We start from the raw sequence: 143893 nt of genomic DNA, 5'->3' as shown, positions 1-143893 counted from the left end.
ATATATATATATATATATATATATATATATATATATAAATATATATATATATATATATATATATATATATATATATATATATATATATATATATATATATATATATATATATATATATATTATATATATATATATATATATATATATATATATATATATATATAATATATATATATATATATATATATATATATATATATATATATATATATATATATATATATATATATATATATATATATATATATATATATATATATATATATATATATTATATATATATATATATATATATATATATATATATTATATATATATATATATATATATATATATATATATATATATATATATATATATATATATATATATATATATATATATATATATATATATATATATATATATATATATATATATATATATATATATATATATATTTTTTTTTTTTTTTTTTTTTTTTTTTTCCTGTTTGGAGGTTGATTTATGAATGATTGAAAACAGATATGTGTCCTCACACTTTTCTGTTTTTTGTTATTTTTTGGTAAATCTCTCAGCGCTGTGCTCGGAATAATCATTAGCTATGACGGCATAAAGAAATAAAGGCTATGACGGCATCATCTGTCAAAGTGCCATATGTGGTTAAGGATGGATCCCATTTCTAAATTACCTTCTGCTTCTCCTAGATCCGCGTGTACATCAACTCCATGGGAAAGCCTCGAGCCAACAACAAGACTGATCTCATAGCTCTGCGGTTCCTCTCGGTCAACTCCATCATCGACCCCTTTGTGTTTATCATCCTCAGCCCCTCGGTTCTGCGCTTTCTGTGGGGGGCGTTGTGTAAGACCACCTTCATGCCCTCCAGAAACTCCCTGTTCAAAACATCCATTTCCAAGAACCCAGCAGGCCAAATCGAGCTGTACCAACCCAGCTCCACCTCCGTGGAGACCACACACCTCAACAAGTCAAGCGTTCAGATGATCTGAAGTGATGAGGACAGTATTTGGGGACTGGACGAATCAATTTAAAAATCAATATTCTTTGGAAGGCAAGACTTTGATAGTATTCCCAGTCTATTTATCTATCTATCTAAGAACATCTTAACTGATTTGTCTGTCATTAGAAAGGGTGATCTGGTTTGTTTGTTGATCTAAAAACTAATTTAGAAACCCCCTGAGATTATTTAACTGAGACAAAGCCTGTGAGGTCAAAAGGATAAGTTATGTTCCCTCAACCACTACAATAATTGTTTTGAGACCGAGGGCCCTGTCAACTGAGATCGCCAGAAGAACTTGAAAAATGTTTAAGGCATGTTTCAGTCATGGACACAGAGACTATTCTGTGCGTGGACTGTCTGAAGACAGAGAAACCTGAAGCTACCATTCCACAATCATTGCTCATCCAGGTTTCCTTTTTTTTTCGTGGGGGTTGTGATTTCAAAAAGGTCAAAGGTTACATGACATGTCCCATGCAGTATTTCACTCTGGACGCTTTTGTTGTCAAGTGAATCATGTGACTTGGTTTCCTGCATTTCAAGTCCAGCAGTTCTTCAAATGTTACATATGAAAGCTGCTTGCTTGTATTTATATTATCAACATATTTATTATGCTTTAATTTATGTTGATACAACATATATGTGTCTTCATACGTATGTAGGCTGACATGATTCAGTGGTAATCAGTCATTTCTTTCATGTGAGAGATTTCGATTGTACATAATTGTACATAGTTATAAGCATATAAGCATGACGACATGCGTGGTGCCGTTTAGTAGCTACAGACCTATTCTTTGTGTCAAGGTACTTGGTTTTCGATGTCTTTGATACAACAGTGTTTTAATGCCATGTTAACAAATAAAAAATCTAAGATTGTGTGATTAAAGTATATGAAATTCCGAGAATAAAGTTAAAAAATTACGAGAATAAAGTCAAAATATTTCCAAAATATAGTCTAAATAGTTTAACAATAAAATCTAAATTATGAGAATAAAAGCTAAATATTTTGAGAATGAAGTCAAAATTACGAGAATAAAGTTGAAGTGTTTTGAGAAAAAAGTCAAAATGTTACGAGAATTAAGTTGAAATATTACAAGAATAAAGTCTATTTCAAAAATAAAGTTGAAATTATAAGAACAAAGTCAAAAAATTATGTCAATAAAGTCGGAGTGTTTCGAGAATAAAGTTGAAATGTTACAAGAATAAAGTCTTTTTCGGAAATAAAGTGAAAATTATGAGAATAAAGTTGAAATATTTTGAGAATAAAGTCAAAATATTTCGACAATAAAGTCAAAAATTATGAGAATAAAGTCGAAATATAAAAAAAGTATAAATAGTTCAACAATATTCAAAGTTATGAGAATAAAATCTAAATATTTTGAGAATAAAGTTCAAATTATGAGAATAAAGTTGAAGTGTTTTGAGAATAAAGTCAAAATATTACAAGAATAAAGTCTATTTCAAAAATAAAGTTGAAATTATAAGAACAAAGTCAAAATATTTTAAGAATAAAGTCAAAATTATTTGAAGAAAATCAAAATGTTTTCAAGAATAAAGTCAAAATTACGACAATAAAGTCGGATTGTTTCGAGAATTAAGTTGAAATATTACAAGAATAAAGTCAAAATATTTCGACAATAAAGTCAAAATTATGAGAATAAAGTCAAAATTACAATAATAAAGTCGAACTGTTTCAAGAATAGAGTTTTACGACTTTATTCTCGAAATATTTTGACTTTTTTTTTCAAAACATTTCAACTTTATTCACAAAATTTTGACTGTATTCCCAAAACATTTGACTTTATTCTCAAAATATTTGGACTTTATTCTCTAAACTTTTCGACTTTATTCTAAAATTTTGACTTTATTCTTGGAATTTCTACTTTATTCTCTAATCTAACTTTATTCTGGTAATTTTGACTTTATTCTAAAAATATTTTGACTTTAAAATTAAAACATTTCGACTTTATTCTTGAAACATTTCGACTTTATTCTCGAAACCTTTAGACTTTTTTCTCAAAATATTTTTACTTTATTCTCTAAACATTTCGACTTTACTCTCTAATCTAACTGTATTCTAGTAATTTTGACTTTTTTCTAGAAATATCTTGACTTTATACTTGAAACATTTCGACTTTATTCTCGAAACATTTCGACTTTATTCTCAAAATTACGACTTTATTCTCGAAATTTCAACTTTGTTCTCTAAACTAACTTTATTCCAGTAATTTCGACTTTATTCTTGAAATATTTTGACTTTATTGTAAAAATATTACAATTTTAATCTTCAAATTCTAATGTGGCACTAAACCACCGTCGTACTTTGAAGCTCTTGAATGTATGTGTGAAATAATGTGACTCTTGTGTTGTCTATGCATGTAATTTATGTTTAAGTGTTGTGAAATTGTCTGTTAATCGTAACATATTCTAATCATAGCCGTCCTAATGCACTGCGAAAAGGAGCTAATCACTAAGAGATCAGAGTCTGAAGCAGGATTGTGTGTGAATTTGAATTAAGAAAGCAAACAGAATGCAGATTACATTTTGGATTTGAACATAAGGAAGTACAATTAAAATGAATACAAAAACCATACCCATGACTGAATATTTTTAACTAGAAAAGCAATGTTTGTCAAGACAAAAACAAAACACAAAAACATATTCCAACTCATAAACTGAAACGGGTCTAATTCTTCAATTGAATTTTGCCCAAACCTGCTCATGTGTTTTCATAAAGAAAGAAAGCATACTCTCCCAGAGGCTATAAATTAGTATGCAAACACTTAAACGCTAGTCTAGTGCATTGGTCCCATTGTACATATTTAATGTTCTTCTATTACAGTGCTGTGATGAACCACAGGACTTGAGGACGCAAGTTTTTTTACCATGTGTTTTTATTCAGGCTACTAGTTCATAAACATGTTGACACTATAACAAACATTAACTAACTTGCCTAGCGAGATTTTCTTCAAACTGCTGCTCCACCAAGCAGCTGACCTAAATTGACCTTAGAAGACAACAGTTTATCGCAATCACACGTTTCGGAATGTAATTAAGTGTGATAATACGAGAAGCTAGAAAAGTTTGCTTATTAAACGATGGTCCGCCTACACGATGGAGTAATCACTGATAGACAGCAATGTCTAACATGTTTGAGGTTGTGAAAGAAGCCATGCCAGTTTGAAATCAAGGACAGCTCTACGTACATCCGTATGTGTTGTAGCAAAGTTTCTCAACATTTGGTCGCATGAAAAAAAGGGTTTTCCCAACCCCTGGAGGTTTATGAAGAAACTGCAGTGAGTGAAAAAAACTATAATTAAATAATAAAAATGTAAATTAAAATGTACTCATCCTCAGGCTATTCAACACGTAGATTCATCATAAAAATTTTGGATAGATTTAGCATTACATCATTTGCTCACCAACAGATCCTCTGCAGAGAATGGGTGCCGTCAGAATGAGAGTCCAAACTGCGGATAAAAACATCACAATAATCCACAAGTAATACACACCACTCCAGTTAATCAATTTAATATCCTTTGAAATGAAAGCTGCGTGTTTGTACAAAAACAAATCCACCATTAAGGCTTTTTTGAACTTTAAACCATCACTAATGAACAAAATACCAGTTCATAATCCATAATAATGTTTCCTCCAGTGAAAAAGTCCATCTCCTGTTGTTCTCTCATATCAAAAACAGTTTTGGACTATTTTAGCTTGTAAACAGTGCTTGATCTGTGCAGATTTTTCTCAGACAAGACAACAGTGGATCCTCTGCCGTGAATGGGTGCCGTCAGAAAAAGAGTTCAAACAAGCTAATAAAAACATCACAATAATCCACAAGTGATCCACACGCCCCCTGACCATAAATTAATGTCTTGTGAAGCAAAATGCTATGTTTTTGTAAGAAACAAATCTATCATTAAGCCTTTTTAACTTTAAAACATCACTTCCAAGCAAAATACCAGCTCATAATCCATAATAATGGATTTTCCTCCAGTGAAAAAGTCCACCTCCTGTTGTTCTCTCATATCAAAAACTGTTTTAGACTGTTTTAGCTTGTAAACAGGGCTTGATCTGTGCAGATTTTTCTCAGACAAGACAACAGTGGATCCTCTGCCGTGAATGGGTGCCGTCAGAATAAGAGTTCAAACAAGCTAATAAAAACATCACAATAATCCACAAGAGATCCACACAACTCCTGACCATAAATTAATGTCTTGTGAAGCAAAATGCTATGTTTTTGTAAGAAATCTGTCATTAAGCCTTTTTAACTTTAAAACATCACTTCCAAGCAAAATACCAGCTCATAATCCATAATAATGGATTTTCCTCCAGTGAAAAAGTCCACCTCCTGTTGTTCTCTCATATCAAAAACTGTTTTAGACTGTTTTAGCTTGTAAACAGGGCTTGATCTGTGCAGATTTTTCTCAGACAAGACAACAGTGGATCCTCTGCCGTGAATGGGTGCCGTCAGAATAAGAGTTCAAACAAGCTAATAAAAACATCACAAAACTCCACAAGAGATCCACACAACTCCTGACCATAAATTAATGTCTTGTGAAGCAAAATGCTATGTTTTTGTAAGAAATCTGTCATTAAGCCTTTTTAACTTTAAAACATCACTTCCAAGCAAAATACCAGCTCATAATCCATAATAATGGATTTTCCTCCAGTGAAAAAGTCCATCTCCTGTTGTCCTCTCATATCAAAAACTGTTTTAGACTGTTTTAGCTTGTAAACAGGGCTTGATCTGTGCAGATTTCTCTCAGACAAGACAACAATGAATCCTCTGTGGTGAATGGGTGCCGTAAGAATAAGAGTTCAAACAGCTGATAAAACCTTCACAATATTCCACAAGTAATCCACACGACTCCTGTCCATAAATAATGTCTTGTGAAGCAAAATGCTATGTGTTTGTAATAAACAAATGCACCATTAAGGCTTTTTTGAACTTAAACCATCACTTATGAGCAAAATACCAGTTCATAATCCATAATAACGCTTCCTCCAGTAAAAAGGTCCATCTCCTGTTGTCCTCTCATATCGAAAACTGTTTTAGACAGTTTTAGCTTGTAAACAGTGCTTGATCTGTGCAGATTTCTCTCAGACAAGGCAATATTTTACCACAGAAAGCTATATTTTGGAGAGAGGAATCACATTTTAGCCAGAAGCAATGGTTTAAAGTTATGTTAAGATGTTAATTGATGGACTGGAGTGGTGTGGATTACTTGTGGATTACTGGGATGTTTTTATCAGCTGTTTGGACTCTCATTCTGACGGCACCCATTCACTCCAGAGGATCCATCGGTGAGCAAGAGATGTTTTGTTAAATTTTTCAAAATCTATTACAACGAAGAAACAAATTCAACTACATCTTGGATGGCCTGACAGTGAGTACATTTTCAGAAAGATTTCATCGCTTTAAATATACTTTATTTACTTGAAAATGCTAATGTGTTCTTAAATCATTGAAATAATAACTTAAAATCTCAAGGGAGACTTCAAGTAAATATTTTAGGTCAAAATATTTGACCTAAAATATTTGAGGATTTATCAGCTGACAAATAAGATTAGGAATGTCCCAGGAATATCTCTGGTAAAACAGATCATAAACTCTTGCAACACGATTCCCATTAAAATCAATGGATTCAAAGCAATTTTTGAGTAGCCGGAGTTTACTATTAAATTAATTGCACAAACTGAAATGCATCAGAGATTTGGCATCCAAATCAATAGTTAAAAAATTGGATGCATCAGATAAAGCACTGACTTCTCAGAAAAAGATTACCCAAGTCTAAATTTACATATACATGATGCAGTGCAGTACCAGTGCAGATAGAGCCTGGTTAACCCGCACTGTGGATTTCTTCCAATTAGTGAATTCACTTCTAGCACGTAGGCGTCCTCAGTCCTGATCAGTACGCCAAATGGCGTATGTGTGACTCAAGGGGAAGCACACTGGATTAACACATATCTGATAAGTAAAATCAGAACTCCCCATAAGTCTATTAGCCATTCAGCAGATAAGAGGTCAACCTCACAACACTCAAAAAACAACTCTGTTTATTTTATCAGAAAGATTGTTGCCATTACTGAAAGTTGAAATCTCACTTAGCTTTAGTGCGATTGTGGGAACTCAAGTTTTTTTTTTAAGTGGTAAATATCATGTGAATATTTAGATAACAGCACTGGGTCCTTGTGATGCTCGTGACACGGTGCACCCTCTGGGAGTGTGGGAAGCAGTACACAGATCTTGATCTGCCTTGAGCTCAGCTCAAGCAAACCTCAGTCATCATGGTAACATATCTATACCACATACATTTGAGCTCAGGTGCTTTCAGCCATCATGAGAACTAGAATTTCCTGTGGTTCGTTCAGAAAACTCATAAAAGTGTTCAAAACATTTACTGCATCACAGATGAGATACAATCAGTTTTCCAAGCTTTCAAACTGTCACTATCAGCCCAAGGCCGTTTTTATTTCTCTGAATACAGCAGCAAAGGTGTCACAGTGATTTGTTGTGAAGTACCTAAGTGTTTCCCATGAGGCCTGATTCTTTGTGTCTCGCCTGTGTGGTGCTTCACAGACGTGTGTAAAAAAGTCTATTGATTCGGTCCATTGATTCAGAATGAGAATGATGTGTGTGTATTCACAGACTTGCGTTCTCATTCAAATAGCTACATGAGCCGTTTCGGCTTCTATACTTGTTCATTACCTGCTTGTCTGGTCAGCAATTCTTGGTCATGCACCTGTGAGAATTGTCAGTTATGTATTTCAAGGTAATGCATGTTAATCAGTTTCCATATGGCACTGTAATAAACTGATATGACTAAAACGAATATGCTTTGTCTTAATTGCATGAATGTCATGAAACTGGTCACAAATATGATATTTCATTAAAAAAGTTAAGAAAATCGGAATAAAATGTCATTCAAGGTGTTAATGTTTTTCTCTATTCAGTTGAAATTAAGGTTTTTGAGGAAAATATTCCAGGATTTTTCTCCATATAGTGGACTTCGACAGGTTAAAGGTCCAAATTGAGGTTTCAATGCAGCTTCAAAGGGCTCTACATGATCCCAGCCAAGGAAAAAGTGTCTTATCTAGCAAAATGTTCTAAAAATAAAAATAAAAATGTAGGCCTATATACTTTTTAACCACAGTTTTTTGCCCTACCCTACCTTTCTGAACCGAAGTACACAGACAAGCCCTTTGAAGCTGCACTGAAACTGCAGTTTGGACCTTCAAACTGTTAGCCACCATTGAAGTCCATTATATGGAGAAAAATCCTGGAAAGAAAGACATGAACATCTTGGATGACATGGGGGTGAATAAATGATCAGGAGATTTTAATTGTGGAAGTATACTTATCCTTTAATTATGCAAAATGAAATTTCCTTTTTTTTTTTTTGATTTCGGGGTGAAATTTGAGCGGGAAATGTTGCCATGCGATTTACCCAATTACATCAATGCTAATGAAAGCTATCCACTGTAATTAGCGTCAACGATGGTAATGAAGATTGGAGACTCATGAAGGACTGCCGCAGTGGCCTGTTTAATCTCATGGAAGTTTTCATTGTAATCACATAAAGCAGATCTAACTGTGTTTACATGCTTCTATTTGTTTTCTGACGCAAAGGGAGGATGCTAAATGCAATGATCTGTGAGGTTATCTATGTTCCCCAGCCAGAGCACCAGCGGATGACTAGCAGGAAACAGCGGGAAACAGCTGCTCGTCTCTTGGGAGATAGCTGATGCCACTCATCAGTAAATACCCATCATCGTGTATTACAAGCACACACTGACACAAGACCGTGTAATGGACATTGCTCATACATTTACCACCCACTTCATCTCACTTTTCTCTTCTCAACCTCCCCAAACACTCTTTCCTATATTTCTCACCCAGGGAAAAGAAGTTGATATCCGCCGTGCAATCATATCTGGTGCTCTGTGAAGTTTAATGTGGAGTGAAATGAATCTATTTGCTGAGCTCAACAGTATTGCTCCCTGATGACCTTAGACCTTAAAGGGATAGTTCACCCAAAAATTCTGCTGTATTGAGAACGTTAATATTTTAAAATATATAATATTATAATAAAAATTTATTTATATTTTTATACATTTTATACATACAGCTGAGGTCAAAAGTTCAAATACACCTTGCAGAATATAAAAATGATGCTATTCAAAAGTTTCTTAAACTGTGTTGTTACCTGAGTTGTTCATTGTTTGTCCTGAACAGTTAAACTGCCTGCTGTTTTTCAGAAAAATCCTTCAGGTCCCACAAATTATTTGTTTTTTTTTTTCAGCATTTTTGTGTATTTTGAACCCTTTCCAACAATGACTGTATGATTTTGAGATCCATTTTTTTCACACTGAGGACAACTGAGGAACTCATATGCAACTATTACAGAAGGTTCAAACACTCACGGATGGTTCAGAACGAAACACAACGCATTAAGAGCCGTGGGGTGAAAACTTTTGGAATTTGAAGATAAGGGTTATTTTGTCTTCTGGGAAACATGCAAGTACTTTATGTAGCTTCTGAAGGGCAGTACTAAATGAAAAATATGATATTTAGGCAAAATAAAAATAAAAATTTACACATTCAAAAGTTCAAAAGTTTTCACCCCTCTTTATGCATCATTTTTCATTCTGGAGCATCAGTGAGCGTTTGAACCTTCTGTAATAGTTGCATATGAGTGCCTCAGGTGTTCTCAGTGTCAAAAGATGGATATCAAAATCATACAGTAATTGTTGGAAAAGGTTCAAATACATACAAATGCTGAAAATCCAAAGAACTTGTGGGACCTGAAGGATATTTCTTAAGAACAGCAGGCAGTTTAACTGTTCAAGACAAATAAGGGACTTATGAATAACTATCACTAAACAAAAAACACAGCTGTGGATCATTCACGTAACAACACTGTATTAGGAATCAAGTAAAGTTTTGAACAGGGTCATTTTTTAAATTCAACTATTATTTTCTCTTGTGGACTATATGGAAACATCTTTTATGTGAAATATCAAATTCAGGTCAGCACTAAACAAAAAATAACATGCATTTTGTATGATCCCTTTAATTTTGGTGAAACGGTTAATATTTTGCAGATTCTGAAAGGGTATGTAAACTTTTGACCTCAACTGTATACATTGCCTTTTTGAAGTACATTATTATATAAATGGTCTTGAACCCATAAAACTAAAATTTTGTAGTCATATGATCTCAATAAATGAGTAACAAATCAATATTTTAGAAAGCAGGTTTTAAAATAGGATTTTGTTAATGGATTTCCGCCTTACTGACCAAAAATTGAATAACACACAGGTCTGGAATACATAAATAATAATTTTACTTAATGTGATCACTTTGTCCCAATGGGAAATCCCCAAAACACTCTGCAGAATTAATTCTTTTTAGTTTTAGTCAGGGAGGTGACCACAAAGTGATGTTCATCTTTAAATTCATGTCATACCCGCAATGTCCTTTGCCAAAGCAAGAGTCACCAAATGGCGTTGTGTTTCCCATTACGTAGAAAACTCCCAAAACAGCTAATTATTAACCAGCTCATGCAATTGGATGATTTTTATTTGCCCTTCTGCTTTTGATTAGTATAACTGAGGCTGGGCTAATTAGGCATAACATTCATGTCCTGTCTGCAGTGAAAGCCAGGGGTTGGGCATACGGGAAAACGCATAACCTCATCTCACTGTTCATGTTCGCTTCAGAACGGCTTTGGCCAAGCATGCACCCGATGGCGTGGACTTCCCAGCCCAAAAATAATTCAGAAAGCTACTTAGTAATTCTGGAATGGGCCCAATTTGAAAAGCACAAACCTCAGGAGAGAACAGCTCAACCTCGATGTTCATGAGAACTCTGGCGAGACTCGATTGGCGGAAGACCATGAACTTCGTGACAGAACGATGCTAAAAGATGATCGTACTCAGAATTATGTTTTCATAGTTTTCTGCCTGACACAACAAGGGTTTTTATCAACAGTTGCACCTTGAAATACTAAGCAGCCAGCATCTGCTTGTGTAATCATTTGCGCCAGAGGACTGGAGAACTAAAGGTAACGAAAACAACCTAACAGCATGGTTGTTAATTCAAGATGGAAACCGTTTAAGTCTGCTTGGACAAATTAACTTGATTTGTTTTTACAATCAGAAGCACTAGAATTGGAGCCGAAATAACCTCCTCTTCGTGTGCAGTCCTTTCCAGCACAGCTAGAAGAAGATTACTGTGTCACTATTTTTCAGTGCCCTTGGTTTTGGAAGCATTTTCTTTTTTTCTCATTTAAAATAAAAAGCGCTTGGGATTTTCTGCATGCTTATAATGGAATATATCACGTTAGTTTTCCTTTCTGGCTTATTTAACTATAATCGCTCTCATATGCAAGAGTAACAAGTCTTTTTTGCTCACTTAAAGCTTGTTATATATCACAGATAGATCCAAAAATGATCCAACTTATGCTCAGTTTCCTCTGGGCACGTCATCAGCCTTCTGTATAGTGCTTTTCCGTAGAGATCTAGTCATTACTCATGTCTTGTGACTATATATGATGCAAACAATGCATCAAGACTTCTACTGTTGCTATGCACAACATATGGATGATGGCCCTTACCCCTGTCCCTACGGGTGTCGTGTGTCTCGTAATAATACACGACCAATTGTTATTTTTAACAGTCTCTGACCTTTCTACAGTAAGACAGAAATGAGACTAAGGGCTAAAACCCTGAAAGGCCTGCTGGCACACTGGCTTTTGTACACTATTGGCTTGAAGTCTAAAGCGTCTACCAGCCACTGAATGAAAAGTAACCTTGTGGATAAACGGGATGTTTTTATACATCCTGAAACTGAAAAGCATCCATTTGCAGAGCTGTCACCAAAAGCCTACCTGATCTCATGACAGAAACGTACCTGTGGGAACGTTTTCGCAAGATGCGAAATACGTACAAATAAGTACATTTCACTGCAGTTTCCAACCAGAAATGAACACTAGATGCGATAAAACAGCAAGCACTTGTAATCATTTTGTGTGGCAGTACTGTCAACCCTGCTGAAAAAAAAAAAAACAGCTAAAACCAGCCTAGGCTGGTTGGCTGATCTTAGCTGGTTTAAGCTGGAAGTAGCTGGTTTTAGTTGGTCACCCAGCCTGGCCAGGCTGTTTTAGCTGGTGGTCTCCCAACCTGACCAGCTAAGACCAGCCTGGCCAGGCTGGGAAAGTGTCCAAAACCCCTCTAAAACCAGCCTGCTGACCAGCTATGACCAGCTAAAAGCGACAAAGTTACTAATTTGGAAACACTGTTTGAATGTGCGAGACTTCCGGTTTATTATCCACTTTAGGGAAATTATGCGAAGAATAAAGTGCAGTAAACGGTAAAACGGTTTGCACTACAAACAGTGTGTTCATAATTAAGACAATACATTCAAATTATATGGTAGGAAACACCAATATCAATACCAAGTAGCAAAACTAGCTTGTTATTTGTACAGATAAAAAAGCTGGAAGCGATTGACACCGGAAGCCAAACACTCAATTTACAAAGAGTGTTCGTTCACAGTTATGATTTGTTTTTCTTTCCAGAGATAACAAGTTTGCTCGGTAGCTCAGCCGGCACGGAATGGGACTTAGGATGCTGAATCCTTGGGTACGACTCGCGATGAAAGAGCTGAAAGATGAGAGATGCACAACAGCATGCTTGCGTTTTTACGTCACATTTGCTTTTGTTCATACTATCGGGTTGTTTTAGGTGTAGTGCAGATGGTACATTATTTTAAAACGTCACGGAGCATTAGAGTTATAGCGCCACTCAATGGACATTTTAAGTCAAAATTGTGGTGACACGTACCAAACCAACGTCACATAAAATGTACCATATGTATGTTCATCTGTTCCAGAAAAAAAAGAACACTCTTTTAGTGCCACTTAGTGGACATTTCACATTGAATATGTCACAAAACGTACAAAACTTTAAATAGGCTTTTTTACACTGCACTTACTGTTTCATAACGTTTTACAAGAAGCAGGGTTAGTGCTTTTTGTGTGAAGCAATGCAATGTTAAAGAGTTAGTTTATGCAAAAATAAAAAATTGTCATTAAATACTCACCCTCACGCTGTTTATGCTGGTATTTTGCTGGTTTATGCTGGTCCTTGACCAGCAAAGGACCAGCATTAACCAGCAAAGGACCAGCATTAACCAGCTAAGGACCAGCATTAACCAGCAAAGGACCAGCATTAACCAGCTAAGGACCAACATTAACCAGCAAAGGACCAGCATTAACCAGCAAAGGACCAGCATTAACCAGCTAAGGACCAGCATTAACCAGCAAAGGACCAGCATTAACCAGCTAAGGACCAGCATTAACCAGCAAAGGACCAGCATTAACCAGCTAAGGACCAACATTAACCAGCAAAGGACCAGCATTAACCAGCAAAGGACCAGCATTAACCAGCAAAGGACCAGCATTAACCAGCAAAGGACCAGCATTAACCAGCAAAGGACCAGCATTAACCAGCAAAGGACCAGCATTAACCAGCTAAAACCAGCATCCCAGCACCAAAACATACCTAACCAGCATATGCTGTTTATTTTTTCAGCAGTTCCAAACCCATAAGATCTTCTTTCATTTTCGGAACACAATTTAAGATATTTTTGATGAAATCCAAGAGGTCTCTGACCCTCCAATAGCAAGGGTATCATGTTCAATCCCAAGATGTAAACGAGGCATGGCGCATGTTCAACACCATAACGCCAGATCTGGGTCAGTGCCAACACCACCACAAGACACCTCTTGGATTTCATCATAATTTGTATTCTGAAGATAAACGAAGGTCTTATGGGTTTGGAGCAACATGAGGGTGAGTAATTAATGACAGAATTTTCATTTTTGGGTGAACTAACCCTTTAAGAATATTATTGCTATGCTTACCAGCAGACAACACATCGTGTGCCTCATGTTCATGTGCTCTGGATGTTTTTCTGTGAAGTGTTGCCAACTTCTTTCATAACATGTGTTTCCATTACAGATTTGCGCAAAACTTAGGCGATATTTTATAAATGTCAATTAAAAAGTATTGCAAAATGATGGAGTTTCAATTAACCTATGTTATGCGACTTTCCCTCTCGCGATAAGCCATGGTAAAAGATTTTTGTGGGATTTTGGCTATATTTAATCGAATGTGACCTGTAAGAGCGAATTCGCTCTTATGGTCAAAATAAGGGGGATAAACAGTCATTTCAGCGTTTGAGGTGATGGAAAATACATGAATTGAGATAAGGATAGAAAAAAACCCTTTCGTTCTTACCTTTACAGTCCAAAAAGTAAATTCAGGAATAACTCGATAGTACAGTATGAGGTACACAAGGATGTGTAACGCTAGCGGTTATGTAAACAAAGTGCGTGCTGCTTAATTCCAAAGCAATACGGTTAATATGCAATATGATATTATGATAATATGATTGATGCATTAGCATTGACTTATTGTTGATTCAGTGTTGGTCTGCTATCTGGGAAGTTAAATGTGGGTTACAGTGGACCCAGGGTTTAGAAATATATTTTGTGAAATGTGAGCAAATGAATAGCCTAGATTAATTGTTACCCGTCCCTAGGTAAATTATGAGCAGAGTGAAACTTGAAGCAAGATAACAGGATTTTGTTTACCTGGGGGTTTATGAAGATCCATGGTTAATTAAGTGTGAAATGTACTACAAAGTACCTACAAAACACTCACAGCAACATCAGTAACACTTCACAATAAGTTTAATTAGTTAACATGAATAAGAATTGAGATTAAGAATGAACATACTTCTACAGCATTTATTAATTTTATAGTTAATGTTCATTTCAGCATTTACTAATGCATGATTAAAATCTCAAGTTGTGCTTGTTAACATTAGTTAATGCACTGTGAACTAACACTGACAAAAATTACTAGTGTAATAAATGTATTGTTCATTGTTCAATAGTCTGGTAGCTTGATAGGCTTCCTCTCTACTATGTAAATCAAGCTGCAACAGTTGAGTGGAAGTGTCTAACATTCCCTCTTTATTTTTCCGGTTATTTAAGTGGCTTATCCGGGTATTTAAAATGCACTTTTTTTCTTTTTAGAATTTTCAATCTGAACACACTATTTATAGCCTACTACAAAACAGAATAAAATAGTGCATAAGTATGCACATTGGAATTTACCTAGTGACTGACATTTACTATTACCCTGTGTTTTGAGTTAAGGCTAATAGTAAATGTAACTTTAAATGTCTTATAAACTGGTTTGCTTTGAATGTCACAACACAGTTCCCATGTGAAAAAGGTTCACATTTGACTTAGACATCAGGAGCAGACTTCTGGGCCCTGTAAATAGTCTACCTCCCCTACAATCTTCATCTGTCTCCAGGGATGTCAACAGCCGAGCTGAAACGGTCTGTTTCTTGCGCATTGGGGGAAGTGTTGCAGGGCGCATGCTTTTGTTTTGTTGTTCTTTGAAACCGCTTTTTTGTTTTCCCATGGGGTACCCGAAGCGGATGTCACTCCTCACACAGTACTCCGAAAAGACGTTTTTTGTTTTTTTTTCGAGGAAGGACCTACCACCTGAAGCCTGCTTCTGCCAGATAGGCGTAAAGGTTAGACATCACTCCCATACATTTGCTGACAGGATTTGCTGTTAGATTCAGTTTGTACAGTTTAAATTTGTGATCTTTAATTTAAAAAGTGAATATATTTAAAACCATAAACATTCCATTTAAAACCACAACCATTCCAAGTTCAGGGTCAGTAAGGTTTTCTAAAAGAAACAAATACTTTTATTCAGCAAGGATGTATTAAATTGACCAAAAGACACAGAACAGATATTTGTAATGTTACAAACACTTTCTATTTCAAATAAATGTTCTTTTGAACTTTCTATTTATCAAAGAATCCTGAAAAAGCATCACAGTTTCTAGAAAAATATAAAGCAGTACAACTATTTTCAACATTGATAAGAATAAGAAACGTCTCTTGAGCACCAAATCAGCATATTAGAATGATACCTAAAGGAACATGACTTTGCCATCACAGAAATAAATATTTTAAAATAGAAAACAGTTGTTTAAAATTGTATTGTTAATGTATTTTTAATTAAATAAATACAGCCTTGATGACCATAAGGGACTTTAAATAGTCTGATTTGATTCAGAACGAAACAATAAACAGAATAACGATGATAACACAATAAAAAGAACATACTAACTTCCTGTGACCCAATATATTAAATAATAACCAGTTACCATAAAACAGATCTTGTTGCAGCTTGTGCTGCAAACAAAACACCCTCAGTCAAGCATAAAACATGTAAATGGCAAATGAGATTTAACTGTCCATACTTGCAAAGATCAAGAGATTAATGCCTACCATCACCTGCGCTGCAGCATATCGGGCCTGTATTTCATCTGTGATGGATGTGGGCTAACATTCAGCACAAGATACAATCTAAAGCGTCAAGCGTTGGGCCAAGTTCATTTATCCACCGCCTGATTTATAGGATTTCATCTGCTAGATGGAAAGTTTTGCTCAAGGACATACATGCAGTTTTATGTCTTGAGTTGTGGGGATGCTCATTCCAGACTGAATCATTAAAATATCAATATTTCTCTCTGATAAACTAATTCAGTGGTTGCAGATACACATTGAGTGCAAGTTTTATTGTTTTAGGAGTAGAAAAAAATAAATCACACACCATTAATTCAGGTGAGACACTTCAGGTCAGGTCAAAAGTTTGCATAGACCTTGCAGAATCTGCCACATAAGAGGGGTCATACAAAATGCAGTTTTTATTTAGTAGGCTACCAACCTGAATATGATATTTTACATAAAAGATGTTTACATATAGTCCACAAGAGAAAATAATAGTTGATTTTATAAAAATGACACTTGAAAAGTTTACATACACTTGATTCTTAATACGGTGTTGTTACCTGAATGATCCACAGCAGTGTTTTTTTGTTTAGTGACAGTTGTTTGTGAGTCCCTTGTTTGTCCTGAACAGTTGAACTGCCTGCTGTTCTTCAGAAAAATCCTTCAGGTTCCACAAATTCTTTGTTTTTTTCGCACTTTTGTGTGTTTGAACCCTTTCCGACAATGACTGTATGATTTTCAGATCCATCTTCTCACACTGAGTGACTCATATGCAACTATTACAGAAGGCTCAAACACTCAATGTTGCTCCAGAAGGAAAAACAATGCATTAAAAGCCAGGGGTGAAAACTTTTGAACAGAATGAAGAATATTTCTAAATATTTCTAAATATATTTTTTTCATTTAGTACTGCCCTTAAAAACTACAGAAGATACTTAGTTTCCCAGAAGACAAAATAAATCAAATTTCCCCTGATCTTCAATTCCAAAAGTTTTCACCCCCAGCTCTTAGTGCATTGTGTTTCCTTTTTAAGCATCAGTGAGTGTTTGAACCTTCTGTAATAGTTGCATATGAGTACCTCAGTGCCAAAAGATGGATCTCAAAAAATCATACAGTAATTTTTGGAAAGGGTTCAAATACAAAAAAATTGCTGAAAAACCACAGAATTTGTGGGACCTGAAGGATTTTTCTGAAGAACAGTGGGCAGTTTAACTGTTCAGGACAAACAAGGGACTCATGAACAACTATCACTGAACAACAACAACAGAAAGTAGCTGTGGATCATTCAGGTAACAACACAATTAAGAATCAAGAGCATGTAAACTTTTGAAAGGGGTCATTTTTAAAAATCCAACTATTGTTTTTCCTCAATAATACTCACTCAACCTGTGCTGATTTTTTTTTTTTAAATATTGTTTTTTTTGCAGCCGCTGATCACATAACACAAGCTAACCATGTAATTACTGTTATTGATTAGCACATCTGCATTTTCCTGCAATCATTTATATTTATTGTGAAGTGATTATGGCATTCTGTTACACATCTGCTGTGCACCCTTCCTCTCTGATCATATTAGTCCGACATATCATTATTTAATATCATTAACAAGCAAATTGAGTTGGTGAATATCAATTCAATACTGACAACAAACTTCCGAAGGAGCTGTGGATTAAAGATGAAAGGTTTTCTTGTGGAAGACACACCTGGTCGTAATCTAAGAAAACACTGTTCTTAGGTAAAGCCGTGTCTGTGTAGTGATGTCAGAGGAGAATCCATCAAACATGTTTTTACTTGCGTCTACATAAAAATGCTGCAAGAATCCTGTCTTTGTATCAATAAACCTGGCAGTTACAGAAAGATTTGTGTTGCTTTTTAAAAAATTATAAATTGGAAAACTTTTTTTTTTTTTTTTGAGGTGAACCGTGCCTTTAAATCTTACTTTTAAATCACTATAGTCTACTCAAGTCACCGTATTGCACATAAATCCTGTTGCAAGACTGAATATCCTCATTCCTGTCTGTTCTCATGACTTAGAAGATCCTCATTCTGTTGTGACTCACCAACAAACATGAATTTTACACTTCATCTTAATATGAAATACTTTCCTTGACAAATTTTAAAGGAGACCCTTCTTGGTCGTTTAGTACTAAAAAATACTATTTGAATGAAAGCCTAAACCAGTCTGTCTGGTTATCTTGTAGCGGCATGTACATTTCATAACACATTGCAATCTGCTGCAAAAATAAAGAAACAAAATGAAAGAGAAAACAACTTCTGCTTCTGACTTTCCCCCCAAACAAGCCATACATATGACAACTCACAACCGCGTATTGCTGACATTGGTTTTAGCTTAAATAAGCCACACTATCAGACCTTTAACCCATGAGAACAGAGGAAATTGCATTCTGTGGTGGAACTTCAAGCTAAAAAGAAAAAAAGAGAAGCGTTGTTGATTTTGTTGAAAACGTGACTGCAATCACACACATTATGTTAAACAAATGCTGCTTGAGGCAGTAGTGCTGAGAGTTAATTATAAAATGTTAAATGTCAAATTCATTAGAAAGGCTTAGAGGGTTGTTTTGTCAATTAAATGACTGTGTATGTCCTTCAGCTTTCAACGCAGTCATCCTTTATTTCCTCAGAGCCCAAAGGCATTTGGAAAAACAGAACTCCAGATGAAGTGGCTAGGAAATAGCAATTTATTTATTGGGTTAGCGTTACGTTTGATTACTAAATCATGAAAACGAGTCCTACTCTTCACTTTTTCTTCCCTTTTAATAATGGTGGAAGACAAAAACTTGCTTGGAAAGAATAGTCGTCTATGGAGGCTCAGAAAGCTCTTGGATTTCATTACAAATATCTTAATTTGTGTTCCAAAAATGAACAAAAGTCTTAGAGGTTTGGAACGACATGAGGGTGAGCAATTAATGACAGAATTACTGCAAGTATGGTTCTTTGTGTTTTTGCATCCACCCAAGAAAGAGCATTTACAGCATGGAAATAATAAATGATCCATCAGGTATTTTAAGCTGAAACTTCACAGATTCATTCTGTGGACACCTGAGACTGATATTAGGCAACAAAATGGCAGAATGTGAATCAAAATGCTGTAATCACTTCACAATAAATATAAAAGATTGCAGGAAAATGCAGATGTGCTAATCAATAACAGTAATTACATGGTTAGCTTGTGTTATGTGATCTAGTGATCAGCTGCTGCTGCTGCAAAAAAAAAAAAAAAAAACGGTCTACTGTTCTTCTAAAAAATCATTCAGGTCCCACAGATTCTTTGGTTTTTCAGCAGTTTTGTGTATTTGAACCCATTCCAACAATGACTGTATGATTTTGAGATCCATCTTTTGACACTGAGGAGCTCATATGCAACTATTACAGAAGGTTCAAAAGCTCACTGATGCTTCAGAAAAAAAAAAACACTATGCATTATAAGATGGGGGTAAAAACTTTTTGAATTTGACGATCAGGGGAAATTTAACTTATTTGTCTTGTATGCATTTGCTGTAGCTTCTAAAGGGCAGTACTAAATGAAAAAAATATAATATTTAGGCAAAATTAAAAAAAAAAAATCAAAAATTTTCACCCCCCGGCTTTTAATGGATTGTTTTTCCTTCTGGAGCAACAGTGAGCATTTGAACCTTCTGTAATAGTTGCATATGAGTCACTCAGTGTGAAAAGATGAATCTCAAAATCATACAGTCATTGTTGGAAAGGGTTCAAATACACAAAAGTGCTGGAAAACCAAAGAAATCGTGGGACCTGAAGGAGTTTTCTGAAGAACAGCGGGCAGTTTAACTGTTCAGCAGTCATTCTAAAATTCCACTTACTTCTGCTGGTATAAATAAATCTGCAGCAACAACTAGTCTGGAAGATTGCAACCATTTGTGGTCAGATGGACTGATAAAGCTAGTGCAATAATATAGCTGAACGACAAACGTTTCTGAGAATAATTTACTTGCCTTGTGAAGTTACAGACATCATCATCATCATCACCACCTTCATCAAGGTCAAGGTTTAGGTGATTAGATTTAGCATTTAACCACTGCCACTCCTACTACAGGCCTGAGAATTTAGGAAGCAGATTTGAAATGGCCCAAGTAGGTACCAAGTTGTTCCTCATAGTTCAGTACTTGTTTAAAGTGGACATCAAATGCAAAATTCACTTTTACACGGTGTTTGCATATAAATGCATCTTAGCAGTTTGTACACAACCACCTTACATCGATAAAAATTAATTTACTCCTTTTTTATCTACTGAAAATCATTCAATTATCAAGCCATTTTGATTTACTGGGCAGTATGATGTCATACTGTTCAGGCCCCGCCCACAACTATATATGGACGGTCTTGTATATCCACCCTCAGCCAGTTGTGCGCTTTCTGCCATTTTCTCCGCGCTCGAGCGGTTGTAGCGACAACAATGCCTCGTAAGCAATGCAGGTGTTTTGTAGTTGGATGTAAAAGTGAACATAAGAGTCTTCATTTTCTTCCGACATCAGAGCCACTGAGGACAGTGAATTAGCTTAGTTTTTTAAAGTAATGTGCCACCAAATACACATAAGAGAGGGAGGGGTTAGCAGTAGCTCATTATCATTTAAAGAGCCATGCACTGAAACGGATTGCTGCGAACAGAGATGTTTTTGACTAGATAAAAAAGGTGTTGTTTTACATAAACATTGAATTTTAACCAAAGTATGTTGCAGACATTTCACGAAGACCCTAAAGAATCATACCAACTTGTGGAAAATGATCATCCGATGTCTGCTTTAACAAAATGCATTATGTGATCTTAGACGGAGCAAATCTGTGTACACAATCCAGAATGGCAGCTAAAATTGCCAGCTGTAAATATTCTTAAAATCCAGCCAATACTATATTCCAAGCAAAAAGTCTCAATCAGCAATGGGCTCTTTAAAACTTACCACCTGCTTCATAATTTACAGTGCAAACCACAGACAAACCATTATAGAGCCATTACTTTGTATTACCAGGAAATTCAGCACATTTTTTTATTTTATTTTAGAAACACAGAGGTTTAAGAAACGGATGCATCACAGCCAATACACTCTTTAAAAATGGACATATGTTCTTGCCAAGAGTAAATGAATAAAACAAACATCTTTGATCTTACATAAAAGCTTTGCATTGATTTTGACAATCAAAATTACATTCAGACCATGTGACTATCTGATAATCTAATAATAAGTTGGTTAGTGTGGATTTCATCTAAGTTCCCAAGAATTTGTCTGCAGATCGATGGGACCATAAGAGCTTCTAGTCAAAATCAATAAAATGATACGATTGGTCCCTAGTGCATTTCCTCAGTAACTGCACTGATAGCTAACGTCTGAAGTCATTTCTTGCCAGACGCTGAGATGATTTCACTAATGGCCATCATTATGTCATGATGAATAAGCAACAAGTTCAACTTTGAAGATTTGACTATAACTAGACAGCCAGAAACGGGCAATAAACTGGCTAAACTGAAATTCGTCAACTGGTAGAAATTTTGGACTATCGTATCTATCAGTTACACGGTCAAGTAAACTTGATGTTTATCTGCTCCCCCCAGGGCATCCATGATGTAGGTGACTTTGTTTCTTTAGTAGAACACAAACGAAGATTTTTAACTCAAACCGTTGCAGTCTGTTAGGCATATAATGGCAGTGGATGGGCAACAAACCTTTAAAAGTAAAAAAAACATGCACAAACATACTACGCCAGAACGTGTACACATGTAACAAGCCGGATGCTAAGCTCGTGCTCAGGACAGATGGACATTTTGCCTTGTATCAAAGGTAAAAAAAATGATATAAATACTGTTCAGTCTCTTGCAAAAAACGAGCCGCAGGGAGTAATTTGGATTTGTCTGTGCATGTTTTTTTTTTTTCAAAGGTTTGGTGCCCATCCACTGCCATTACATGACTAACAGATTGCAACAGTTTGAGTTAAAAATCTTCGTTTGTGTTCTACTGAAGAAACAAACTCACCTACATCTTGGATGCCCTGGGGGTAAGCAGATAAACATCAAATTTTCATTTTTGGGTGAACTATCCCTTTAATTTAGGCTAGTATTAGTTTTATTTGTGATATTGACACTGGTGACAAGAATTATGACATTTCTATGATATCAAAAACATAAAGCCAAAATGACTATAATGTGATATATATAATTACCGTGAAATAAAAGTAGATTTTGGTCATATCACCCACACCTAGAATTACTCATAAAATTATAGTGCCCGGATGGTAATGTCATTCAAATACATTAAATATGAAATCATGATCGCTCGTGAAGGCAATCCCAAAATTAATTCTAACAAGTTCCGAGAAAGCTTTCATTCAAGAAAGTGTACAGATTAAAGAAAAATGTGATGACTCAACTCAATTTGTCATTAAAGCACTAATTTGCTTAATTGCTGAAACTATGTTCACTGTAGAAGTCAGAGAGCTCATGTGAAGACGTGGCACAGATACTGTAAACAGAGGTCAATGTGACTGTATCCTTATGGAGTTTCCATGCAGGCTTATCCTATATAATGACCTTCACATGAGTGAGTGTATATATAGGCACTCGAAAACATGTGCATCCAACCACATACTGGGATCGCATTTCACTGCCAAAAAAACTGATATTCAAAAACTGATATTTAACATCTGTATTAGGGTTTAAATACTGGATACAGACCCCGGCCTCTTTTAGTAACTTTGGTTCGAAAGTTAACTGTGACGCTAATTAACTTTAACAACGCAATCAACCAAAGATGCAGCCTCTTTCAGATTTGACGTTAGTCTTTCCACCATGAAAGCAGCACGATATGGTCCAAAAAAACCTCTATGACTGAAACAACAGACAATGTACGAATTTACAAATGTCATCCATATGCGAAGCTCTGTATTTGTATAAAAACATTGCCAAACAGGCACGGTAGAAATCAGAATATGCTTTAGATAAATAAATACATTCAGGTTTTCTGTGTATATAAAGCTACAGCACTAAGATGTTCACTAGCTTGATTTAGTTTGAAAAAGTCCACTGAAGACGTCCGTCACACATAATGTGAAATCTAACAGATGTCAAGCAGTCATGTGAATTGCTTACATAACCTTCTGTGCCACGACTTTATAGTTCAGAGTGCTGGCGAGGTGCTTGGGGGTTTGGTGATGGATGTGAGGTTTGTCTTTGGTTTGGGGTCACATGCTTCTGCTCTCTGTGGTCTTCCCTGCCCCCAGTCTTCGTTTTAGGACCCCTTTGAGCTGCGTAAGTCGGCGCTTCTTGGTCCATTATTGCCAGAAAGTCAAAGAATGGCACTGGAGGGCCCCATTTCCCATCTGGAATCAAGCCTAAAAGAACAACATAGAAAAAACAAAATGTTGTGACGTCTGTCCAATTCGTTTCACGAATGTTGGTGAAGAACAGCTAGCATAACTTTTTAAGTAAACACTGATTAGTCTGTGTAGATGCTACTTATGAGAACAAAACAGCACGTAGGGAGTAAATAAAGCTTGATACCTGGAAATTTTAAGGAGAGGAGTTTACTAATGGAGAGTGACAAATGATTCCAGATGTCTTGGTGTGGAAACTATGTAAACTGATCTACTATAATCCCAGTGAAAACACAAGGAATTGCGCAGATAGACAGCATAGCTGCAATTTTTAAACAGATTTTTTTAAACAGTGAATGCAAACATTTCTCAAGCACTAAGGGTTAATCATTTGATTATATTGCTTTTATATAGCTTTTTAAATTGAATATACTTGATTTTATATTGCTGAAAGTAACTTTAAATGAGACCAAAAAGATCAAAATGTATTGAGACTGATAATATAGTAAAAACTGTAAAATTGTGAAATATTATTACAAATTAAAACAACTGTTTTCAATTTGAATATATTTTAAAATGCAATTTATTCCTGTGATGCAAAGATGAATTTTCAGCATCATTACTCTATTCTTTAGTGTCACATGATCCGTCAGAAATAATTCTGATATGCTGATTTTGTGCTCAAGAACCTCAGCTCATATCACACCCTAAGAACGTGGATCAACAGATGTGCTATATCTACTGTAAAACACTGGACCACAGGGATTGATGGACTATAGCACTCCTCTTCTCCTAAGTCAATGATGCAGAGTCTCCTGCGATCATTAATGTTTGTGGCGTAGTGGGATTAATCAGCCGGCTGAGATGTTTTGCCGCTCTGACGAAATGCATAGTAACAGACCAAACATGCTGCTTGCTCAAATTACAGGAAAAGCGGACATCTGGGTCCTTGGAAATTATTTAGGAAATGAGAATGATTTTGGTTCCAAACACATTTTTAGTGGTGTTTGCTAAGACCAGCATCACTGTAAATATTGGTCATACTCACGGTGGTTTACAGTTAGAGGTTTTTTCCCGACACCTTAAATCATGTGGGTTTTTTTGACAAGAGGCATGAAATTACAAGAATCTGACATATGATTCAGCTGGTGGACTAAAAAAAAAGTAAGACTTCTAGATTTCTAGAGTGCTAAATAACAGAGAAACTCTTTCGACTTGGATCAGTAAACAACCACTTAGCCATCACCCTTGGAACACTCCAGCTCCACTCCATAATATACACAACCATTCGAAAGAAATCTAAATATTAAGCAGCACAACTGTTTTCAACATTAATAATACTTTAAATGCTTCTTGAGCACCAAATCAGCATATTAGAATGATTTCGGAAGTAAATGCTGCTGAAAATTTAGCTTTGCCTCACAAGAATAAGTTACATTTTAAAATATATTAAAACATAAAATGGTTATTTTCAAATCAACAGTAACATTTTTTCTGTTTTTACTGTATTTTGATCAAATACAGTTCAAACGTTTACATACACATGCATAATGTTAATTATTTTACCGAAATAAGAGGGATCATGCAAAATGCATGTTGTTGTTGTTTTATTTAGTACTGACCTGAATAAGATATTTCACATAAAAGACGTTTCCATATAGTCCACAAGAGAGAAAAAAAAAAAGCTGAATTTATAAAAATTACCCGGTTTAAAAGTTTACATACACTCGATTCTTAATACGGTGTTGTTACCTGAATGATCTACAGCTGTTTTTTTTTTGTTTGTTTAGTAATAGTTGTTCATGAGTTAAACAGTTAAACTGCCCACTGTTCATAAGGAGAATTCTTCAGGTCTCACTAATTCTTCAGTTTTTCAGCATTTTTGTGTATTTGAACCCTTTCCAACAATGACTGTATAATTTTGAGATCCATCTTTTCACACTGAGGACAACTAAGGGACTCATATGCAACTGTTACAGAAGGTTCAAATGCTCACTGATGCTTCAGAAGGAAAAACAATGCACTAAGAGGCAGGGGGTGAACACTTTTGAACAGGATGAAAATGTATAAATTTTTCTTATTTTGACTAAATATTGTATTTTTATTTTTTTATTTAGTACTGCCCTTCAGAAGCAACAGAAGAAACTTTTGTGTTTCCCAGAAGACAAAATAAGTTTTACAAAATTTACCCCGAGCGTCTAATTCAAAAAGTTTTCACACCCTGGCTCTTAACCCTTCTGAAAAAAAAACAAAACAGCTAAAACCAAACCTAGGCTGGTTCATACATGATACAGTCAATGTTGGAACGGGTTCAAAAACACAAAAACACTGAAAAACCAAAGAATTTGTGGGACATTTGTCAGGATAAAAGGGACTCATGAACAACTATCACTAAACAAAAAAAACACAGCTGTGGATCATTCAAGTAACAACACATTATGAAGAATCAAGTGTATGTAAACTTTTGAACAGTTTTATTTTTATAAATTCAAATATTATTTTTTCTTGTGGACTATATATAAACATGTTTTATGTAAAATATCATATTCAGGTCAGTACTAAATAAAAAAATAACATGCATTTTGTATGATCCCTCTTATTTTGGACACAAAAAAAGCCAATTTGCAGATCCTGCAAGGTGTATGTAAACTTTTGACCTGAACTGTATATGAAAAACTGCAAAACTGTTAGCTAATCATAGCAGTGGGCATTTACTTTTGAGTCTACAATCCACCATGCCTATTCAAACAGGACGTTCTGACGGGGGAGGTTAAAAACAGGACATAAAATAGTGTAATTTTTCTAAAATATTATGTATTTTCATGTAAAAACAAAGGCAGTTTATGACTCTTTGACAACCAACATACTTTTAATAAGCAGCAAATTAGTTAATAAATAGTTAATAGTGAGAATTGGACTTTAAAATAAAGTGTGACCGGAAGGGAAAATGAAGTAATATAATAAATATAATAAATGCATCATACAAAGGTGTAACAGGATATGAAAATGTCACTCATCGCTCCCATGAGCACAATGGGGGAAAAGTCTTTTTTGGAACATCTAAACTCGCATAACTTTAATGTGGTGATAACACAGAGGGACATTGACGCTCATTATGCAATGTTTCCACGTCAAATGCGAAATCAAAAGCAGAACTTTGTGTTTTGAGACATGAGTCCTCTCTCTGGTCGCACAGAAAAGAGAAGGACAAACCCATCAATGTTTAATGGGAATGATTACATTTGCCAGGACCAAAAAAATAGCTCTTACATTACAAACCATACACGAGACAATACAAAAATCAGCCTAATAAAATCCACGGTCCCGTATAGCAGAAAGGAAACAACTGTTGTGTTTTCCTGGTAACTAGAGTCACAAAACAGGCACGTATATTATGGCTCTTTTAACAGCAGTACAACGGACATTTTATTATAATTACACTAATGCTTCAAGGATAAAATTCTGACGATGTGTAGACAATTGTGTTTGCTCTGCATCTCACAGGCATATCAAATTTAATAAATATCTGGCGATGGATAAAGTGCTTCATCCATCTTCATAAAACACATTTTAACCGACAGACGGATGAAGCCATCTTTTTCGGAAGTGCAAGAAGCTGCCAAAAAACAGTCGTCCGGCCCCAGGAGTACAGCAGAAGGTTTCGGGGAAATAACTTGTAACAATCAGACACAATTAAGGGATACGGTTTCCTCTCAGCTCCATAGGAAGCAGATGGGAGATGCTGAGAAGTGGGTATAAAACCAGTTCAGGTTTTGACGCTGACAAAAGCAAAAACCCGCTCGGAGACCATCAGCGGAATGGAGCGGCGAGTCTTTGGGGACAAGTGAGTGAGAGCGCATTTTGGAAAGGCATCAACAGAGTTGAGTGCTGGATCTGAGTGATTGGGCTTGTTTTTTACCACAAGCAACAATGGTGATTGTATTAGGGGAAAAGTGTTGATGCGGTTCTGAATGGATAGGGTGTGATCTCCTAAACATTGCTGCATGTCGGAGTACTTTTTGCCAGCTTTTTCAGGGCAGCGGCGTCATGCGATGACTGATTCCTGCCTGGAACTGTAGGCATGTAAAAGACATTGCCAACAACTAAATAGACATATTTGATGTCTTCAAATGTGTAAGTACTGTAAACTGTAGCTAAAGAGGAGGTGCAGTAGGAAGACATTCACACTTGATGATTCCAGAGTTAGCACACAATAATATTCGTGTGAGATCTATGCAAATAATTTGGCAAAAAGACACAACCAGGTGGGGCGCAACATGTTTCCAATTAATTTCCAACTAAGATGTTTCCAAGTAATTTTTCTGTTATGAATGAAAGCAAACTACTGACAAAATCACAGACGATGTCAATAAAAAATATATATAGATACCATTAACTGATATAAAAATTAAATAATAAATAAAACGTTTAAATGTTAAAAATATGATAATACAAATCAAAATAATTTGAATTATTACAAAATATAATAAAAAACTATATTTGTAATATTTATAAGCTAAAACATTTATAAGCTAAAATAAAAACGTTTTAGTGCTATATTTTAACACTAATATGCTAAATAATAAATAAAATAAAAGCCCAAATATCTAAGAAATTAGGCATAATAGGATAAAAATCTAAATAATTTGAATTTAATACATTAATAAAAAAATATAATAAAAACTATATTTTTAATATTTATAAGCTAAAATAAAAATGTTCGCAAAATGCAATATTTTAATACTAATATACTAAATAATAAATAAAACAAATGCCCAAATATCTAAAAAATTCTTGATCTGGGATGAGGCTCTAAATGTTTTATTTTCCTGTTTTTCTATTAGGCAAAAGTCAGACTGAGTCACAATATGATAAAAATAAAAACTAAATAATTTGAATTCAATAAATTTAAACATAACGTAATGATAAACTTCAAATAAATTCTATATTTTTAATATTTATAAGCTAAAATAAAAAAGGTTTGCAAAATACAATATTTTAATACTAATATGCAGAATAAAAAATTAAAAAATAAAATAAATTAAATTAAAGCCCAAATATCTATGAAATTGTTGACCTTGGATGAGGCTCCAAGTCTTTTATTTTCCTGTTTTCCTGAAACAAAAGTCCAACTGAAGCACAATATGATAAAAATAAATAAATAAATAAATAAATAAAATTGAAATAATTTGAATTAAAAAAAAATTAACATAATATAATATCAAATTTAACATTCTATATTTGTAACATTTACAAGCTAAAATAAAAAATGTTTGCAAAATGCAATATATTAATACTAATATGCTAAAAAATAAGATAAAACAAAACAAAACAAAACAAAAAGCCCAAATATCTAAGAAATTCTTGAACATGGATGAGGCTCCAAGTCGTTTATTTTCCTGTCAGGACAAAAGTCAGACTGAAGCACAATATAATAAAAATAAAAATTTAAATCATTTGAATTGGGAAAAAAAAAAAAAAAAATCTACGTAATATAATAAAAAGCTTAAAATGCTATATTTTAAACATTTATAAGCTAAAATATATATTTTTGTGCAAAATACAATATTTTAACACTAATATGCTAAAAAATAAAATGAAATAAATTCCCAAATATATATTTTGTTTAATATTTTTCCTAAAATAAAACACATTTGCAAAAATGCAATATTTTATTACTACTTGCTAATACTAATAGTTTAAACATTTGTAAGCTAAAGTATAAAAATATTTTAATACTTGATATGCTATAAAATAAAATACAATAAAAAAATAAAATCCCAAAAATTCTTGTATAAGGCTCCAAGTCTTTTATTTTCCTGTTTTTCTGTCAGGCAAAAGTCAAACTAAAGCACAATGTGATAAAAAATAATAGTCTAAATAATTTGAATTCAATATATTTTAACAAAATATGAGAAAAAAAAAAAAAAACCTAAAATGTCATATTTTAACATTAAAAAGCTAAAATAAAAAATGATAGCAAAATGCAATATTTTCATACAGATAAAACAAATAAAATAAAAGCCTAAATATGAAAGAAATTCTTGACCTTGGATGAGTGTTTTACTTTCCTGTTTTCTTGTCAGGCAAAAGTCTGACTGAAGCACAATATGACAAAAAATAAAAATCAAAATAATTTCAATTCAATAAATGTTAATATAATATGATAAAAAAAAAAAACTTAAAATTCTATATTTTTAACATTTATAAGCTAAAATATTTTTTGTGTGCAAAATGCTATATTTTAATACCAATATGCTAAATAAAAAAAAGCCCAAATATCAAAGAAGATCTTGATTTTGAATGAACCTCTCAGTCTTTTATTGTCCTGTTTTCCTGCCAGGAAAACGTCAGACTGAAGCACAATATGATAAAAATAAAAATCTAAATAATCTGAATTCAATATTTTTTAACATAATATAATAAAAAACATAAAATGCTAAAAAAAAAATGTTGTTTTTTTACATTAATAAGCTAAAATAAAGTTTGTAAAATGCAATATTTTAATACAGATTGGCTAAAATAAAATAAAGCTATAAAAATGCTATATTTTAATAGTAATATGCTAAAAGATAAATAAGACAAAATAATCCCAAATATCTCATAAATTGTTAACCATGGATGAGGCTCCATGTTTTCCTGTTTTCTTGTCAAACTGAAGCATAGTTCGCCTCAACAAGCCGGACATTTTGCGGGATATTTCAAGTATGTCCAGAAATGTTAACTGTATTGACCGTCTCAGCACAAAAACTTTTTACTTCATTCACTTTGTTGCACCTGATGTAGGCCTGAAATCTGAACCAAAATGGATCAAAATTTAAAAGCTAATGGGTTTCACCTGCTGGTTGTTCCTGCCTATTTTCCACATCCTGAATCCACTGCAGGACATTGTTAGCCATTAGCGGGCGCTCTGGTGGGAAAAGGAACACCTCTCCCTCAGTTTTTAACCGTGACATCACCAAAGCAGGAAGTGGAGGTACAAAGCCGAGATACTTCTCCAGGATAGCCCTCCCAACAGGTGTCCGACCTCTAAAACAATGAAATGCCATAGGTGACAATAAACAAAGTGTTTGCTTAAAGTGAAAGCATTTTGATTAATGTGTCTAACAGATCATGCTGCTCACAGATGGATCCAACATGGCAAGAAGGAATCCAGCTGTCCAGAGCTCAGCGGATGCTTTATCTCTGCTAAAGCCTTCGTACTCTCTGTACTGTCCTCCTTTCCGATAAAAAGCAGTAGCAAAGGTTTCCCAAGCTCCAAATACCAGGGAAGATTCTCCACGGTCAGTTCAGGCTGTATAACAAAACACAACATGTTTTCATTTTAGTATGCAAGTTTTTGGAAAAGGAAGAACAACTTTTATTGCAATAAGATGGCATTTCGAGACGGAATGTATTTTCGGAATTGCGGAATCCAGTCATAAAAATGGAATTCACTGTATAACGCAGAATGTCACGGAATTTGCCAAGTTTTGGATGAATAAATCCAAAGTAGGTTAGTATACTTTAATCAAAACGCCATATGGACTAGTGTCTGTGAATATTAAACCGCAAAAATACTATGTAAATATGAATAATACACATTTTGTGGCTATGTGTGAATGAATGCCGCAGACTTGCGGTTTCGTTTACTACACACATACTGAAGTGTGCAGTGTTTTCAGCCTCTGCTTCCTCAATATATGAGTACATGAAGACATTACCAAAGGCATTTTATTGTTTCTTTTAAGAAAAACTGTCGTCATATCATATACAAACACAAACTTCTTCACAGCAACCTGTCAAAATGAAAGTTCGGTTTAACTTGAAGAAACTGTGACATAAATATTACTTAATCTAATACTACTACTACTACTAATAAAATTACTATTAAAACACTACTTTTAGGGAATATTTACTAGAAAAAATATTTACCAGATTTTTTTTTACCAAAAAAAAGCAGCATACATATACATATATAAATTTAAAACAGAAAAACAGAATTTGGGAAAAAATTAAAATGGAATTTGGGAAAAAATAAAACACATATCATAGGGCCTTAATTTAATTTTTGTTTAACTTTTAATAAATTGCTGTTAAATTGTGCAAGTTTCATGATTTCAATTAATTAGATATATTTTTTGATTAATACAATTTAATTTAACCATTAAAACATAGTCTAGAAAAAATAAAACCATAAAAAACAGAATCACAGAAAAATAGATTTTATAGGGCCCTATATGTTGTTGTATTTAAATGTATTGCCAAAGCAGCTTCACAGCCTATTACATTTTTTTTATTTTAGTATTTATTAATATTATTTATTAGTATTTAGGGGTTCAAGCCACTGATCTATATAATATATTTAAGATCAGTGGTTCAAGCATGTAGTGCTAAAACCCTATTGTAACTGTTAGAATGGCCATGGATCAGCAATCTCCACGTAAAACCGATCATGCAGAATGTATTTTGCATTTTTTTAAAAACCTACTGTTTGACTCACGGCCCGATAGGTCTGTGAGAAATTTGAAAGAAATCGACCACTGGGGCCGATAACGCATTTTTTTTGAAGGGTGTAAACAATTCTGCCCTACAAAGCAAAAAGGCAGTAACTACGCCGAGTGCAGAACTGAGAAAAAGGACTTTAAAGTTATCCTGTCATCCAGCCTGTAATCCAATTACTGTACAAACGACTACCAGTTTTCTACAAAACGACACACATTTGAGATAAGATATTGTGTCACATAACAAAGGATGCCTTGAATGTCATGAAAATGATAATAACTCATTTTTGACCAAAAATGCAGTTACTGCCTTTTTGCTTTGTAGGGCAGAATTGTACATTGCTTGGTTTTTTAAACATTTGCACGATATTTGTATCATACGATAGACATCCTCATTCCAAACAGCTTTGCCTCTAAAACCACTGCTGTCAATCAAATTTATTAAATGACTAAGAAAATGTAAAAAAACAAAAAACAACAACAACAAAAAAAAAAAACACTACCTTTTTCTCCGGCCTCTCTAGGTCAATAATTATCAAAAAAAAAAAATTTTGCAATTTACCCTTTGGGAAGCTATAACGGGGTCATTTAGGAAAGGGACCTGTCCAAACATACCCAAAAGCCTATAAAGCCCAAACGAAAACTCAAAACTTCACAAAAACCGGTGAGAACATGCAAATAGTGATTTTAAACAAGCATGCAAAGTTTTAGGGAGATCGGACCACAGCTGGCACTATAACAGACACAACGTTAAAAACATCATATTTCTATGATAAGTTACCTGGATTTGTCAAAAATGCATTTTATCAGTTTTAGGTGGTTGCAGGCTTGCTAAATAATATGTAATGTCTTTTTTCATATGTGCTTAAATGCCTTAAAGTGCTTGAAATCTGACAATCGCTGCTTGCAGCTATATTTATTGTTAGCATTTAAAGTATTTATCTTGAATGAACTTTTCTTTAGTTTTCATTTTAGTTTTAGATTCAGTAATTTTAGACATTCAACTGAAACTTACTTTCAGTTGCCAATGTTACATTTCTAATTCTTGTTTTTCAACTAATAACTATATTTTATTTCAATTTTTATTACAGTTAATAGGAACAATTTAGTGTACAACAACAACAACACTGCTAACTACGTCAATGTGGAGAGCCAGTCAATTCATATTACTTAAATTCCAGTAAAACACATGTGATTCCAATATAAAGTACCATTGAGCAACTGTGAAGCATGGTTTTGGACACTGTGGTAAATCTGCAACTATGTTCCCAAAACAACTCACAAAACGTTCTAGCTCCACTCGTTGCATGAGTGCGACATGGTCCGCTGGTGAGGATGATGGGAGAGAATAGACCTCATAAGGAACTCCAGGGCCACGGGACACCAGTACAGCAGGCAGGTTTACTGACAGTCCCTCCACCCTGATCAAATACAGAGCAGTCAGCTGGAACGGTTTCTGACATTACACTGGATCAACACATGTAGCATCTTGTCAAGACACTTACAATGTCTTTGAATGCAAGGTGTAATCTGAAGTATATTACATCATCAAAATAGTTGCGGTGAAACTGTCATATACCATTGCTCTGCCTCTTTGTGGGCAAACAGCCCAACAATCATCTCTCCTCTGAGGAGTCTTCCAGCTTCCTCAAATGAAGTTACACCTAAGACATAAAAAGCACATGACTGACAAGTTCCTGTAAGTTGCACAATACATGCTGCACCCATAAAATACATTTTGACTGCCATAATATAAAAAAGAATGTGAGTTTACGAGCGGTGTAACATTTGAAGAGGTCATTCCACTTACATTGTTCCACTTACAATGTCAAAGTCAATAACATTTTACATGTCCATTTTCTGCATCCTTCTGACTATTAAAATAGAACTGGCTGCTATGGATTTAAAGGGGACATTTTAAGAAAATCTGACTTTTCCCCGTGATTAAGTGTTACAATCAGGTCCTAGGTGCATCTACCAACCCAGAAAAAGTGAAAAAGGACAACCCAGTAATTTTGTTTTGGTAAGCCTTTCTCTGCGAGCATGTAAAAAAAAAAACTAGCCGCTCAGATTACACTCCCCTAGTGACACAGAAAGGGAATCTTATTTTAATATTACCGAACCTTAATCTGCACGTTTCCACCCACAGCACCGCTATTTTCCGCAAGCGACAACGGTGTACCAGTTCTAACACCATGGCAAAAGTTCAAGCAAAGTATGCTAACTGTTCTGTTGTTGGCTGCACAGATGAGCACAGAACACCATTTAGACTCCCAGCCTCAGAGGAGACAAGACAGCAGTGGATTTATTGATTTATCTATTATTGTATATTACGTTGCTGCCACCCAGATCTAATATAAACATGCGATTTCTTTCCCAGCTGTTTACCTTAACAGACATAACTGACTGTTTTTGTAACTCTTGTGTTTTTAACATGAACTTAGAAGTCAAAAGTTTACACCCCCCTTTCAGAATCTGCAAAATAAGTGGGAACATACAAAATGCATGTTATTGTTTATTTAGTACAGACCTGAATAAGATTTCACATAAAAGACGTTTACATGTAGTCCACAAGAGAAAATAATAGTGACCCCGTTCAAAAGTTTACATGCACTTGATTCTTAATTCTGTGTTGTTACCTGAATGATCCAGATTTTTTGTTTAGAGTTGTTCATTGAAAACCAACTGCCTGCTGTTTTTCAGAAAAATTATTCAGGTCCAGCAAATTCGTTGGTTTTCCAGCATTTTTGTGTATTTGAACCCTTTCCAACAATGACTGTATGATCTTGAGATCCATCTTTTCACATTAAGGACAACTGAGGGACTCTATTACAGAAGGTTCAAACACTCACTGATGCTCCAGAAAGAAAAACAATGAAATTGAATTTGAAGATCAGGGTAAATTTAACTTTTAATTTAACTTTTTTTAAATTTTGTCTTCTGGGAAACATGCAAATATCTTCTCTAGCCTCTGAAAGGCAGTACTAAATGGAAAAAAAAGGATCTCCATTCTGTTCACAAAAATGCTGAAAAACCAAAGAATCTGTGGGACCTGAAAATTTTAAACGGTTAAACAGCAGGCAGTTTAACTGTTCAGGACAAACAAGGGACTCATATGCAACCATCACAAAAAAAAAAAAAAAAAAAAACATCACGTTAACAACACAGTATTAAGAATCAAGTGTATGTAAACTTTTAAACGGGGTCATTTTTATAAATTCAACTATTATTTTCTTTTGTGGACTATATGTAAATATCTTTAATGTGAAATATATTATTCAGGTCAGTATTAAATAAACAATAACATGAATTTTGCATGATCCCTCTTATTTTGCAGATTCTGAAAGGGGGGTGCAAACTTTTGACCTCAACTGTATATATCCCCTATCTATCACATAGTGTTCCTGGGAAAAGTTGGCTTACCCGTGTCATGTGTTGAACTGAAAAGGCCCAGCACTCTGACAGGGGTCAAATATACGTGTTTACTGTACACATCTCCCTCCAAAAATGACTTCACCTCAGCAGAGGAAGTTAAACGGATAGGACTGCAGACCAGACTCCTGCTAGAAAAAAGGTAACATTAATAAACACTGTTCAACTAATACGTCTTGTTTAAAGACTATTGGCTTTCTGGGTGGGAATCTAGTCAGCGCATTTACGATCACTGCACTGTTGACTTGGGAACGGCTATTAATTGATTTTTCATGGTGCTCTACAGATAAAACACTACAATTGCCTTTATCAGCTCACAGCCAAGAACATATAACAGAAGGTCAGCGGAGGCACAAACTGCAAATGCACTCTTCAATCACCAGGCCTCTAATTTAAAAAGATGGCCCACTTTCAGGTTAATCCTGAGTGACGGAGACTAAATCGCACCTAGAGGATCTGACCTTGCATGGCAAAGAGGACGTAATATACTCACAGCAGGATGAACCTGTGTAGGCTCTTGGTTCCCAGCATTCCTCTATAGAGCTGAGCAGCAGCCATGGGCCGGTAGATCAGAACGGTGGGGAAGGAAGTGACGTTCTGAGCACTGCAAATGTCAGTATATTCTCCACAGTTTACTGCCGCCAACTGCACCCCATTCATACCTGAACATGATAAACAAGGCAAAACAGAGAAATGTGGTTTTAACATATGCTGATATGTATTATTCACACAATTTTTTGACACTCTAATTGAAGTTTGTTCACATTTTAAACACAACATGTCTGTCAGGTGGTAAAATAGACACAAAAAGTGAGCTTTTCATTTCTTTGAAGTTTTTAATTTAAAATAATTAGTTATGAAATAATGAAAACTATGAAATAATAATAATAAAAAGAATATACATTACCAGTCAAAAGTTTTTAGACTGTAAATTTTTTGTTTTTTTCTTTTCTTTATGTCTTTTCTGCTCACGAAGCCTGCATTTATTTGATTCCAAAACTACAATTTTGAATTATTTTTACTATTTAAAATGTGAATATATTTTAAAACGTAATTTATTCCTGTGATTTCAAAGCTGAATTATTACTTTATTTTATTACTGAATTATTTACTTTATTTTAGCATTATTACTCCAGTTGCATGATCCTTCAGAAATCATTCTAATATTCTGGTTTGCTGCTCAAAAAACTTTTTTTTTATAGAATTTGTTTCTTTGATGAATAAAAAGTTCAGAAGAACAGCATTTATCTGAAATAAAAATATTTTGTAACATTATAAATGTCTTTATCATCACTTTTGGTACATTTTAAAGTATCCTTGTTAAATAAAAGTATTAATTTATTTTCCAAAAGAAAAAACTTTTAAATATTGATAATAATAAAAATAATAATTAAAAATGTTTCTTGAACAGCAAATCAGCATATTAGAATGATTTCTGAAGGATCATGTGACTGTGAAGACTGGAGTAATGATGCTGAAAATTTTAGTTTGATCAAATGAATAAATTAAATTTAAAAATAATATTAAAATAGAAAACAGTTATTTTAAATAGCAAAACTATTTCAGAACTTAACTGTTTTTGCTGTACTTTGGATCAAATAAATGCAGGCTTGGTGAGGAAAAGAGACTTCTTAAAAAAAAACATTAAAAATCTAACTGTTCAAAAACTTTTGACACAGGCATAAAGGTGAATAAATAATGACAGTTTTTTAGTTTATTTAATTGTATTAAAGCAAATTATTGAAAGAAAGATGAGGAAATCAGGGATGGATGAAATTACTTCATATATCAACTAAAAAGTCTTAAAAAAAAAACTTACAAAAATGGAAAGGGAAGTTAGTTCTGAGAAAAATCATTTGTTTGCAGATTTTAAATTTCATCATCTAATGCAATTACTTAAGTGTCCAAATATTTTTGAGGCCAGTGTAAAAGCAAAACAATTTATCATGTATAGATCGAGAATGACTTTATCTGAAAATGGATTTCATCAGAAAAATCAATAAAGTACAAAAAGCATAACATAACTCGATTTACAAATCGAAAATGTCTACATTGTCAATTTTGTTCACCACTGAAATGCTTTTTACCTTCAAGTGCATCAGCCACCTCTATATACGACTGAATGAAAGCCATACAGACAGCATCCCCTAGAGGACAAAAGTGGATATATCAGGCTAGATTCATGTTATAAATCAAATACAATGATGCAAAAAGCTAAACTCACATTTAAAATAAAACAGCACCACTGTGATTTCATTCTGTGTGACTGTTGTTTGAAAATTGTCTGAAGTGAGTTCAACAACAGACTCCAAATCCAGCATAAGATCTCGGTCTCTGTACACAGACTCGGACACCTCGTCATCAAGGATATCTGAATAAATTCAACAAGATCTTTAGAAGCAGTTCAAAACCATTGGAACCACAGTACTAGTTAGAAATGATTGCATAGGTGGCATCCTACCAGGATCCGACCAATGTTCCTCATCTTCTTCTTCGTCTTCAAACTTGTGTTCTTGCAAAAGTTCTTCTTTGAAAAGTTTCACAACCTCTTCGGCACTATTCAGAGTAAAATATTTCACATCCTGTTGAGAAAAGCTTTTGTTAAAGACAGATTTTTTTCAAATAATTGCGAGCAAATTCAAAGGTTAAGCTGACCTCCTGTGGGAGTCTGTAAGCAGCGTTGTATTTCAATGGAGTTTTCACATTCGGACTGTTCCTAAAAAATGAAAAGGAGAAAAAACTCATCAAGATCAAGAGGGAGCTGCTTTGTTGACTGAAAATAAGATCTGTGGACTACAATTTGGAGATGTGTATTGGATGCTGTGTGGATATATCAAAACTTAATTAATACTTTTTTTTTAGCAAGGATGCTTTAAATTGATCAAAAGTGATGATAAAGACTTTTATAATGTTACAAATGATTTCCATTTCAGAAAAATGCTGTTCTTATTTACTTTCTATTAATCAAAGAAACCTGAAAAAATTTCTACTCAGCTGTTTTCTACATTATAATAATAATAATAATAAATGTTTTTTGAGCAGCAAATCAGAACATTAGAATGATTTCCGAAGGATCATGTGACTGGAGTAATGATGCTAAAAATCAGCTTTGAAATCACATGAATAAATTACATTTTAAAATATATTCAAATAGAAAACAGTTATTTTTAATAGCAAAAATATTTCAAAATGTTACTTTTTTTTCTGAACTTTGAATCAAATAAATGCAGGCTTGGTGAGCAGAAGAGACTTAAAAAAAAACATTAAAAATCTTACTGTTCAAAAACTTTTCACTGGTAGTGTATATACATTTTTTTTTTGAATACTTCTATTCAGCAAGGATGTATTAAATCGATTAAATGTGATTGAAAACATTATTTACACTATTACAAAACATTTCTAATAAATGCTGTTCTTTTTAACTTTATATGCAAGAACAAATTTTGAAAAATTGCTCACATTTTCTACAAAAATATTAAGCAGCATAATAAAATGTTAATTTATTATTACACAGCTTTATAAAAATATTAAGCCATATTTTCAGCATTGATAATAATAAGAAATGTTTTCTGGATCACCAAATCAGCATATTAGAATGATTTAAGGATCATGTGACACTGAATAAAATAATTAAATAAATTTTTTACCCTAATTTTGATAAAATAAAAGAGATTGTAAAAATTAAAAAACATCTGACCAGTTAGTTTATCTTATATATATAGATATATAGATAGTAGTATACATTAAGTTTTATATATTTTTATTTAACATATATTAAATAATATAGGCTATATAATGGCTATATAATGTTAAAACACTTTTTAAAAGTTTGCAAGGTGGCTAAATGATGCCTGTGTTAATATTTTTATCAAGTAGGTCTACTGTACATTTTTTTAAGTGGCCGACAATAATAAATATTCCTACTAGGACTAATGGTCATTATGGTGGTACTTGGAGAGACAAATATTTTCTAAGGTGGTACTTGGTGTAAAAAGTTTGAGAACCACTGACCTAGAACAACAATAAATAAAAAATAAATAATAAAAAATTCTAAGAATAATAAAATAGATCAAATTAAAAAATGTACTGCTTAAGCTAATTGCCTATTGTAAAGTGTTGTCCATTATTTCCCATGGAATCTTGTTACATAAATATTGAAGTTAAAGGGATAGTTTACCCCAAAAATTCTGTCATTAATTACTCACCTTCATGTCAAACCTATAAGACCTTTATTTATCTTCAGAACACAACTTAAGATATTTTTGATGAAATCCAAGAGCTTTCTGACCCTGCATAGACAGCAACACAACTGACATGTTCAAGGCCCAGAAAGGCAGTAAGGACATTGTTAAAATAGTCCATGTGACATCAGTGGTTCATCCTTAATGTTATGAAGCTACAGTATAAGAATACTTTTTGTGCACAAAGAAAACAAAAATAACGACTTAATTCAACAATTTCCTCTCTTCCGTGACAGCCTTTGACGTGCAGTTTAATTTTTAGGTGAACTATCCTTTTAAAACTATCGCAGTGTTGTTTTTGTCATTGTCATCAGTACCTGTGAATGAGCACTACTCCGACCTCCCCACGGAGCTGCAGGGCGAGAGTTTGAGCAGTGGCCCGGTCCAAGTGCTGGGTTTGGGGTTGAGAGAACAGATACAGCACGGGCACACCAAGGTGCATATGAACCACATCTACCTCAGACGGGTCCAAAACCGCCTCTGTCTGCCAGAAAATAAGTCCACAACAACTCCAAAATCAAACATAACAGAAGAGATAATCAGAATTTGAAATCCTTTTCATAATATCTGCCATTAATGACAAGAAGTTGAAGATGTTTTCTCACCAATAGAGGTGCTTCCATCAGCTGGAGGAAGGTGTGTATGTTGATGGTGTTGAGTGGTTTCGTCATGGGAGTGCTGGGACACGGATCAGACTGACTGGAAACACCTTTACAGTGCAGAAACCACAGTCGGGCTTGTGACGAAGAGAGATCGACAAACCTGTGATAGATAACAGAAGATGCATTTGAGAGACACTGAAGTAGTAGAAGAAGTTGGTATCATTTAAATCAAAATGTAAAAATATATTAATGAAATCTTAGTTGAATATATTGTGGTAATTGGAAATAAAACCATAAAATTTAACCACATTTTAAATTGGTAACCACATTTTGTTACCTGAAGTAAACTACACTAACAATCAAAAGTTAAAACATTTAAACATTTTTAATGTTTTTTTTTTTTTTTAAAGAATTCTCTTTTGCTCACCAAGCCTGCATTTATTTGATTCAAAGTACAGCAAAAACAGTAAACGTGACATATTTTTACTATTTAAAATATTATTAAATATTAATATTAAATATAAAATAATTAAAGCTACATTTTCAGTATCATTACTCCAGTCTTCGATGTCACACGATCCTTCAGAAATCATTCTAATATGCTGATTTGCTGTTCAAGAAACATTTTAGTATTATTATTATTATCAATAGAGTTACAGTTGAGTTACATTTTTTTTCTTAGATGAATAGAAAGATCAGTATTTATCTGAAAAAAAAAAAAACTTGTAACATTATACACTATACCATTCAAAAGCTTTGAGTCAGTATAATATTTTTTTTGATGATAAAGTGATGATAAAGACATTTATAATGTTACCAAGATTTCTATTCAAGATAAATGCTGTTTTTCTGATGTTTTTTGAGCAGCAAATCAGAATATTAAAATTATTTCTGAAGGATCGTGTGACTGAAGTAATGAAATCACAGGAATAAATTACATTTTAAAATATATTAAAATAGAAAACAGTTCTTTTAATTAGTAAAAATATTTAAAAAATGTACTGTTTTTGCTGTACTTTGGATCAAATAAACGCAGGCTTGGTGAGCAGAAGAGACTTCTTTAAAAACATTAAAAATCTTACTGTTCAAAAACGTTTGACTGGTAGTGCACATCACATATCTTGTTTGTTTTATGCTTTGATAACCTTAGGTAAGTACTGAAAGTATGTCATTCCTTGCAGTTATATAAAACTTACCCCATATGTTTCAAAACCAAAGAGCCAGTTGTCTGGACAAACTGGTATTTAGTTCCATACACAAATGCTGCCTCCATCAAAGCTCGGTGCTCTATCCAGACAAAAAAAAAACAAAAAAACAAGAGCAATATAATATTGCTTCATTCTAACCAAGACAATGGACTATAGAGAATATAGTGATCGTACCTGGAAGGCCAAGCACTGGTATGTGACCGACCACAATATCACTGTTTTGTTTGGCCGCACTCTCCACGCGCAGCAGCTCAGCAGGTGTGTGCACATAACGGACCTCATTGAAGAGGACAGAGCTGAATGAAGGAAATAAGGAACAAAGGTCAAGGTCGTCACTGCAGTTCCATCAGACAAAATATGCAATGTAGGTGCTACTGTAAAAGTTTAAAAAAAGAAGAACTCACAAAAGGACATGAGAAACAATTGCATTGACATCAAATACGGTATCAATGTCGAAAGTCCTCAAGACCTCAGAGCCTCTGGAAAGATAAAGGACAAAAAAGCTTTTATGCTGATGTCGTTCCAAACATGTATGACTATATGGAGTCATACGAATCATTTTTACACTTTCTTGCCTTATTTACACTACCAGTTAAAAGTTTTTGAACAGTAAGATTTTTAAAGAAGTCTCTTCTGCTCACCAAGCCTGCATTTATTTGATCCAAAGTACAGCAAAAACAGTAACATTTTGAAATATTCCTGTGATTTCAAAGCTGAATTTTTAGCATCATTACTCCAGCCTTCAGTGTCACATGAAATATTATGAATTATTTATGTACATTATTATGAAATATTTTTTACTATTTAAAATAACTGCTTTCTATTTGAATATATTTAAAATGTAATATATTTCTGTGATGAAAGCTACATTTTAGCATCATTACTCCAGCCTTCAGTGTCACATGATTCTTCAGAAATCATTCTAAAATTCTGATTTGCTGCTCAAAAAACATTTATTATTATTATTATTATGATGTTGCAAACAGCTGAGTTTTTCAGGTGTCTCTGATGAATAGAAATTCAGAAGAACATATATTTGAAATCGTTTCTAACATTATAAATGTCTTTATTGTAACTTTTGATCAATTTAAAGCATCCTTTCTAAAAAGTATTAATTTCTAAAGTATTAAACAATAATAATAAATGTTTTTTTGAGCAGCAAATCAGCATATTAGAATGATTTCTGAAGGATCATGTGACACTGAAGACTGGAGTAATGATGTTGAAAATGTAGCTTTGATCACAGGAATAAATTACATTTTAAAATATATTCAAATAGAAAGCAGTTATTTTAAATAGTACAAATATTTCATAATATAACGGCTTCAGTTGTATTTTTGATCAAATAAATACAGGCTTGGTGAGCAGAACAGACTTCTTTAAAAAAAAAAAATCTTACTGTACACAAACTTTTGACTGGAAGTGTTTCTTTTTTTTTTTTTGATGTCCCCATTCATTTTCACTTTAATTGTTTTTCTTTTTACTTTCAAAAATCTTACTAACCATAACATTTTAAACACAATGTATATATAATTATGTGAGAGAAAAGTTTAAAACTTATACCTGAACAAGTATGCCTTGGTCATTAGCTTTTCTCCTGTGCAGTAGTTTGCTATAGCATCATTAGAACAGTTCACCTGTGAAAACAGTCAGTTATTCAAGCTAATATTACTGCAGTATGTGTCCCTGGACCACAAAACCAGTCATAAGGGTCATTTTTTTTTAATTGGGAAAAATGTATTTGATGATACTGATGTATTTGTTAGGAGAGGACAATATTTGGCCGATATACAACTATTTAAAAAAAATCTGGAATCTGAGGGTACAAAAATATCTAAATACTGAGAAAATTACATTTAAAGCTGTCCAAATGAATTTCTTAGCAATGCATATTACTCAATTTTTGAAAAAAAAGTTTTGATATATTTATGATAGGAAATTTACTAAATATCTTCATGGAAAATGGCCTTTAATTTATATCCTAATGATTTTTGGCATAAAATAAAAATCAATAGTTTTGGCCCATGCAATGTATTTTTGGCTATTGCTACAATTATCCCTGTGCTACTTAAGACTGGTCCAGGGTCACATATAGTCAACCATCATGTACTTCATAACTAGACACCAGAAAGCTCCTTCTTCTGATATGCTGATGCAGATTTCTGGTGATTTTTTTTTCTCACCCTTACAACAGATATCCCATAGTCTGCCAGGGCACCAGCTGACATCTCAAGCTGCTCCATGAACAGTTTGATGGTTGGACTGACTGCAAGCAGAAGTAGAGTTTATGTAACAGTCTGTGAATTTTAAAAATTAACTTTAAGTTTTTGACACCTCAAATACATTGATTCAGCAGCAAATACGCTGATGTGCTGATCTGACAATTGACTCTTGCTTAGCTTTGCACATTTCGATAACTACTCTGCAATCATCTGCAACACATTTATCAAAGTCTCACCATGATTTCCAAAGTATACAAAGGACGTCTTCCCTGTGTGCATCCTCTCCGTGAAGCTCTGGCTTGAATCTTCTATCAGTTTGGAGGAACATGGCTCTTCTGTTAGGCTAAATAAAATCGCAATCAAGTAGACGATGCACATGATGCCCTTTTCCACTGTATGGAGCTTTAACCTAGTTCATAATTAGGATAAACCCAGTAAACAATATATCCATACACTCTGGACTGTGCTCCTAAATGCGTCAGTCATACCCTAACAAATAGGGAAATCTTAAAAAAAATAATAACATATATATAATAATTTTTGACTGAATAAATTAATTGGGCTAATGATTATCGGTGAAAGCTACATTTAAGTACTGCAAACCAACATCCACAAACCCTAACGCGACATGCGCGAACGTTGTCCAATTAAATTTGTGGGGAGGGTTTAACGGTGAGCTGGACGCCAATCAGAAAGCTTAAAACACAAAGCAGAACCAGTGCGAAAACCAATGAGAAAGAAGTAGGCGGAGGGTTCATTGCTCATCGGTGAAATTGAAACGCCTGTCATTTTGGCTCAAACGTAACTGCGTTATTCTATTCACCAGCAATTCAATTGAGAGCCAAGATGTCGACTGCAGCGCCCTGGTTTTTAGCTTCGTCCTATTGGCCAGAACGTGGGGCCCGAGTGTGGTCGCTGTCTACATTTAAAAATCGCTTTTTTTTCCAGAGTTGTTTTTCTTTGCTCAAAGGGAGCTGCCTTGCAGAGATTTGGATATTATTTTTACCTATACTTATTTATAGTTCATTCCTTTCCTATAAAACATCCAAAAATCAACTACATGCATGCATGAGCATGTACATCCGTCAATTTATTTATTTTTTATTAAATAATTATCCAATTATTTATATATGCACACTGTTATGTTAGCAATTAAAATCAAATCTTACAAATGTACCCACTAAAAGCTAGTTTACAAAAACAGCATTTACAAACGTTCAAGCATTATTGAAAACAACAATGCCGATACTTTAAAAAAAAAAAATTAAAAACGCAGAGGACCAGAGGCAGGACACCTAAAAGACAAACGATTGGTTTCTCAAAAAAAGTAGGCGGCGGTGCAAATCGCTTTTCAGCGAACGTACTTGAAAAGCCTGTCATTTTGGCTCGAACGCAACAGAAATTTTCCATTCTGCGCTATTCAAATGAGAGCCAACATGGCGACATTGTCGCGTCAGATTCTACCCTTTTCCCATTGGTCAGTAGGCGGGGCCATAACGGCAACGCTAGCCAGCTGATCGCTTTTTTCTAGCGCTAGAGTTGGTTTTTCTTAGCTCGGAGGGAGCTGCCTTGCAGAGATTGGGGGAGACTCTGCTGGTTTTTTTAATTGTTTGTTTTCCACACTTGCTTATAAACATCCAAGAATTAGCTTTAAAGTTCATTCCATACGACAACAAGTTAGAGCAGCCGTAGTTTTATATTTTCAGCTCATATGTCATTTGTAATTAAGTTTGACGTTTCTCAATTTCTCCTAATTTCAAAACGTCTCCATGAAAAGTTTCATGGAAAAGGAAAACGGTAGAGCGTTCTGGATAAGTCGACGTGACAGCGAGCATCCCGTCGATATGTTGTTTTTACTAGAAAACCAGGTCAGTGTCAGTGTTTGGACGGACTCATCCACCTCCTCCTCCTCCTCCTCATCATCATCCTCTTCCTCCTCAGCCGAACTGATCCAAGCCGCGGTTCCCCCGTCCGTGCAGCTCGGTCTCACGGTTCTCTACACGGTTTTGTATTCGCTGCTCTTCGTGTTTGTTTACCTGCAGCTCTGGTTGATTCTGCACTACGGACACAAGCGCTTCAGCTACCAGAGTGTTTTTCTCTTTCTGTGTTTGCTCTGGTCGGCGTTGAGGACGACACTCTTCTCTTTCTACTTTAAAAATGTTGTTCAAGCAAACCAACTTCAGCCTTTGCCTTTCTGGCTCCTGTATTGTTTTCCAGTCTGCCTGCAGTTCTTCACCCTGTGTCTGCTCAACCTTTATTTTGCTCAGGTAAGTCCCACTTTGCTGTTTCCCCAATTTTATTTTGTTTACACACTATTAAAATGTGTCTTTGTATTATTTCTATTATATAATCTGTTATACAGAGAAAACATGAATCCTTTTGCATTGCCATTTCCATGCAACTCACATCTGAGTGGGTCCCTCCCACCAAATGTGTTTACTTCATGTGACTGACTTAGAACTTCATGCTGTAATTGCGATTAAAAGCATCATACTGTCATACAGTCAAATTATGTTGTTTAAAACATCTAGAGACATTCATCATGTTCATGATACTGGGACAAGAGCACAGCTGGAGGTCATCAGTTTCTGCTCGCGCCCCTTTCCTTATCCACAACAGTGCAGTTCGCAGGACAGTCTGAATGAGGTCTATTATTGCCACTTTTGGTCCATCCTTTCGCCCTTTGTAAAGTCTTGGCTGTCTCTGAATGCATAACCTCATCATGCAGGGGATGAAATATTGTTCATCTGCTCTCCAAAGCTTATGCACTGGAGAACATTACAGGCCTCTATGCTGAAAAAAGAAACGGCTTAGTTCACACATAGAAAATTACTTATTTTCGTGTCAGTCCAAAGCTTTTTGAAATTATTTATTATGTAGACCACAAAAAGAGATGTTTAGAAGTATGTCCATAATGCTCTGTTCTATACAGAGAAAGCAAATAGTGATCAAGGGGTGTCAAACTCCAACAAAGCACAATAAAAACAACATATTTGGCACTATATTCTAAGTCTATTATTAGGATATGTTGGTTTTGTGATAGAAACTGATAAAATGGTTAAGCTACAGACATTCCTCAAAAAGTACAGTATGATATTAGCAATGTTACGGGTTCAATTCCCAGTCAATTGTAAGTCAATTGTAAGTAAGTGTCTGCAAAATGCATAAATACAAATGCAAAATTATATAATATATAATTATATATAAGCCAGTCATAAAAGCTGAAAAAATAAGCTTTCTAGTGATGTATGGTTGGTTAGGATAGGACTATATTTGTCCGACATACAACTATTTGAAAATCTGGAATCTGAGGGTACAAAAAAAAAAAATCCAAAAATTGAGAAAATCGCCTTTAAAGTTGTCCAAATGAAGTTCTTAGCAATGCACATTACTAATCAAAAATTAAGTTTTGATATATTTATGCTAGGAAATTTACAAAATATCTTCATGCAACATATCTTTACTTAATATCATAATGATTTTTGGCATAAAAGAAAAATCGATAATTTCGACCCATACATTTTTTTTTTTTTTTTGGCTATTACAAATATACCGATGCTACTCATGACTGGTTTTGTGGTCCAGGGTCACATATGTCTTGATGCACCATATTTGAATAGACGCAAATGGGAATTAAATATTCAGAGCTGCATACAAGCTGTATTAAATACATTTATGCTGTTTTTATTGTGTTTTACTCTCATTTTTGAAGCCTGAAAGCCCCTGCTCACAGTTCATTTTCTTTTTATGAAAAAGAGAAGTGTCGATCTGATGAACTTCTCTTTTTTGTTTCTCATAAGCAAGAACGGTCCCTTTAAAATACAGTAATCTAAATATCTAATAAATGAGAGGGTAGGATGTTTGGTTGAAAGCGACCATAACTGTTGTTGGTCTGACTCTAATTTGCGAGAACAAAAGTGCATATGAGACTCATTATTATTCACGTCCCAAACTCAACAAATGCATGCTTTGCCCTTTCCGTTCTGTCTGACATCACCCCGGCTCTGATATGAATCTTACCTTGCTTATATTGCATTTTATTTTGTCCATAGTCAGCACATAGAGCTGTGGCACAATCAAACCTGACTGACAGTCCCTGCGGTCCTGTTAGATTTATTGACAGCTTTGTTTTATGCAAGCACCGTTTATGCCTGTCTGCAGCCTTTCCCCTTAACACCCACATTAAGTTGCGGAGGGTTGCTCGAGAGAGCTGGCCTTTGTTTGTGCGTATTCTTCGGGAGCTATTTGAGATGTGGGCATCGTACCGACACTGCCTGAACAGCGCGAGTTGGCATTTGAAGGTGCGAGCCAATCAGAGGCACCTGCTGCAAGAGCATTACATCACCCTGCTCAATCCTGTACTATTCCAGGCACAACAAAAGGGGTGTGCAGCATTCTGTTCTGAGAACAGCCACCACGCAGACAAAGACGCCGAACACCCCGACTTGCCGAAAACAAAACCACCTTGGTGGGGTACTGTACATATCCGACTGGGTCATTTGTGTGGCCGTGATCATTGTGTTGTGTTCTAGTGCGCTGTCCACTCAGAAGTGACCTAATGACCACTATTTTAAGTCAGCTGTTTGCCCTGAATTCATTGTATGATAATTGGATGTAGCGACTGATGTTTCATGCTAGTTGCTGCAGAAACGAGTTAGCTGTGTCGTATCGCATTAGTTATTTAGTTAGTAGTTTGAAAGAAAATGCAGCATTATGCATAATATATCTGTAAAAAAAAAAATAAACACATGCACACACATACTGCATTTGATAAACTATTTTTTTAAATAATTTACATGGTTTTTATGTATTTGTAATTTTTTAAAGATTTTTATTTATTTTTATTTATTTTTATTTGTTTATAAACAATTTAATATGTATAACTGTATAATAAATATAAGTAATATTTATAATATGTAAAAATATATTTTTAAGTAAAAAATATATATATAAATATTTTATAAAAATTATTAAATTAAAGTGTTAGTGTGTGTGTGTGTGTGTGTGTGTGTGTGTGTGTGTGTATGTTAAATATAATCTATTAATATATAAAAACTTTGAAATAAAATATTTATATAAGTCTATGAAATGATAAAAATATATTTATTAAATGTAATAATTATATATTAAAAATATATTTTATATACAGCATTATGTTAATATCTGTAAAAACATGCACAAAAATATTGCATTTGATACTATTTTTTTTAAATAATTTGTGATTTTTTTTAATATATATTTGTAATTTTTACAGAGATACATATATATATGTGTGTGTGTGTGTGTGTGTGTGTGTGTGTTTTATATATTTTTTTAAATTATATATTATTTTAGTAATGTAATTAGATTATAAAATATGTATGCATTTTATAAAGTGTACTTATTATTTTCAACAATACATATATATTATTATAAAAACTGTTCAATTAATTATAAAATTATATATATAAATTATTTTAATTAAGTATATATATACACACACACACACACACACACACACACAATGATAAAATATTAGATTTATATAATTTAATTATATATTCAAATATATATTTTAAATGTTTATATAATAATTAATAACTTATAAATAAATAACTTAAATAACTGAGCATAAATGTATATTAATATTATATAAGAAGAAAAATAATCTAAATAAAAATCATACATTTATATATTACAAAAATAATACAAAATATATATTTTCAAAATGTATATGATTTTATTTGTCAAATGTAAAGTAATTTGTGGTGAAACTCGAATCGTCTGTTGTTTTTACAGCCAGAATACAGAGAAACTGCTGGCACTGTAGGGAAATAAAATTGCAACACTGTAAATAATGCATTTTATTCTTTGCAAGTGTTGAGTCGTATTTCAGTTTTCCTATCTGTTCTTCCTCTGTCTTCCAGTTCCCTGAGGTGGCACCAAAGCGATGACCAATTAATTTTTCAAATTACACTTTCAGCAGATCTTGTGCATGAAGGAAACACATTAAAGGCGTGTGTACTGTGAACGCCAACTGTTTACGTGCAGCAGAAAACTCCCTCATGAATCACACGTGTGATTTCTGCATGTAGGTGTGTGGGTTTCTCATCACATGAGACCTCATCAGCAAACCCTGCAAAGAAAATAGATGGGCCATTTTTCACTCTCAGATGTTTTTTGCTGTTAATGCAGTTGGTGGCATGTAGTTGGCAGTTTTTGATGCTGCTGGGGTGTTATTTTTAATAATTTCACACTTATATAAAAGAATGTTCTAGGTTCAAAACAAGCAAATAATGTTTTAACGATATCTGTGACATGACAGCAGTTATGTAATAGATTAATTTTGACTTGTCCCTCAATTTATAAAAATCCAATATCATAGCTTAAAGTCCTTTTTAGGGAAATACACTTGACAGAGGCATCCTGGAGAGTTTAAAAGCAGAAATGTGCAGTTTTGTTAAGGCACTCATTCTGTTTTTCTGGTTAATAATAGCACTGCTGGTGTTAACACTTCTGAACATAGATTTTTCTTACGCAATCAGACCCTTTCTATTATTCCTGTGCATGTAATGCAAAGGTTTCAGCTTATCAGCTCTACATGGCCATGACAGGAGTTGAAAAATTAGCTGTAAGTTGGCACAGATATGTGTTTTATGTTTTTGAAAGTATATTATGCACACCAAGGTTGCATTTATTCTATTATATGATCAAAATGGAGTAAAACAATAATATTTTAAAATGTTCTTACACTTTAAATTAACTGATATTTTTAACTATTTTAATACATTTTAATAAATTTAGTAATTTATTCCTGTAATGGAAAAAAGGAATCTTCAGCATCATTTGCCGATCAAACTATTTTTAGCCAATATCAGCCGATCAGGATCGGTGGCTGATCAATCGGAGCATCACTAATTTTGTATGATCCCTCTTATTTTGGTAAAATAATGTACATTTTGCAGATTCTGCAAGGTGTATGTAAACTTTGACTTCAACTGTATATGGAATTCAGTTCTGAAACGGTGCAATGGGAAGAAGTTTCCTGTGATATGATTGCATAAGTTATCTTATTTAATCAAATATTATTTAATATAGTTTTGAAAGAATGACATGTCCATAATCTTAATCTGACCAAAAATGCTACTGGGCATGAAATTTCTTCACATTTAACACGTCAAACCACAGATTCATGGCTTGTTTCTGCAGCCATATCAGCAGAGAGAATCTTATTAAGTTTGCTGAAGAATCTTTATAATAGGCAGCCAAACAGAGGCATCACCCCCGCGCAGCTCCGCTACGGCTTACTGGAATGTTGTTTTCTTATTCCACACTCACCCTCTTTGTCCTTGTAAACCATCCATGATATGCAAGTTTAGCGTAGATCATTATGCCAAGTTCCTCACTGCCATTTGCACTCCTCCAGTTCTTTTGTAAACTCTTATTTGAGGCCAGGTCACATGATCGGGATCGGTAACAGAAACGTGCCACCTAATTTGTTTAACAAACTTAGGCACCTGTTTGAGATGTTCATTGGCTGGTCTTGAATCACATTTTGCCCTTTGACAGCTGACTTGGAGAAGTTTAGGCTGGAATTTGTTTCGGCTAATGATTTTAGCAGTTGTGCTGTTGTGTCAGGAGAGGTTCGGGACGGCTGTTGTTAATCTGTAACTAGGCCACAGTTTCTTTGGCAGAGATCTCTAGGTACTGTAGACCTGCTTGTCATGTAAAGGGAAGAAGTGGGTAACGAGGACAGTCCACGAGAGCATTGAAGAAAAACAGCTGTTTAATCCTCTTGCTTCCTAAATTAGCCGCTAGTTTGTTCCTGGTAAATACAGTTGTTGTTTCTCGACATAAGTGGGCTGAATTTGACTCATATGCTATGTCACTATCTTAAAGGGGCTATGTTGTGCTCCTTTTTGCATTGTTTTTCCCTGACGCCCACTAGTTAGTCCTGGCATCTTGCACTGAAAATAGTTTTTTACACTACCAGTCAAAAGTTTTTGAACAGTAAGATTTTTAATGTTTTTAAAGTCTTTTCTGCTCACCAAGCCTGCATTTATTTGATCCAAAGTACAGCAAAAACAATACAGTTTTGAAATATTTTTGCTATTTAAAATAACAGTTTTTTTTATTTTAATATATTTTGAAATGTAATCTATTCCTGTGATTTCAAAGCTGAATTTTTAGCATCGCTATTCCAGTCACATGATCCTTCAGAAATCATTATACTATTCTGATTTGCTACTTTAAAAAAAAAGTTGAAAACAGCAGAGTAGAATTTTTTAAATATGTTACACAAGCTTTTTATTTCAGATAAATGCTGATTTTTGGATCTTTCAATTCATCAGAGAGTCCTGAAAAAAATTTACTCAGCTGTTTTAAATATTGATAGTAATATTTATTTTAAAAATGTTTCTTGCACAGCAAATCAACATATTAGAATGATTTCAGAAGGATCATGTGACACTGAAGACTGTAGTAATGATGCAGAAAATTTAGCTATGATCACAGGACTAAATTATATTATTATTAATTATTAATTTTTATATATATTTGAATAGAAAACAGTTATTTTAAGTAGTACAAATGTTTTAAAATGTTACTGTTTTTGCTGTACTTTGGATCAAATAAATGCAGGCTTGTTGAACAAAAGCCAAAATCAGAACAGATCATTTTTGCTGCTGTACCTTTAAGACAATGTAAGTTATGTAAAGAATAATTGACGACGGGCTGCTGAATTATTAGAAAAATAATGCACACCCGAGGTGGTGATGTGGCCATGACCTTGGGTGTGTATTGTTTTCTAATAATTCAGTGGACCAGAGTTAATTATTCTGCTTATACTACAGTTACCACACCTTCAGACATTGTTCAGATGTTAAATTTCAAGACACTCTTCAGGTTTTTGTGTAAACGTTTTTTTCGCACATACATGCGATGTTCGCATCATATGATAGAACTCCTGTTTCTGGACAGCTCTGCTCTCTAGAACCACTGCTGTCAAATTAAACCATTTGTTAAATGATTGAGAAGATGTAAAAAAAATACTTCTGCGAACTAGTCCTAGGTTTTTCACTCAATCTAGAAAAAAACACTGCAGTACAATTTTCTGGACTCTCTAGGTCAATAATTATCACTCAAATTTACTCTTTGGGAAGCTATAACAGGGTTGTTTAGAAAAGGCGCCTGTCAAAAGCCTATAAAGCCTGAACAAAAGCTCATAACTTCACGAAACCCGATGAGCACATTGAGCAGTTGATTCTAAACAGTTGACACTTTAACATTCATAAACGTTAAAAATCAGAATATATCTATGGTAAACTACCTGAATTTCCCAAAAATGCTTTTTTAATCATTGATTTAGGTAGTTACAGGCTTGCTAAATAATATGTAATGTAATTTTCTTTATGTGCTTAAATACTTCAAGCACTTTAATTATTGCTTGCAGCTATATTTTTAATATTTTATCTTAATTATGAGCACACTGGTTTGTAGAGCAAATAAAAACACTAATAAAACAAGTAATATTGTGAAATATTATGTAAATTTAAAGTAACTATTTTAATATATTTAAAAAAAAATTATTAAAATGTAATTTAGTGTCATATGATCCTTTAGAAATATTTTTTATATGCTTTATACACACTTTTTGGATAAAATGATTTATTTTTTTAAAAGGAATTTTTTTTTCTAAATGATTAAGATGTAAAAAAAACACTTGCGAACTAGTCCTAGGTTTTTCACTCAATCTGGAAAAAACACTGCAGTACAATTTTCTGGACTGTCTGGGTCAATAATTATCAAAAAAATTTGAAATTTACTCTTTGGGAAGCTTAGGTTGTTTAGAAAAGGCGCCTGTCAAAAGCCTATAAAGCCTAAACAAAAGCTCAAAACTTCACGAAACCCGATGAGCACATGCGACAGGTGATTCTAAACAGTTGACGCTTTAACATTTATAAACTTTAAAAAACATAATATTTCTATGGTAAACTACCTGGATTTGCCAAAAATGCTTTTTTAATCATTGATTTAGGTAGTTACAGGCTTGCTAAATAATATGTGATGTCTTTTTCCTTATGTGCTTAAATACTTCAATTGCTTGAATTATTGCTTGCAGCTATATTTTTAATATTTTATCTTAATTATGAGCACACTGGTTTGTAGCGCAAACGTTGTTATTCTTCCCTATAGCAGATAATGAACTGGAAGTCTCACCCATAGTTTTCTATGTTAAAGAAACACTTTTTTTGGAAATAGGCTCATTCTCCAAATCCCCCCCGAGTTAATAAGTTGATTTTTACTGTTTTGAAATCCATTCAGCCGTTCTCCTGTTCTGGCGATATCACTTTTAGCATAGCTTAGCATAGATCATTGAATCCTATTAGACCAATAGCATCGTGTTCAAAAATGACCAACGAGTTTCGATATTTGTCCTATTTAAAACTGACTCTTCTGCAGTTATATCGTGTACTAAGACAGATGGAAAATGTAAAGATGCGATTTTCTAGGCCGATAAGATTAGGAACTGCACCCCCGTTCCGGTGTAATAGTCAAGGAAGTTTGCTGCTGTAACATGGCCGAAGCAGGCGCAGTAATATAACGCAGCACATCGCAGCACAGCGTGACCAACTGCATGCACAGGGAGCGTTCCTTGTTGGAAGTTACCTAGCTGGGAACTAATTTCAGGCGCTGCGTGATATTACTGCGCCTGCTGCGTCCATATTACGGCAGCAAACTTCCTTGACTATTACACCGGAATGGGAGTGTAGTTCCTAATCTTATCGGCCTAGAAAATCGCATCTTTACATTTTCCGCCGGTCTTAGTACACAATATAACTGCAGAAGAGTCAGTTTTAAATAGGACAAATATCGAAACTCATTAGTCATTTTTGAACGTGATGCTATTGGTCTAATAGGATTCAATGATCTATGCTAAGCTATGCTAAAAGTGATATCGCCAGAACAGGAGAACGGCTGAATGGATTTCAAAAAGGTAAAACTCAACTTATTAACTCGGGGGGGAGTTGGAGAATGAGCCTATTTCCAAAAAAGTGCAATGTTCCTTTAAAGAAAAAGGTTGATAAGTATTATTATTTAGTTCAATGCATTTATTTAGATGTAAATAATTTATAGGTTATGAATGGCTAACCTAGGAATATGTGGGAATTGTAGATGTGTTTTTTAAGAAGCCTCTTATGCTCACCAAGGCTGCATTTGTGATTTTAAAAAATAAATAACTACATAAAAACACTAATAAAACAAGTAACATTGTGAAATATTGTGTATTATATTTAAAGTAAAAAATGTGATATATTAAAATGTAATTTAGTGTCATATGATCCTTTAGAAATATTTTTTTATATGCTGATTTGGTGCTCAACCACATTTTGTATTATGATTGTGCTGTTTAATATTTTTGTGAAAAAAAAAAAAAAAAAGTGTTTATTTCAAATTATCTTCAAATTCAATTTGGTAAAATGATAGATTTTTTTTAAAAGGAAAAATCCTACCCCAAACTGGGTCTACTAAATGAATCAAATGTAAATATAAAATCTACATTTTAGAAGTACACTAGCATATTAAATAGCCTAAAAGCTATTCAAAGACTAGAAGCCACATACTCCTATTTTAATTTCACGTGGTCTATTAAGTATGCTGTTTATCTAGTGTCATGTTATCTAGTGTCTTTTTTTACGCCGTGTGTTGACAAAGCTAGTGTGGCATCACGTGAAAGTGTAACCTTTATGATTTCAGTTACCACAGCATGTTTGTTCACACTTTTCATAATGTTTCTCTTCAGTCGCCTGTTCATATTCCTGTGGAGGTTTTTGTTTGCTGGCTCCAGATCTTATACAAGCATTTGTGTCATGGACATGTAAAGTATGACTCATTTGGCTTGGGCTTTGTGTAGAAAGAGCTCCAAACTCGCATCATTTCTGCTCCCCAAACACACACTTGCCCGCTTGAATGACTGCAAGCTAATCAGAATCAAATAGATAGAGGCAATGATTGTCCCAAGGGTTGCTAAACAGGTTTTTTTAAAACTGCTGACAAAAACTATAGTGTTTTTCTTTTATTATCTGGGCTTAAGAGTAGCGGTCATACAATAGGCTGGTGTTTTGGTGCTGTTTTTATTTGTGTTATTGGGTGTGAGTTGGTAAAGCCTGCAGTTTGGGCTTGAAGTTAGCATGCCTTGACCTGAAAACTGCTCATCAGTGCTGTTTTGAACTCCTGTTGTCCTGTGTAGCCTGATGTTTGACTGTTAGCATAGTCCGGTCTCACTTAAAGACGGTCTGACATTTAAAGTGATTAACTACAGTTTGTTTTACATGCCCTTTGAGGGGTGGATAAAGCTGATGGATAAAACAAAAATGTATGCCAGATAATTTATTTTTTGTCATATTTTTGACGCTTTCTTATGAATTACTATCCCATAATTTTGTATTTTTTGTCGATATCACCTCTTTATCTCATAACTAACTCAACTGCACAATTTCACCTTTTCATCTCATAATATAATTTTTTTTTATTATTTTTTTATTATTACATAATTATGACTTAGTATCTCATAATTTGGTCAGTTTTGGTTTTATCTCAACAATGACTTAGTATCTAATAATTATATTTTGTATTTATTTTGTCTTTTCATGTCATAATAATGTCTTAGTATCTCATAATTGTGCCATTTTTGCCAATTTCGTTTTTTTTTTATCTCAACGACTTAGTATCTCATAATGTAATCTTTCATGTCATAATTATGACTTAGTATCTCATAATTATCATTGTCAATTTAGTTTTTTTAGCTCAAAATGACTTATCTCTGTATCTCATTCTCATAATTCATGTCATAATGATGACTTAGTATCTCATAATTGTGCCATTTCTGTTAATTTAGTTTTTTATCTCAATGACTTAGTATCTCATAATTATCATTGTCAATTTAGTTTTTTTAGCTCAAAATGACTTATCTCTGTATCTCATAATTCATGTCATAATAATGACTTAGTATCTCATAATTGTGCCTTTTTTGTCAATTTAGTTTTTTATCTCAACGACTTAGTATCTCATAATTTAATCTTTCATGTCATAATTATGACTTAGTATCTCATAATTATCATATTGTCAATTATTTTTATCAACAATGACTAAGTATCTCATAATTTATTATTTTTTTGTATTTTGTCCATTTATTTTAAGTAAACAATGACTTAGTATTTCATAATTTAATGTTTGTATTCATTTTGAGTTTTCATGCCATAATTATGACTAACTCAGTTTTGTCATTTTGTGAGTTTAGTTTTTTAGCTCAAAATGACTTATCTCTGTATTTCATAATTGAATCTTTTTTGTATTATTTTGACTTTTCATGTCATAATTATGACTTACTATCTCATAATTTTGTAATTTTGTCAGTTTAATGTTTTTATCTCAAAGACTTAGTATCTCATAATTGAATGTTTTGTATTTATTTTGGCTTTTCATGTCATAATAATGACTTGGTAGTATCTCATTGTGCCATTTTTGTCAATTTAGTTTTTTTTATCTCAATGACTTAGTATCTCATAATTGAATGTTTTGTATTTATTTTGAGTTTTCATGTCATAATTATGACTTATAATCGACAATATGCTAATTATGAGATACTAAGTCATATTTATGACATGAAAACTCAAAATGAATACAAAAGATTAAATTATGAGATACTAAGATTAGCAAAAAAGATTAAATAATGTGATACTAAGTCATAATTATGATATAAAGTAAAAAAAAAATTTTTTTTTTAGAAAAAGTTATGAAATTATACCAAACTGACAAAAAAAATGAAATTATTGGATACTACTGTCATTGTTGACATAAAAAAATAAATGGACAAAATTAATACAAAAATATTCAATTATGAGATACTAAGTCATTTTTTTATATATATATATATATATATATAGCACCAGATCACAATAGAATTTATTTAAGGTTATCTTTCCTATAGAACAGGTCCTTGTTGTTTTATTAAACAAACTAAATAGCCTTATGTTATTTATCTTATTTACACGACGGCATATCATTTCTGTCTCATTTTTTTTTGTAGAAAAAAAAACTACAATTATAATTAAAACTTTTTTTAACTGAATATAATTTTTCTTCTATGTATTAATTTTAACAGTGAAGCTCTGTTTATTTTAATTTTTAAGGGTTTATTTTTCATTTGATTAAAAATAAATCAGTGTTTTTGCTTTCATTTGTTTATCACAAAAATTAAAACAAGAATTTCTGAGAAAAAGCAAAAGATTGTAGGGCCCTATTGTTCAAAATGTTGAAAGTTTTGGACGTATTTTTTCACTGAAATAAATGTTTTCGTTATTACACAAAGTAGGCTAAAGTACCAGGAAAGAAGTAACATTGGCTACCGGCAACCAGCAATCTGTGCAGCAAGAAATATTGTCAGCCAAGTACTTTGCAACAACCTCTGACCTGTGGTCAAGCCGTACTTCTGAGCCATACATTAGCTTGACCATTCACTTCATCGACAATGAATGAGGTTTGAATTAAGCATTAAGAGATAATTGTTAAGTGTTCATTGTGACTTTAGACTTATGTTTACATTTTAATTATTTGAGTTTTCCATGGTTGTTGACATTTCTGTCTTAATAACTGAGGGGATTATGATCAGAGGAAGGTTAAGTTTAAAATAAAAATGTTTAAATGTAATACATTTTTCTCCTGGTCCTTATTTTAAATGGGTCATAAAAAATATCTATAATTAACGATATCGACCGATATGAAACACTGATATCGTGATACAGTTATCAGCCATATCACCCAGCCCTATTTTCATGTCATAATTATGACTTTCTATCTCATTTCATCTTTTTGAAAATTTTACCTTTTCATATCATAATTATGATTTGGTATCTCATAATTTTGTAATTTTGTCAGTATAGTGTTTTTATCTCAACAATTACTTGGTCATAATTGAATCTTTTGTATTAATTTTGACTTTTGATGTCTTAGTTATGACTTAGTATCTCATAATTTTGTCAATTTGCCTCATAACGTTGACTTAGTATCCCATGGTTTCATCTTTTTGACATTTTCACCTTTTTATATTATAATTATGACTTAGTATTTCATAATTTAATCTTTTTTTTATTTTTTTGACCTTTCATATCATAATTATGACCTGGTAACACATAATTTCATCTTTTTTGTATTATTTTTGACTTTTCGTGTCATAATTATGACAGTATCTCATAATTTCATCTTTTTATAATTTTCACCTTTTTATCTCATTATGACTTAGTGTCCCATACTTTTGTCATTTTGTCAGCTTAGTTTTTTTTTAATCTCAACAATGACTTAGTATCTCATAATTTAACCTTTTTTGTATGAATTCTGACTTTTCATGTGAATCTTATTACTTGGTATCTCATAATTTTGTCTTTTTGTCAGTTTAGCCTTTTTACCTCATAACAGTGACTTAGTATCTCATAATTTCGTCTTTTTGTCAATTTCACCTTTTTATCTCATAATGATTTTTTTTTTTTAAACTATGGCTTTTTATGTCAGAATTATGATTTGCCAAACCATTATTTTTTCTTATGTGCTTCCATAGAAATTGGACATAACATAGAGAGCAAAACGTACTCGGTTACTAACGTAACCTCGGTTCTCTCTAGAGAGGGAACGAGTACTGCGTAAGAAGTATCTTACGCTAGGGGAAAATCCTTTTCTGCGAGATATTGAAGCCAAAAATTATCCTTAATTTTGAAATAATGTAAAGCGCGTTGCAGCAGCATACAGACATAGGCGAAACAGCTTGCGCGCCTATTGGCTGCTCTGCGGCAACTGCAGCAGCCTATTAGAGCGAGGCCTGACGCGACGCCAGATCCAATGGGGGCATTTCGCGCCCTTTGCGTCGCTTCGCGCCCTTTTCGTAGCTTCCCGCCTAAAAGGGCGTGGTCTAGACCTATAAATATCGCTCATAGGCAGCTATTATCTGGTTTTTCATCATCAAAGCAACCAGAGCGTGCGCATGCACGGCAAGATACGCAGTACTCGTTCCCTCTCTAGAGAGAACCGAGGTTACGTTAGTAACCGAGTACGTTCTCTTACAAGAGGGAACGAGTACTGCGTAAGAAGTATCTTACGCTAGGGGACCCAGTGTAAAACGCCGTGCATCGTGAGATCTGACACCAAAGACCCAAGGGCGAAAGCCCGGGGTTCATACAGTTCATAATCACCTATGGAACTCACAGGGAGTCCGGGGAAGAGGGAGGGGCAATGCCGCACTCTTCCACATAGTGCAGCGTCACTCAGACGCTAAGTAAACGTACATACAGGGCGGGGTTACGGCCTGAGCTGACGTAAAAATAAGGGTCTTCACACAGTTTGCTCAGACACATCTTGTGCTATCACTTTCACTGTCGACCCTAGAGCTGTGCTCAGTAGACGCAGCATTCCGAGCTGATAACATCAGGTCAGACAACACTGAACATCTAGACTGACAGCAATCTGGCCTGTAAGGCGGGAACCTCCAGGTTGTAAAACCTTATAAATGTAGACGGAGAGGCCCAGCCCGCCGCCGTACAAATATCTTGCAAGGCAATCCCACTCGACCACGCCCACGATGAGGCCACGCCCCTCGTGGAATGTGCTCTGACACCTAGCGGGCACTGCATGCCCTTGGAAGCATATGCCAACGCAATAGCATCAACTATCCATCTGGATAAGCTCTGTTTCGACGCGGCCAGTCCCTTGGGACGCCCGTAAAACGAAACAAAAAGCTGCTCTGTCTGTCTAAAAGCAGACGAGCGAGACACGTAAGCTCGTAATGCCCTGACTGGGCATAGGAGGCTCGCGTCCGTTTCCTCATCATTGACCGGTAGGGCTGACAGCGCGATGACCTGTGCCCTAAACGGTGTGTTGAGTGATTTTGGAACGTAACCATGTTTGTGTTTGAGTATGACTTTAGAGTCATTAGGTCCAAATTCCATGCACGTCGCGCTCACAGAGAGTGCGTGCAAATCCCCTATGCGCTTCACTGAAGCGAGAGCCAGCAGAAACACGGTCTTAAGAGACAGGTATTTCAAATCAATAGTCTGCAGAGGCTCGAATGGTCCACCTTTCATGGCCTCTAGTACCACAGAAAGGTCCCATACGGGGACTGTGGGAGGTCTGGGGGGATTTAGTCTTCTAGCTCCCCTCAGGAAGCGAATAACTAAATCGTTCCTTCCTGTTGACTGACCTAGCGTTGTGCTCGAGAACGCTGTTATGGCCGCCACATAGACTTTGAGCGTGGACGGGGTTCTGCCCTTGTCCAGCAGCTCTTGTAGAAAGGAAAGCACCTCCATCACACCACAGTTAGTGGGTGACGAGCCGCGAGCTGCGCACCAGCCCGAAAACACTGACCATTTTGAGGAATAGAGCCGTCTCGTAGACGGGGCTCTAGCCTGCGTGATCGTGTTTAATACTCCTTTAGGGAGTTCATCATATATTCGCTGGTGGCCCAGACATGAAGGGACCACAGCTCTGGGTGAGGATGCCAAATCGAGCCGCTGGCCTGAGAGAGAAGGACTCTCCTCACTGGTATCGGCCACGGGACAGTGCTCGTCAGCTGCATCAGCGCTGGGAACCAGGGCTGGTTTTCCCAAAACGGCGTTATCAGCAGTATTGAACATCCTTTTTCGCTGACCCTCTCTATCACCTGAGGTAGGAGAGAGACGGGGGGGAAAGCATAGAGATGACGGCGGGGCCATTCGTGGGCCAGCGCGTCTCTGCTTTTTGAGCAAAATTCCAGACAGTGAGCGTTGTTCGGAGACGCAAACAGGTCTACTTCCGCTCTGCCGAATTTCTTCCACAGTAGTTGTACTGTCTGTGGGTGTAGAGACCATTCGCCTGCTGGAACATTGTTCCTGGACAGTCTGTCTGGCCCTATGTTTAGAAGCCCCGGCACATGCGCTGCTTTCAGCGAGCGCAGGTTGCGCTGAGCCCATACCAGGCGGCGTTCTGCAAGTCTGTATAGGTTTTTGGACCTGAGACCGCCCTGGCGATTTATATAGGAAACCACTGACATGTTGTCCGAGCGGACTAATACATGGTTTCCTTTTATTTGGGGACAGAAGCGCATCAGCGCGTTCTGTACTGCCAACATTTCGAGGCAGTTGATATGCAGGAGCTTTTCCCGTTCTGACCACTGGCCAAAAGACGGTCTACCCTCGAGCAGAGCCCCCCATCCCGAGGTGGACGCGTCCGTAGACACCACTTTTATTCTCGAGGAAGTCCCCAGGCTTACACCTAACTGGTACCAGTCGATTGCTCTCCACGGATTCAGGGCTGTGACACATTACTGATTGACCGTGATACGAAGCCGACCGGGCGCCCACGCTTGACGCGGAACGCGCGCTTTCAGCCAGAACTGCAGTGGGCGCATACATAGCAGACCCAGCTGCAGAACTGATGACGCTGAGGCCATGAGACCAGCATTTTCTGAAATTTTTTGAGCGGGACAGACGCGCCGCAGCGGAACGAGCCCGCTGTGCGCTGAATGTCTGCTGCGCGCTGTGGTGACAGCCGCGCTATCATTGACAGCGAGTCCAATTCTGTGCCCAGGAAGGAAGTTTTCTGACTGGGGGATAGTGAGCTCTTCGCCCAATTGACTCTGAGACCCAAATTCTCGAGGTGATCGAGTAACATGGTCGTATGCTGTACAAGCACTGAGCGAGACTGCGCTAGAATCAGCCAATCGTCCAAATAGTTCAGTATGCGCACGCCTTTCAGTCTGAGAGGAACGAGCGCTGAGTCCATGCACTTCGTAATGTACGGGGTGCCTGGGACAAACCGAACGGCAGGACTGTGTACTGATATGCCTGGCCCTCGAAGGCGAGTCTCAAAGATCGCCTGTGACGTGACGCTATCTGTATTTGAAAATACGCGTCTTTCAGATCCACTGACACGAACCAGTCTCCTTGGCGAACTTGCGCGAGGATTTTTCTGGTCGTGAGCATCCTGAACCGACGCTTCACCAACGCTTTGTTCAGTTGCCTTAGATCTAATATGGGTCTGTGACCCCCGTCTTTTTTCGGTACCAGGAAATATCTGCTGTACAGCCTCCCTTCGCTTTGAGCTTGAGAAAGGGGCTCTATGACCCCTTTGCTCAATAGTTTCGCCACTTCGGCTCGAAGCAGGTGTGCTGCTTCTGTCTGCATTGTGGTCTCGACGCGCGCTGTATAGCGGCGCGGACGTCGGTGAAACTGTAGCGAATAGCCTCCTTTTATAATGTCCAGCACGAAGCTTTTCCAATGCGTTTGCATGAATAGCTAGAGGCTGAATACGAAGCGCGCTCCGTTCTTTCATTAACGGAGTGGTTTCGGTATGCTGTGGCACCAGAGACGTGCTCGTGACATTCGGGGCGTGGGGCACGCTGATAGCGGGAACTATTATGTCTGTGTGTGTATGTGGTTGTGTGGCAACAGGCACATTTAACACACTGCAAACACCGTTCGCCTGCATACACGTTAGTTTCGTTTGTACAGAAACCTTTTGACGTGCATAATGTGATGTCTGTGGGCACTGTGAAGCGCAATCGATCTGAGCCGATTTTATGTTCGCAGGGTCTGTATGACAGGTTGTGCTTGTGTGTAGAAATGAGCACTGGAGGAGTGGGCATTTTTGACTACACGTGAAACACCATCGGCCGTGGCCGGGACTCCAGAAAATACACTCTATTGGGGGTTTATCTGGGTAGCCGTGAAAACAACCTTTGTGTGCAGGCAAGCGGGCGACAGAACCGGCTTGTTGGCTGCAGCAAACACTGGAACAGTCACATTTAACACACTCCAAACATCGTTCGCTTGCATGGAGCGAATGCACGCTGATTTCATGCAAAACGTGCTCGTGATATTTGAGGCATGGGGCACGCTGATAGCGGGAACTATTATGTCTGTGTGTGGATGTGGCTGTGGGGCAGCGGGCACATTTAACACACTCCAAACAACGTTCGCCTGCGTAGAGCGAATGCACTTTTGGTTTCGTTTTCACAGAAACCGTTTGACGTGCATAATGTGGTGTCTGTGGCCACTGTGAAGCGGGCATATTTACCACGTGTGAAGCGCAATCGATCTGAGTCGATTTTATGTGCGCTGTGCTTGTGTGTAGAGATGAGCACTGCTAGTGGGCATTCTTACACGTGAAACACCATCGGCCGTGGCCGGTTGTGAAGCGCAATCGATCTGTGTCGATTTTATGTGCGCTGTGCTTGTGTGTAGAGATGAGCACTGCTAGTGGGCATTCTTACACGTGAAACACCATCGGCCGTGGCCGGTTGTGAAGCGCAATCGATCTGTGTCGATTTTAAGTGCGCTGTGCTTGTGTGTAGAGATGAGCACTGCAGTGGGCATTCTTACACGTGAAACACCATCGGCCGTGGCCGGTTGTGAAGCGCAATCGATCTGTGTCGATTTTATGTGCGCTGTGCTTGTGTGTAACGTTAGAGATGAGCACTGGTTAGTGGGCATTCTTACGACACATGAAACACCATCGGCCGTGGCCGGGACACCAGACAATACACTTTATTGGGGGTTTATCTGTGTAGCCGTGGGAACGACTTTTGTGTGCAGGCAAACGGGCGACGGAGCCGGTTTGTTGGCTGCAGAAAACACTGGAACAGTCACATTTCCTGGAACTGGACGAGCGAATAACTTTGGTGGGGGTCCGGCAACAGCGGGACTCGTACACCGTCGTTTTCCCAGTTGTGCTAGGACGATTTCGGAGGCTCAGGTTTCAACTCAATCCTGGGCCGCGGGCCGCGTCTGGCGGGGCGGCGGCCAGACGAGAAAAACGTCAGAAAGCGTTAACCACGGGTGCCTCTCAGCAACGGTGAGAGACCATGTTACGCAGCGCTGACGCGGCTAGGCGGCGGCGAAAGCGCGGCGAAGCAGGTTTGACGTCTGACGGCAAGCTTTAGAGGGGAGGGCCGACTTAGCACGCCGTCCAGTGGAGGGCAGACATAAGTGGGCTGCTATCGCCTCTTCTGAGCAGCATGCGCGTTCCTGCTTTGGCGGGAAACGGAAATCAGAATCAGAAACCTCTTCCTCCTTCATGGCCCCCCTCGTCAGCGGCGTCGATGGAAGCGGTGGCAGACAGCGGCCGCTTTACGTCCGGAACAGAGGCTGACGAGGTCGATGAAGCAGGCGGGCGAACCGGCGAGCTTTGTCGGCTGGGGGAAGTGTCCGGGGCCCGCTGGGCACGGCGCTTTTTACGGCGCTACACCGCGGCGGGCGGGGGAGCAGTCTCAGTGAAGAAGGCAAGGCAAGTCCTCAGAGTCACCATTGGCATCTGCACGAGCCGTATGAAGGCATCTTTAAAAAGACGCTTTGCTCTTTTTAGAGAAACAGTGTGTATCGCAGCGGCGACACACACTGTAGATTATAAAGGATATAGGCGCCGGAAAGCGCAGCAGGAATGCACGGAAGGCGGCGTGGCCAGCAGCTTCAGTGGCTCGTCCCGCTGAGATGCTTGCAGTCAAACGGCGGCTTCTTATCCGGCTCCAGCGATGCGTGTGCTTCGCTTGAAGGATGAAAAATCAGATAATAGCTGCCTATGAGCGATATTTATAGGTCTAGACCACGCCCTTTTAGGCGGGAAGCTACGAAAAGGGCGCGAAGCGACGCAAAGGGCGCGAAATGCCCCCATTGGATCTGGCGTCGCGTCAGGCCTCGCTCTAATAGGCTGCTGCAGTTGCCGCAGAGCAGCCAATAGGCGCGCAAGCTGTTTCGCCTATGTCTGTATGCTGCTGCAACGCGCTTTACATTATTTCAAAATTAAGGATAATTTTTGGCTTCAATATCTCGCAGAAAAGGATTTTCCCCTAGCGTAAGATACTTCTTACGCAGTACTCGTTCCCTCTTGTAAGAGAACAATTACTTGCTGCTAAATACCTCAAATAAAGCTTTTGAATATCTTTATGATGTTAGTTATTTTTTCAAACCGCTCCTTTTTCAAACCGCTCCTTGCAGCAGAGAAACCCACTATTTTCTTGAATGATTAAAAATCATCCAGCCTGATGCTCGGAAATTGTTGGAACTGCATGAAATAGTTTGGCTGGCTCAAAATCATCCCAAAGAGATTTTCAGAGTTTGTAGGCCTGTTTACTGTTTTGACCTGCTCTGTCATTCCACACAGGATACAGAACCTCCATCTCTCAGATATGTTCACTTAGAACTCTCAGAAACAATCTTGTACAAAAACAAGTATTAAACAGACCAGAGGGAAGCGTTCCAGTTTTGTTTCCCAGTGTAGGTAGATGAATCATTGGCTTTAAACCTCCTCTGGGTCCTCTTGACATGAGGCACTGAAGGGGAAAGTGTGTCTTCGTAGGGTTGTGTTCTGATTATCAAGGAAGAGAACAGGAAATGATGTGTTCAACCATGTAAACATGTCAGAAAGCCTCAGTGTCCATTCAGATGAAAGCTCTCCTTCTCTTTGGTTTGGTAAATCAGTCATATGCACTGAGCAGTTGCATGTGATCTGATGTCAGGATAAGCAAACTAAAGCCATGTCTGTGGTTTTTTACGAAATTCTTTACAAACTTGTTACACAAAACTTTTGGTTTTGTTAGGGCCAGTTGTTGTTTTTTTTAAATCAATGTTCTGTGGAAGACATTAATGTTAAAACAAGCTGTTTGTCTATGTTTGATAATAGTTAATCAAATATATTGGACTCACAAAAAAAACAGTTTGTATAATAAAAGTCATTAGACACTAGTGGACTGTATTCACGTGAGGAAAAATTCGCTTAATCGTGAAATAAAAGATCTTGCATACATTTTCAAGTGTCACAAATAGCGATAACACTTCACACCATCAGTAAAAGAGGAAGAAGCTTAGTCTCACAAAGTCTCATGACACCGAACCGCAGCATTATGCACTTTCAAAAGCATGATTCAGTGTGATGTGGACGTCTCATGGCAAAAATACATTTAAGAAACTGAGACAAATGTCTGCATGTGGGTCACAGAAAGGGCTTACATATCACCTCTCTGAAAAGACTGCTGTTTGCTGTTTTTTTTTTTTTTTTCTCTTTTCTTTTCTGTGACTGGCCGAACGTAGCTGGCATGAGTGTGAGAGCTGATATATAAATGTATTTATAAATGTCACAAGTTTACATTTTTTTTTTTTTTTTTTTTTTGCCAAACTTATTTGCACTTTTTTTAACAAACAAATTAAATAAATAAAATCATTTGAAATATTTTTACATTGAAAATTAGCCCTATACATTTGTAGAATATCATTAATAACCGCTTATTTCTGGCATTGTGTTTTTAACTTTTGCCCTGAACTTTTTGTCAGAGAATGTAAAACACATTTTTTAGTTATATTTTTTCATAGCTGACCTGTACCTTTCTCCACCTTGTGACGAACAAAGACTTGTAATATCTAATCTGCTAGCAGGCAGTGTCTGTTTTGAATGTGGAGTGTGCTGACCTGGTTTTTGCTTGTAAGACTATGTGGTTTGGGGTGGGGAGCTAGAGAGCAGATAGATAGGAGCTTTTAACGCTGCGTTTTCTTGGTGAAAGCACAGCGCTTGGGGCGACACGGGTCCCTTGTGCCTATCGCTCTCTTGTGAGATGACAAACGCGAGGTGCAGTTTGCTCTGTTTATTTTTGGAGACTTTCTGCTGTTTAACTCTGAATCATGCTGTGCCGTATCCCGGTGGAGTCTGCGGTGCGTCTGCTGACAGGGAGACACGTGAGGATGACACATATGAACCATTCGCAACACAACACAAGTATTGACTTCTGCACCTTTTTTAGCTCTGCTAGATCCTTTGTTAGATTTGATATAGTTTGCACTGTAAGCATTTGATTTTTTTTATCTCAGAAAGCTAGTAATATCCATCCTCTTTATTGCAAAATTACTGGCTGTTTTTGCCTTGTGGCGCCGTTGCGCTCCGGGCGTCTCGTGTTCGAATCCCGACTCGAGGACCTTTCCCGATCCCGCCCCCATCTCTCTCCCACTTCGCTTCCTGTCATGTCTGATCTGTCCTATCGTAATAAAGGCAAAAACGTCAAATGTCTCAGTAAAGTAAATAAATCAGTACATTAAATAAAACAATTGGCCCTATACATGTGTAGATACAGTTGAGGTCAAAAGTTTGATGATTTTGAGATCCATCTTTTACACTGAGGACAACTGAGGGACTCATATGCAACTATTACAGAAGGTTCAAGTGCTCAGAGATGCTCCATTAGGAAAAACCATGCATTAAGAGCTGGGGGGTGAAAACGTGTGAACAGAATGGAGATGTGTACATTAAATATCATATTTCTTTTTCATTTAGTACTTCCCTTCAGAGGCTACAGAAGATAGTTACATGTTTCCCAGTGAACGAAATAAGTTAAACTTACCCTGATTTTCAAATTCAAAAAGATTTCACCCAATAGTTCCTAATGCATGTTTTTTCCTTCTGGAGCATTAGTGAGCATTTGAACCTTCTGTAATAGTTGCATACGAGTCCCTCAATTGCATACGAGTCCCTCAGTCAGTGTGAAAAGATGGATCTATAAATCATACAGTCATTATTGGAAAGGGTTCAAATACACAAAAATGCTGGAAAACCAAATAATTTGTGGGACCTGAAGGATTTTTCTAAAGAACAGCTGGCAGTTTAACTGTTCAGGACAAACAAGGGACTCATGAAAAACTATCACTAACCCAAAAAAAACAACAACACAGCTGTATTAGGAATCAAGGGGATGTAAACTTTTAAACGGGGTCATTTTGGTAAAATAATTAACATTTTGCAGATTCTAAAAGGGGAAAGTAAATTTATGACCTCAGCTGTACACTGGCAAACTATCAGACTTTTTTTAAGGAATTAATACTTTTATTTTGCAAGTATGCAATGAATTTATCAAAAAATGACAGTAAAGTCATTTCTAATGTTACAAAAGCAGGTCAACTTTTTCAACACTGAAAATTCTGCTTTACCATCACAGAAATAAATTACATTTTGAAATATATTAAAATAAAAACATGCCTGTATCTTTAAATGCAAATGAGCTGCTGCTCCCTGCCCTCTTTTTCAGAATAGGGCCGTGCCTTTATAGCTCGTAACTTAGATACTCTGCCAAAAAATAGCTTGGTTTAGATTATGTCTTATCGCACTAAAATCATGCGTTTAAACCATATTAGTTAAAACTTTTGATATAGGGTTTTCTGAGTGCACACATTCGAAAGCACAAAAAAGCAGCTGACACACAGTGAGTACTAAACTAACTTCTCTTTCATGTCTTATTGCACTTAAACTGTCAAATACACACAAGTTTATGTTAAAAACACAAAAGAGTTACAAAAACGGTTAAGTCTGTGAAGGTAAACAGCAGGGAAGAAATTGCATGTTTATAAAAGATCTGTGTGGCAGCAGCATAATATACTGTAAATAAATCAATAAATTCACTGCTCTCATCTCCTCTGAGGCTGGGACTCTAAATATTCACAAAAAAAAATTACTGGGTTGTTCTTTTTCACATTTTCTGGGTTGGTAGATGTACTGAGAACCCGATTATAGCACTTAAACATGGAAAAAGTTGGATTTTCATGAAATGTCACCTTTAGGCTTTGTTTGCAGTAATGATTTGTGAATTTTAATTCACATAACAATTTTATTCATTAAAAGCTCACAATGAATTACTCAAGAAAGTTAATTATTTCTTGATGAAACCTTCAAATTTAATTCGAAGTCACTGCATATGCACTGCTGCCTTCTTACAACATGGCACCTGTTCTCAATTTGCACATGTGCCACTGATGGCTGTCAAGTGCAGCCTGTCAGACAGGTGTCGTACTCCAGTCAGTGAATGTCAGCACTCTCTTGGTGTGTTCAGCTGTTGTCCACCTGAGTCCTCTTGCTACTTATGAGCAATACTGGTTTGGTTACACAGATGTCCTTTCAGAACCAACAGTTTTTGCTGCAACTCTTGCAGGTTTGTTGTAATAATTCTGTGTTTTGGTTCAGTGATTTTCATTGTAGTCTACAATCTTTAAGTGTTTCATTGCATGTCGTCAGCCACGTAACTAGAGAAGAACAGGACTAGGATCCTACATGTGTGCGATCAGGAATGTAGACATGAAGTGTGAGTTTTCACTGTTGTTTCTTAAACGAAGAACCTAGTTAATTCCCATAATTCCTTGCCTTATTTGTTAATTACATTCATGGTACTTATGCTTTGTCTCACAAATCTTAAATTTATACGACAAAATCAGACCCAGTTTTTTCAGAAGTGCATAGGACATCAACTTATGGAAGCCTGTTTTTGCCACTGAATAAAAAATGTATTCTGACTTTTTATCTCACAATTCTGACCTTTTGTAAGTTTACATCTTGCAGTTCTGACTTATTTTATCAGTATTATGAGATATAACTTCACAATTGTAGGTGACTATATCTCTCAATTCTGACTTCTGAAAAAAGTCAAAATTACGAGTTTATGTCTCAAAATTGACTTTATAACTTGCAAAAAGTCAGAATTGTGAGTTTGTATCATGCAATTCTGAGAAAAAAGTCAGAATTGTGAAAAAAAACCTCAATAACATTTTTAAAACTCAGACCTATACATTTTTCAATAAGTAGGTGCAGAAGGCTACAGATGAGATATTCCTGTTCTTGTTTCAGAACTGCTGTGATTGTCATATATTTCTATGATAGCAAAACTGACTTACTGCTTTCAGTCAGTTAAATTGTGTCTTTTCGATATAAAAGTATTACTTTCTTTAAAAAAAGAAAATAAAAGAATCTTACTGATCTGTCTTTTGAATGGTAGTTTATGTGCTGAAAACTGAATAATAGTATTACTTTCTTTCTTTTTTTTTTTTTCAAAAGATCCTTACTGACCTCTTTTTTTTTAACGGTAGTGCATATGCTGAAATGTACATTACCTGCTAATGGATGTTATGGACTTTGTGTGAACTACATGAAGGCCATGTCAGAGAGAAAACAGTCCATGAACGCTTATCACTGACAGTTGTGCAAGCTCCTGTAGTTGTGCTTGCCATGAGTTGACCTTAGGGCTAGAGTTGCAAAGACCTTAGGTATAACCAATAACTTTCACTGGTTATTAAGCTCTTGAGGTGTTTGCTTAACCAGGAGTTGTTTCTGTTTAAACAAACTGAGAGATACGACCTGGTCCCTGGTCATCCATATCTTTGTTTTAGCACAAGCTAGACATCACTTGGTCTGTGAGCAAGTACAGATAGAAGTTTCTTGGTGAAAACAACGTATTTCCTGTACTGATAATACCTCTGCTCAAATAATCAAAGTTAAAGTTTGTCCTATAAAAATACTAATCTTTCTGTGTTCTCTTCCACAGGTGATTTTCAAAGCCAAAGCGAAGTATTCCCCAGAACTCAACAAGTACAAGTAAGAGATTTTCTTTCCTAGCTGTGAGTGCTATGAATTAATTAAGTGGTTGCTTAGAGAGAGCCAGTATGAACAATAAGCTCTTTCTTTAAATTTTAAGTGGTTTAAACTGTTGTCACCCCTGAACTCTTGTGCAACTTTCACTCAGGGTTTTTTATCTTGGTTCTTGCAGAATAGGCAAACTGTAGCCATGATGAAACTTAGCTGTCTATACACTAATTTAAAGGGGACATCGGATATCTATTTTCCACAACTCTGTGTGAACTTGAGGTCAAAAGTTTACATACACCTTGCAGAATCTGCAAAATGTTTATTATTTTACCAAAATAAGAGGGATCATACAAAATGCATGTTATTTTTTTTATTTAGTACTGACCTGAATTAGATTTTTTTTTACACGTAAAAAATTCTTAATTCTATGTTGTTACCTGAATGATCCATAGCTGTGTTTTTTTTGTTTAGTGATAGTTGTTCACCAGTCCCTTGTTTGTCCTGAACAGTTAAACTGCCCGCTGTTCTTCAGAAAAATCCTTCAGTTCCCACAAATTCTTTGATTTTTCAGCATTTTTGTGTATTTGAACTCTTTCCAACAATGACTGTATGATTCTGAGATCAATCTTTTCACACTGAGGACAACTGAGGGACTCATGCAACTATTACAGAAGGTTCAAATGCTCACTGATGCTCCAGAAGGAAACACAATGCATTAAGAGACAGGGGGTGAAAACGTTTTGAATTGAAGATTAGGGTAAATTAAATTTAACTTATTTTGTCTTCTGGGAAACATGTAAGTATCTTCTGTTCCTTCTGAAGATCAGTACTTAATGGAAAAAAAAGATAATAAGGCAAAATAAGAAAAAATGTACAAATCTTTATTCTGTTCAAAAGTTTTCACCCTCCGGCTCTTAATGCATGGTTTTTCCTTCTGAAGCATCAGTGAGCGTTTGAACCTTTTGTAATAGTTGCATATGAGTCTCTCAGTTGTCCTCAGTGTGAAAAGATGGATCTCAAAATCATACAGTCATTGTTGGATAGGGTTCAAATACACACAAATACTGAAAAACCAAAGAATTTGTGAGACCTAAAGGATTTTTCTGAAAAACAGAAAGCAGTTTAACTGTTCAGGACAAACAAGGGACTCATGAACGACTATCACTAAACAAAAATAAATCACATCCGTGAAATATCTTATTCAGGTCAGTACTAAATAAAATAAAAATAACATGTATTTTGTATGATCCCTCTTAAAATAATTCGCATTTTGCTTTTATTTTGAAGTTTGACAAACCCAGCACTTATTTACTCATCTGTTTTTGTCTTCCACACAAGAACAGAAATCATACCGCTTTGGAACAACATCAGAGTGAGAATTTTTATTTTTGGGTTAATTTAGGAGGATTTAGATATTTTTTTTTTCTTTTGGTTGAAATATCAAAAGGCTCTATAGAAGTTTGAGCCAACTTAATACAGGCTTGTTAGTTTTTTTTCCATTTGAGGCATCAGTCTGTACAAATACAGGCTTTGATCAGGTTATTAGAGTCTGATGCCTAGTGAAAAGCTTTGAGATCAAATCCCACCCATTCCCGTCTGAGTCAGGATGAGTAGGAGGAGGGCATGTGGTGGAATGGAGGGGGAAGGGGGCAAAGGAAAGCACTGACACATGGCCCAGACAAAGCTAACGAACAAGTTGACTGTGGTTATCAGGCATCTAATATCTATCTTATTTAATATGAGTGAAGCATATATTGAACATGAAGTATTATTTACTGAGTATTAAAAAGAAAGATAGTAAATTTTGATAAGATTATTAAAAATTAAACAAAAAATTGCACTGAATCATGTCCAATACAAACAAGGATATTTGTCAGGATAAAATGATTTTTTTTTTTTAATAAATAAATAAAATACTTTGCAATAATATTATAAAACGTAGTTGTTTCTCTGAAATATTTTTTTTCTCTACTTTCAACAGGGTGCCCCTTCGTCTAGGATTTCTCCTGGCCAGTGTTTTTTTCCTGGTGGTGAATGTGACGTGTGCCATGCTGGTTCAGGGAGATGTGGCTGAGAGTCAGGTGAAGGATGCCGTTCTGGCCCGAGTGCTGGTTAACGACAGCCTCTTTGTGCTCTGTGCGATCTCACTCGCCATCTGCATCTTCAAGATCGCTAAAATGTCTTCTGCCAACGTCTACCTGGAGTCAAAAGTAAGTGGACATGGATGCGGTTGGATTTGGAGATTTTTTTGTATGCTGGCTTGCTTCATATTTCATTGGGATTCAGAACATGACAGTACAGCGTTTTTATGTATGACAGGGTTGCAATAAAAACTACTTGCGTCGAATGGTGTTGAAAAAGTAATTGCTGTTCTGTCTCAATGTGGTGATCATTGTGATTGTGATCTAGGGGACATCAGTATGCCAGGCCACGGCCATTGGTGCGGCAGTTATCCTACTCTACACTTCAAGAGCCTGTTATAACCTGGTTGTGGTGGCTCTTTCTCCTGAAGATCGACCCAGCCCGTTTAATTATGGATGGTACAATGTATCTGACCAGGTAAGTTTAATTTAACTCTTTACATTGTTATTGTAAATTTCAAGTGAGATTAATAATGAAAAAAAAAACCTTTAAATTAAATTATGATTTTCACAAAAATATTAACAGGGTTCCTACAAGGTTCTTAAACAGCTTAAAGTAATTTGACTTTTTGAAATTTAAGGCATGGAAAATGAGGTTGAAAAGTGGTTGAATTATTGAATGACAATGTATTCATGAAATAAGTGTTTAATTTCTTTCAAGAAGCACCTATCTTTTCACGCAAAATTCACACAATTAAAAAAAAAACATCATACCCTTTTCGCTTATTTCAGTTAACTTCAGAAAACTAGCGAGCTAAGCCAGTAGTAGTACTTAACGTGGCTAAAGATGTGAAAAGAGGAATAGATGAACCAAATCAATCGATTATTCATTTCAAGTGATTCACTAGCAAAAACTAGGGGTGGGAGAAAAAATCGATTCTCCGATGCATCGCGATTCTCTCTTCACCGATTCTGAATCGATTCCTAATATTTCAGAATCGATTCTGAGCTTGTTTATTTTTTTATTTTTTTTTATTTTTTTTGCATATGGCACGTGTGTGCGCTAGAGACGCTGCCGGCTTCATTGCACAGCATTTGCACTGTGAGACTCGTGCGCACTGCTTGACATTGTGTGCTTCCACCCGCCGTGTTTTACTTAAGTTATGCTTTCATTTCTGCCGTCTGGAATGCAGTACTATTAGATGCACTGACAGACTTTCGCGTGCGCTTTGTGTTTGTTCGTCCTAAAGCTCGATTGCAGATGCGGTTAAATGCACTTGCGTTTTCGAATAGTTTTAAACGAAACTGTACATACAGTCAGTTATGTTTTCAGAGCAGGACAAAACATCTGATATATCGAAAATAGATCTGTTCATCAGTGGCGTTCCGTCCATATAAGCTGCTAATGCTCCGCATACCCAGGCTGTCAGAGAGACTGCGTTCACGTGTTAAATAATATAAACATGCTTATAAGTTGATCCCTTATTTGAGATAGAATCTTCCGGGCAAGCAGATTCTCTGCATCTTTCTCGACTCCTCAGAGTTGATGCGCATTCTCTGTTTTGCTGTCATGCGCATGATTTCATTCTCGGGGTAAGCTGTCCGCGAAGCGCTCGCCCAAGCGGAAAAACGCGATGTTGCTGCCAGATCCTGATTGCCGAAAATCATATTGTGTTTGATGCACAACTTACTCGACTAAATCAAATGAAAAACAAAAACAAAAAAACATCCTAACTGTATATTATCATAATTTCTCAACAATTCAAAATGTGAAAGTCCACTGAAAAAAATATTATTAAAATATGATTTCGTCTCTGATTTTATTGGTTTCTAAATAATCTAAAGATATAATTATTTTTGGTATTACTGGTGGTTTTAGCACTAAGCATGCCTGGTTAAAAAAAAAAAAAAAAAAAGTCACCGTTCGCCACTGCTGTGCATTAGTTTGTTAAGCTGCCTGTCTATGATCTCATCAGTAATAATAAAACGGCAGTAATGCTGAGGAAAAAAGAAAAATTATTGTCTGTAAACTTTCAGATACCTAAAGAACACTTATTTTAAATAAGTCATTGTTTTAAAAAGTACCTTGCTTATATAGTTTAAAAAATAAAGTAAAATTGGCACAAAATAAATTTGATATAAAACATATATGAAAATAGCCATGTGCAGTACTATTGAAAACTAAGAATGTGAGCATCGTGATATTTAGTTAATAATGAAAACAGTAATTAAATTAAATTGAATCTTGAAACCAGTGAAGATTGACACACCTACTTTTACAGAGATTTCAACTATAAACAAAAAGCATATAAACTGCAATTTTACATGTTTTTAAAATTGTAAAGTTGTATTTGCACAGCAGAAGAATTAATTGGGGGAAAAAATGTAGATCAAGAATCGTTTTGGAATCGGATTGTGACTCCCAGAATCGGAATCGGAATCGGATCGGATCGTGAAGTGCCTGAAGATTCCCACCCCTAGCAAAAACCAGATCAAATTAAAAGAGCCATTCATTTTCGTATTTCGACATTGCTTGTAATGATTTCATAATCATCGCAAATCATTTGATTTAGATTAGAACAGGTTTGTGAATCACCAAAATGACTCACTGTTTCGAAGCACTCCAATCTGATTGCGTTTTGCGAATCAGTTTTTTCATATTGGGACTTCAAATCGCGTATCGCAAATCATTTGATTCAGTTTGGGACTTTGGACTGCATATTGCGAATCATTTGATTTAGATTATACCAGGTTTGTGAATCACCAAAATGATTCACTGTTTCAAAGTGCTTTAAATGGATTCGTGAATCAGCTTTTTCGTACCGGGACTTCAAATCCTCTATTACAAATCATTTGATTTAGTTCGTGACTTCAGAGCAGTTTCTCGAATCATTTGACTTAGATCAGGACTTCAAATCGCGAATCATTTGATTCAGATTGAGACTTCAGAGTGCATATTGTGAATCATTTGATTTAGATTAAAACAGGTTTGTGAATCATCAAAATGATTCACTGTTTCAAAGTGCTCCAAACGGATCGTGTTTCGCGAATCCGTTTTTTTTTTTTTTGTATCAGGACTTCAAATCATGTATCACAAATCATTTGATTCAGATTGGGACTTCGAAGCGCGTATCCCGAATCATTTGATTTAGATCGGAACAGGTTTGTGAATCATCAAAATGATTCACTGTTTCGAAGCGTTCCAAATGGATCGTGTTTTGCAAATCAGTTTTTTTATATTGGTACTTCAAATCATGTATCGCAAATCATTTGATTTAGATGAGGACATCAGAGCGGTTTTGCAAATCATTTGACTTAGATCAGAACTTCAAATCGCGTATCGTAAATCATTTGATTCAGATCAGGACTTCGGAGCAAGTATTGTATCACAAATGATTTGATTTTGATTGAAACATTTTGGTGATTCACAAACCCGTTTTAAAGTGCTCCAAACGGATCATGTTTTCACGAATCAGTTTTTTTGTGGGACTTCAAATCATGTATCACAAATCTTTTGATTTAGATCTGGACTTCAAAGCTTTTTTGATTCACTGTTTCGAAGCGCTCCAATCAGATCGTGTTTTGTAAATTGGTTCTTTCATATCGGGACATCAAACTGTGTATTGCAAATCATTTGATTTAGATCGGGACTTCAGAGTGGTTTTGCAAATCATTTGACTTAGATCGGGACTGCGAATCGTGTATTGCAAATCATTTAATTCAGATCAGGACTTCGGAACGTGTATCGCAAATCATTTGATTTAGATTGGAACAGGTTTGTAAATCACAAAAATGATTCAATGTTTCGAAGCGCTCCAATCGGATTGCATTTCGCAAATCAGTTTTTTCATATCGGGACTTCAAATCATTTATCACAAATCATTTGACTTAGATTGGGACTTCAGAGCGGTTTCACGAATCATTTGATTCAAATCGGTTTGTGAATCACCAAAATGATTCACCGTTTGGAAGCGCTCCAGTTGGATAGCGTTTCGCGAATCAGTTCCTAAGTCCTGATTTAAATCAAATGATTTGTGATACACAATTTGGAGCGGTTTTGCAAGTCATTTGACTTAGACCGGGACTTCAAATCGTGTATCACAAATCATTTCATTCAGATCAGGATTTCAGAGCGCATATCGCGAATCATTTGATTTAGATCGGAACAGATTTGTGAATTATTTAGCGAATTGAATGATTCAAATCGAAAGATTTGCCATACACGATTTGAAGTCTTGATAGGAAATGATGGTTTACAAAACATTATTCAGATAGGGACTTCATAGTGTGGATCGCAAATCATTTGATTTAGATCAGAATGTTGGAGCGGGTTTGCAAATCTTTTGCTTTAGTTCGGAACTTCAAAGCCCGGATCGCAAATCATTTTTTTAGAATTTGAAAAATAAGACATAGTTTAATAAATAAGATCTCTGATTGAAGTCCTTATAAATCAAAAAAGTAGTGCTTGAAAAGTCATGGGATTTAATTTTACAGTATCTGTACAAACCCTGTATTAAGTATTAAGTAGTTTAAAGCAAATTATACTGGAATAAATTACATTTTAAAATATATTAAAATAGTAAAGAGCTATTTTAAATTGTAATAATATTTCACGATATTACTGATTTTATTGTATTTTTATTCAAACAAATGCTGCCTTGGTAAGCATAAAAGACTTGAAAAACATTCAAAATAAAATATTACAGAGCCCAAACTCTTGATAGAGTGTATGTCTAAAGCATAAAGATGGTAAACCCGCATTGAACTTTCACTGTCCCAGATAAACAAGTCTCAGAAAGCTCACTGCTGTTAGTGCGGCACAGCTGTTTGAGTTAATAATCAATGTTGTTTTCACCTTTATGTGAGATGTATGAACTCATTATGTATTTATTCTTCTCATTTGCATAGTTGCTAATTTTATGTGCCCTGATTTAGTACTGCATCCTTCAAGAGTTGTTTTATTCTGTTATGTGGTACAAGTGAAGAATATAATACAGGCTTGTTAATGAATTAGAGATTATACCTTTTCCTGCATATTTACAAATGCATTTGTTATGTTCTTATATTACTTTATGTTGTTTTATAAAAAGAGATGTTGGCTTCATTTATTCAAAATAAAGTAATTCAGCATGGATTACGCTTCTTTGCGCAGTGCTCCACAGAAACAATCCATTTGAGGGGATTTAGATGGATATGGGCTCTGTGGGGGAAAGGTCTTTGTTTTGCTATAAATAGCCCGGGCAAGGCTGCTGTGCAGAAAAGGATGGCTGGCTGGCTGCCTGGTGGTGACCTAGTTTGGGTTCACCTCTGAGACAGGAAGCTGAGGTTCCCCTGATCGGCCTGCCCCCTTTCTCTGACTCAGCTGGATATGTTTGGGTGGCCGTCTGCTCGCTTATTCTTCATAAAGCTACTTTGTCTCATGCAAAGCTGTTGTGAGGATTTGTTTCTCGCTGTTTTGATGATGCATTTAATTCTGGGATTGTTTACATCCTTTCTTATCCTGTATTGTCTGCATTTTTGTGGATATTCGTTTACATGATGTTTGTGCTTTTTGTTTGTTGTAGGCCATTAGCTATGTCTTGTTGTGGTTTTCAATGGTCCTATAGTAGTATACATTTTTTTAGGGGTATTCTCTTCTATGGCTGCATGACTTGAAGATAAACTAAAAAAAATTTCATGATTAAAATAGTGATTTGCAATTTGATTACCTTTTTTTTTAAGCTCAAGAAACAAAATAGGAAGTATTACTATTGTAATAGTTGATTTAAAAAACTGCAATACTTACATTTAAATTTTAGTCTAAAAAAGTTAAGTCTAAAAAGTAAAGTCTTAATTTTAACCATTGGCCTTTATTTTTGGCATAAAACTGCAGGGAGCCTTTAAATCTTTTATATTAAAAAAAATTCAATACAGGAATATTAATATATTTAATATAGAAATGTACACCTCTTGTCAATAAACCATGCCATTTTGATGTATCATTTGTGTTTTGCACATATTAAATGGGAAAAAATATTTTTGTAGTGTATATATATATATTATATATATATATATTAGTATTTATTAATATTTTGAATTAGCTTTTATGTATTTCTCAAATAAAATATGTGGGTTTTGCAACCTTATTTTTTCATTCCCATTAAATAAATGCACTGTCTACAGTGATATTTTTGTAGTATTTATATATTAGTATTTATTCATATTTTGAATGAACTTTTATTTATGCATTTCTCAAATAAAATATGGGGGTTTTGCAACCTTATTTTTCATTCCCAGTAACTAAATGCAGTGTCTACAGTGATATTTTATAGTATTTATGTATTATTATTTATAAATATTTTTAATAATCTTTTATTTTTATATTTCTCAAATAAAATTTTGGGGTTTTGCTGCTTTATTTTTCATTCTTATTAAATAAATGTAGTGTTCACAGTGATATTTTTGTAGTATTTATATATTAGTATTTATTCATATTTTTAATGAGCTTTTATTTACATATTTGTCAAATAAAATATGGGGGTTTTGCAACCTTATTTTTCATTCCCAATAACTAAATGCAGTGTCTACAGTGATATTTTTATAGTATTTATATATTATTATTTATTAATATTTTGAATTATCTTTTATATTTGTTTTTCTCAAAAAAAAAAGTGAGGTTTTTTTTCTGCCTTATTTTTCATTCCCATCAAATAAATGTAGTGTCTACAGTGATATTTTTGTAGTACGTATATATTAGTATTTATTCATATTTTATATTAGGTTTTATTTTTGTATTTCTCAAAATTTGGGGTTTTTGCCGTTTTATTTGTCATTCACATTAAATAAATGTGGTGCTTACAGTGTTTTTTTGTATTTTTTATACATTAGTATTTGTTAATGTCTAGAATCTTCTGTTAAGTTTTAATTTATATTAATTTAAGTTGTAGGTTTTTTTGTTATTTCAGTAAGTTGCATTTTATTCTATTTTTACATTTAGATTATTTTAGGTTTAGATAACAATAACAACTCTGCTGTCTACTCTGACTAAGGTCTATTGGCCTTTACAGTGAACCGATACATCAATATGCTCAGAAGTGGAAAGTTTTCAGTGTTAAATTGGTCTTGCATTGTGTTTGTGTCTCCAGGCGGATGTGGAGAAGATCAATGGGGAAGCCTATGTGGTCTTTGGGATCATCCTGTTCTTCTGGGAGCTTCTGCCCACCAGTCTGGTGGTGGTGTTCTTCAGAGTCCAGCGGCCCAATCAGAATCTGGTGAAAGTCTAATCCTGTCTCACTTCTCTAAATCTGTCCATCAATATCACAGCTGGACACTTACTCAATGATGAGAGCCAGCGATCGGCTTTTTAAGCCCCAGCGGAGAGTTGTTTTCCTGTCAGATAGAATTAATTACTCAGACTTGTCAGCCCCACTGACAACAACATCCCATGCTGTTGTGTTAGTCACATATTTGCCTGTCTATGTTGGACCAATCATGCGGTTTTATTTATACCTTGTATATGTTGTTTCCACAGACACCGGGCGGGATGATCAACAGTCACAGCTTTAGTTCCAGAGCGTATTTCTTTGACAACCCACGCCGCTATGATAGTGATGACGATCTGTCTAGAAACACAACTTCCCGAGGAGAAAGATGCAGGTGTGTGTACTCGCATTTTTGAAAATAAAGGTTTCCTCACAAACTTTTCTAAGATAGAAATGTTTATATACTTACAGTTAAAGGGATAGTTCATCCAAAAATGAATATTCTGTCATTAATTACTCACTCTCATGTCGTTCCAAACCCCTTCATTCGTCTTCGGAACACAAATTAAGATATTTTTGATGAAATCCGAGAGCTTTCTGACCGTTCATAGACAGCAACGCAACTACCATGTTCAAAGCCTAGAAAGGTAGTAAGGACATCGGGGGAAATAGTTCATAAAATAGTCCATGAGACATCAACCACAACGGTGACTAGAAATGATTGTCATACTTGCAAATACTGTTTTTGTCACCAAACTTTCCAAACTTGTGTAATGTTTTTCTACATTTAAAAACAGATGTTTTTTGTGTACTATGCCTTAAATTTACAGGATTGATACATTAGTGAAAGCTATAGTTAACCCAAAAATGAAAAATGTCATTAATTACTCACCATCATGTCGTTTCAAACCTGTAAGACCTTTTTTTTATCTTCGGAACACACATTAAGATATTTTTGATGAAATCCGAGCGCTTTCTGACCCTGTATAGACAGCAACACAACTGACATGTTCAAGTCTCAGAAAGATAATAAGGACATCATTAAAATAGTCCATGTGACATTCAGCCGTAATGTTATGATGCTAACAATGCTTATGAACCACTGATGTCACATGGACTATTTTAATGATATCCTTGCTACCTTTCTCAGCCTTGAACGTAGTAATACTGTTGGTATTGAAGTGTCAGAATGCTCTCGGATTTCATCAAAAATATTTTAATTTGTCTTCCAAAGATGAACGAAAGTCAGGTTTGGAATGATATCAGGGTGAGTAATGAAAGAATTAAAATTTTTAGGTAAACTATCCCTTTAAATTACATTTCTAAGTCTGAAGGTTCTGTTTTTCAGCAGTATCCTGTCGTCCACGCCACAGACGGGCCCAAGTTGGTACGGTTCGATCCAAAGGAACGGCAGCCTAACGGCGATCCCACACCTGCTAAACGGCGCCCAAACATCAACCGCCCCTCTTCTCTTTGCCTACGGCAACGTTCAGACCAACCAGCACCACAATTACTATTCCACCCCGCAGAACTACTACTCAACCTCCCAGACACACTATGCCACCCCTCAAAACTAAAACAGGTCCTTTTTTGGAACAAAATAGTCTGAGGTTTGGCTCAGCCGGGGATATCATTGAGCAAGTTTTATGGTCGTCTTTCTAGCCACATTGATACGGCAGGAATTTACCGTAAGGGAGCATAAAAGGTGATGGGGAGGTTTGTTTGGACCAAACAGAGAAGCTTTTCCGATGTTCTCATTTCTAAAAACCATCCATCCCATCAATCAACATTGGCGCAATGAACTCCCAAGAGCCTTCAGCACATGAACTCCCCTCTGTGAGTTGGGATGTGCTTTTTGCACTTATTGTGGGCCTGCATTTCATTTTGGATCAATTGGAGTAGTCGCAGGCCAGATTGTGGTGGTGGTGGTTGGATTTTTCCATTTTTGGAAAGTATGCTTTTTATATTCCAACGATTTGGAGAAGGAGCATGACGAAAGAGCATTGGTAACAGGACCCAAGGTGCACTGATATTCACATGACTCTTTCTTGAATTCCTTTATTACGTTGCCAAAGAGCTCGTGCTTGAAGGGTTACTCCACCCCAGAATGAAAACTTTGTCATTAAGCATTTAATCCCATGTCTTTCCAAACCCATAAAAGCTTTATTCATCTTAGAACACAATTGAAGATATTTTGAATGAAAACCGTGAGGATTTTGCCTGTCCCGTTGACTGCCAAGTAAATACCACTGTCATGACCCAAAAATAAAAGACGTGGTCAAAATAGTTTTTATACTTTTGTACACAAAGAAAATAAAAATAACAACTTTATTAAACATATCGCTTGCGGTCCAATGTGCATACTATCCATCCTAAAATCTATGTGGTAGTAGTCATTTATTTTCAATACTATTTAGGGCAGATAGGGTGGATAGTACGCACATTGGGACGCAGGCATCGTCTCATCTGCATCACCTTAGCGCCATTTTGGATAGTATCCCCTGTACGCAAACAGCGTACGCTGTTCTCTTTCAGCTGCGTTACGCGGATACGTTTTCTCCGTTTATTTACGCTTTCATACGAACGAAAACAGCGTATCCGTGTGACGCAGCTGACAGAGAAAAGCGTACGCTGTTTGCGTACAGGGGATACTCTCCAAAATGGCGCTAAGGTGATGAGGAGGAGACGAATTGTTGAATAAAGTCGTTATTTTTGTTTTCTTTGCGTACAAAAAGTATTCTCGTAGCTTCGTAAATGTACAGTTGAACCACTGATGGCAGACGAACTAGTTTGACCATAGATATATATATATATATCTATGAGTTTGACGACGTCTTTCATACTTTTCTGGGTCTTGACAGCGGTATTTACCTGGCAGTCAATTGGAGAGATATTTTTTCATCCAAAATATCTTCAGTTGTGTTCCGAAGACGAACGAAGCTTTTACTGGTTTGGAACGACATTAAGGTTAGTGATTAATGACTAAATTTACATTTTGGGGTGGAGTAACGTTAACCCTTTAAATCCAAGGTAGTAGATTTCCACTCTTCCCGAAGACAGAAAGACATCCGGTTCCTACAATCCCAAAAACAAAAACCAAGTCTGACTAGGAAGACTAACGTTACTTAAATTCTCTAATATTTTGGTACTTGGCTTTTGAAGGACATTGTGGGCTTGTGGGTGCGTATAAATCCAGTATATCATTCTCCAGGGATGCCTAAAACGGTGCCATCGTATGATTTTCCTAGCCGAAAACTTGTTGCACAAAATTAATGTTTGTATTGAACATGTTTCATAAGCTTTATATCATCATTCCTGTATAATTTTATTTCAGGAGTGTGATTGTCCAGCAATCGATGTCCCATATCCAGCTTCCATTTACCTGAAAAAAAAGTAATCGTTTTGTGTTCTAGCAAAAAAAAGAAAGAAAGAAAAAAGACGAGCTTATTTTTTAATCCGCTAATTTGCTGCTCCATATGTTATGAGCTGTGTACAAGATAGCAACAATCATTTGGCTGAAGCAATCATCAGTTGTGGTGTAAATATTATAGATGGGCAGATGTAGGATTGAAACACCATATGCACCTACTCTGTTATTGGTTTTATTTTTATTAAAATGTGTTTTAAATTGCGTCTTGCAGGGTTTTGTGTATGCTGTATGAAAAAAGCGGATGATTTTAATTGATTTGGACATTTTAAGTCGGCCTCGTGTCTTATTTCCTTGCTTTCTGCCAGCTGATGTGTAGCAGAGCTTTTCAGTTGTGAGAGAACTTGAGCGTTCATTGATGGAAATGTTTGATCGAATGCTGAATGGGTTCATTTGCTGACAAACCGCAGACAGGATGGGGCTGTGTGTGAGTTGGCTGGATTATTTTTTATCTTTATTAATTTATAAATGTGAGTCTGGTCTGAAAAAAATGTTACTGTGAAATGTATCATATCAACTCTTGAATCTTGCAAAAGAGCAAGCCTTTGTTTTTTGTTCGAGGCCAATGAATGTAACTTGTTTACCCATGTTCATAGTTCATTAAAGATGTACACAAGCACTACCATAAAAATAAAGTTTTATTGCACTGTTTTAAAAAACAAGTTTTGATTTGTTCAGAGTCTGGGTCAATTGGTGTGATTTACAGATAGCAACTCCAGTGTTTCTTCAGTTTTTTTCCTTCAAAAATGAAAAAAGTCTGTTCATTTCTCTTGATAACTGTCTAACGCATCTAACTGTGTTTTCGTTTCTTGGCTGAACTTCTGGCCACAATTAAATTTGTAGTGGTTGGATCTCATTGAGTCTCGTGGAGCAGCTTAAATTAGGACAGAACGGCCTGTGAATCTTGCTTTTACTTTTAAAATCACCAGCTGTATATTCAATGTTTGATTCAGCACTTTGCTATTAATACATGCTATTAATTCATATAATTCAGGAAATGTCAAACATTTGGCAGTTGTGTAACATCCTGCAGCTCAACTGGTAGACTGTGGGACTGACAATATTATGGGTTTGATTCCCAAGAAACGCATTTACTGATTAGATGTCTATACTGAATGCACTGAAATGTTAAATAACTGGAAATGTATAAAGGAATGTATAAAAAAAAAACTCCCAACACACTTGTCATTCATCACAAAATAAATGCAAAACACATGTGCAACTCAACAGAAATACTACTAATAAAGAACAATGTTATCAAAAAAAAAAAAAAAAAAGTACAGTAAATAAAGACTTTTTTCTTGCAATTCTGACTTTTTTTCCTCAGAATTGTGGGATATAAAAAGTTGAAGTCCAATTTTGAGGTGAAAAAAAGACTGATGTTTTTGGAATTGTGAGTTTATATCTCAATTCTGAAAAGAAAAAAGTCAGAATTGCAACTAAACTCGAGACACAAACTTGCAATTCTGATTTTATGACTCAGAATTTTAAATTTATAGAAAAAGTCAGAATTGTGAGATAAAAAGTCGGAATTTCCTTTTGTTTTTCGTTCCGTGACAGAAACAAGCTTCCATAAAATACAGTGAATATGTTGAAAAAAAAATCTAGGTGCTAAGGCATACATTCAAAAAATACAACACCTAATTTCAACCATAATTTTTTTTTAAACCTTATATTTTTCAAAATGGTAACTTTCAAAAACATTTAAATATATTACATCATAAAGAAATGGCAACTTGGCTTCACATATGCAAAATACACCAATAAAGTGGCTTATGTCCATCTTGTAAAACATTTGAAGTGCATTTATGTACATTAACAGTTGAAGTCAAAGGTTTACATATACCTTGTAGAATGGCAAAATGGTAATTATTTGATCAAAATAAGAGGGATCATATAAAATGCATATTGTATTTTATTTAGTACTGGCCTGAGTAAGATATCTCACATAAAGCTCACTGATGCTTCAAAAGGAAAAAATAGTGCATTTGTTGGAAAGGGTTCAAATACACAAAAATGCTGAACAACCAAAGAATTTGTGGGACCTGAAAGATTTTTCTGAAGAACAGCATACAGTTTAACTGTTCAAACAAGGGACTCATGAACAGCTATCACAAAAGAAAACAAAAACACACTGTGGTTCATTTAAGTAACAACACAGTATTAAAAATCAAGTGTATGTAAACTTTTTATAAATTCAACTATTATTTTCTCTTGTGGACTATATGTAAACGTCTTTTATGTGAAATACCTTATTCAGGTCAGTACCAAACAAAAAAACTAAACAGTATGATGCCTCTTATTTAGGTAAAATAATTAATATTTTGCAAATTCTGCAAGGTGTATGTAAACTTTTGACCTCAACTGTACAAATAAAGTGGTTTATGTCAATCTTTCAAGTACATTTATGTATTTCAAATCCCCAAGAAGCTACATTATTTTTGGTCACCTACTCAGTTCTTTAACATGTGAAATATTTTGAAATGTGTAATAGTGGACAATGAGCCTTAACAATACAGTTTTAAGACTAAAGTGCTCAATTCTTAAGTAAAAAAACATCTTTCTGAAAACAGTAATTGAATCCAAAACAAATGTCAAATTTTTGACTGTGTCTGAATGAAGGCTTTACAGTCACTGTTTGATATTTGACAACAGTGACCGGAAGTTCTCCAGCTCTCTGACACTTGTGGAGATCCTGAAACAAAACAAGACACATGAAAAGGACATTTGAACTAAAGATATATCCGGACAAAAATAGATATTGACATACCTTCCAAAGGCATTGAACAAAGAGACAATTTCCTGCCGGCTGAGCTGAAATGATGGATTGGTGTTGCTTGTGTTGGGCATTGCCTCTATTTGCCTTTCTGAGAACAGGATTTTCAAAGCGGTTCCCAGGCCCTGGGTCTATGAGAGACATTCACTGAACATCATATATCAACACAAATAACAGCCATTTGTAAATGTTATGGGTCTGGCTTCCAGTCTCATCCGCTTTCAGCTATTTTTAGCTGTACAAAACTTGTTTTGCTGCTTGATATTGCAAATTGGTAAGTCTTACCATATTATTTTAATGCATTATCTTAATTATGAACACACTGGTTAGTAATGCAAACAGTTTTACCATTTACTGCACAATGTTATTCTTCTAGCGGTTAATGAACCAGAAGTCTCTTCCGTGTTAAAGAACAAGGTGGATACCTTTACCATCTTACCTGCAATTTGCCCCAAAGTCTGCATTTAAAGCACTCAACACAGTCCATGATCCGCGAGATGTTTTTGAAAGTCAGCTTGAAGTCTTCCTAAGGTCAGAGATGCAACTGATTTATTCTTTCAAATCATAGATTTCTGTAACACTGTTGTTTAGTTAGTAAACACTGACTTTCAGTTTTATGGCTTCCTTCTTATTTCCAGCAAACAGAGCAGTCTCATCAAAATGCAATGGAAATGATCTACAAATTTAAAATGTAAAAAATTAGAATATATACATATAAAAATTCTGTATTCTGAAAAATCCTACAATAAAAACAAAAAACACTGGGTTGTTTTTTGATGCAAGCATTGCAATGCTCTTACTTGGCCACATGCAGGAGCTCTAGAAGCAGTTCCTTGTTCTCATTGTCTTGTGTGGATTGGCCGGTGTACAAATGAAATGTGGGACGTTCAAAATAAGGGAGTATTTTTGCCAGAGCTCTCAGCTCAATGAGGTACAGGAAGTAGAGGTTGCGTAGCCTCTTTGGCCCTTCCCCTTCTGTCAGCTCCTCGTCAAACCTCAGCTGGAACTCCGAGACATTGTGACCCCACTTCATTTGGAACCAGTTTTCTGAGCAATCAAATCAAGTCAGACAATAAACACTCAAGGTTAAAGGGAAAGCTAGCTCACCTAAAAATGAAAATTCTGTCATTAATTACTCACCCTCATGTCGTTCCAAAAAAATAAGACCTTCGTTCATCTTCAGAACACAAATAAAGATATTTTGGATGAAATCCGAGAGGTCTTTCTGACCCTGCAAAGACAGCGACACAACTGACACGAAAGGTAGAAAGGACATTGTTAGTAGTCCATGTGACATCAGTGGTTCAACCGTCATTTTAAGAATACTTTACTTCATTCAACAATTTCTTCTTTTCCATGTGCATCGAAGACTGACAAAAGTCGTTATATTTGTTTTCTTTGTGCACAAAATTTTTTTTCCGTAGCTTCATAAAATTAAGGTTGAACCACTGATGTCACATGGGCTATTTTAACAATGTCCTTACTACCTTTCCAGGCCTTGAACGTGTCAGTTGCATTGCTGTCTAAGGGTCAGAAACTCCGAAGATGAAGGTCTTACGGGTTTGAAACAACATGAAGGTGAGTAATTAATGACAGAATTTTCATTTAGGGTTTTTTTTTTAAACACAAAACAAGTTGTGACTTACCGTCTAGTAGGTACCTGGCACTCAGGTGTATGTTTATACTGGCATGCAGTCCTGAGATCAGCCTGAAGAACGCTCGTTTCTCCACACACAAGCCTGGGGGAACAATAAGAGGGACGTGTAAATTCAAATATACAGTAGCGTATATAAACTACAACACATTTAAGCAGGAACTTACCCTCTAGCCAGCGGTAGAAGCCCTGCCCTTTAATACGAAACATGACAGTTTGTAGTTGATCAAATCACTGATTAAATGGATTTGAAAAGTGTAACCTTACCATCATCTCCTAAAATAAAGGGAAAGAAAGAGATTGAGTCATGAGCATCACTATACTGCATGTAGCCTTGGACCACAAAAACAGTCATAAGTAGCACAGGTATATGTAGGACTAGGCAACAATACATTGTATGGGTCAAAATGATCATTAGGATATTAAGTAAAGATCACGTTCCATGAACATTTCCTACAGTAAATATATCAAAACTTATGTTTTGATAATTTGATTAGTAATATGCATTGCTAAGAACTTAATTTGGACAACTTTAAAGGCGATTTTCTCAATATTTAGATTTTTTGCAACCTCAGATTCCAGATTTTCAAATAGTTGTATCTCGGCCAAACAAACAATACATCAATTCAAAGCTTATTCAGCTTTCAGATGATGTATAAGGGTGCTTTCACATCTGTGGTTCGGTACATCTTTCTGCCATTTTGGGTCCTTTTCACACCACACTAATTGCTCTGGTCCGAACCAGTTAAAACAAACCAAAATGCAGTCATGTGACAACATCCACATCCTTCGTTGGCCAGATCGTGTCATTGAACGTATTTTCTAAACTGCTAAACAATGAGAGGATTGCAGTGTTCTTGTGAGTTTTCGAAAGTTTGGACCTAAGATGATCATCGGACCAAATTTATGAGGCTCCGCGCCTCCTCACAACTCCAAGTTTGTCCGCAAGCTACCATGGGGTCATGTTGCTAAAGCGCTAACTGTCAACAAATACTCGTCCTCATCCCACAGTGAACAGCGCAGCGGACTATGGCACCTGGATTAGTCCAAAAAGGCACAGTACTTTTTGCAGTTGTGTCTGTTCAAGTTCGGTTCATGTTCTTACCATAAACGAACCGCTCCAGTGTTCGTTTGAAAGCGTACCGAACTAAATTCAACCGAACTAAATGAGGCAGGTGTGAAAAAACACCATAAATCTCAACTGCAAAAAATTCCCCTTATGACTTGTTTTGTGGTCCAGGGTCACATATGGTCTAAGACATGGGTTTACTGCATGCAAGATAAATGTGCTTAAAACAGACAAATTTTAGACTTGAAAACATAAAGCATTAAAATAATGCTCACCGCTGTTAGCCGCCAAAGGATTCAGTGGCCGTTTAACGGAATACGGTCTGCAAAAAGCAGAACAAAAAGACAAGGGTTGTTACAACATTATGAGCACTCAATGATAATTAATAAAAAATATTAAAGATCAGGGTGCAAATTATGGGTGGTTTTTGAGGGTGAGAAGATAAACTCTGTTAAATGGTTTTAAAAAAAGTCTCCAAGGTTGCATTTATTTGAATAAAGACAAATAAATGCAACAGTAAAAACAGTAATGTTGTGAAATATTTTTTATGTACAATTGCACATGTATACATTGTGGTACTCTCATAAAGTGTCTAAGACTGACACAGAAGAGAAGAAATTGTTGAAAAGTAATTTTTGTCGTCTTTGTGCACAAAAAGTATTCTCGTAGCTTCGTAATATTAAGGTTGAACTACTGATGTCACACTATTTTAAATGATCTTTCTGGGAACGTGTCAGTTGCGTTGCTGTCTATGCAGGGTCAGAAAGCTCTCGGATTTCATCAAAAATATCTTAATTTGTTTTCTGAAGATGAACGAAGGTCTTGCAGGTTTGCAACAACATAAAGGTGAGTAATCAATGACCGAATTTTCATTTTGTCTGAACTACCTTTAAATTAATCAAATTACTGATAAAAATTTCTTTATAAAGTCCACCCCATGAAGCAGACTGAACACTGGTCAAAATAAATGTGATTGTGGCTTTACTTGAAGCAGTTCTCCTCATATATGCTGTTCCAGATCCTCCAGGCCTCTGGTCCTTTATAGCCGGTGAAACGCTCAGGGTTGAGCAGGAGGTCGACATACTGCGATTCAGGCGAGTCCTCATCTAAGAAAAGAAAGAAATCAATAAAGCAGCCTGTGGAGGATGACTAAAGCATACTCGTCTGCAGCCCAGGATGTACTTGCCAATAATCAGACAAATAAGAGCAGATTATCAATTGCTCAAACTATGAAAACCTTGATTACCATCCAACATGCAGAAGCGGTCTGATTCATCATCGTGTTTCTTCCACTCCTGAAGAGCCTGACGTGTCTCATCACTACATGGGAAAACATTGAGAAAGAGAACTTGCACAAACAAGGTCAAAAAGGAAATTACGGGTATTCCTGACACAAACATGAAATATGTTTTACCTTAGAGAACCGTTGACGGCTCCAAGTTTCTCTGCCTTCTCACACTCCTCTATCTCCAGACTGGCTGCTTCTGAATACTGTGGGGAAAAATCATCAACGTCCACCAACAACAAAATGTGATGTCCACCTTATTTTTCAATGTGGAAATAAGCTGCTGTCTGGTAATGTGTTAGACTTCTGATTCATAAACTGCCGTACAGAAATAACGAAAAGAATAACAAAGTGCAGTAAACAGTAAAACTGTGTTCAATGTGTTTATCATTAAGATAATACATTAAAATTATACGGTAAGTCACACCAGTTTGCAATATCAAGCAGCAAAACAAGCTGTTCTGTACAGCTAAAAACAGCTGGAAGCAGATTAAATTTACATTAAATTTACAAATGGCCATGCCCGCTCTTACAGGAAAAATAAGGTGGATACACTATATGACTTTCTAATACCTTATAACTGCTGGATATAAGGCCTTCTGGTACTTCACCCTGCACAGAAAGACACAGGGAGCCTTTACAAGTCACATATAAAATCCCTAAAGACAAAACTAACTGAATGAACTTTGAAAAGCTTACCGGTGTGCACGGTTTCACAGCACAGTATGAGAGTCCACACTGACTGTGGTCTGTCCAGAATGGACAGGGGTTGTTCAGATTGACCTGGCCATAACATTTCATATTAGAGATGAAAGAACAAACAATAAATAGATATTTTCACACTATTGTAAGCTCACCTTATAAAAGCGGAAATAATCAGATGATAGTAGTTTCTGTAGTTTGGGAAAGATTTCTTTGTTGTTGAAGCTGTCGATGGTCTCAACATCACAAGCACAATCATCAAGAGTCCCAGTGACCTACAACCAAAAATGTAACCATCCAGTCAATCAAAGGTTTATCATTTTGACATAAACGAAGTTGGTTCATTGTGTTATTTTGCATTTCAAAATGGTATTTGCATTTCAATCAGCCCTGAACGTAAACAAAGCTACTGAACTGAACAAAACTTGCATATTTTGCTGATTATTGCTGCTGAAAATGGTCAATTATTATCATGTTTTGGGCTATACTAATCGGTCAGACCAGGAAAAACATTTAGAGTACTACAGACTGCCAAAAGTTATACCAAATCAAAAGGAAGAGTGCAAAAAAACTGTCTGAGGAACAGAAGGCATTTGTGGTAGGCCAAACTGAAAATAAATTAAAAAAAAAAAAAATATATATATATATATATATATATATATATATAGTGTTTTAAACTTCTATTCATCAAAGAAACCTGAAAAAAAAATGAACTTAATAATAACAATAATGTTTTTTGAGCAGCAAATCAGAATATTACAATGATTTCTGAAGAATCATATATACAGTCGTGGCCAAAAGTTGAGAATATTACAAATATTAGTTTTCACAAAGTTTGCTGCTAAACTGCTTTTAGATCTTTGTTTCAGTTGTTTCTGTGATGTACTGAAATATAATTACAAGCACTTCATACGTTTCAAAGGCTTTTATCGACAATTACATGACATTTATGCGAAGAGTCAGTATTTGCAGTGTTGGCCCTTCTTTTTCAGGACCTCTGCAATTCGACTGGGCATGCTCTCAATCAACTTCTGGGCCAAATCCTGACTGATAGCAACCCATTCTTTCATAAATCACTTCTTGGAGTTTGTCAGAATTAGTGGGTTTTTGTTTGTCCACCCGCCTCTTGAGGATTGACCACAAGTTCTCAATGGGATTAAGATCTGGGGAGTTTCCAGGCCATGGACCCAAAATTTCAACGTTTTGGTCCCCGAGCCACTTAGTTATCACTTTAGCCTTATGGCACGGTGCTCCATCGTGCTGGAAAATGCATTGTTCTTCACCAAACTGTTGTTGGAAAAAGTTGCTGTTGGAGGGTGCAGATGTGCTCACACCTGCCTGCTGCCACTCCTGAGCAAGCTCTGCACTGGTGGCACTCCGATCCCGCAGCTGAATCCTCTTTAGGAGACGATCCTGGTGCTTGCTGGACTTTCTTGGACGCCCTGAAGCCTTCTTAACAAGAATTGAACCTCTTTCCTTGAAGTTCTTGATGATCCTATAAATTGTTGATTTAGGTGCAATCTTAGTAGCCACAATATCCTTGCCTGTGAAGCCATTTTTATGCAACGCAATGATGGCTGCACGCGTTTCTTTGCAGGTCACCATGGTTAACAATGGAAGAACAATGATTTCAAGCATCACCCTCCTTTTAACATGTCAAGTCTGCCATTCTAACTCAATCAGCCTGACATAATGACCTCCAGCCTTGTGCTCGTCAACATTCTCACCTGAGTTAACAAGACGATTACTGAAATGATCTCAGCAGGTCTTTTAATGACAGCAATGAAATGCAGTGGAAAGTTAATTTTCACGGCAAAGAAGGACTATGCAATTCATCTGATCACTCTTCATAACATTCTGGAGTATATGCAAATTGCTATTATAAAAAACTTAAGCAGCAACTTTTCCAATTTCCAATATTTATGTAATTCTCAAAACTTTTGGCCACGACTGATATATATATATAAACTTTAGTTTGCCAAAATATTACGCCCTTTCCTTCTCTATATGATTTAGCAGCTTCCCCATGTATTCCGCCATAGTTTAGATAGCATAAATTGGCAGAACAATGTATTTAGTAGCACATTACCATACAACCAACGCTGTTGTTTACATCCGAGTATCTCCAATAACACTGCGCATCGGGGTAACTGACTTAACCGTGATGTAAGTGCAAACCCTCTATTGCTAAAACTTTAATTAAAACGTACATAAAACATGAGCTTCTAAATAATACTGAAATAACAGTTTCCTCGATATTTCTAGGTATATTCCACATACCTTCTGACTGGTCAGACTGATTAACATATTTATATATACCATGGCATTAAAACGGCACGTACTACAATTCTAAAACTATGGTATGAACGGTTTTATGTGAGAAACAATAAAGTACTGTGTTCATTTTTATGTTAGTTTCACATATTTAATTAAACTGAGTTTCCATTTTAATTCATCAATATTAGTAATGATGATGATTTTCTTACCTGGCAGAAGCACCTGTGCGCAGCGGATCCTGCGGTCGTCACGTGGACGCTGGTGAGTAAAAGCGCCAACAGGATAAGGGATTTCATTGTCATTTGTCAATGAACCGCGTTCGGTATAAACGGGTCTGTTCAGTGAATGCTTTCTCTTGTCTTTACACAGCTCCTCACCCGTTACTGTGTTTCTGTACAGTACTACGTAGTTCAAATGAACTGCACGTCGCTGTTAGACACGTTACTCACAGATCACTTCCGATTCAATCAGCTGCTACGTGAAGTACGTGACTCCGCTCCTGCTGAGATATATGACTGATGCAATAATGAATAACTGGGGCTAACGCGAATTCACAAAGGATTTTGTGACATGCTTTGACTCTCGTATTAAATTCTTTGTGAATCTGTCTGGCTGAAATGCAGAATAACCGTTTCTAAACCAGAACTCCATATTTTGGATAAAAATTGCACTGCATGTAGTTCACGTCAAGATGTCGCCAAATACTAAACGGTGTTAAGTGTACTGCATCGGTCTGTTATTTTTTGATAGTGAAATGTATGTAAGTTTTCTTTGAGGATATTCACCTGTTTTGTTCTCTTGTTATACGGGAAGAACTTTTAAAGACAGCATCTGTTTATTTTAGAGGCTATGAAGTGCAATCTTGAACACTGTTGTTAAAAAAACGAGAATTCTCCGTTTAAATGTAATCCAGCAACATGCTTACATTACCTATTTATTTATTTATTGTTTTATATATTTTTATTTACTATATAATACTTAATTTATTTAGTGTTTTGGTCAACTACGAGACGTTTCATTTTAGTGTTTGCTTTAAATGCAATTTACAAAAATGATTTTATATACATAGAAAGCATATTAAATGCAAGTAAAGTGCCGCAAAAACAGTACGATTTTTATTTTTATTTTTATTGTAATGTATTCCTGGGATTTCAAAGCTGAATTTTGGCATTTTAGCAGTCACATGATCTTTCAGAAATTGTTCTAATATTCTGATTTGCTACTCAAAAAACATTTATTATTATTATGTCATAAACAGGTTTTTGATGAATAATTGGAAAAAGTTCAGATGATGAGCATTTATCTGAAATAGAAAACTTTTGTAACATTATAAATGTCTTTATTGTCACTTTTGATTCATTTAAAGCATCCTTGCCAAATAAACGTATTCATTTCTATAATTTCTTTCCCAAAAATAAAAAATTATACTAACTCCGAGCTTTTGAATGGTATAACGTTACAAAAGCTTTTTATTTCAGATAAATGCTGATCTTTGGAGCTTTCTATTCATCAAATAATCCTAAAAAAAACTACTCAGCTGTTTTAAATATTGATAATAATAATTATAAAATGTTTCTTGAACTGCAAATCAGCATATTAGAATGATTTCTGAAGGATCATGTGACACTGAAGTCTGGAGTAATGCTAAAAATGTAGCTTTGATTACAGGAATAAATTACATTTTAAAATATATTCAAATAGAAATCAGTTATTTTAAATAGTAAAAATATTTCAAGATTTTACTATTTTTGCTGTACTTTGGATCAAATAAATGCAAGCTTGGTGAGCTGCTTTAAAAAAACATTAAAAATATTACTGTTCAAAAACTTTTGACTGGTAGTGTATATTTAAATATGTATATTTATTTAATATTAATTCATTTATTTACTATATATATATATATATATATATATATATATATATTTAATACATTTAGTACACAACATTTTGCCGTTTGCATCAAATGAAACTTACAAAAAAAAGAAAGAAAAAAACATTAAATGCAAGTATCTACTTTAATGTTTCAAATAATGTTTGTGAATATAAAATCTCAAAACATATGTGAAATAATGTTCCATCGTCATTCAGTGTGACAGATATATTTATGTAAAAATGAAATCACACTTATTCTGGCCTGTACTTATTAAAATATATAAAATAATAAATGATCATACAAAATTGTATTATATTTTAACTAACAAATGGGTAAAGTCTAGTGGTTTTAATTAGCAAATCGGTGAAGATGTAAAATGACAATTAATGTGTACTTTGGGGCTGGACTGTGATAGCATTTTCTGAATAATAATTTCGTTTAAATCTAAGGATTTTGATTTTAAATATGCTATCTATCTATCTATCTATCTATCTATCTATCTATCTATCTATCTATCTATCTATCTATCTATCTATCTATCTATCTATCTATCTATCTATCTATCTATCTATCTATCTGATTTGAAACTGTGGTAGTGCAGCAGCGCCATCTTCTGGACGGAATCCACCGCTACAACGCGCCTCGCAGCAGTTGAAGAATTCAAGGGCGGAATCGAATGTATCCCAGTTTCCTTTTTCGACACTTTGTAACCCACTTTCAGCGCGTCACAGTAGGTCAAAATTACAATCTTCCGTTCTAACACAAACATCCTCAGACTTCGACGGACAGGACTTTTTAACTATCCCCTCCCCTCTAAAACAGTTCAAACAAAACTTCCACCCCATCGTCCAGTTTGATGCGGACACCTCTTGGACTCTTTTTCTCCATAAAAAAAAATTCCCTGATCCCCGGTCAGTCGTCTCCTGTAGGATAAGCAATACGATCTGCTCCCCAGCTCCATTCTCTATTTTTGTGCTTCCTTGTGCTGCCAAGCCCCTGACGTAATGCTCCGTGTTAATTATTAGCATGTGGGAAGCGATGCCGAGACTCTCCTCTGCTGCTTAAACAAGAGCGACTGACTGCGGGGAGAAAAACCTCGTCAAGATGGCCAAACACACTGACCCAGAGTGAAGGGGCACCGCTCCCCGTCCCGTCCAGTCCTGTCCTGCGACCAGCACCAATGCAACTGCGCCTTTAGGTGAGTGACTTCTAAAGCTTTTTACTACAGCATTTAAGCCTTTACAGTACAAACCAATTTTGCAACATCTCTTGTCCCCGCTTTTTTACCACAGCGGTGGCTTTATGTGGAAACTCCGAGTATGAAAAATGAAAACTAGAACGCGTCTGTTTTATTCAAAGTTTTGGGTTGTTCAATAATTATAACTCATAAACGCGGCATTTCGGTTGATTTAGCCATTGGTAACCCACCAAACTGCTGACTTCGAGCTTAGAATTGCTTCATATGCGAAGGGTTGTGAAAATGAAGAGTGAATAGTGTGTACTGGCTTACAGTAGGGACAGTCGAGCAAAAATTTTTGGGAATGTTCTGGACAGTCTGCGATTCAGCTCGGATATTATATGAGACGATCGCTTGAGATACCACATGTATGAACGCGAATAGAAACTGAAAGCCTGTGTTTATTTTTATTTGTCCACATCTGAGTGTATATTTAGGCCACCATACGTGACTTAGAAAAGATATTGAGATATTGTGTTATTCTTGCGGAGTTCCCGGTTAACAGTTCTGTGAATAACGTCAGCGCGGGCTTTTAATAGAAGATCACTAAATAACTTTTAAGCATTCTTGCGACCTCGTTCGCGCCCGTTAATGTCAACTAGCCTCTCAGGCAAATTTAGGATTTGATTCATATCCCAGACTCGAGTCTTTAGAATAGTTTCAGAAAAAGCTTCAGTTCACTAATTCATTCTGCACGAGTCATCGTTATGCCCGTAGGTGGCGATAAGTGAATCTCTTTTTGTTTGAATGGAGTCATTGTATCGCTCAAATCCGAAATAAGTTTTTGCTAACATCGTCCAAAGCCTGAGGTAAGTTTGCGCTTATGTCACCATTTGGCCAGTTACCCGGATGGATGTAAACAACAGCATTGCACGGTTAGTGTACTACTGAATATGTTGTTCTGCTAATTTATGCTGCCTAAACCACGAAAAAATGTCTGCTAAATCATATAAAGAAGGACTTAGTAAGCAGGAAAGGGCATAATATTTTGACAAACAAATTTTGATAGGTGGTTAAGATACATACTAGCGATATTAATTAAGATATTAGCATAAGATCTCACCTAATTGACTGGAAACGATAAGAAAAATGACAATTTTGTTAAGATTCTTGCTCTGGAAATCCTGGTTCAGTTTGGCCAACCACAACACATTTAGTGGTGTGGTTTACGTTCAGTGTCGCCAATATGGCCGATTGATGAAAACACTCTATTGAGAGTCGCTCATTCTTGAATGAGATGTTCACAAACTAGATGCTAATTTAATTGATGAACTAATGCTAATTGCTCGTACTATAATCAGTGAACTAAAACTGTGGGTCAATGCATAGAAATGGATGCGAATGATTATCCTTCTCTCAAATGATTTGTTCAAAACACTGATGACTGGATGAAGCAGGTTTATTTTTGTATCTTCCTTTAAAAGGAAAGTAGATTTGTGATAATGCCAACTTGTTATAAATGGTTAACCTGTTCATGTTTCTTCGAAGAAATATCACTTACGTGGCGTTTTCATCTGGAAGACTGAAGCAACAAGCTTGTGGCACGTTTCCAAAGACTTCTGAAACCAGCAATGGGATTCAAAATATGAAGATTATACAGCTGATAGTCTACTAGCTGGTTGACTGATAGCTAGCTGGCCAAACCAGCCTGTATTTTGCAACTGGTTAAACAGCTATATGACCTATCTGGACCATAAACCAGCTTCAAAAACCCACTTGTCTGCTTTAACTGACTTTGCTTGTAAAATAAAAAGACAGTTTAATCACTATTCTTTACTTTCACAGAAAGGAGATGTTCTCTGTGGAAAATGCCATCAAGACTAAAGCTGGACAGTCACTGTATGCTGGAGGAAAGCTGAGGAAAGTTTTGTAAGCCCCAAGTGGCCGAAGAGTTGGAAAGCTCCAACGAACACCATCTCGAAAGCTTCAAATAAGGATTCCCTAACTACAAAACCCAAGAATAAAGATGCAATACATTGGTACCCACTAGCAAACATCTCAAAGGGCTATTTTCTGTTAAACCTCAGGTGAAGGTGAAAGCAAGTGCATTTTTTGGATACGTCTGCGTGGTGATTCTCCATTTCTTTCTCTCCCCCTCTCAACGAACCCAATTTCCAAGTCTTGGTACCATAAGCCTGCCCACCAGATCATGATGTTTCGTGACCAGGTGGGAGTCCTCGCCGGCTGGTTTAAGGGATGGAACGAGTGCGAACAGACGGTGGCGTTACTGTCGCTCCTCAAGCGGGTCAGTCGGACCCAAGCACGCTTCCTTCAGCTCTGTCTGGAGCATTCCTTGGCTGACTGCACTGAGCTGCATGTTCTGGAAAGGGAGGCCAATAATCCAGGTCAGTACAGAGGCTACCAGCTCTACCACAAATGCGAGCAGGTGGTATTGAGGTGCACCTGTTCTTAAGCTTTTTTGGTTAATGTATAGATGTCTGGGTGTCTTCAGTTCACCCGTATGTGGAATAGAAATGTCTAATATTGGGCTAAATTTGAGGGATTTCTTTAATGTGGGTGTGTGACCATGGAAACTAATGTCTTAGAACCAAATAGCTTAATTTATGCTCTGGAATAAACAACATGCTGAGTTTAAGGCCTGTGGATATTTACATAAATGTACAGTATGAAAGAACTATTGCGTATTTCGCACACATAGGCTACGCTCTGTTCTCTAAAAGCCGAACATGGGATTCCCATCAGAGTTTATAGTGGGCCGGGACTCGTAAAGAGCCTCCTTGTGTCTTGCAGTGGTGCGTGTTGTATTTTATATGAAGGATTTTAGTGCGGCTCTGTCATTGTTATTCTAAAACATCAAGATGAAGACATCAAAGAAGAACTCATGAAGTTTTTAAAAGTGGTCCTCACCCTGGTGTGTCCGCTGACATTAAAACCAGCTGACGGGCTGTGGCTCTGGTTGGTGTATTTCTGTACTCGTACGTTGTGATGATGAGTTGCTGGTTTGTTATTGCAGATGGTGGATTTGCATGCTTGTATGTGGTGGTGACCTTTTGAGTGAATCCAGTGGAAATGTGTGCGCACGTGTGTCTGTCTGTGCATGCCTACCTGTGCGATTCACCTCGGGCTGTATTACGCAGCGGTGCCTATGTCAGCCAGAACGATGTCAGCTTCCTATTACTCACCAGACGGCAGGGATTCTTTGGTTGATCAGCATATTTTCTTTCATTTAGTCAAGCAGACGTCTGGTTTAGACCCGGACCCTCGTTAAGTATCTCAAACTGAAGGCGTTTTAGTAGTTGTTTTCCCATGTGAAGGTTGTGTTTTGACTTGTTTAGCTCAGCAAACTTGTAACCGATCTGATATTTTACACCGTTTTTGAATTTTTAGACTTGGGTGTGGTTTTGTACTTGAAGTTTTTTCAGGGATTTCTAGGAAAGATTAAAGCTAGTAAGTTGATTTATTGTTCTTAATGAAGTGTGATTATGCGTGATAATGTGATTAAGTTGGCAAGTTAGCAGAATAACTGTTTCTGTAAAAATGTAAATGGCTAATTAATTATTAACCTATTTTAGCATATAAAATAATTCAAATGTATATATATACAGTCAGGTCCATATATATTTGGACACTGACACACTTTTCATAATTTCGGCTCTGTATGCCACTAGAATAGTTTTAAAATGATACAATCAAGATGAAATTGAAGTGCAGACTTTAACCTTTAATTCAAGGGGTTGAACAAAAATATAACATAAAATGCTAAGGAATTACAACCATTTTTATACACAGACCCCCCATTTTCAGGGGCTCAGAAGTAATTGGACAAATAAATATAATCATAAATAAAATGTTCATTTTTAATAATTTGTTGAGAATCCTTTGCAGGCAATGACTGTCTTAAGTCTGGAACTCATGGACATCACCATAGACTGGGTTTCCTCCTTTGTGGTGCTTTGCCAGACATTTACTGCAGCTGACTTCAGTTGTTGTTGGTTTGTGGGTCTTTCTGCCTTTAGTTTTGTCTTCAGCAAGTGAAATGCATGCTCAATCTATTTGAAATCAGAAGATTGACTTGGCCATTGCAGAATATTCCACTTTTTTAACTTTAAAAACTCCTTTGGTTGCTTTTGCTGTATGTTTTAGGTCATCGTCCATTTGTACTATGAAGAGCCGCCCAAACAACTTTGCTCCATTTAACTGAATCTGGGCAGACAGTATATCCCTATACACTTCATAATTCTTCCGGCTGCTTCTGTCTTCTGTCACATCATCACTAAACACCGGTAACCCAGTGCCACTGGAAGCCATGCTCATGCCATTACACTGCTCCACCATGTTTCACAGATGATGATGTTGTAGGCTTTGGATCATGAGCTGTTCCAAGCCTTCTCCATACTTTTTTCTTCCTATCATTCTAGTACATGTTGATTTTAATTTCAGCAGTCCAAAAAATGCTTTTCCAGAAGTGGTCTGGCTTTTTTAAATGTTTTTTGACAAAGTCTAATCTTGCCTTGTTTGCACCTTGTGGTGAACCCTCTCTATTTTGCTCTGGTGAAGTCTTCTCTTGATTGTAGACTTTGACAGTGATAGCCTACCTCCAGGAGAGTAATCTTCACTTGGCTGGATGTTGTAAAATGTTTTATTACCATGGAGAGGATCATCCAATCATCCACCATACTGTCGTCTTTTGTGAACATCCAGGCCTTTTTATGTTGCTGAGCTCACCAGTGTGTTCTTTTTCTTCTCAGAAATCACCAAGCTGTTGATTTGGCCACTCCTAATGTTCCTGCTTTCTCTCTGATGCATTTCTTTTGTTTTTGAAGACTAACAATTGTCTGTTTTACTTGCATGCAGAGCTCCTTTGACCGCATGATGGGTTCAGAGCAACAGCTTCCAAATACAAATGGCACACTTAGAATCAATATTTTACCTGGTTAATTGATGTAGAAAAAATGAAGGAATAGCCCACAACTGTCCATGAAACAGCTTTTGAGTCAACTGTCCAATTACTTATGGTCCCTTGAAAAAGGGGGGAGGTACATATTAAAGAACTGTAATTCCTTAACCTTTCTACCAATTTGATGAGACTGCCCTAAAAATTAAAGCTCAGAGTGTGCACTTTAAGCCCATATTCATTGTATAACTGTAACTTGAATATGTTTTGGTCAACAGCTAAAATTTCATTTCAAAATTAATCTTTAGTTTATTGTCATTGCAGTCCTAATGTACTTTTTTGGACAGTTTTTTTTAGTTTTTTCTGCTCACCAAGCCTGCATTTATTTGATCCCAAATACAGCAAAAACTAAATGGGTAAATATTTAGTTTATTAAATAGTTAAATATTTTTACTATTTAAAATAACTGTTTTCTATTTGAATCTATTTTTTAATGTAATTTATTCCTGTGATCGAAACAAAATTTTCAGCATCATTTCTTCAGTCTTTAGTGTCACATGATCCTTCAGAAATTATCCTAATATGCTGATTTGCTGTTCAAACAATAGTTTTTTATTATAATTATTAATATTTAAAAATAGTTGAGTACATTTTGTCAGGTTCTTTGATGAGTAGAAAGTAGAAATTCATAGAAATTAAAAAAATAATTATTTTATTTAGCAAGGATTCTTAAAATTCATTAAAAGTGATGATAAAGACATTTATAATGTTACAGAAGATTTCTATTTCAGATAAATGCTGTTCTTTTGAACTTTCTAGTCATCAAAGAAACCTGAAAAAAATTCTACTTGGCTGTTTTCAACATAAAAATAATAATAATAAATGTTTTTTGAGCACAAATCAATATATTAGAATGATTTCTGAAGATTCATGTGACTGGAGTAATGAGGCAAAAAAAATTAGCTTTGAAATCACAGGAATAAATTACATTTTAAAAGATATTCAAATAGAAAACAGTTATTTTAAATAGTAAAAATATTTCAAATTTTACTGTTTTTGCTGTACTTTGGATCAAAGTATGCTTGGTGAGCAGAAGAGACTTCTTTAAAAAACATTAGAAATCTTACTTTGTGGCTTTTGCCTGGTAGTGTATATATAAATACATGCATAGGTTGTCCTCATTTGACCAAACAGCTGGGGGCTTACTATCTTTATACCCGCCTCCCAAGTAGGTTCTATAATGCTATTGGCTAGAACGGGCGAACAGGTGAACCCGGTGGCTCAGACCAGAGAATGAAAAATAAGGGAGAAAATGACAGCAGCGCTGAACTTTTGCCTAAAAAGAACTGTACAGGAATCAAAATCGCCACCGTTTATGCTCCCAAAATTTAATCTGCACAACCTCAAATTATATTTGGGAGCATTTGTGCGAGTGCGAGAAATTGTTGTGGTGCGACCTAGTTTCATTTCTTTACAAAACTTTTGCTAACCTAACTACTGCACAGACTGCTGTGAGCTGATGCGTTCGCCGTTCTCTCCAACATTACATAACCATTTAAACTTAATCTTTATTGTTACCTTTAATGAAGATTTGAGATATTAGCCGTCTTCCTGTCACTGACAATGCGCACCGCTGAACTAGGAACCGGACGGTTTTTTTTTATGAAACCTCTGTTCCGGATTTGCACAAACTGCATTGCAATTAGGGGTGTTTGGTATGACGATTTTTGATTGTGGACAGTAAAAAGGTTCTGTACAACGCGGCATTCATTCACATCAGATGATAACTCAGGGGCCGAGTTCCACTCACGAAGGGGAGTATTTTCCACTGGGGACACGCTTTTCAAAATCCAGTTGGTGTACTCTGACTTTCAAGTGGTTTGTTAAAGTAATCTCTTGTATTGTAGAGTGCATGCTATGCGATCCTTAAAACGAAACAAAAAGTAAAACGCGTAGGCTACGCGCATTTAAAAGCAATTTTAATACCCCACGTTTAGAGAGCAACTCCCCAATGCACGCAAATTAGGCTAGATAAAATATCTAGGCTGTTATAAGAATGTGGGCTATAAAAAGTTGTGAAGTTGTCTATAACTCTGTATCATACTTAAAAAAAAATCGGTCTCTATTTGCACTTTGAATATTGAAAGAGTAGTCTACTTTGAATATGGCTGCATTTATTGTCTATTTTTTGTTATTTATACTGTAATTTTTTAAAAATGTGATTCTGAGGCTTTCAGAAACAGCCCATTTGATTTGCCTGGCAATTGGAATCAGCCATGAAGAATAAAGATCAGTGCATTACTAAAAAGAAATTGGGTGCTCCTAATTCTTTTTGATGCTCCTAACTTTTTGAAGTTTAATAGTAATTTTAATAAAATTTTTGTTTAATAATATGTTTTATTTAAAAAAACAAACAAACAAAAAACAGGCAAGGCAAGGAAATATTTAGTTTAAAAGATGACCTTACATGTAAATAAAAAGTAATGTTTGAAATCAATTCATTTTGGGTTTGCAGGTCTATGGAACTGTAACAGCAAACCAGAAATCAGAATATCTGCCGAAGTTTTAATTTATTCGTAGTGTTTTAAAGTCAAAACTTCCTTGACATAATTATTTTGTTTTTAGCCTGAATTAGATTTAATTCGGATGACAGAAGAATATCTATTACCTGTTTATTTTAGCATGATCATTACATATATAAAATATTTAAAAAAAATAGATAATAACAACAATAATAATTATTAAAGCATTTCTCTAGGGAAATGTAATATCGCAAGAAATATCGTTATTGCAATATTCAACACCAATATTGCATATCGCATATTTTCCCAATATCGTGCAGCCCTAATATATATATATATATATATATATATATATATATATATATATATATGTATGTACATATCTGAATTAATACATTTTAATTCAACGTGTCAGGTTAAAAGATATTTTAGAATGACTACTCACATCTATCCTCTGAAATCATAGGTGCTTTTTATTCCACAAACCAGTAAATGACCACATAAAGACATTCCCATTCATTAGAACGGTGTATACGGAGTTAACTCGCAGCTGGAAGTTGAGTGGAAAGATGCAACTATTTGGAAAGAACTGCGCCAATGAGAGGAATCCACAATGACCTACTTATTTCCTTCTGTGAAGGAGCTGCCTTGTTCCCCTGACCCAAATGATGCAACTTATTTGCCTCTCATCTCCGCATCGCACACTGTAACAAAATGCATGTGTGTTTTGCATTTGACTCACAGGTAGTTTTGTGTATATCGTATTCAGTTTCATTGTCTCTGATAAGGCTATTTTTGCCTTTGGTAGAGTTCGCATTTCCTCCACCTAGTTATATTAGTCTTTGGTCCAGTGGTTTAATTTGGCATCTGTGTGAATCTTTAAAGAAAGTCAATCCAAAACACACACACACACGGTTACACAATCCCAGCTTAGGTTTTGTTGTTGTTTGAATTTTTTGGAGCTTTCCATCCAGCATGGATGGTCAGATAAAACAGAGAGAGTGTGTGTGTATCTATGTGCATAAACAGGAGAGGGTACTTGTTTGTCGGAATATTATTCCTGTCTGAGCTGGTGTTTAACCCTTGGCCCTTTTTCCGCCCCTCCACCTCACAGCCCAGAGGCAACAGAGTCCGGACAGGAGGGGCACTGTTGTTATGAATGACTGACTTCATACCTCTCTGTGTGTATGGTTGTGTGTCTGTCTGTGTGTGTGTTTGATATGATGAAGGCTCTCTGAGTTGTTTTTCCAACATGGTGGCCTCTGTGTGAGATGCACTGAAATGCACCTTCAGAAATGTCAAACACCTATATCTAAATCGAACCAGCTGCACTGAACTGACGCTCCCTGTTTTGACGGGTAATGTGACAGGAGTGTTTTGGTGCTGACATTGATATTTAGAAATAGCAATTTTTAATCCTCATCTCCCAATCATACACTAAGTTTAAAGAGCAGGTCATATGGTATTTTAAGTGTCCTAATACTGTGTTGGAGTCCCCTGCAACAGGTTTCAATGCATCTAAGGTCAGAAAACATTGGAAGTTTCTCAGAATCATTTTGCAATGATTTCGAAACAAATTCTGAGCTTAAGGCCTATAAACCCCTCCTTCCATAAGCCTACTCTCCTCTGATTGGTCAGCTGGCCAAGTCTGTTGTGATTGGTCTTTCCGTATACAATGCAAGCAAATCGTACCCACAGCTAAAGTTTAGCTGCTAAACTATAATCGCGTCACAAAACAATAATGGTAGATACATTAGCCAAGTGCTAACGTGACTAACTGATGAAACAATTCAGATTGTTCTTTATTATTAAACAAGAATTAAAACAACAGTCTACATTAATCGTCACATTCTTAGGAAATTATGGGTTCACAACGAATTATCAGAACTATTTAGGTAAGACAGTAATATTGTGGTTTACTTGGAAACCTAAAGCTACACTAGGTATAGATCACATTTTACACAAAAAACTTGATATTTTAAGCACTCATTTGAAAAATGTACACCTAATGTATTAATCGTACTTACAGGGTGTGGTTTGGTGATACTTGTTGGTCTAAACAAAGAAGGTACGGACTTATCTTTCATGGACAACTGTTTAGTGAGTCCTGGGTTGAACTCAGCAAGATTAGAGATGCATTCCTAGGTTAAATAATGAGCACACAACAAAATGTTTGAATTGTATTGCTGTGGTATCATGGAAAAAAATCAATTTAAACCACTGATTCTTCCATATTTAATCTGAACCACACCAGAGTTACTTTTCAGAGGTCTTGGTCCACTTGTTTGGTGCGCACCAGGGTTCACACGTTGTCCCATAATTCAGTTTATATATTGGCAAGTACTCATAATCACAGCATAACATGGTTCATTTTTCTCCATACAGTGGACTTCAATGAGAGTCCAATATGTAGTTTCATTGCAACTTCAAAGGGTTCTACACGAGCCTAGCCAAGGAATAAGAGTCTTATCTAGCAAAAACGATTGATCATTTTCTAAAATGAATAAAAATGTATATACATTTTAACTACAAATGCTCATCTTGCACTAGCTCGACTTCACACATTGTATAGTCATGTTGGAATCACATGTTATGTAGGTAGATGTATCAACCCACTATTTACAAAGCGAACGTGCAAAGAAAGTCAAAAAGGAAAAAAAAACGACGTTGGACGATTTTGAAGTTGGAAGATGAAATAAGAGTTTTTCGCCCTACCCCTACCTTTTTGAACCAAAGTACACAGATGCAGATGCACATCGCAGAGCTAGAGCAAGACGAGCATTTTTGGTTAAAGTATATACATTTTCAACTTTTCAGAAAATGACCAATCGTTTTGCTAGATAAGACCCTTATTCCTCAGCTGGGATTGTGTAGAGTCCTTTGAAGCTTCATTTAAGCTTCAGTTTGGACCTTCAACCTGTCGGCTCCCATTAAAATGTGCTTGTGTGCTTCACCGCTTTCATCTGCTGGCCTTGAGACACACCTCCCCTAGTGACCAGTGTCCAGACCCTTGTCCTGTCCGACCTGTTTGTTTTTTTCCTCTTCTGCCTTTCGTAGAAATGTCACTGAGCTGTTTGGAAAAGAAAGAGTGCTTGTTTCTGGTTTGGGTGTCGAACTGTTACATCGCACCCACGCATGAGCAAACAGTTTATTTCTGGCCCTCGCTGTGTTCCGTGAACTCATGCACAACCCCAGGGACAGCCATGGACAACCTGCCAAATATATGCCTTTTTGTTCTGAATCAAACTCTACTTTTTCAAAGTGTCAGCCCTTTCTGAAAGCATTAGATGAGTGGAGACAGTCTGAAAGGCCTTTCCTTGTCTTCTCTGTTGGCTCGGGCATTTTGCAGTAACAGCACTTGAGCACAATGACAGGCCAGAGGTGACCTTAATAGGTAGGACTTACAGGATGTTGGGAGAACTCCATGTGAGATTCTGTCTGTCATGTGGTATGTAGAACAGAAAGAGTATTGGGGCAGTTGCTGGCCTGTTAGGAGGCAATAATACTCCCAGAATGACCAATATCAGTAGTTTAAGGTCTCAGGTTGTTGGTTCAAGCCCTGCAAGTGAAATTGAACCATCATTCAATAGTTGTTCCACTAAATCCTTGAGTAAGACGTAACCACAGGTTGTTCTAAGAGGAACTTTCTGTGATAAGTGGATAAAATCACAAATACAATCTGTCTTACGTTGTTCTTTTGGAGTGTTTTCCCCCTTACAGATTTGTCTTTTTAGCAATACCTGCACTTGCTTTATCTCTCCTAATCTTCAGACCTGAAGACCCTCTTCTTCTTGTTTAGCAAGTCTTTTTTGGCTCTGGTGGTTTCAAGGTTTGTTGTTAGTGCAACACAATGTGCTTAAGGGTATAGCTTTCATAAAAATTAAATTTCAGAAATGAAAATGTTAACAATTTTTCATCCTCATGTTGTTTCAGAGCCATAAGACATTTGTTCATCTTCAAATGTTAGATACTTTTAATAAAACCTTGAGAGAATTTCCACTAAAGGTTGTTTTTGTTACTGAGTAATTAATACATTTTTATTTTTAAGTGAAGTGTCCTTTAAGTTACTGGTGCTCAGTTTACAAATTAGAGACAATTGACACTCTTCTTTAGACAGACAAAATACATTTTATTTTTCTTTAGATAATCTGCAGTACATGCTGAGTCTTTATGAAGTCTTAGTGGTGTCAGTATTGATCATGATACTCAGTTTGAACCATTTGTCCTCTTATAACCTAAAATAATTGAACATTACAGGTCAAAATCAGTTTTCATTTACAAATCAATATACTGAAATATACATTTTCTATATCGATTACATTTCATCCCTTTCCTCTCAAACCAACCTCAAATAATTATTAAATATTTGTAAATACTTTTGACCTGGCCTTGACCATCTCCATTTTCTTACTTTGTCAATTAAATGGCAACAATACACATTTTCATTATTTTTTTTTATTTTTTTATTAAATGTTACCCTGGACCACAAAACCAGTCATAAGAGTCAATGTTTTTAAATTGAGATTTATACATCATCTGAAAGCTGAATATGTAAGTTTCCATTAATGTATGGTTTGTTAGAATAGGATAATATTTGGTTGAGATGCAACTATTTGAAAATCTGGAATCTGAGGGTGCAAAAAAATCTAAATATTGAGAAAATCGCCTTTAAAGTTGTCGAAATGCAGTTCTTAGCTATGCATATTACTAATCAAAAATTAAGTTTTGAAATATTTACAGTAGAAATTTTACAAAATATCTTCATGGAACTTTTTGGTTTATGGCATTAAAGAAAAATCAATAATTTTGACTCATACAATGTATTTGTGGCTATTGCTACAAATATACCAATGCAACGTAAGACTGGTTTTGTGGTCCAGGGTCACAAATGAATGTTTTGTTGCATATAGAAGCCTTTGAATATTAGGCTATGTCCAAATTCAAGTGAACCATGTAGTGTAATCAGCATTAGCTTTGCCCTTTCAGACACATTTAACTTGCTACTTGTTTACCCCAAGTAAAGTTGCTGAAACCCTGCTAACTCTGTTAAGATGTCTCAGAGAAATGCTGAGCTTGGATGACATCAGCACTTGAGTCAGTCTGGGTGATAACTTACTCATCACCTGTTTCTCATAATAATGAAAGGCAAAATATGCTCATATCAGCAAAAAGGAACGGATGACAAGCAGGTACTTGAAAGCCATAAGATATATCATCCTTTCTCCTTACTGAGTACCGTCGCTTTCCTTACGGCATCTCTGCTGCTGTTGAAGTAGGCTGTGTTTATTTTGCGGTCTTGTCTATACTGTTGTGCTCAACGGCAAATTGGATTAATTCGCTGAGACAGCAGTTTCTTCTTCCTTTATGTTGATTTCACACAGTATTCATTCATGTTGCTGTTTAGTGGTTGGAAAATGCTTGTGTCTTGAAGTTTGCTGAATAAGATTTTCCTGTGGACATCTTTGAATTAAGGAGGTCATGACATAGATTTTCTATTGCAGTGAGTAGGCATGTGCCGGTATCAAATTTTCATGCTGCGATTAATTGATTGAGCTTTTATCACGGTATACGGTATTATCACAATATTTTAATTGCTCAGGAGAAATGGATGGAGTGGTGGTGGTGGTGGGGGAGGGAACAACTTGCATTAAAAAAACAACTTGTATTACAATAGGTGTAATTGTGATTGTCAAAACATTTGGTAACTAAACAGAATTTTACACAATTTTCACGATTTCAATTCTTGGGATTTGATTTCAATCTTGATTCAATATGGACTCTTTGGATAAAAATTAGGTAGGCTACAGTAGATAGCCTACATATAAATTTTTCTCAAGAAAAAAAAATATATCTCACATAATGCTGTAAACATACAGAGAGCCCTGTTAGCTGGTATTATTAAAGGTTAAAAATTAACAAATTAAATTAAATACAATTTTGTTTTCATTATAATAACAATTATGACAAGTAAAAATATAATGCAAATGTAATATAGTGCATATATTTAGCAAAATATTCCTCTATAGCTATTTTTTTTCTAGTCAACTAAGGTAAATGTAACGTTCTGTGACATAATTGTTCACCTGCAGTTTTATTGACCTCTTTCCGTGGTTGAAAAACACTGATTGATCGATATTATGTAGGCATATCTTTCGGTAAGTTGTACTGTATCTTTAAATAAAAAGTAACAGATGATCGGTTTACTTGAACTGAAGCCCTACAGCGATCGGTCACGTCACATTTACAAGCACCAAAACTGAATTTCGTAATAAAATGGACAGAACCTGAGAGCTGAGAATTGTTTTCATATCAAAAGTAACCTGCTCTGTTCTAGTAGTCTGTCGGTCTCCATGTTCTCTTTGCTCCGTGATTTTTCTCTGTGTGAGAAAATGGATGCGTGGCGCGAGAGCGTGTGAGAAGTGTAAATTGCGTGAGTCTCACGCTGAATGCGTAGAGTTGGCAGCCCTGCTTTTAGAAGGGGAATAAATCGTCGGCAGCGTTCCTCCTTCCGCCATGCTCCTTCTCCGTGTGAGGATTGTTTACATTAGACTAGAGTGCGCACTGCGCCGCATGCGCACAGTGCTTCTACATGTGGGGATTGTTTACATTCAGAGTGCGCACGTGTTTCGCGCAGCATATACACCGTGTTTGTTTAAGCGGTTGATGGAAAATAAGCTAATGCGCGTTCTATAAATATAAATTCTGATCTATTATTTTTCACGGTATTTTGAAGTGCCCACGATAACGATATCGTGCATATTCATTACCGCGATTTATTGCATTACCGAATACCGGCACATGTCTAGCAGTGAGTGTTTTGACAACATGATAAAAAAGAAACAGTCATTTCCAGACAAAGCATTAGGAAATAATTTACGTACAGTTTGTGATGCAGCTGCAGTCAGATCTACTACCGCTTCATCTTTTAACAAATGTTTCTTTGTGAACTCTCCATGACACTGTGCCTCGTTTACAAAATAAAATGCTCAGATCAATCCTCAGACACGATCCTGGATGCCATTAAAAATAAACTATCCACTTGTACCTTATTCTGGAATCCTTCTGATATCTGTACAAAGATGCGAACAAGCTCTTTAAATCAAACGTCAAAGCGAACATTCTTTCACTTCATTTGTCTATTTTGTAGCAACAGACTCAAGTGCTTAGACTGGTACGCCCATCTGTATACTGTATCCAGTGTAGACAAGATAGCGGCAGTGATAGTAATGTTTTAATGGTACAAAAACCTCTTACTGTATATGACAAAAGATCAAGGCAAATTTGATTTCTCATGACCCCGTTAACTTCTAATTTGTCATAATAACTATTATTACTACTGCCGTAAGTAGTTTTATAATTATTTTTCTATTAAAAAATATATTTTGGTAAAATATATACTGATATATGTGACCCTGGACCACAAAAACAGTCATTAAATTTTACAAAACTGAGATGTATACATCAATAAATAAGCTTTCTATTGATGTATGGTTTGTTAGGATAGGACAATATTTGGCCGAGATACATCTATTTGAAAATCTGAAATCTATGGGTGCAAAAAAATCAAAATACTGAGAAAATCACCTTTAAAGTTCTCCAAATTAAGTTCTTAACAATGCATATTACTAATCAAAAATTACATTTGGATATGTTTACAGTAGGAATTTTACAAAAAATCTTCATGGAACATGATCTTTACTTAATTTCCTAATGATTTTTGGCATAAAAGAAAAATCAATAATTTTGACCCATACAATGTATTTTTGGCTATTGCTACAAATATACCCCAGCGACTTAAGACTGGTTTTGTGGTCCAGGGTCACATTTACTAAAATCCAGGGTCACAAAGATTTTAGAAAAAAGTAGAGCAGATAGAGATAAAGCATTTTATATTTTTTTATTTATTTAAGAATAAAAGCTTTTTTTTTTGCAATAAGCATGGTTATTTATTTAAAAAAAAAAAAAAAAAAAAAAAAAAAAATATATATATATATATATATATATATAATATATATATATATAATTTAATAACTATTATTACTACTGCCGTAAGTAGTTTTAAAATTATTTTTCTATAAAAAAAATATATTTTTTAGATCTGTTTTTAATTGTAATAAGTTTTAAATATTAATATGCTGATTTGTTGCTCAAGAAACATTTCTTATTATTATCAATGTTGAAAACCGTTGTGCTGCTTATATATTTGTGAAAAGCTTGATTTTTCAGGATATTAATGAACAGCAAGTTGAAAAAGAAATCTTTTGGAACTATGTTAACATCTTTACTGTCACTTTTAATCAATTCAGTGCATGTTTACAGAATAAAAGTATTAATTTCTCCTCTCCACATTCTATGTTCTTCCTCATGCTCCTCTCGGTTTCATGGTTCATGGTCTCCCACGCCGTCAGACCGGTTCTATAGCTTGCGCCATACACTTGGTGAGCTGTCAGTGCACGCTTGACTGCACTGCTCACTTCAATCGCTCTACACATACCCAACAATTCTGTTTGCTTTACTGTCTTGAGTGTCTCTCTGGTGAGGCTGGTGTCATGTCTCTTTGCAGCTACTGTCTAGTATGCGTTATTCTGCAGCTGGTAAATGCATAGTGCAGGCAGCTGCATCATGGTGCTACAATGCAGGACTTTGTTCAGAACTGCTGATTGTGCTTTTAAGAGGTCAGGCTGAGATTTTCCCCCTTCCCACCAGTTCGCTCAGCTCTCTCTCCAGACAGTCGTGAAGCAGGAGTGGGTTTGTATTTGAGTGTGAGGATGTGATTCTTCCACTTGCCCTAAATGGGACCCTTTTTAACAGATCGGCCCGTATTTTTGTGCATTTATATAACCTCCGTGAAGGAATCTCTGCTCTCTCTCTCCTCCAGGTACGGAAATAAAGATTTCTTCCGAATAGGAAAATAATGATCAGTGAATGAGGAGGGGGTTCAAGTAGCACAGGGGCCCAGACATTTCCTTAAATAGAGCTCTCTGCGCTCAAATCCGCAGACTTGAGGCTCACATTCCAGGAATAGCTTCGGCTGTGACATTCTGCGGCACACAAACACACACATAACCCCTGGAACGTCCACAGGTAGACTAAATTAATGTTCCATTCCAGCGAGGCTTTTACAGACATTACAGTCATCGGGTTACAATGGCACTTCGTGCCAGAGGTTGTCCCCAAAGTTTCCTTGAGGAACAAAAAGTCTGTCAAGCCTGATTTTTAGGCTAAGTTTTTCTGGGAACTTATTGAATTTCACTTGGGACCTGATCAAAAGTTTTTTTTTATTTTCCTTGCATGCTATTTTTGGTCCTACTTTATATTAGGTGGCCTTAAAGGAGAAGTTCACTTCCAGTACAAAAAATTACAGATCATTTACTCACCCCCTTGTCATTCAAGATGTTCATATCTTTCTTTCTTCAATCACGCTGAGGAAAACATTTTAGTATTTTTCTCCATATAGTGGACTTCTATGGTGCCCCCAAGTTTGAACTTACAAAATGCAGTTTAAATGCAGCTTCGAAGGGCTCTAAATGATCCCAGCCGAGGAAGAAGAGTCTTATCTAGCGAAACGATTGGTTATTTTTACAATTTATAACTTTTTAACCTCTAACCCTCGTCTTGTCCAGCTCTGCATGAACTCTGCATGTGTATTCTGGTTCAATACAGTTAGGGTATGTCGAAAAACTCCCATCTCATTTTCTCCTCCAACTTTTAAAATCGTCTTACATTGCTGCAGAAGTACCGACCAAATGTGTACAAGGTGAAAATGCAAAGAAGATCAAACGCCCTTTACAAAAGAGGTAAAACAGCGATGTAGGATGATTTTGAAGTTGGATGAGAAAATGAGATGGAAGTTTTTTGACATACCCTAACTGTCATGATGAGCATTTGAGGTTGAAAAGTATATTAATTGTCCATTTTTTTTAATAAAATCATTGACTGCTTCGCTAAATACTACCCTTCTTCCATGGCTGGGATTGTTTTGAGCCCTTTGAAGCTGCATTTAAACTTCATTTTGAAAGTTCAAACTCGCGGGCACCATAGAAGTCCATTATATGGAGATAAATCCTAAAATGAAAATTTCTTTGATGCAAAGCTGAATTTTTATCAGCCATTACTCCAGTCTTCAGCGTCACATGATCCTTCAGAAATCATTCTAATATGCTATTTTATTATAAATGTTGGAAACAGTTGTGCTGCTTAATATTTTTTGGAACCTTTTTCAGGATTCTTTGGTGAATAAATGTTCAAAAGTCTTTACTGTTACTTTTTATCAATTAAACACATCCTTGCTAAATAAAAGTATCAGTTTCTTTCAAAGAAAGAAAGAAAGATTTCTATATTAAACAAATGCTGTTCTTTTTCGTTTTTATTCATCGATGAATTATGCAGCACAACTGTTTCCAACAGTGATAATAAATCAGCTTATTAAAATGATTTCTGAAGGATCATGTGACACTGAAAACTAGAGTAATGATGCTAAAAATTCAGCTTTGCATCGCAGGAATAAATTACATTTTGAAGTATATTAAAATAGAAAAACACTATTTTAAATTGCAATAATATTTCACAATATTATGTTTTTTTTCTGTATTTTTAATCAAAAAAACACATCCTTGATAAGCAGAAAAGATTTTAAAAACACAAAATCTTATTTAATCTTAAATAAATAATGTATTGTAATGTATTCATTCTTATTAAGGCTACATAAGATATTTGTACTTGGAATAATACATTTGTCACAGCACAGAAAGGAACTAGTGAAATCAAAACGTTAATTAAAAGTTTCACAGGTAGACTAAAATTCCATTCCGTTCCAGCACATCTTTTACGGCCGTTACGGTCGTCAGGTTACAATGGCACTTCCTGCCCGATGTTGTCTTGTCTGGAGGGCATGAATGAAGCAGGTTTTTAGAGCCAGAGTCTGTAGCCTCAGAGTTTCCTCACTGACTGCTGATGTGGTGAAATTTTAGCACTCTTTAGAAAAACAATCACAATCCATCATATCAAAAGAAAATGCAATGACTAGGCTGTTCATTATTGTAATTACAGAAGAATCGTTCATAGTCGACATATTTTTGCGATTGTTGTTTCAGCGATTATCACAGATAATCAAAATATCGGAATGTGCTTTTTTTTTTCAGGATCAGGCCAAACCTGTTTTTGCACTACGGTGCATTTGGGTCAGGAGGGAAACGGCGGAGCTCATTTGCACAGGTTGAAAGCTCGTCTGGGCTTTCATCAAACGCGGTAAAGATCAGATAGGGAAAATGCTTCGGGGTCAGTCTTGAATGGGTTTGCATGTGGGCCGTGACGAGCTTCCTGCGTTTGAGAGCGAGAGCTCATCATCCGTACCGAACAATAGACACACGCACAGATGACTCGGAGCCACAGTGACTGCTGTGTCTACTGACAGAGGCAGGTGTTTCCCACTCTGTTGTCTGTCCAGCTGAGCTCAATGGATAGTTAGCCTGCACTGCTATTTCCAACGTCGAACAGGATTAGCAGCCATAAATATCACTGGCTCGAAGGAAGAGAGGAAGAAAGTGTACGATCGAGCGCAGACAAACTCTCAGCACAAAGCGCCTGCCAAGCCAAAATTAGAACTGTCGGCCTCATTCTCTAATTTCTACAGCAGACGTAACATTTGGTGATTGTGTGCGAAAAGGAACTGAGGAGGCGGATGAGCTGAGGCTGCATGCGTACGGCCTCTGGGTAATTAATTCAGCTGACCGAGGGCAACTCTGTCTGTGTAGGAGTCAGAAGGTCAGGGCCTTCGAGACAGACAGAGGCAGGCGATCATACCCCGTTTCCACCAAAATGGTGTTTGTGCCAGAGTTGGTGCTGTGGCAGAACTCCACTAATTGAACTGGCCTGAGAGACGAATAATGACGTAACTGGCTGTTACAACATAACATCCTCGCAAACAAACATGCTGTGTCACGGTCTTGTTTTTTAGTTTATTCACAGTTTTGAGAATCCAATCTTGGACCGTTTTTGTGCAATCAACATTTTTGAATAAATGCCATGAATATTGTTTAATTTATAATATAATATAATTTATTTATATAATAACATTTTTAATTTCAATGTATCTGTTAGTTATTCAAATTAAGACATAAAAGCTTTATATGTATTTGTGCGTATAATTATTTGTATATAAAAATTATGTAATTATATGCAGTTTACCTATATACATATATACTTTTAATATGTAGTAATAATTTAATTAAATAAATATTGTATTTCACACACACACACATATATATATATGTGTGTGTGTGTTTATATAATTATTTTTTATATTTAAAATTAATTATATATTGTGTATTTATGTGTGTATGTATACACACACAGATACATTTTGAATAATGTATAATTGAATAAAAAAATTACACACATATTAATTTACTATATTTTTGTAGAATTTAATTTTTTTTAAATATTTCATTAAATTAGTTGTATTTTAAATTTTTATCATATATCATATTGTGTATGTATGTTTGTATACACAAAAATACATTTGAAATAATTTATAATTAATAAAAAATGATGCACACATGTTAATTTATATTTTTTGTAGTTAAAATATTTTCATATTTTAGTAAATCAGTTCTTCATGGAAAGATGTGTATAACATACATTTTTTGCATTTTATTTTAATTCATTCTAAAAAATATTTGTATATATAACATGAATTTCATATTAAATATAATATTATATATAATTTTTAACGTTCTATATATCTATTATACTTACTTATATATATATATATACATACATACATCCATATATGTATGTGTGTGTATATATAATAAAACAAAACAAAATATATATATTAAAATATATATATTATATTATAGTTTTTTCAGAATTTAATAAATCCATTATATATATATAAATTATAACATAATATATAATTTATATGTATTTTTTTATTATTATTATTTTTTTTTTTTACTGTAACAACAAATTGGTAACTACACTAAGGGTCTTGTCTTTGATGGAAACATGGGACTGCTTGGTTTGATGTTAAATGGGCATCTTACTATGATGTTATATGGACATCTTCATCTTAGATGGGCACCTTCATCACTGATATCCCTGAAAAAAGAGACATCAGTGAATTTCTCATATGTGTGGCTTGGCTCAGCTACTGTACATGCTGATTTTCAAATGCACTACAAGGCCCAGACAGGGTGCTGGTGGGGTCCGGGCCTGTGTAGACCTGTAGAGACAGAGCCATTGCCTGTTAAAGCTGCTGCTGAGGAAAGGTGGGGCCACTGAAGTTCAGCAGGGGCTTCTTACGTTCTTTCCTTCTCTCTCTCTTTCTCTGCCAACTAAAGCGTCAGCCTCTCCAGAGCTTCGCGCACGCTCCCCGTGGGTGTCATTTCAGGATACCACACGTCGATTGGGTCATTTTTTCATTCTTTCCTCTGTTACTTCTTGGAGTGCCATCTGAGACTTTTCTCCCAGCTTCCCACACACAGGAGTGTCTTATTCCAGACTCCTGGGAATCTTTTCAATGGGGCTCTGTCCTTCACATGGAAGTGTTTCCACTGGTCATTAGGTGGAATGCTGTTTGGTTTAGCCATACGGTAATTCTCCTCGCTTTCTTTCTCTTCCCCTCCCTTGCCTTTCTCCATATCATTGATGCTCCGTATTTCTCTCCACCCACCGCCACTCTGCTGAATGCATTAGATCTTGGGGAGCCCGTTTAAGGAAGTGTTTGCTAAAGTAGCGTTGAGGGGGATGATCTCAAAAAGAAGGTATGTGTCTAACCAGCGTCGTTTCGGATGCAACGCACCCCAGTCGGAAACTGTGCATTCTTCTGTTGGACCTGTGGTATGCCAGCACATTCCGCACTGCTGAGCTGGAGCAAGCAGCCAGAGGGATGGGTGGGGCATCCTCGCTTGCTCACACACACACACACACACACACACACACACACACACACACACACACACACACTCACTCGCTCTCGTTCTTTCTCTTCTCACTCTCTAGCCACTTTTTCCAAATAGGCCATTTTTCCTTTCCCCACTTTCCCTCCTGGAAAAATCTTCTCGATGCGAGTTTGTACCGTGTCCACAGACCAATTCCAGTGTTGTTTTTTTCCTCCTCATAAGTGGAAAAAAGTACAGACAGACCTCATTTTTAGACTTTTTGATGTGTTATACAGCAGGTTTGGTTCCTGTGTCTGGTGCGTATTGGAGTTATTTGTGAATCTGAGCTGAGTTTGTATGTCTACAGTCTCCATCCCAAGAGATTTTAAAGTGGTGCATCATCCTCTAAGGAACACATTGTGTCCTTACTGTGTTGACTCAACAACTATAAAAAAAGGAATGATCCCATTCTAAACCATCTCTTGCTGTGTTTGTTGTGCTAACAAGACAAATGTCAGACAATAGTTGAGGCCAGGATCACCATGGATGCAGCCACATCATGAACTTTACCAAAAGACACCATGTTATTACTATAATGTATTTTTAATACTGTAAAAAAAAAATGCTTGTTTTTTTTAGTATGTGGACTTTTTTTTTAAATTGATCAAACTTGACAGTAAAAACATTAATAATGTTACAAAGATTTCTGTTTCAAATCAATGCTGTACTTTTGAACTTACTACTCAAAGAGTACTGAAAAAATTACCTTTTTCTCTGCACACTGGTGGTGGTTAAGGAGAGACCCTTCATCTGATTGTAAAGCACTTTGGGTGTACAGCAATACACAATCAAGCACTTAATATATATAGGTGGGGTTTTGGACAATATTGGCATGAATCCTTTTTAATTAGTGATAATTTTGCACTGATAAGAGACAACACAAACTACAAAAACATATTTTATTACATAAACAGTTTGTGCATAGAAAAAAATTAAATTTTCGATTCATCAAAATATCCACCATTAGCAGCTATTACAGCTTTGCATAATCTAGGCATCCGAGCCTATATCCAGTATTTGACTAGTGCTTTCTGTAGCCGTTGCCGTATAGGGGTTATTTCATATATGTTATATGTGCATCAGCAGTATTTCTCACAGCAACGTGTCTGTTGATGTATTGGCAGAAGCAAGTCTCAGTACTTGTTCTGCCAGCGCAGCAGCATAGCAGAGCTATTCCGGCAAACCAAACATATTAACATTTCCGCATTACCATGCTTAGAGCCGTACAAATATACAGACTGGTTTTGTGGTCCAGGGTCACATATGACGATAGTTTATCACTAGGGATGCTCATATTGACCGTTTAACCGTTAACCGACAGTAATAATTTTAACCGATTATTACTATCAGTTAAACGGTTTAAAAGGTTTTTTTTCTATTCTTTTTTTTTTTTTTTTTTTTTTACGTTTGCTGCATGGTGAAAGAAATAATGCTATTTGTAAGTTATCTGTTTACTCACGCGTGTGTGTCGACACGTGCAGTGTGGCTGTACAGACATATTTCACTTCACCTTTACTTAGTAAACAGATGTAGTATATGCAACACAATGGCAAGTGGCGTTATTGGGTTATCAGAGAGTGAATCCGTGAGTGAATGTATTCAAATTCTGAATGGATTATAATCTAGAAAGTGCGCAATAGGCGCTCCCTTTACAATCACTGGAAAGCACTCATCCTAGAGTAGTTCATCGCAATCTCATAAAGTTATTAAAAAGTAATAAAATAACCTTTACACTGCACAATTAATCTCATATTTATATAATGCCAACACTTTCTTTGTTTTAATAAGAGAGTTCGCGAAAGTGTAGAAATCAGCAAAACTGAAACCGGCACTTTGGTTGGTGAGTGGATTGTAACATAGCCTCCTCTGATTGGCCACAGCGATAATCAAATCAACATACATGTCTGTGATTGGCTATTGCTGAACGCTGTAAAACACGCACTTCTCCACACGCATATGACAGTGGATGGAAGTCCCGAACCGCAAATTGAAAGGGTTTTTGTGATGGTGTTTTTTTCGCGGATCTAAGAGTTAACAGGCAGCGGTCCTGCCTTTCCGTACAGCATGTGGACATGTTAAAAACTAGGCACACTGAGGTATTGGCTGGCCTGCTATATATTTTTATGTCCGACGAGAAGAATAAGACCGGTACAGTTCTTCAAAGCGCATAAAAGGATTCAGTGTGTTTTAGTTTTGTCATCTTAATTAGGTAGTTATTTAATTTATACATATTTAATGTAGGCCTATTTATATTATTCTTTTTTTTTTCATTCAGATTTTCTCTGTTCTCAGAACCGCTGCTGATGCGTGATAATTTAAGTATATGTCAATACAGTTTTTGTTGTTGCTCTGTATGCTGCTGTTTGCACGTTAAAATAAAACATTTGCTTGTATTTTTAATGTCATGCACAGATACTCGTGCATTCTATTTTTATTTTAAACTAATTTATTATTCTAATTTTATCAGTTAACGGTTAATGTTCGGATAACGAGCAGCGGTTGTCGGTCAGGAAAATTAACCGAAATGAGCATCCCTATTTATCACAAAAGAAAAGGTGCTCATGAAGTGACTTCTAAAAATTACATTCATTTGTTGATGTACTTATTGAGGCAGCAGAGGCTGAAAACACTGCAAGAGTCACACGTGCTTTAGTATGTGTGTAGTAAACAAAACCGCATGTCTGTGCCATTCATTCACACAGAGACACTTGGATTTAAATAGTATTTTTTTTGGCCTAATATTCACATACACTAGTCCATATTGTGTTTTGATGTAGCTGTACAGACCTACGTTGGATTTATGAATACAAAATTTGGCAAATTCCAAATTATATTAATTAATTAATATATTATTTTGAAAATCGTGTAAATTCGATATCGTATATCGTGAAATATTGTATATAAATGTTATAGAAATAATAGAACATGGAACTACTATCTGATACCACAGTACTTTTTGTAAGGGACAAAGGTGAAAACAAGGACGCGAAGCAGCCTCTGATCCCTTGTTTTCGGTGACCTTCTTGCAGTGTGTCGGCACAGGGGTGTGTGATTCAGCTCATGCAGTCTCTGATGGTCTCATATAAATAGGGTGTTATCACCAGTCCACTGGTGTTTGGAGTCAGTGTTGTGGCCATCCTATTTTTAGCACCAGAGAATCATGTGTCTGACAAACACATCTCCTCCCATGCAGACGTGGGCGTGTGCGTGACTGTTTGTATGACTGTGCGAGTGTTTTTATCAGCCGCCAATTGTGTCCCTGGTGTTAATGGAGCATCTGGTGGCATACGATGGGGGTTGAGTGTTATCGAGGCGTGTATCCAGGTCAAGAGGGCACTGATGTTGTTACAGCGACATGCAGGGGGGTTATATTCTCTCATTAAAAGTGAGTCAAAGTTCATCTAATTACAAGGGGAAAGCGTCGGCTGAACGGTCTCTAATGTGCACTGCTTGGGTTTAACCGGCCATCTCCGTCTGGTGAACAGCATGTCTGTCTGTGTTTATGTTTGTTTGTTAAAGGCCTGTTGATGTAAAAAGATAATTGTGTTCCATTCGTAACAAAGGCATACAATTATTTGCTTCATATGTAACATATCATATAATCAGTAAGCAAGAATTTATATTAGGTAATGAATCAAAATGTTTTGTTTTGTGTTTTGAATCTGTGTTTTTGAAAGAATCTGTTGTACGTTTGATTCAGTGACTAGTATATACTCTTACTATTCCTGACATAACTTTATATGTAAAAATTACGGGATTCCCAATGCAGTCACTTGATTTGTTTCTGAACAAATCTGTTGGTTGAATGATTCATTGACTCACTGATAAACACAGTCATTTGTTTTGTTCTGGTATAACGTACACTACCAGTCAAAAGTTTATGAACAGTAAGATTTTTGATGTTTTTTAAAGAGGTATCTTCTGCTTACCAAGCCTGCATTTATTTGAAACAAAATACAGCAAAAGCAGTAATATTTTGAAATATTTTTGCTATTTAAAATAACTGCTTTCTATTTGAATATATGTTAAAATGTAATTTATTCCTGTGAGCAAAGCTAAATTTTCAGCATCATTACTCCAGCCTTAAGTGTCACATTATCCTTCAGAAATAATTCTAATATATAATAATGTATTATTATTATCAATATTTTAAACTGTTGAGTACATTTTTCATGGTCTTTGATGAATAGAAAGATCCAAAGATCAGCATTTATCTGAAATAAAAGTTTTTGCAACATTATACACTATACCATTCAGAAGTTTTATTTTTTATTTTTGGAAAAGAAATGATAGAAATTAATACTTTTATTGAGCAAGGATGCGTTCAATTAATCAAAAGTGATGATAAAGACATTTATAAAGACATCTATTATATATTTATAAGATTCATAAGATTTCTGTTTGAGAAAAATGCTGTTCTTCTGAACTTTCTATTCCCAAAGAAACCTGAAACAAAATTCTACTTAGCTGTTTTCAACATATTAAAAATAATAAATGTTTTTTGAGCAGCAAATCAAAGTATTATAATGATTTCTGAAGGATCTTGTGACTGAAGTAAGGATGCTAAAAATTCAGCTTTGAAATCAAAGGAGTAAATTACATTTTAAAATATATTCAAATAGAAAACAGCGATTTTAAATAGTACAAATATTTCAAAAATTGCTGTACTTTGGATCAAATAAATGCAGACTTGGTTAGCAGAAGAGACTTATTTAAAAACCATTAAAAATCTTACTGTTCAAAAACTTTTGACTGGCAGTTTATTTACATATGAAACAATGTTATAAAAATAATTTGCAAAATAATTTATCAGCTTTCTCAATGTGTCTTAAATTAGGGCCCCATGAAATCCATTTTATTTTTTCCCAAATTGCATTAAATTTTTTCCAAATTCAGTTTTGTCTGTTTTAATGTACCTGGATTCCTGGTGTAATGGTTAAATTAAAACATATTCATCAGAAAGCATGTCTGATTAATTGAAATTATGAAACTTACACAGTTTAACACCAATTTATTAAAAGTTGAACAAAAATGACATTTTTAAGGCCTTATGAAATGTTTTTGTTTTCAAATTCAGTTTTATTTGACCAAATTCTGTGTATTCCATTAATTTGGAAAACAAATTAAATGTATTCCATTTGAATGTTTTTATTAAATGTTAATAATCAAAAGGATGTCTAATTAATTGATCATATAAATAATTAATTAATTGATTTATTTATTTTCATTCATCTGGTAAATAAATTCTAGTAAACAATAAAAAAAAGATGTATGATGTATTAGTATAGTACAATTTTTACATTAAGTAATATATTTCTGTCACAGTTTCTTCAAGTTAAACCAAACTTGTATTTTGACAGGTTGCTGTGAAGACCTTTAAGTTTCTGTTTGTATATGATACGACAATAGATTTTCTCAAAATCTAGATAAAATGTTCATGAAGTGACAGTTCTAGAGATTGTATATGTGTTCTTGTACTCATATATATTAAAGCGGCAAAGACAGAAAACGCTACGAGCGTCACATGCGCTATAGTATGAGTGTAATAAACGAAACCGCACGTCTGCGCCATTCATTCACACAGAGACACGCAGAACATGCAGGTTTGTATTCAAATAGTATTTTTGCGGCTTAATATTCACAGACATTAGTATATATCATGTTCTGTTTTAAGTGTACTAACCTACTTTTGATTTATTCATCCCAAATTGGCCAAATTCCATGACATTCCACATTATACAGTAATTTCCATCATGCCACTTTTTAGTCTGTTTCCAAAGCAGTACGTAAGAATAATTAGTGATTCAGTGGAATGCTTATAAAAAAAGGTAAATTTCTGAATGAATCAGTGATTTTGAGTGAATCACTTTAATGAATTTGTGACTCATAAAGACAGTGGCTAAATTCAAAATAGCATACTACTTTTATTATTTCTGTTGTAACTTGTAGGAATAGAATGATAGTATGATACTCTGAAATTAGCCAATCTTTTGTTTTGTCCCAGAATGAATCAGTTTTTTGAATGAATCAGTTCATTGACTCCATCCTAAAGTCAGGCAGGCTCAGGACACATAGTTTCTCAGAGTTTTTTCTCAGTCCTCGCTCCTCTGGAGTAGTTTGTGCACTCAAACATTGTGCTGTTGAAGAGCAGCTTCTATATTAAGCGAATCGGAAGGTTAAGTGGAAGGGGTGGAGAAAATACAAATTACGACCGAACGCAGGGATGTTTGAAAGCTCTGTTCGCTGAGAGCGGGCGCCACGTGGAGTTCACTAGAACGCAGTGTTTTACTGTCTAAAAATGACTCAGTGAAGCCTTAAAGAAGGGCTTTCCTCAGACTGACCGCTGTGAATCAACTGTGATTCACAGACTCCCTGCAGAATGTTGCTTTCACTACTTTTCTCTCTCGTTCTCCCGTTCTCTTTCAGTCAGATCCAACTTTTTGTTTCAATGGTTTAGTTAATAGTTGTAAACACCTAGAATACAGTAAAAGAAGGGCGGTTTGGATGGATTATTAAAACAAGAGTAAAAGAAAAAGAGAGTTTTGTGCACAGAAGAAGAGACACAGAGAAACACACTCCTGTGCTAAGCTATGACATATGAATAAGTATGTACTAATGTACCTCTTTGGGAACTTTACAGCTGGTAACCAGTTAAGCAACATTGGTTGGGCTGAATCACCATCATAAACCAGTTTAAACCAATCAAGTCAAATGATTTATGGCTTTTACAAAAGCTTTTACTATTCTTCAAAAGCTTCAGAGCTCATGGTTTAAATTAATCGAAAGTGAAGAGTGACATTTATAATGTTGCAAAAGATTTCTATTTGAGAAAAATGCTGTTCTTCTGAACTTTCTATTCCCAAAGAAACCTGGAAAAAAATTGTACTCAGTTGTTTTCAAAATATTAAAAATAATGTTTTTTGAGCAGTAAATCAGAGTATTAGAATGATTTCTGAAGGATCCTGTGACTGGAGTAATGATGCTTAAAATTCAGCTTTGAAATCACAGGAATAAATTGCATTTTAAAATATATTCAAATAAAAAACAGCTATTTTAAATGGCAAAAATATTTCAAAATGTGCTGTACTTTGGATCAAATAAATGCAAAGTCAAATGATTTATGGCTTCTACTAAAGCTTTTATTATTCATCAATAGCTTCAGAGCTCATGGTTTGTCACTTATATTTATAATTAGAAATTAACAAAATATTACAGATTTTTTTTTCTTCCAGTTTTGAAAATATTTAATACATTGATTAATATTTGCTTCATTTACATTTAGATAACCTTAAAGTCATCCAATCTTATTTTTTTTCCAAATTCTTTTTTTTTCCGTTTTAATTATTCTAGATTTTAATGGTTAAATGTAAAAAATATTAATCAAAAAGCATGTCTGGTTAACTGAAATCGTAAAAATTACACAGTTTAACAGCAATTTAATAAAAGTTTAACAAAACTAACATTTTACAGGCCTTATTAAATGTTTTATTCTTTCTAAAATTCCGTTTTATTTTTCCCAAATTCAGTTTTCCATTAATGTAGTTTTAATGGTTTTATTAAATGTTAATAATCAAAAGGATGTCTAGTTAATTGATTTTATAAAGAATTAATGTATTATTATTATGTTTTATTTTCATTCATCACATTTTTCTGTAAATAAATTCTAGTAAAAAAAAAATCTGATAAATTGTTCTTAAAAATGCTCACTTATCTTTAAAAACACTAATCATTTTTCAGTTTTTTTTATCTGTGTTGACAGTACTTAATATTTATTGATTCATGATTAATTATTTTATATTATTTTATTTTAGTTGACCTTTAAAGTCATTAAATGCTCACTTAAAGTTCATTTTTAAAAACACTTATAATTTAATAACACTCTTGAGTGTAATCTTTAGCTGATCTCAAAATGAATATTCATGATTCATCTGTAAATATAAAGTAATGTGATGCCTAAAATGCAATTGTAGCAAATGGTGTAAAACTATTTATTTTAGTGTTTATTATTTTTTTGTGTGTGTTTATTTAATTTAGAAACAGTGTTCTTATTATTAACTAAAATTACTTTATTTTTTAAGTTTTTAAGTTTTAGATGATAAACTAAATTATGAATTTGAATTGTGGCCTTGTCAACTAACTAAAATAACTACAAAGGTTGTAGTGCTAAAATTTCTAAAACTAATATAAAAATGAATTGCTATGAAGTAATATTTAAAAAAAAAAAATTATAAAAATGACAAAAGCACATAACAAAATTAGTAAAACTATCTACAAAATAGTGTAATATATAAATATTGGTTATTAATGGTCAACAGTTTATTAATCAGTTTTGCTATGTTCAGAAATGTGTCCGAATGTAATGCAAGTACACAAAAAACAGTGTGACTGTTCGGGAAAAAAAATGTAAATTTACATGCATGTCTGTCACATGAGCTGAGTGTGTTTGCAATATCTGTTGAGTCTGTTCTTGCACAATATCCGATGTAGGATTCAGCAATGAGAAAAGGGATAGTGTAGAAAGAAGACCGACGTCTCTCTGCGATCGGATCCTGAAGGAAGTGGACGGGGGGATGGTGGCAGAGGAAGTCAGAATCCTTGAGATGAGTAAGCCGCATTGTTTTAGCAGCAGCACTCCCTCTATATCCAGCTGGATGGGTGGAGCGAAGGAAGAAGAACTGTGTAATGATGGAGGAGTGTGGGAGCCGTAGAGGAGCTGGCAACCGCTGAGGTAGAGCAGGACGCTGGCCAACTTGAATGCTGGGCTCTAATTTTAGTAGAGGAGTGTTACTGAGGGTCATGAGGACTTTATTACCAGATAAACTCATCACAACCTTTGGCAAAGCACAAACTGAATCGAGCTGAGTGGTGACACATAGTGGTGGACGTACAACCTTCTCTCATCACTCGCCGGATGTAATTTATCAAGATTTCTCCTGTGTTTCTAAATAAGCACGTAATCTAATTTTGATTCTTAAAACTTTCTTTTGCTTATTTCATCACATCTTGTAAAAGTTACCCCCTTAAAGGAATAGTCCACCCAAAAAGGAACATTTGCTGGAAATTTACTCACCCATAAGCCATCCAAGATAAACAGTTGAAGTCAAAAGTTGCCGAATTTGCAAAATTGTAATTATACCAAAATAAGAGGGATCATACAAAATGCGTATTATTTTTTATCTAGTACTGACCTGAATAAGATATTTCACAAAAATGGCCCTGTTCAAAGTTTACATACACTTGATTCTTAATACTAGGTTGTTACCTGAATGATCCACAGCTGTGTTTTTTGTTTAATGATAGTTGTTCATGGGTCTCTTGTTTGAGTCTCTTGTTTGAACAGTTAAACTGCCCGCTGTTCTTCAGAGAAATCCCACAACTTCTTTGGTTTTTCAGTATTATTCTGTATTTGAACCCTTTCCAGCAATGACTGTATGATTTTAAGATCTGTCTTTTCACACTGAGGACAACTGAGGGACTCATATGCAACTATTACAGAAGGTTCAAATGCTCATGGTTGCTTAAGAAGGACAAACAATGCATTGAGAGCCAGGGGGTGAAAACTTTTGAAAGAAATAAAGATGTGTACATTTTTCCTATTTTTTCCATTTAGTACTGCCCTTCGGAAGCTATAGAAGATACTTACATGTTTCCCAGAAGACAAAAAGTAAATTTACCTAGATCTTCAAACTCCAAAAATTTCCACCCCTGGCTCTCTCAGTCATTGTTGGAAAGGGTTCGAATACATAAAAATGCTGAAAGACCAAAGAATTCGTGAGACCTGAAGGATTTTTCTAAAGAACAGCGGGCAGTTTAAATGTTCAGGACAAACAAGGGACTCATAAACCACTATTACTAAACAAAACAGCTGTGAATCATTCAGGTAACAACAGAGTATTAAGAATCAAGCGTATGTAAACTTTTGAACAGGGTAATTTTTATAAATTCAACTATAATTTTTTTCTTGTGCAATATATGTAAGTGCTTTAATGTGACATATCATATTCAGGTCAGTACTAAATAAAAATAACATGCATTTTGTATGATCCCTCTTATTTTTGGTAAAAAAAAATTCTGTAAGGTGTATGTAAACTTTTGACTTCAACTGTAGATGAGTTTGTTTCTTCATCACTTGCTCACCAGTGGATCCACTACGGTGAATGGGAATGCTGTCAGAATGAGAGTCCAAACAGCTGTCACTAATGTAATGCTAAATTTCTCCAGAGCTTTTCTGATCAAGAACCAAACTCATCTACATCATGAACGGCCTAAAAGTGAGAACATTTTCTGCAAATGATCATTTTTGGGTGAACTATTCCTTTAACACATGTTTTAAAGTGGTTTGTGATTGTGGTTGTACACACATGGTCTTGTTTAGTACTGAGAAAATGAACGTCATCAAATGTCCACTTTTGTATTGTGTTTTTTCTGAAAGTCTGGGTTAGTAACTGAAAAGTTGTGGTTTGAATAGCCTCATAGATAAAGGACCACCAGGGGGTGTGAATTGGGTTTGTCTGCTTGTCCTCTAAAATCACGGCGGCGGCCCGTCAGTAAAAATGGAAGTGCCTGAAAAAGACTCCCAGAGAGACACTTAATCATCCGTCCGCAGTCGTCCTCAAGTCTGTGCGTCTGTCTTTAGCATGACATTGGTATGAGGTATAAACAAGCATAGCTTCGTGCTAAACATGACAGAAGACCGCTGAAACATCTCTACTCGTGCACACGCTGATGATCCTGTTGACTACTATCACTGTCATCAATTTAAAGTGCAAAACATCTCTTGATTAAAAAAAATGATTATTTTGCATTTGCATACTAGTGAAAGCATTTCATGGTCACATTTTATTCTAAAAGAAAAAAGTGGAAATATATCTTTTTGATTTTGGGTTGAAATGTGACCTGGACATGTTGTTGATAGCTTGATTGTGATCATGTATCATTAGGCCTACAAAAATACGTTTTTGGATCCTGTTTGTGGCTCCATGTCCAAAGTAAAGACAGACCCAGAGAATAAATGAGTCATAGACGTGATCTGGAGGTGGCCAGAAGTTCACTCTGTGGCCGGCGTTCTCTATTATTGGTGGTGGACAAAGCCTCTGCCGTGACCTCAATGTATCTATAGTTCCTATAGTTCATTTCTGAGGCATGTTACAATGGGTTGCACGACCCTGGTTATGAATAGTGTTCTCACCGAATGCTTAAAATGCGGAGGTTATTTTAAAGGAAGAGTAAAAACAGGGATGACTTTGCTCATTTTATTTTATTTTATTTTATTTTATTTTGCCCATTTCTGAAAACTTATGACTAACTTTTTTATTTCTATTAATTTTATTTTTCTTTCTTTCTTTCTTTCTTTCTTTCTTTCTTTCTTTCTTTCTTTCTTTCTTTTTTATTCTTTTTGTTATTTTTAAAATGTATGCTATACTTTAAAAAATTTTATTTGATTTGATTTTTACTTTTATTTTTTTTTATTTTATTTTTTTTATTTTAATTTCCATGTTCTTATTTGTTATAAACTTGTGATAAACTTTGAACTCTATTTATTTATTATATTTATTATATTCTTTATTAAGGTGTTCTTTCTGTAAATGTGTGCTAAACTTCCAAGTTTCACATATTTTATTTTATCATATTTAATTTAATTTTATTTTATTTTAATGTGCCAATTTCTGAGAATTTATAATAAGCTTTTAATTCTGTTAATTTAATTTTATTCATTTTTTTTATTTTATTTTATTAAGGTGTTCTTTCTTTAAACATATGCTACACGTCAAGTTCCAATTTTTGCCCTTTTCTGGGATCTTATGCTGAACTTTTATTTTATTTTTTATGTGCCTTTTTCTGAGATCTTGTGCTTAACTTTGTACTCTACTTTTTTTTTTATTAAGGTGCTTTTTCTGTAAACATATGCTAAACTTTTAAGTTCCATATTTTTTATTTTCTGAGAACGTATGCTAAATGTTGAATTCTATTTATTATTTTATTTTAGAAGATGTTTTTTTTGTAAACGTTTGCTAAACTTCAAATTCCTTTTATTATTGTTATTTATTGCCCTTTTCTTGGAACGTATACTAAACTTCAAATTCAATTTAATTTATTTTATTTTTTATTTAACTGTATTTTAATGTTGCCTTTTCCTGAGAACATATGCTAAACTTCAAATTCTCTTTATTTTATTTTAATGTGCCCTTTTTTAAGAACTTATTATAAATGTCAAATTCTTTTTTTATTACCATTTTATTATTTTATTTCCTGAGAACTTACGCTAAACGTTGAATTCTATTTTTATTGTATTATATTTTAATGTGCTAAACTTCTAAATCTTTTTATTTTATCTTTCTGTAAACTGCGCTAAACTTTGAGTTCCATTTATTTTGTTTTATTACATTTTTTGTTTTAAGGTGACCTTTTATAGGTGAAAAATATATACACTAAACTTTGAAGGTTTTACATTTTTTTTATTTTATTTTATTCTTAAGCTTATGCCAACCTTTGAATTCCTCTTTTCCTTGTTTTGCAGTGTTGATCAGTCAGTGGCAGAGTGAGCCAAAAGAACGGGTCATCTCTCTGGTTCTGACCCACCTGCCGCTTCTCAAACCAGGCAACGTGGAGGCCAAGGTGGAGTACATGAGTCTCCTGCCGAAGATCTTGGGCCACACCATCGAACATGGCCGGCACTTAGAGGAAAGCAGGCAGCTTCTGTCCTACGCCCTCATCCACCCCGCAACCTCCCTGGAGGACCGGGGGAACCTCGCCCTCTGGCTCAACCACCTAGAGGAGCGGGCGGCCGCTCGAGGAGCCGGAGACTCCCTCGAGCGTGCGCCTTCATCTCACCACGGCCAGCCTCCGCACCTCTACACCCACCACCAGCGCTACGGCTCGGATGACCGTCTCAACGGGTGGCAGAGCTCGAGGGACTCTGGGCTGGGAAGTTGGCAGCAGCAGCAACAGAGCTGCGAAAACGGGCACCTCTCACTGTACCCATCATCCTCCGTGCCCTCCACTATCAACGCTGTAGGTACAGGCAGTGGGACCAACACAAGTGAGTAGGCTATCCTTCACTTTCGGCTTAACGTGGGACGCCGTCTGTCTCCCATCGCTTAACCACAGGTGGTTCATATAAGCTAGATGCTATTTTGTCTGTTTAGCAAGTGAGATTAAAACAGCTGCAGATCCAGACTAGCAAGATGTCAACTCTTTCAACATTGACATTATAGTGACCCTCTCAAATCCCCACTCATTTCCTCCTGGACAGTTCGGATGTTGTACTAAGTATGATAGCCCAACGTCAGAGGCCTATCGGCCCACGAAACGAGAGGAAAAAATGTGTACATGCGGCACTGCCGTGCTGTGGGCGTAACAAAGATATTCAGATTGAACATATCTGTGGTCAGAGCACGATATTTCCAGCTAAGAATGCAAGGGTCTTTTTTTTCTGATGAAGGAGACAGCTGAGGATATAAATAAGGGCACATTTAAAGCGCTGCTCCACCAGATCCTCTTTATTTTTGACTACTTCGAGTACTTAACAGCACAAAGGACTGCTTTCAAAACTCACCTCCAGCAGCTTCAGGATGTAGGCTTTATAAATATTATCTTATCTGTCCACTGGACAAAATACGGTTGTTCCCTTTGACTTATTGCGTTAAATGGTTCAGATTCACAAGTTTTCAATTGGATTTAATTGCAATTTTGATTTGATTTGATTTAACAGAACTTTTCGGCAAAAAAAAAAAAAGAAAAAACTTTTTTTGCCCCCCAAAAAACCTTCTAATATGCTAAAAATTAACAACAGGGCCCAAACTTTGCTGGTAAATTGCTATTAATTTTTAACAGAATAATCAGCGCAATCAAATACTTCACTGACATTGCATTTTCTTTTGTAAAACTGTAATTTAACTGTTATTAAATTAAACAGAATGCTTATAAAACTATTAAAACATTACTAAAGCACATGTTAAAATTGCTAAAAAGTAAACTTGTTTAATTTAATTAATACTTAAGTAGTTTATAAATGATGCTAAAACAGCACCGGTGTAAACAAAAAAAAAAAATTACATTGTTTTAACAATTAAAAAACTATTTAGTAGTAAAATAATCTCATCTATAGCAATCATTTTCCAATTATTTCTTTTTCAAATCCTGTGAGAAAAGCATGGATCTAGTACTGTAATCTCTGATTAATTAATATATTAAATTAATTTTAATATATTAAAATTTAAATAAATGTATATTATATTTCTTATTTAGTTTTTTTTTTTTTAAATAAGAGATGTTATTTTAAATTAATTAATTAATTTATCCAAATTAAAATGAGAAATTATAAAAAATGTAAATATATTTTTTTAATTTAAAAAAATATAAATGAAAACTAAATACAAATATTAAATAAAGCTAATAAGAATACAAAAGTACATGAAAAAGTACAATTAAAATGAAAACTGAAAACATAAAAATAAGTCAATTCAAAATATTAAATGCAGTAATAGTTCATAAATAATAGTAAAAATGATAATTATTTTAACAATTAGAAATATTTTCAATGTATTTAATATTAAAATGATCTTATCATTTGGCAATCATTTTCCAGTTTATTAATAAATTAAATGATTTTTTTTTAATTTAGTAATTACTAAAAAGTAAATTAATTTAACTTAATTATACTTAAATAGTTTATAAATAATACTAAAACAGCACTGGTGTGGAAAAATAAAAAAGGAACGTTATTTTAACAAAACATTATTTAGTAGTAAAATAATCTCATCAATAGCAATAATTTTCTAATTATTTCTTTCTCAAATCCTGTGAGAAAAGTATAGATCTACTGGATTGTAATCACTGATGAATTAATATATTAAATTAATATTAATATGTTAAGATAAAAACTAAAATAAATTAATATATTACATTTCCTTTTTTTTAAAAAAAAAAAAGATGGTATATATTATTTTGTATTAATTAATTGGTACAAATTAAATACTATATAAATGATATAAAATCAAAGCTTAATTTTATTTTATTAAATAAAGCTAATAAAAAATACAAAAGTACCTGATAAAATGAAAATGAAATAATAAGTCAATTCTAAATATTAGATACTATAATAGTTTATAAAAAATACTAAAATAAGACTAGTGTAGACAATAAAATAAGAAATTATTTTAACAATAAAAATATTTTAAATTGAATTTACAAAATTTCATCATTTGGTAGTAATTTTTCAAAGACTGTGAAAAAAAATCATTAATGATTTTAAATTATAATATGCATACATTACATTTATAATACTATGACAGAATCATTGTGACTTTGGTCCGTGTAGGGTATCAGGTGAAGAGTGAAACTTCTTTATTTATATGTTTTTTTGTATTTATTTATTAATGTTTAAAAAAATATATTTCTTTTCTGTAAATATATTAATAAACTAACACCGTTGTAAATTTACGTCTTTACAACAAACCCTTAATTATAATGCTTAAACAATACAGTAACAAAACGTCTTTGTCTCCTTGACAGAGGAGAATAAATCCTAATAATATATAAGACCATCTTAGAACGTTGTTTTTCCCACATACTCACCGTTGAACATTTGTAAATTGAATTAGAACAGCATCCTGTGTCCTTCTTTCTTTACCCACACAAACACCCTCTCACCTCCCCAACTAAGAACCGCATACCATCCCGGCTCTTCCCTTGTAAGGTATCCTTTGTGGGGGGTTTGTATTTAGGGAAAATGGCTAATATTTAGGGACTGTAATGTTAGCTGGGCACCTATTTAAAACTAGCCCGCGAAGACCTATACATAGTCCAAACATTTACAGCCGCATATAGGAGGAGAGAACGCTCTTCACACGGCCCATAACCTATCTTCTCCGTCTCGTTCTCTGTTTGTTTCCTCTTTGCCCTCACCCGTGACGGGGTCCAATGTTCCAGAAGAGGAAGACAGGCTCACCTGTTTAGTAGGTGCAATGGAAAAGACTCGCAGCTTGTTTGCTTTGCCAGGTTTCCCCGCACCCCTTAGTGGAAACAAATAAACTTGTGTTGGTTGTTCTGGCTAAAGCAGTTTAGAGCTACAGAAGCTGTTAGTCAGACTAGTCTCAGATGTTTGCTGTGAAAGCTGTTAAATCATTTCAACCGCACACGAGTCTGCTTGAAAATGGGGCTCTGGAATACAGTTCATAAACTTATATACTAATTTGAGAAGACGAACTGGTATGGATAATGCAAAATTTGCTTGTTCTTAACAAGTAACTTTTATTCAGAGCTAGTTTTAAATCATTCAGACTCTTATGAGTGGCTCTTTTTAGTGTTCCTTGTAGTAAATCAAAAACATACTGTGCAGCTTTAGCAGTGGAGTCTGATTCCCGAATTAATGACCCTTTTGAGTCAGTTCTTTTCAGTGGTGGACGAAGTACACCAGTGTTGTTTTTGACAAACATCTTAGATTTAGTCTTAGTCTAAGTCTTTTGGACTAAAATGCTTCTTAGTTTTAGTCAAATTTTAGTCACTTCTATATGTGATAGTTTTAGTCCAATTTTCAGTAGTCAGTAAGTATTTTGCTGTTGGGTAGTGTCACTTATAAGTTCTGAAAATAGCAGATCTATAGTTCAACACAATGTGAGCTTCCGGATCGACTATTTTCACCAATAATTACAATAATGAAGGAATGTTTTAGAACATAAAAGACAAACAAGGATGGAATGCTAAAACGGCTTGCCATACTAGTATAGCAAAGAGTATTTAATGCTAAAACGGCTTGCCATAGCGTCAGATACTTTTTAAGTTTTAATTGGCATGCACAATAAGCAGAAATGTCATGCATTTTAAACGTCTGACGGACCACCCACTAACATTTTCGTCTATTCTCGTCTCACCAACGAAAACTCACACACGTCTCGTCATGTTTTAGTCATCAACGAGCCATTTTTATCTCGTCATCGTCTCGTTATCGTCATGAAAAAAAGTGGCGTCAACGAAATGATTTCGTCATCGTCATCGAAAACAACACTGGTACACAAATTAAGCACTTGAGTAAAAGTACAGATACGTATAATACAATATTACTCCAGTAAAAGTAAAAGTACTCCTTTTTCTATTTTACTCGAGTGAAAGTACAAAAGTACTCCATTTTTTTGTGTACTTAAGTAAAAAAGTACTGAACTATTTTGCAATTTTATATAGGCTACTTAATTTAATTTTATAATAGCATATATATTTTTTTATAAACCTTCTGTTCAAAAAGCCTTGGATTTTCCCAAAATAACCACTAGCCTATATGGAGTCAAGATATATTTTTGTTGTTGATATGGACAACGCTGACGAGAGGGATGTAGTAATGTTCACTGTGAAGCACATTGCGATGTACCTGAGAGAAAACTGATTTGACCATCTCATTTTCAGTAAGAAAAAAGTGTTTTAAAGCTTGTTGTTTTCAAGAATGTCACAATTATAAATGATATGAGAATAAGGCCTGAAGTTAGGAAGAACATTTTAAGGAAAATGTAATTATATTTTCATAATATTTTTCTTTTTTCTCAAACATTGTCTGTGGTGTAAAAACACCCCTGGCCAAATGCCCCCAGAGGGCATCACTTCCGACTTTGATAATTACTGTAGTTACCATGTTCTGAACATCACATCTTTTCTTTTTCCCTCAGATGAAATCTGTCTAGGTGGTTGATTATAAATATTTGGACTTCATATCTGAAAATTACCTCAACTTAGCACCAGCAAGCTTGTTAGCTAGACAGTTAGCATCAGCTAACAATATTTACTTATTTTCAGTATGGTTATGAATAAACATTTATATCTGTCTACTAGGCTAGTTGATCCAAACAATATAAAAAGTATACCGTTAATAAACAATATAAAAACAGACGTCACATAACGTTAGGGCTAAATGCGTAGCATTTTAATAAAACTGTTACGGTTACAGCAGCGAGGAATATGAACGTGCATGAGTTATTTTATTTAATCTGTGTTATTTTAATGTTTCGTTTTTTGACCTAAAACATTGAGACAACGTTGATGTGTCTGCATTCAATCATTTCAGTGGGCTTAAATGTATCACTCTTTACAGCAGATCTAGTTCGCAAACAACTGACAGTTACAATAATTTATCCTAAAATTCGACATTATAACTTACTTTTCGCAGCATCAGGCGTGCGCGCGCGCTCACATGATCTCCCGTTTCTTATTTGTGAATTAGGGATGTGCATATCGATCCTAAAGTATCGATATATCGATACTGATGCGAGTATCGAAAGTATCGATACTCAAATTGAAAATATCGATACTAAGGTGTGTTTTATTTACCAGTGATTTTGTTTATTTAACAAAAAGCCAGGAGTACAATGTGCATTGAATTGGATGCATAACCTATGTTAGAGAATAACTGTTCACGATAGAACACTTTTCCTACTCATCTGAACGCACGCAAATGATGCAAGACAGAACCAATCAATCACAGAGAGCATTCACTCCCTTTAGACAGTGCATTCAAACAGGGCTGTGTTTCCTAAAAGTATCATAAGAAATCATTGATGCTTTTGGGAACGACAGCCCTGTACAATGCTTATCAGAGGACAGAAAAAAAAAAAAAATGTTTGAGCTATTTCTCAATAAACAAACTGAAACTGAAGCTTACATAATTTGCATTTCAGAAGTGCAATTACATTTCTTTAAATTAACACTTAAAGTTCATTGATCATGTTTTGTAGTAATGTTAATATAAATTATACACTGGCAGAATAAAAATGTTGTATTTTATGTGTGCAACAGCCTGTCACTGGCAGCCCCTTATGAAACCAAGTATTTTCAACTGTAGGTTTTGTAGTTACCACTAAAGTAAACATATTCTAACCACGTGTAGAAAATAAAATTTAATTAGTTGCATATTAAATGTTAAAATGCATTTCAAATATAAAGTGTAAAAGGTTATAAAAAAAAGGGCATAATTACATATTTTACTCTTATTAATTTAATAAATGTAATAATTTAAAAAATAAGTTTAGAAGTATCGTATCGGTATCGATATCGATGATACTGGCCTTAAAAATATTGGTATTGTATCGAAAATAAAATAAGTGGTATCGCCCATCCCTATTGTGAATACAGTTTACTGGAGACTCGCTCTAAACGGCTCATTTGAATCAGTGAGTTGTCGACTCGAGAACAACTGCAATTGGATCAGTCCAATTCGTGAATGAATCGTTTGTTGCGAACCGATTCACCCGGTTCATTGAAAAGAATCAGTTTGTTCATGAATCAGTGAAGTAAAAAGTACGATCTTATGCTTTGGAATGTAGTGAAGTAAAAGTTGCTTAAAATAAAACTACTCCAGTAAAGTACAGATACTTGAAAAATTTACTTAAGTACTTCGTGACTGTCCACCACTGGTTCTTTTTAGTGAATCAAAAACATACAGCTTGAACTGTGTAGTCAGATCCCGAACAAATGAGTCTGTTCTTGTCAGTGAGACAAGAAGCATGCAGGTTTTACACATTATGATATTTGACAGTAGTGAGTTACATCAAAATTAATTATTCTTTTTTTATTAAGGATCTAACTGAAAGAAAAAACTGTGTAACTAAATCTAAACATCTTGTGAAAATTTGTTTGTTAACTGAAATAAACTTAATCGGAAGTACAATTTGTGAAACTATTACTGAAATCAATATAAATTAAAACTAAAGACAAATATTTAATAAAACTAATAAAAAATATAAAAGTACACAATAAAATTAAAATATAAAAATAAGTCAATTCAAAATAATCAAAAATATTTTAATAGTTTATAAATAATACTGAAATAACACTAGACAATAAAAATGTCATTGTTTTAACAATAAAAAATATTTTAAATGCATTTAATATTAAAATGATCTTATCATTTTGGAATAGTTTTCCAGTTTATTAATTAAATTAATTATTATATTTTTTATTAAGTATATTGATATTGTTTTATGCATCTCTCAAAAGATTCTAAAAAAATTAAATAATTGAAAAGTCTAAAATTTGTTCATTAGCTGAAATAATCTCAGTCTGAAGTACTAAAATTAGTTTAATTATTTTAACAATAAAAAATATTTTAATGCATTTAATATTAAAATGATGACTTGGCAATAATTTTTCAGTTAGTATGTTGATCTATCATTTTATGCATCCATGATGATAGAAGTTTGTGTAAACCATCTTAAAGTCTGTTCGTTACCTGAAATACACTCAATCTGAAGTAAAACTATAACTGAAATAAATTTAAATTCAAACTAAATACAAATATTACATAAAACTAATAAAAATACGAAAGTACAAGTTAAAATTACAATGAACATTTAACATATAAAAAATAAGTGAACTCAAAATATTAAATAATAAATAGTTCATAAATAATACTAAAATAACACCAGTGTAAACTATACACATTTTTTATTATTTGAACAATATAAAATATCCTAAATACACTTAATATTAAAATAATCTTATTTGGCAATCTTTTCTCATTATTTCTTTCTCAAAGACTGTGCTAAAATCATTAAAGGATAATAAAGTTCTTACATTTAAAATAAGAGCTGCATGGTGTGCAGTAACACTGAAATACACAGTAGATGGTATGTTAGATGGTATAACGTTTTAAATAATTATTATTTATTATTCAAAATAGCCCTGGAATATGAAATCATATCCTGTTGCTCATATTCATTGCAGTCCAAAATAATTGTGCATGCTTAAAGTCTAATGTGACCACCTCGTACTACTCGACCCCCTGATTGTCCACACTGACTAGACAGAAAATAGCAAGTTTTAAAGTTCACCCTTACGTCTGCTTAGTGACAACAGAGCTACTAATCGTAGCTTGTAAATTTAAAGCTTTGGACAGAAGTTTCCAGAAATATAACTTGTTTGCGCTCACCATGATCCCTGTGGCCCGGTCTCATGGCGCGTGTGTGTTTGTTTTCTCGCAGTCCTTTCGGGTGGGCAGCACAGTCCTCTGAGGCGCTCGGTGTCTTTGACCCCTCCGATGAGCGGCGGATCTAACCAGCCTCTGGGGCACGGATGGCTCTCCCAGGAGGACCTGCGTCCCCGCGGGCCGGCTCCGGATCACGCCCCCATCTCTCCTCAGAGCAGCGTGGCGTCCTCGGGCAGCGGAGGCAGCGAGCACCTGGAGGAACACGCCACTGTCCGAAGTACATTCCATGAGGAGGGCAGCGGGATGAGGGGTGAGACACACTTGTTTGAGTGTTAACTAAACAGGAATCTATTTTTATGACAAGTGAATAGATATTAAAAACCTAGTATCCCAGGGTTTTAAAAGTTGTCACCTACAAGAAATCATACCCTGTCACTCTCAGATGTGCCGGGATGGCTGAAGAGTCTCCGTCTCCACAAGTATGCTGGGCTCTTCTGCACCATGACCTATGACGAGATGATGTCTCTGACGGAGCAGCAGTTGGAAGCTCAGGTTGGTGTTTTGATCCTGTATGCGTTTCACTGCTATGCTGCAAAAATGACTTCCTTACTCTATGTTTTTGTCTAGCGTTCTAGTATAAATAATTAAACATATGTGACCCTGGACCATAAAACCTTAAGTCTTAAAGGAGTAGTTTACTTTCAGAGCAAAAATGTACAGATAAGGTACTCACCCCTTGTCATCCAAGATATTCATGTCTTTCTTTCTTCAGTCGTAAGGAAATTATATTTTTTGAGTAAAACAATTCAGGATTTCTCTCCATATAATGGACTTCTATGGTGCCCCCGAGTTTGAACTTCCAAAATGCAGCTTCAAAGGGCTCTAAATGATCACAGCCGAGAAAAGAAGGGTCTTATCTAGCAAAACGATGGGTTATTTTCTAAAACAAATTACAATTTATATATTTTTTTTAACCTCAAATGCTTGTCTTGTCTAGCTCGGCAAGACACGCATTTGAGATTAAAAAGTATATAAGTTGTAAATGTTTTTAGAAAATAACTGATCGTTTCGCTAGATAAGACCCTTCTTCCTCGGCTGGGATCATTTAGAACCCTTTGAAGCTGCATTTAAACTGCATTTTGGAAGTTCAAACTCGGGGGCACCATAGAAGTCCATTATATGGAGAGAAATCCTGAAATGTTTTCCTCAAAAAACACCATTTCTTTTCGACTAAAGAAAGAAAGACATGAACATCTTGGATGACAAGGGGGTGAGTACATTATCTGTACATTTTTGTTCTGAAAATGAACTACTACTTTAACTAGCACGGGTATATTTGTAGCAATAGCCAAAAATACATTGTATTGGTCAAAATTATCGATTTTTCTTTTATGCCAAAAATCATCAGGATATTAAAAGAGAAGTTCAGTTCCAGAACAAAAATTTTGAGATAATTTACTCACCCCCTTGTCATTCAAGATGTTCATGTCTTTCTTTCTTCAGTCGTAAAGAAATTGTTTTTTGAGGAAAACATTTCAGGATTTCTGTCCATATAATGGACTTCTATGGTGCCCGCGAGTTTGAACTTCCAAAATGCAGCTTCAAAGGGCTCCAAATGATCTCATCTAAGAAAAATGGGTCTTATCTAGCGAACCGACCAGTTTTTTTTTTTTTTTGACAATGTATATACTTTTTAACCTCAAATGCTCGTCTTGTCTATCTCTGCGTCAACTCTGTGTATTGAGGTTCAAGACGGGGTATGTCGAAAAACTCCCATCTAATTTTTTTTCATTTTCACCATAGAAGTCCACTATATGGAGAGAAATCCTGAAATGTTTTCCTCAAAAAACATAATTTCTTTATGACTGAAAAAAGGAAGAGAGGAACATCTTGGATGACAAGGGGTCGAAAGGATGTTCTGGAAGTGAACTTCACCTTTAAATAAAGATCATGTTCCATGATGATATTTAGTACATTTCCTACCATAAATATATAAAAAACGTCATTTTTGATTAGTAAAGGCAATTTTCTCAGTATTTAGATTTTTTTGCACCCTCAGATTCCAGATTTTCAAATAGTTACGTATCTTGGCCAAATATTGTCCTATCCTAACAAACCGTACATCAATGGAAAAGTTTTTTTTATTCAGCTAACAGATGGTTAAATAAACACTTATGACTGGTTTTGTGTTCCAGGGTCACATATGTATAATAAGATACAGTGGTGGCCAAAATTATTATAACACCAGTATTTTCTAAAACGTTTTAAGTCAGTTATTTCCAAGATGCTTCAAGAAACATGACTATTGATTAGTGCTTTACAGCATGTACTGTAGCTGTGCAGGTAGGTCTCTTGAAGCATCTTTCAGACATTGCCACAGTTCTCCTGGATTTAGTTTGTCTCAGTTTTTGTGTTCCTTCATGTCATTTCAGACAGACTGGATGATGAAGAGATCAGATCTCTGTGTGGAGCGCTGGCTGTTGTCAGACTCATTGTGCAAACAAAAATTTCACTGGATTATTACAATAAATGGCAAAATGAATGTTTGGAAATTTAAATAGATATTTCCTACTGACACACTACAGCAAAAGATAGAAATAACTGACTTGAACCATTTTTAGCTGGTCAGTTGAAAATACAAATAATTCTAATAATGTTCTAATAGTGTTGTAATCATTTTGGCCACAACTGTAGATGTTTCTCAAGATGTTTTTACAAGCTGATGTAAGATATTGAATCAATCCAAATTTTCTGAAGTTAATGATTAAAACATGAAAAAAAAAACAATTGCACATAAAACATTCATTCCCTTTTGGATTATATATTTTTTATCCATTCAAAAAGATATATTGGCCACAAATTAAGAATTGGAGGACCTAGCATCTACAAGATACAGACATGCTCATGTGAGAGTTTGAGCCAGTCAAAACATTCAGTTACTTCTAGCCATTTATGTAATGCAGGAGTTGAAAATTAATTACAATGTCTCGATTTTGTTGGGCATTTAGCTAATTGTAGCCTTCTGTATTTTCAGCACAGTTACTCATAATTTATGACAAATTACATGAAATTTTTGGTGGTGTAGTTCAGTAAGACAGAAAGCCATCACTTGTGGTATAAAACATATAAGACCTTATCGGAAAAGTTAATTAATAAGGGAATTTGGGAGTTTTTATCTGTGAAATTTGGCAATTGGTTGGCTGTTATTGTAGGGGATTTTTTTTTTTTTTTTTCGTCCGTCATGTATCTACATGCTCTAGTGAAAAATACCCTGCAATTGTACATATTTGCTAACAGCTAGCACCAGAGCAAACTGTCTTTTGGTGTTAAAATAGTTCTGTCAGGATTTATTAAAGATGTGCAATGAAGAATTAGCACTGAAAAGGTGGGGACACCTTGCGCCTGACCTTATTGAATATGCATTTGTAGGAGTTTTTCTTTCAGAAGCAAAATTTATGGCAGGAGAGTATTGAAATAAATCATGCAATGTGATTTACTAACGTTTGCGCTCGTCAGATTACTGGTATTCGCAGCATTATTTAACACTTTATTTAAAAGCAGGTGGTAATTTGTGCTGCTCTTGGTAGATTGAATTTCTTTAATGTGCATGTTGTCCGTGCTTTTATGAAATTGCCCTGTAGCACTAATTTGCCCTGTTTAGTAAATATGCCCCATGGTATACTTAAAGTCTGCTGAATTGGTACAAATTTTGTGCTTATTGCAGTTTAAAGTGCTTAACCAGTCATAAGGGTCAATTTTTTTGAAATTGAGATTTATACATCATCTGAAAGCTGTTAGTTGTATGTTTTGTTAGGATATTAGGCCGAGATACAACTATTTGAGAATTTGGAATCTAAGGGTGCAAAAAATAAAAACACAAAGAAAATTATAGTTGTCCAAATGAAGTTCTTAGCAAAGCATATTACTAACCAAAAATTAAGTTTTGATATATTTATGGTAGGACATTTACAAAATATCTTTATGGAATATGATCTTTACTTAATACCCTAATGATTTTTGGCATATGAGAAAAATCAATCATTTTGACCCATACAATGTATTTTTGGTTATTGCTTTTGTAGTCCAGGGTCACATATATAGATTTGTACAAATTTTTTATGTTGTAGCAGCTTTGCGTAGTAGGAGCATGTCAGATTTTGTTTTAAATGTTGTTTTTCTCTGATATAGCAAGTCACCAAAGGGGCACGGCACAAGATCATCATCAGTATTCAGAAGCTGAAAGACAGACAGAACATGCTACGCTGTTTGGAGAAGGTCAGAGCCTCTCTTTTCCCATCTCAGTTTATTCCATAGTCAGTGTTTTTGTGTACAGATCACTTCCTGAATAAAAATTTCATCCAAGATGTTCATGTCTTTCTTTCTTCAGTTGAAAAGAAATGAAGGTTTTTAAGGAAAACATTCCAGGACTTTTCTCCATATAGTGGACTTCAATTGGGATTAGCGTGTTTGAAGGTCCAAATTGCAGTTTCAATGCAGCTTCAAAGAGCTCTACACGATCTCAGACAACGAATAAGGGTCTTACCTAGTGAAACTGTCATTTAAAAATTAAAATTGATATACTTTAACAATTTTTATTGGATCTTTAACCCGTTGGCTCCCATTGAAGTCCACTATATGGAGAGAAATCCTGAAACGTTTTCCTCAAAAACCTTAATTTCTTTTCGAATTAAGAAAGAAAGACATGAACATCTTGGATGACATGGGAGTGAGTAAATAT

The 143893-nt window shown here is 35.2% G+C and overlaps 5 protein-coding genes across 7 annotated transcripts in view; 3 read left to right on the top strand and 2 right to left on the bottom strand.

Moving 5' to 3' along the window:
• ptger2a (prostaglandin E receptor 2a (subtype EP2)) overlaps positions 1–2862 on the top strand; it is a 12441-nt gene extending 9579 nt beyond the window's left edge. The window contains exon 2 of the mRNA XM_073827253.1: positions 687–2862. Coding sequence (XP_073683354.1) covers positions 687–986 — 300 coding nt within the window. The 3' untranslated portion in view covers positions 987–2862. The remainder of the gene's footprint in view (positions 1–686) is intronic.
• Positions 2863–23135: 20273 nt separating this feature from the next.
• On the bottom strand, positions 23136–44528 carry txndc16 (thioredoxin domain containing 16). Its single transcript, XM_073827382.1, has 19 exons — positions 44161–44528; positions 43886–43968; positions 43266–43339; positions 42107–42181; positions 41877–41998; positions 41691–41781; positions 40498–40654; positions 40210–40376; positions 38307–38367; positions 38113–38233; positions 37876–38022; positions 37739–37798; positions 36145–36313; positions 35643–35779; positions 33799–33883; positions 33502–33640; positions 30861–31030; positions 30575–30765; positions 23136–23754 (listed from the first exon to the last, which is right to left on the bottom strand). Exons 1-19 carry the CDS (start codon positions 44300–44302, stop codon positions 23534–23536), a joined length of 2412 nt encoding a protein of 803 aa, XP_073683483.1. The 5' UTR covers positions 44303–44528; the 3' UTR covers positions 23136–23533.
• Positions 44529–45478: 950 nt separating this feature from the next.
• gpr137c (G protein-coupled receptor 137c) lies at positions 45479–84676 on the top strand. Of its 2 annotated transcripts, none has more exons than XM_073827384.1 (7): positions 45479–46191; positions 71268–71317; positions 73290–73518; positions 73718–73867; positions 80514–80639; positions 80900–81024; positions 81982–84676. In XM_073827384.1, exons 1-7 carry the CDS (start codon positions 45694–45696, stop codon positions 82205–82207), a joined length of 1404 nt encoding a protein of 467 aa, XP_073683485.1. In that variant the 5' UTR covers positions 45479–45693; the 3' UTR covers positions 82208–84676. The 2 variants fall into 2 exon arrangements, with proteins under 2 accessions (XP_073683485.1, XP_073683484.1); XM_073827383.1 differs by having other exon boundaries at positions 81979–84676.
• Positions 84677–86122: 1446 nt separating this feature from the next.
• Positions 86123–94253, bottom strand: ero1a (endoplasmic reticulum oxidoreductase 1 alpha). Its single transcript, XM_073827385.1, is given in 17 exon segments — positions 86123–86752; positions 86828–86896; positions 86899–86964; positions 87273–87359; positions 87440–87509; positions 87634–87880; positions 88480–88572; positions 88655–88681; positions 88755–88763; positions 89832–89878; positions 90542–90662; positions 90803–90876; positions 90971–91047; positions 91415–91453; positions 91541–91624; positions 91699–91818; positions 94030–94253. Coding segments are annotated over 17 exon segments (1482 nt in total). The 5' UTR covers positions 94123–94253; the 3' UTR covers positions 86123–86593.
• A 4498-nt stretch (positions 94254–98751) lies between these two features.
• The window catches only part of samd4a (sterile alpha motif domain containing 4A), a 63259-nt gene continuing 18117 nt past the window's right edge, over positions 98752–143893 (top strand). The window contains exons 1-5 of one of the 2 annotated variants that reach the window (XM_073827211.1): positions 98752–99275; positions 130768–131289; positions 139211–139465; positions 139598–139707; positions 143344–143430. In XM_073827211.1, the coding sequence (XP_073683312.1) occupies positions 99080–99275; positions 130768–131289; positions 139211–139465; positions 139598–139707; positions 143344–143430 (1170 nt within the window). In that variant the 5' untranslated portion in view covers positions 98752–99079. The remainder of the gene's footprint in view (positions 99276–130767; positions 131290–139210; positions 139466–139597; positions 139708–143343; positions 143431–143893) is intronic. The other variant, XM_073827212.1, reaches the window with a different exon arrangement.

This window comes from Garra rufa, chromosome 21 (genome assembly GCF_049309525.1).
Source record: "Garra rufa chromosome 21, GarRuf1.0, whole genome shotgun sequence".
NCBI classification, from domain to species: Eukaryota; Metazoa; Chordata; class Actinopteri; order Cypriniformes; family Cyprinidae; genus Garra; species Garra rufa.
Note: the sequence above shows the minus strand (reverse complement) of the source record. Positions and strands in the feature narration are given on the sequence as shown.

Coding starts and splice junctions, on each gene's coding strand:
- txndc16 (XM_073827382.1), bottom strand. CDS start 44,302: ATGTGCATCGTCTACTTGATTGCGATTTTATTTAGCCTAACAGAAGAG. Junction 33,641..33,798: donor CACAAAGAGGCAGAGCAATG/GTATATGACAGT, acceptor GTATTTGATCAG/GGTGGAGGGACTGTCAGTAA. Junction 23,755..30,574: donor TAGGCAGGAACAACCAGCAG/GTGAAACCCATT, acceptor TTGTTCTTTTAG/GCTTGATTCCAGATGGGAAA.
- gpr137c (XM_073827383.1), top strand. CDS start 45,694: ATGAAAAGTTTCATGGAAAAGGAAAACGGTAGAGCGTTCTGGATAAGT. Junction 71,318..73,289: donor CCAGAACTCAACAAGTACAA/GTAAGAGATTTT, acceptor TACTTTCAACAG/GGTGCCCCTTCGTCTAGGAT. Junction 73,868..80,513: donor GGTACAATGTATCTGACCAG/GTAAGTTTAATT, acceptor TTGTGTCTCCAG/GCGGATGTGGAGAAGATCAA.